At 40.6% G+C, this 124,098-nt stretch overlaps 4 protein-coding genes across 12 annotated transcripts; 1 reads left to right on the forward strand and 3 right to left on the reverse strand.

The window, feature by feature from the left end:
- Positions 1-12,087: 12,087 nt before the first annotated feature.
- On the reverse strand, positions 12,088-35,564 carry LOC123764788 (histone-lysine N-methyltransferase SMYD3). 5 transcript variants are annotated; one of them, XM_069302624.1, is made up of 11 exons: positions 35,374-35,564; positions 29,277-29,389; positions 25,815-25,992; positions 23,789-23,858; positions 23,231-23,358; positions 22,609-22,785; positions 21,823-21,961; positions 20,573-20,746; positions 17,393-17,555; positions 16,248-16,491; positions 12,088-13,553 (listed from the first exon to the last, which is right to left on the reverse strand). In XM_069302624.1, exons 2-11 carry the CDS (start codon positions 29,384-29,386, stop codon positions 13,530-13,532), a joined length of 1,407 nt encoding a protein of 468 aa, XP_069158725.1. In that variant the 5' UTR covers positions 29,387-29,389; positions 35,374-35,564; the 3' UTR covers positions 12,088-13,529. The 5 variants fall into 5 exon arrangements, with proteins under 5 accessions (XP_069158725.1, XP_045608882.1, XP_045608880.1 ...); XM_045752926.2 differs by lacking the exon at positions 35,374-35,564 and adding an exon at positions 32,307-32,607; XM_045752924.2 differs by lacking the exon at positions 35,374-35,564 and adding an exon at positions 32,246-32,385.
- A 133-nt stretch (positions 35,565-35,697) lies between these two features.
- On the reverse strand, positions 35,698-41,595 carry LOC123764789 (protein NipSnap homolog 3A). 2 transcript variants are annotated; one of them, XM_045752928.2, is made up of 6 exons: positions 41,080-41,595; positions 39,604-39,693; positions 39,288-39,411; positions 39,037-39,195; positions 38,507-38,731; positions 35,698-36,037 (listed from the first exon to the last, which is right to left on the reverse strand). In XM_045752928.2, the coding sequence occupies exons 1-6, from the start codon at positions 41,155-41,157 to the stop codon at positions 35,958-35,960; spliced, it is 756 nt and encodes a 251-aa protein (XP_045608884.1). In that variant the 5' UTR covers positions 41,158-41,595; the 3' UTR covers positions 35,698-35,957. The 2 variants fall into 2 exon arrangements, with proteins under 2 accessions (XP_045608884.1, XP_045608885.1); XM_045752929.2 differs by having other exon boundaries at positions 35,698-36,034; positions 41,080-41,594.
- A 4,060-nt stretch (positions 41,596-45,655) lies between these two features.
- LOC123764790 (uncharacterized) lies at positions 45,656-81,832 on the forward strand. Its single transcript, XM_045752930.2, has 6 exons — positions 45,656-45,869; positions 48,275-48,356; positions 53,974-54,174; positions 66,458-67,972; positions 79,886-80,136; positions 81,173-81,832. Exons 2-6 carry the CDS (start codon positions 48,275-48,277, stop codon positions 81,743-81,745), a joined length of 2,622 nt encoding a protein of 873 aa, XP_045608886.2. The 5' UTR covers positions 45,656-45,869; the 3' UTR covers positions 81,746-81,832.
- Positions 81,833-88,043: 6,211 nt separating this feature from the next.
- Positions 88,044-121,552, reverse strand: Dpp10 (Dipeptidyl peptidase 10; the record flags this gene model as incomplete). 4 transcript variants are annotated; one of them, XM_069302626.1, is given in 12 exon segments in its annotated part: positions 88,044-98,608; positions 98,768-98,985; positions 100,323-100,536; positions 101,034-101,175; positions 102,502-102,686; positions 106,263-106,325; positions 109,241-109,478; positions 110,935-111,164; positions 113,293-113,416; positions 118,068-118,162; positions 119,396-119,553; positions 121,338-121,552. In XM_069302626.1, coding segments are annotated over 12 exon segments (2,041 nt in total), but the record flags the coding sequence as incomplete, so codon positions are not given.
- Between the last annotated feature and the right edge of the window lie 2,546 nt (positions 121,553-124,098).

Raw genomic sequence — 124,098 nt, forward strand, 5'->3', positions numbered from 1 at the left:
GCCTATCGAATCAGTACTACCTACAAGGGGTGAAGACTAGGCTTTGTTTATACTCGCCTCATTGAAGAATCAATAACAAATTGCATCACACGGAAGTTTTAACTTATTCTATAGCAATATTACAAACGAAAGTGAATGGTGTTTGGTTTTCTCTTAGTTCTCCGATGTCTAGTGTTTTGTATCATGTATTATAACACACTTAAATAATAATACAGGTATTTATTACGATTGTAGAAATAATCATTGCTAACTTTTCTAATTAGCGAACAAAGATGTTAAATCTGAAGCTTACAGGTAACAAGGGTTCGCTTCAGTGTGGTCTTTCTGGAAATATTTTGTCAAGTTATGCAATAGTTTGTCCTGGTTAGTTTAGGTTACGTTCGGCTAAATTAAATTGTTACATTAGGTTGTATTACTTTAGGCTGGGATAGATTATGTTAGGTTATTCTTGCTGCTACGGTCCATCCAGCTCTAGATGACCAGGTATGGGGGATCTTTTAATCTTTTAACCATGTCGTAGCTCAGTCGATTAAGGCAGCGTCTGGGATTCTCTCGGACGTAGGTTCGAACCCTCGTCACGGCCCTTGTGGATTTTGTTCAGGTATGGGGAATTTGCTACACCGATTGATTGATGAAGATTAAGCCACTCAAAAAGCAGCATGGGCATGGATTCTGATGCAGGATCAGGCAAGTGGTATATTTTTAGGAATGAATGTGATCTTTGGTCGTTGCTACACCATGTTGTTGTTGTGTTAGATTCAACTACTCGGAACAAAAAAGTTCCAAGTAGCACGGTCTATTGTGAGCCCGTAGTGGACTTTCATGGCACAGGAGCGAGGCTGTAACGGTTGCTACACCAGCACGCTAGCCATTATATACTGGGTGCTCTTGAGTGACATACAGTTTCTTTCCCTCTTCCATACTTGTGAAAATTAGGGAGAATATGCAGTAAATATTAGGCGCAAGAGCGTGCCGGCATTCCAGGTAGATTAACCAACAATTTATGGTAATGAAACAACGCTAAACCTGTCCTTGCGACAAATACAATAACATGGAAGTTATACATACATCCTGAATTAAGCATCAACACCGTTACACTAGGCAGAGTGAAGCCTCCAACAATGTTCACACCTAACCAGGGTGAGGTCTGATTACTTTGATATATAGAGCGCGCCAGTATTACTGTTGCCTTACGGGTTATTCATGCCCGTGCTACCTCTTGGGTGGCTTAATCTTCAGTCAATCTACTGTTGCCTATCCCACTTACTTATATACAACAGTATCGCTTAAATGTATTCTTTCAGTCTGTCTAAAACACACACTTCGAGGGAGAGGTACCCAGCGTTGCCCAAGTCTGTCTCCCAACTATCCATTCATCTATCCATCCATCCATCCATCCATCTATCCATCCATCTATCTATCCATCCACCTATATACAGTACAAGCTCGATTCAACAAACTCTATGCGACTAACCCCAATTCGTTGGAGCGAAGGATTCGTTCCAACCGGAGATGCTTCCAGGATACATTTCCAATACCCTATGGGCTAATTTCACATTGCAAACTTTTCCGTCCAACCTGCAATATAATAGAAAACTACCAAATGAAAATGTCTGCAAAAAAAAATGTAACCACATCTTGCTTATTTCTCACGTTCCCAGCCTCAAAACTCATTTTCAAAAGGTAGCAGGGCAATTACCCGAGTGAACGAAAACTTACCCAACTCAAAATGAAAACAAATCAAAGAATTTGGTTTCAAATATCCTCAATAGCTTCCCCAAAGCTCCAATTATTTCTTGTAATGTTAATCCTATTACAAAAATCATTAAAAACGTGACCAGCCATATTAAGAGATCAGTTACCATTCATATCCTAATAATTCCCACGCTCTATGGGCTGATTTCACTGAGCGAAATTTTAATTACAACTTATCATTCACCAAGGGAACCTCTCTCTAAAGAGATTTAACTACATCTAGCATATTTCCCACTCACTAAACTTGAAATCTCTTATTTTTTTTCAAAAGAAAAAGGATCCATATTAGTGAACGAAAACAGGAATTTCTAAATTAAAAGAACCGTAGTGTAGAGAGCGCTGAGCCAGTATGCCTATACAGAATACTGGCTGTATGGCATATATATCGTAGCATTAGCTACGAACCCAAGAATACAAGTCTGTTAGAAGTAACTCTTGGTGTCTGAAGTCTTGACAGGGTTGATCTACGATAGTTAACTTTGACGTGACCGGTCTCGATATATATAGTGGATTGAAAGTGTATGAACTGCAATTATTTGTTTAATAATTTATGAACATTTAGGCAACACTCAAAGTTAATTTGAATATATTTATTCCATCCCGTTTATTCATCACCTTAATTGGATCTGTTATCGATCTCGACCAGACAATAGCCTAAGAAGTCTACTGAAATAGTTACTAAATGCAATCGACCAATATTTACCATAGAAACACTAACAATAATTTCACATTAGTGGCTATTTTATTTGATATCAGGGAAAGAGGGTGGGTTGATGTTCTCGGCTGTGACCGAATCTCTCTCTCTCTCCCCTTCCTCTCCCCCTCTCATCTATTTTCCCCTAACCCTCCTCTCCTCTCCATCCACTCTCCCAATCTCCACCCTTTCCCACTTTCTTTCCCGAGTCTCCTCCATCCCTTATCTCCCCCACCCACACCTCCACCTGCGGGTGTTGTCTCTAGGCCGTAGCCCCGTCGCGGGTCTCTTGGTCACTAGGACCGGAGGGTGTTGTCTCTAGGTCCTTAACCGCGAGGAAGGGGAAGGGGGTTACACAGTCGAACCAGCCCCCAGCCTCCCCACCAGCGTGTAGCCCCCGCTCTCGTTTGTGGCATCGGTATTCCCAGGCCCCACGGGTACAGGGGCGCAGAGAGTGATGGAGTTATTGGACAAAACCCTTCTCTATAGGGGCCTTCTTCCGCAGCCCGTGGGGGTGTCGGCTGAGCTCAGAGACGAGATCAAAGAAGTGCCTTGGCTCCCGGAGGAGTCGGCGCCCTTGGCTGCCTCTTAGGCAAATGAGGGCATGTCTTTGAGGGCGTCCTCTTACGGCTGGCGAGGTGGGTAGTTCCGGCGGTGAACACCAACCTCGTTGGCTTTCACCTCGCCGCTGCCTTTGGCGCAGAGTCGCATTAGGTCCTTTGTCACCGACGAGCTTTGCGGCACCCGGAAATTTTTCGTTGCCTTTGTCATTCATGAACGGCTAATATTGCGTTCACTTGGGAGGGACTTGCCTGTAGCCGTGGATATTAGTTGCTTCTCCTTCGGATACCGCCAGCTGCTTATAACTATTTACTTTTCGTTATTAAAGAATTAAGGACAAATTTATGAATATTATAGACAAACATTTCTTTCTTTGTTTTTGCTCGTTCAAATCCATGGATGCAGTTCACGCATTATATTATTGCCTATTGCCTCCGTTGTTTCAATGTTTCCATCCAAACCAACCACATCCACCCCAATCAATCCCAGACGCACCCGAGCCAATCCCCCGCCCACTCAAACGAATCCTACTAACCCACTACTGCACCTCAGCCATCCAATACAACCCCTCCTCCACCTACCCAAACCACCCTGTTCTACCCAGGCGTATTATTTCCTACGACATTCTCCCCACAAAAAAAAATCATTACATTCTCCTCATCACATTATACTTCCCCCCTTTCCTCGTGCTAATTTGTTGCTTGTTGTTGTTTTAGATTTAGCTGCTCAGAACGAAATGTCAATGCAGCACGGGCTATGGTGAGCCCGTGCTGTAACCCTCGGCCTCTAATACACATCTGTAATGTATCCCTCATCCCTGTATATACACACCACACCACTTATGTCGCTCTCGAGGTTCTCACATGTACTCCGCTCAACCTCTTATATAACTTTCCGTTCCTTTTGTCTCGTCTCTCTTATCCGAGGTATCCCTAACTACACGTCTCTCATCCATATCTCACACTCATAACTCATTTCCTCACTCATCATTCCTTCCCTTCCCACTTCTTCACACGCTCACACTCGCTCCTCTCACATTTCCTCACACCCACTACAGTAACTCTAACCCTCCAGGAACTACTTATTCACATGCACAACGACATTTCGGTCCGTCCTGGACCATTCTCAAGTCAACTGCCTTCCTTTTCTGGTCAAAGGATAGGAGACAGACTAAGAGTGTTTCATCTAGATCTAAGCCCTGTGGTCCTATTGGGCCCCCAGAGTCTTTTGAATCCGCTTTGGTACTTCCTATAGCAGAGTCATATCCTGTTTGCATACTTAACCCAAAGGTTAGGTAAGAGTTTCAACATTTATACGGGAGGAATTCATTAAGCTGGACAGGATGAATTTGTTAAGCTGGATAGGAGGAATTTATTAAGCTGGCCGGGATGAATTAAGTTGACCGGGATGAATTAATTAGGCTGTCGCGAATGAATTCATTTGGCTGGCCGGGATGAATTCATTTGGCAACCGGGATGAATTCATTTGATTGGCCGGGATGAATTCATTAGGCTGTTATAACTGAACACCTATACAGTATATATTTTCATGCTAGTGTCTGAAAGTCGGGTTGTATGCTGTGACTTGTGTTTGTCAGAAAGGGAAACGGCAATTTGAGATGCTAATATATTCAAATCAATGTTAATTCATGACTAAATCGGGTTATTCGTTTGGCATTAACATTCCGCTATTCTATTACTGCGCAATTATATTTAAATGGATCGCGATTAGATCGCAATTATCATTTGACCATGCGTAACTGAGATGCGCAATCAATATTTCGAAACAAAATCCGTATTTTTTTTTTTATTAACACATTTAGGTACACTTGCCTTTGTGCAGCTACCCCAGTCTATATGAAGGGAAGTACCGCTTCCCTTCCAAGTTTCAAAAAACTAGCTATGTGGTGCTAAAAATCCCCATCACACAGGATGGTTAGCCATACAAAGGCATGTGATAAGTAGTCTGCACTGGCAAACTCTGGGTGCATTATGAGGATGTCATGAACACAAGAGAGAATAAGGTAACAGTGAAACTGAAAGTGAAACTGAACAGTGAAACAAGTCCCCATCTCGCAGGATGGTTACTCATACAGGGTCATACGTTTAGTAGCCTGCACTAGCAAATTTTTGGTGCACTATGAGGATAGCCTCAAAAATACGAGAGTGAATAAAGTAATTGCAAACATCCAGGTACCTCATGCCAATGGGTCTGAATGGTCTGATAACTGAGAATTCGGTGATGTAGTGTGGGAGATCATGCCCCAGTTCCTGCTCACAGAGTTTGTACTTGGAGTGCTCAGGATTGGGAGATCCATCACCTGTAGCCACCTGCCACAGGTAACGGTAACCCAACCTCATCTTGACAACAACTGTGTCGCACAGTCTGGTGGACGTTTTGTGCTGCCTATAAACATAGGTTTCAGATCTAAATAAATCATATATTTTTTTATACTGGCGCTTTCAGGTCGTTGGGAGTCTGTAATTTATTTCCTATCAGACCCGAGTCATTGGTACAATATAGTTTTGACAGCAGAGATGGGGATGCCTAGGTCTAATTCAACTTCATCTTTGGTACACGCTAATTTGGCTGCGATGTCTGTGCCATTATTATTGGTTATATTTAATGTGATGGTATCCATACAAAGGAGATTCGAAATCCTTTACTCTGTGCAGCGATTAGGTCATTTATAATTGCTAGTATGAGGTTCTTGCTGTCGATCTTCCAGGAGAAGTTTTCAATTACTTGAAGAGCAGACTTTGAATCACAAAATATTTTTCCTCCTCCTATGTTTTTTAATGTTCTCGTAGCTAGTTGTAGTGTTGCTAGTTCTGCTTGTGTGGAGGTCAGCCCGTTGTTTAACCTGACACTGACAGTCTGTGTGCAAATATTATTTCTATAAAACCTACATGCAGCTGCAGTTCGTCCAGTAGAAGATTGGGCTGAGCCGTCGGTGTAGACAGTGCTCGTGAGATCTTAAATTTTAGATGGAGGAGGCAATTGTTTCAAGTATGAAAGCTTTGAGAAGAGCAAGATTCTCATTACCTTTCTTGGTGACGGGTGTGTATGATACTTGAATGGTGGGGTACAAATGAAGGGGAATATGAGAGACAGGTAGATTGAATTTAAAAGGAATGTTGAGTTTGATGAGATTGTAGGCATTTTTATTCAGTCATTTACCATAAAAGGAGTGAGTTGGTATGTTGGCACCAGTCAATAAGGGTGTTAACAGCACTGAATAATTTGTCTCTGAGCAATGCAGGAAATGTAGGGTTTCTCATGACTTTAAGGCAAAAGGAAGTGATCTAAAAAACATCATATAGAATAATCTAGCATATTTAATATTGAAACCAATATTCTTGTCAATAAGTGTTTCAGTGGTTTAAGTCTTTCTTTTAACCTACGATGTAGATCGTTTACCCAACTCCAAGGTATTTGTGCTCCCTATACGTTTCAATGTTCTGGTTGTTGACCTTGAAAGTTAAAGGGACATGAGTTTTCTCTTGGGGATGGAGAGCTCTGGATTTAGTTATATATTGATAACAATACCACATTCAATGCTTTTGGCAGCGAGTTAATCAAGTAGAGCTTGCAGTCTAGTTTGGGTATTTGCAACTATACATATGTCATCGGCATAACAGATGAAGCCCACTAGCTTCGACAGCTAGTGGGGGAATATCAATTGTTAATTTGTGCATCAGAACAGTGAACAGTGTTGGGCACTTCACCCTGGGGTGTACCCAACTCAAAGAGTGCACAATGTTAACTTTTGACCCCCCCCCCCTTTTGAAAAGGACTGAGGCTGTTCTGTTACTCAGATACCCCTTGAGCCAAGTCAACAATCTTCCCTTAGCTCCAAAATAGGCTAGTTGTTCTAAGATTATTTCTCTGCTGTATCAAAAGTAGTTTGGAGGTAAATAAATGCCACCAAAGAGCTTGGTCCCTCTCTAATAAAATATTCAGCAAAGTGGGCTTCTTCCAGGAAGGAAAACATACAGGTTAGGAGCCAGGTGGGGCCTAATTTCAAACATTAGTCTGATTTCTCACGTAAAAAAAAAAAAAAAAAAAAAAAAAGTTACATTTACGTAAAAAATCCATAACGTGGGTGACGGGGACGCTGAAAGAGATGCAATCTCTTTCTTCCTCTACCTATAGACTTCAAACAAAACAAAAATATTTCTTACAAAAGTTATACTAGGAATAATACTAGGAATACGGGGAAATAAACAAACATTTCTAGTTACCAAATTTTGGGCACATGTGCCGTGTCATATGAAATTTACAAATTAGCGCCCAAAACGGATAGAAAACTAATTATAATCTAAATTTGTTTTCGCCAAATGAGTTATATACGAAGATTACACCAAAAATACATCATAATCTATTTGCAGTATTTAGGAAGTATAAAAATGATAACTCGGTGCAAATTCTTCAAACAAGTTTTAGAGTGGTGTTGACCACAACAGCTGTCTTTCTATATCTTAATAGTGCGTTTGATGGTGATAATTATGCAATACTATTACTACCAATAAGAATTTTCCATAAGAATGTGTGGAAAATCCAAGATACGTCTATGTGCATACAGTATTAAGAGCCTCATCTTATCATTATTAACCTCATACAATTATAACATGACCTTAACGCGCCCCCTTCCTCACTGCGTCATTAAAAACGTGTTCAATCTATATTGTGTTAGGCTAGATATTACTCATTAAATTGTTGAACATTGTAAAATTATAATAATATTGTAACGAATGAGATACAATGACCATTTTATATATCGTTATATCAAAAACTATATGATATAGCAAAAGATATGAAGATATTCATCATTATAAATTGATAAACTAATATTATTATTATTATATTTATATTATTATTTATCTTAGATACTGCTTAGCATTCATATGAAACTGGCATACTATTTGTACGAACGATATGTTACCACCTATTGTTTTCTACCAGTCCATCCTCCTGTTTAGGTAACAATGAGAACCATTGTACATATATATATATTTACGTAAAAGACAATTAGAAAGTAGACGCCGGTACTATTGAATTTGGACTGACCGGAAAAGTTTTGTACAGATGTTGCCTAAAACTTACCCTAACCTAACCTTTCTAGGCCTTATATAATGCGTATATGTGCTTCACTAGGTCTATGAATTTTTAAGTTTGTTTTTTAGCTTTATTTTTCAGTACTATAAATTATAAAGAGAATCCAGTAGTACCAAATTTTACAGTCTGAAAGCAAAGAGCTAAAAACACAAACTTAAACAATCCTATTTCCAGTATAATACATACTGGTACTATTTTAGTCTCAGATAGCGTGTATTAGGCCTAGGAAGGTTAGGTTAGGGTAGGTTTTCTTAGCAACATCATTAATAAAAAAATACAATTTGTCCAAATTCAACAGTACCAGTTTCTGCTTTCTAATTGCCTTTTACGTCAATATATGTACGGTGGTCCCCCATCATTAGTATAATTACTACATAAACAGGAGGATGGGCTGTTTCCTAATTACAGTAACTCCTTATCCAGATATCTGCTGGAAAAAAAGATACTTATTACACACGGCTGTCATTAGGCTCCGTCCAAAAAATACTATTACATAATCCAGATTAAATTTATGCACGCGTACGGAGAAAAATTAAACACGAAAATTATAAATTCTTAGTACCTACCAGAGCTGATGTCAGGACGGAGTGAAGTCTTGCTCGCCGTGGGTGTTCTGTGCGGCAGGTTCCCACCTACATCAAGTGGCCCGCCATGATGTACACAACACTTTTAAATTAACACACGGTAACACGCCGCACTTAAGTGAATTAGGATACTTGTTCACTTTTTTCCTTGTTCACTTATTTTACGTATATGCAATATGCAACTAATCTTTTTGGCTACGTTCTTAAACATAGTATATACAATTTAAGACGGTATACACTTTTGTAAATAATGCATAGTTATAATGTTTGTTTTTTAAACAATAAACAAATTAACGACACTACACTTTGTTTATAGTACGACCATTAAAGGTTAATCAAGGAAACAGCAGAGATTATGGTGCTTTTTTGTGACATTAATATTCATATGCACATAGCCTCAAGAATGTCTTCCAAGTGGCACTCAAGCGTTCCTGATATGAGAGTCGACTTAGTTCTAGAATGATGATTGTCACGTGTTGAATTTTCAAATTAGATATGTCATAAGATAAGGTCCCCGTGCTAGGATACAGTAGTCGTGATAGGAGCGCACCAATTAAAAATAAAACTTTTCCTTGAAGTAAAAGGTTCGTTTCACTATTCCTTGAGTTTGGTTGGAATGTTTTACTGCATCTTCCACTTGTGCAACTTCTTTCAATGACTGTTGGATTCTGACTCCAAGATCCATTTCTTCATCAATCTGCTGCAGTATTATTGATTTAGTAGTTGTGGTTGTATATGGGGCATAATAATACATAGTTCTTGCACTTTTTCAATAATACAAATAATTTGCCAGTCTTTCAACCATTTGTGAAGTTCATGCAGGTCCCTTTGAAAGGCCTCGGTACAATTTTCACTTTCTACTTTATCACTAATCGTAAATCTCATGCACAAATTTGATGACGTAGTTTGCAATATTCTCATCTATGTCATCAATTATATATGATAAATAGAGCTGGTCCCAAGATGGAGCCTTGCGGTACTCAACTCACTACATCACTCGGATTCATTTCCATTTAAAACGACCCTTTGCAGGTGGAAACAGAAGAGTGGATTGAGGTTCACGAGGGCCGCTCGTGTTGCCGCGCACATCCTTAATATTGCTTCAAAGTTAAAGCCTCGCATGACGTGGTAGCCCACAAAAACCATCTGCTGGTCGTGATCTATTATAAAAAGTTGTCGGGGAATCCCGAAAAAATTAACAAAGCAGACTTGGAAGTTGGGTATATGGTCGTCTGCACCCACAGATGTCATCTGCTCCCTTTACACCCTCACTTCATCTGTTGTTGCTAGGTATTTCCACACCCTCAGACATTGAAGTTAATTCGTCACCACTATTGGTTGAGTAGTCACTCGAGTAGTATAATAATCCAGTAATATCATCGTCACCAACACGGCATGGGCAACTGTCCAAGTTCACTTGATGAAAAAGTCGACTGACGTGCACCCTCCATGACAGCTGGGAGGGCACTGAGGCGCTTCTTCATGACCGCTGAAGTGCCCTCTTAAGTATACAGCCAGAGACCTCTGGCGGTGACAACCATAAACCATACATCTGATGAATTGTGTTCCAGTTTCCCAGACGTCTAGTGCTCACAACCTCGGTCAGCCACACCTTACACTTGTCGTCTTCATACTTTCTCAACCACACCTTATAAGTGCCCGGTTTCCTAAAACGAGCCTATATTGAAACCACATCTTATACTTGACCTACGCTTGTATCCCCCATTCACATCTTATACTTGCTCTAGTGCTTCCTTCTCTACCCACACTTTATACTCTTCGTATTTCTTTCCCACTCACACCTTAATACTTGCTGAAAGAAGCGTTTAGATAATGTTTTCCTTCACTTGATGCTTCTTTTCATCTATTTTTTGTTTATTTATACACAAAAAGATACATAGTTGTTTGAGTACATAACATCGGTGTTAGAGCGTTACATTCTTACAAAGCCACTAACAAGCATATAGCGTTTCGGGCACGTCCTTAATCTTACTGATAAAAATAAAAGTATTAATAGGTACATTGTCGCAGAATTTGAGTTCAACATATTAACTACCTACCTACCTTGTGGAGGTTCTGGGGATCAAAGGACTCGAGGCCCGGTCTCCGATCAGGCCTCCCATTTGGTGGTCAACCAGGCTGTCGGACACAGCTGCTCGCAGCCTGACGTATGAATTGTATTCTTTGGGGGTGTTTGTAGAGTTCTCTCTTGAACACTGCGAGAGGCCGGCCAGTTATTCTCTGTATGTGTAGCAGGAGAGTGTTGAAAAGTCTTGAGCCCTTTATGTTGATGGAGTTCTCCCACAACGTACCTATTGCACCTCTGCTTTTCAATGGGACTACTTTGCACATCCTGCAATGTCTACTAATTTCATGTGATGTAATCTCCGTGTTCACATTTGGAACCAGTCCCTCTAGCATTTTCCACAACTACAGTATAAATTTATAGCATTGACCATACTGCTTTAGTTGCATGTCCAAAGTACTGTACTAAAATTGGGTAGCGCAAGATACAGTGTAAGTTTGGAGAACAAGGTAGGAAACTATAAGGATGAAATTATAAATTTTGTGGTTTTACTTTTAAATAAGGCATAGGTTGGACAAATGTGTAATTCATTAGGGAGTGAGTTCCATAGGATGGGTTCTTTTATTTGCATGGAGTGTTTGCACAGATTTATTCTGACTATAGGAATATCAGATATTTATTTCTGGTGAGGTACTCATGTGTTCTATTACATCTATCAAGGAAGAGTTTCAGATTAGAAATAGCATTTAGAAATAAGGTTTGTACATGTAAATAGTTATAAATAATTTTGTACATGTACATTTTACAGTTTTGATAACAGATTTTTGCTGGGTGATGATGGGTTTGAGGTAATTTGCAGTGAATGAGCCCTATGCACAGATATAAGCCTAGGGTTTACCAAATTTACCAGAGGGGGGCGGGGTGATCTCGACGACGACAGGAAGCCGGCAGCTTGTCACCGTTTGCCTTGATGATCTATTCCAGGTATATTTTAAAACAGTTTTGGTATTTACGACTTCGGCGGGTAGGCAGTTCCATGGGTGGGTGAAAAAGAATCTCCTGTTTTCGGTCCTACATTGTGGCTTGTTGAGTTTGAAACAAGCATATTGAGGCCCTACAGAAAGATCTACATCAACTCTACAATTGGTCAGATGACTGGCAAATTTACCTACCTGAAGGCTACCATCTGTCTAGTGGCCTGAACAGGGACTTGCCCTGAACTTCTTGATTACACAAGACCTCATTAAGTGAGTAAATAAATTTAAAATGTCCACTCAGCACTCTTGGTGCTGGCCTGTAATAAGTAAAGCAATGCAAAACATTAATTTAAGGACAAAACAAACCAATCATTTAATTTATTAAGATTCTATTTCTGACAAATCTAATAAATAACAGTATTGAAACAGTTTGCATATAACAATGTATTTTATAATACTGCTCAATGCCTAATATTTTTACAATGCAAATTGTTTAAAATGCAATAATCATGGCACAGTATATAAATTAATGTATTTCTGAAAGAAAAATTAAACATTGAATGTAATGAACAACCTTTTGGTGGGCTCCCAGTAGGTCCCTGTAGCTAAGTGCTGGACCAACAAAGCTTTAGAGAGACACACTAGGCCTTTGAAACTCACCCTTGCCTACCAGGAGCCAGCACCAGAATGTGACACTCTACAAGGCAATGGAAGTTTGGGGATAAGATATCACCACAAAATGGAGAATAAACCTATCAGAAAGCATAAGCAGAACAAAAAAAAGCACCTGCTTGAATAAAATTAAGTACCAGCTGCATTAATAAGAAAGCAAGCTATCACTGCCACTAGGTTAACACCCTAATTGGGATGTGCCAGGTCACCTGAGGGTCCAGCCAGCCTGTCCCCTCACTAGCAGACTGTCCACACAAAGAAGGAAATACTGACTACAATAGGATGCTACTTAGGGCCCTCAAGAAAAGTGAATTTCATAATATACAATGCATGATTTCTTGGCAAGCCCCCTCAGTGACTTCCTGTAACCAATCTCACAATGGTTACAGAAGAGGCCAGCAATTCTGAAAGAGAAGAAGGGAGAAGGCAGAAGGTGAAGGCCCAGAGTAGAGGAACACCACCACCATGCCAAAAGACAATATGCAACAAGCATGATGAGTCTGAGGGGACCCCTTATTCAGAACCCAAGACCAATTTCCAGGTGGACTACCGAAAATAAAGCCTCAAGCCCAAGCATCAGCCTAGCACAAAAAAAGGACACTCAGAGCAACGAGATGAAGATAACCCACTGGACAGAAGAAATAAAAACAAAAATTCCCAGAGGGATGCCAATAAACCAACAGGGAGAAGATAAAGAAAAGGACCCAAAACCCAGAGCCCCAGTAATCGGCCTCCAGATTCAAGGGCCAGAAATCCCCAGCAGGACAATCACAGATAATGGGCCAAGGCCTAGAAGCAGATGCCCAAGGCCCTAGCCAGAAAAAAACAACAAACACCTCAGAAGACCAAGAAGGAACTCTCAGTTTCGGGTTGATCTCTTATCCCTAAGCTCCCATTGGCTGGAGCCAGATTTTGATCCTGTCTCCTAGTAGGTAAGGAAGTGTTTCAGAGGCCTGATGCATCGACCTAAAGCTCGACTAGATCAGCACTTAAGTTACAGGAAGCTACTGAGAGGGGCCCTCCCAGAAAAAGACTTTAAACAATATAGAAGCTGAAAGAAACACTCCAGGAGGACCAAGCAACTACTGACAAGAGACACTCCATCAGGCAGGCAGTTCCAGCATAGCTTCTGATGACATCCTTTAGCCACAAGTGGTTCTGCAAATCTAAGACACAAATTCTGGTGAAGTACTTTGTTTTTTAGAGAAATTCGTCAGTATGTAATAAGAGCTTGTAACAGTTCATTGATATAAATATGTAAACTTCTGAATATGTGAAGTTAATGATATGTGGTCTGGTAGTTGCAAACTATTTTATTTACTATTTAAATTATTTACCAATACATTCTCATTATAGATCTCTACCATTTAAACCTCTCATAACTCGTAAAAATCCAGATACAATGTAATAGCTTTTTTTATCTTTCCATAAATTCTCTTATCTTGTAGCTTTATGTAAATAAACCTTTATTAGCTACATCTTTTACTCTCCCAGCCCATTTCTTAGATCCATGTTACTTGAAACACAAATGTTGATGCAACTCACCTGGGCTGGACGGCAGAGCGACGGTCTCGCTTCATGCAGGTCGGCGTTCAATTCCCGACCGTCCAAGTGGTTGGGCACCATTCCTTTCCCCGTCTCATCCCAAATCCTTATCCTGACCCCTAATTCCCAGTGCTATATAGTCATAATGGCTTAGCACTTTCCCCTGATAGTTCCCTTCCTCTTCATGTCTGAATACAAATGATTATGAAATTTAGGCACAAGTACCTGTCTGAATATTTCTTTCTGGATGTTTGCACTTTAGACCTATATTTAGTAATCTTTATTTCTTTATAAGGATATCTAGACAAGGATTATGAACACAGTTTTAACAATAACAGTGGGTTTCTTGTTGATGGTACAAGATAGGGAGGATATTGGCATCAATATCTGTGGCCAGTAAGGTCGAAACTGTAAGCTGATGTCGTCAGTAAATGATCAAGTTGACAATTATCCCATAAAAGGACAAAGAGTTAAGAGCAGTATTGACAGAATTGGAACCGGAGAGTGAATAATGCAACCCAGTGCAGACTCTACTTATTATCGTCTCGGGTTGGCATAGTGCAGAAGAGAGACGCCTGGTTAGAGGCCTGATAATGAGTAGCATGGTTAGAGGCCTGATAATGAGTGGCATGATTAGTGGCCTGAGAATGAGTGGCATGGTTAGAGGCATGAGAATCAGTGGTATGGTTAGATGCCTGCGCATGAGAATGAGTGGCATGGTAATCATAGAGTCCATCAAAACTTAAGTCACTGGTCGGTTTCCGAAGCATGTACATAAATATAATACAGTAGATGGTAAAAGGTCTAGATGCTTAAGTTTTTCTTTAGAGCCTTGAAAATAAATACTTTATGTCTTAAAACAAGAATTGATTATTCTAATTTATAATTGCTACAAGATTTTAAACAAGTCAACTAATTATTTCCAGTTTATATAACAATTTATATTGTCCCTCTTACAGTCGTGCATATCCTTGTTAAATGTCCTGACTTCCAGGACGAGCATGTGTCTTGCTCTCCGACCGTCCCTCGCGGTCACTTGTCCCTCGATAAAATTCTTGGTGAATCAGATACCTTTGATGTCGTTCGCCTTATGCGTTTCTGTTCTCGTATTGGCATCCTTGGTGATATTTAGCGCCCTCTGATTATTCTGCACATTTGATGGTGCTACATAGCCTTTCCGGTTTGGTGCCTTCTTTTGATAATTACTTATTCATTGTAAATGCGATATGACCCCTGAGTACAATTTCGAAATAACTGTTATTTCTATGAAACTATGTTATTTCTTATCTATACCGTTACTTCAAAGAAGATTACAAATAATAACAGTGCCTTGTGAGGAATTAGCTATGCACCTTACTCAATCTGAATTTTATTTTATTTACTGTCACACTGTAATCAGTTTGCTAGTTTATTGTAAATCCAACTCCCTACTTTACCTGTTATTCCCTTATCCTTCATTTTATGAGCTATCACTTCTGGACCTTTATTAAATGATTTTGCAAAATCTGTAATTATAACATCTACATTTTGGTTTACTTTTAATGCTTCTTATGATTTTCATCACGATGAATTATTAATAAAAGAAAATATCTTGTTCTAAAGACATATTGATCTGAATTATATTTCATTCTTTTCCATAAAAGTTTTAATTTGGCTTCATGGCAATCTCTAAACATTTTTAATGACATGTGATGTCAGTTCAACTAGTTAAAATTTTCCCAGCTCCTTTCTTTATGAAGTGGAGATATCAACTGAGTATCACCTGTAGTACTGTGGCAGTCCTGCTGAGTTGAGGTTCTGAAGTCTCTCTACAAAGTAAACTATTGTCACCCATTCCATATTCCAGGTGAGGAGAGGAAGGGGTGGGATATACATCATCTGGCTCCTACCTGAAGGCCAAAATAGAGACCCTAAATTACACTTGACTGCCTGTTAGCCTTCGACTTGAAGGGGGATTCATAAGCCACACATAACTGCCCTCTGGATTATCAGCTTGCACAAGCCTCAAGCCCTGTAACGACTAGATAGTATTCATGGGAGGTGGGGTTGGTAAGGGGACATTGTCAAGATAGATAATTAATAATTATCTATCATTATTATTATTATTATTAGAGTATGTACTATTAATAGATTGGCGCAGATTAAACGCTTGCATGCAGTTGTAAATATAAAAGCTTATTACAGTAACTTTGCATTAACCACAACAAAAAAATAATATTCCAATGTACTTAATAAAAGAAGGTTAACTGCAACTATTTATTAAGTTCTTGTTAGGATGGAGTTAACATACAATAAAGAACACACACTCAGCTCACCACAGAAATGTTATTTATACGCTTCTTCTTCCGTGAAAGAAACTCTCGCTCCTCGTGTGCCTGTTGTGTCAGACACATTAATTCTTTGTACGTTGGATGTGCTGTTCCATGGCTTATTCGAATTATGGGCTCTGCTTCTCTGAAGTAGCGTATTGCATCCTCTAATTTTTGCTCGTGGTTACAAATCTTGCCCAATTTCAGAAGGATAAGACCAATGTTTGGATGATTTTCTCCATAATAAAATCTGGAATTTATGTCAAATGTTAATTACTATATTTTCACGAGTTCCAAGCAGAGTTAGACTTTTAAATGTTAGCAGAACTAGCTAAATGGTTAAGAAAGTAATGTATAATATAAACATCTACTCAGTCTCACACTTAGTATAATAATGTTTTAGATATATGGAATTTGTAAAAGAAGAAAAGCCTAAACATACATCAAATTACCATGCTCACAATAAATTCCAACATTTAAATATAATACTATTATACTATAATTGGGAAAGAGGATTATATGTAAATATACAGTTGAAAATGCTGTATTGAAATGCTTCTTTCCGAGTTAACTGTTGGGTGCTCCTCAAACCATGTATAGTAACCGTATGGTCTACCCAGACCACAAAACACACTAGGTTCTGTCCCTCACTGTGATTGAGACTTTTGGTAATGGCCCTGCTACATAAATTGAGGAAGGGACACTTGAGAATTCTTTATCCACCACCAAACAAACACTAATCATGTTTGCCCTAGCCTGTAAGGTTACTCTGAGTTGTTCACAATATGAGCCTATTTTTCTGTTAATTGCATCAAATTCACCCCTCTTCACTCTCAAAATCACTTTTTCTTCCCCTAGTTCCTTGATTTGTGCCTCCTGTCTCATTACCCTGTCAAGCTGGTAATTTCCTTACCTTTCTGGAAAATACTTACGTTTAAATTACAAAACTCATCCTTGAGACCTTCGAGTGAAGGAGGGAGCTTGAGAGTGTGTGCATGCATCAATGTATGCATGTGTGGATGCATTAATGTATGCATGCATCAATGCGTGCATGCATGCAATGCAACAAGACGAGACAGATGAATTTAATTGAATTGAATAAATGAATGGAATGAATGAATGTATTTAGTTTAATGCTTGCAACAACTTACTTCACACCCTCAATATTTTTAATGCCATACTCCAGTGCAGAACTCCAATTTTCAACACCAATTGCAGCTTCAAAAGCAGCATCCTGTAGCTTAACACATAGTAAATTCAGCTTGTAAAATAGATTTCCTTGCATCTCTAATGCTCTTCTACATACATCAAGATCTATTTTATGGTTAAGGTACAATTCTACATTTACTAATATATAAAATAATTACATATTGATAAAATTAATTCACATACAGTATCTCTGATCAAAGAGAAGTATATAACTTGACAATTTGGGTTATGAATGCCGCCACCATTCCATTTCCTACCTTGATGGAGGTTATGGAACATGTGATACACATTGAGAAGATAGAAAAATGGATTTTCTGCAACCTAATATACACATTAGGTTGCGGGTGTGCTAATTGGTGCTTGCTCACGGGTAACGTTTGGTCGACTTAAGGCATTTGGACCTTATATGCATACATCTCTAGGGAATTCTATTGCGAACACATTGATACCAAGAGGAACGACATAGCACGAGAATTAAGGTGAGAAAACTGAAATGAGTATACACATTTTACTGCTTTTGCACGCTCACGGGTAACGGCCGGTCGGCCGAGCGGACAGCACACTGGACTTGTGATCCTGTGGTCCTGGGTTCGATCCCAGGCGCCGGCGAGAAGCAATGGGCAAATTTTCTTTCACCCTATGCCCCTGTTACCTAGCAGTAAAATAGGAACCTGGGTGTTAGTCAGCTGTCACGGGCTGCTTCCTGGGGGTGGAGGCCTGGTCGAGGACCGGGCCGCGGGGACACTAAAAGCCCCGAAATCATCTCAAGATAACGTTCGGCCGACTTTCGGCTTTGCTGTGGAGGGTCATGCCAGGCTTTTGGACCTTATATGCATATACCCCCATAGGGAATTCTATTGTGAACACAATGATACCAAAAGGAATGACATAGCATGAGAATTAAGGTGAAAAAACTGAAATAAGTATACACATTTCAGTGTTGCTGCACGCTCGCCCTAAATGTCGGTAGCATTTTGGGAAGGCTGCGGCGCTCATGCGCTGTGTGCGAAAGTGTTAAAGCCAATATCTTGAAGGAAGCTGCATCGAACACCTTTGAAAAATCCATGTACAGCACAAGAGAAAGTATTTGAAATTAATATTGGAACAAATTAAATTCTATGGTAATGAGGAAAGAAAGGAAGACTAGATTACACACACTTATGAGGCAATGATAAATGAAAACATATTTTTGTATCAGTACTGTTAGGAATACAGTATATTAATGCTTGATGGGGGTTCTGGGAGTTGTTCTTCTCCCCAAGCCCGGCCTAAGGCCAGGCTTGACTTGAGAGAGCTTGGTCCACCAGGCTGTTGCTTGGAGTGGCCTGCAGGCCCACATATCCACACCACACTGCTGTGTAATAACACTACAGTAGCTTTATGTAGTGCTTGTAAGTATACAGGATTCCATATTATTCTATATATAACCCTATTTTTCTATAGTACTTTTATGCTTATTCTTAGCATATAGGGAATACAGGGTATTAGTTGTCATTATGATGGAAATAACCACCTATAAAGAAATAATACATTATCATCATAATCATCACTACTACCCTATTTTCCCTATATGCCAGGAATAACCACAAAACGAAGACACAGGGACTAAAGAAATGTTCTCATTAATAAATAATAATTTGATGAATTTATTGGATATTAGAATAATGTGTGCATCCCACAAAGTGAGTTTCTTTTTAAGTTTAACTAGGGTGAGGCTAATATATTATTTCTGGAGGAGCTTTTTGATGGCTTCCTGAAGCTATTCCACTGAGATTGCTCCTATCTAGTAGGTCACATCAGCTGCAGAAGTTTGGCCTACAGGAGACCAGAGCCCTAGTAGTCTAGAACTTCAAACCTTAGTAGTTTCCCAGCAGGCTATGCCATGGCTCATTTTTATCTCTACCTAAAATCCACATTCGCCACGTATGAGTTTGTAGGGTGCTCGTCAGTCCTGCTACAGGCCAACAGTCATTCTCTGCCTCTGCCTAGCTGCCTGTAGGGTCTATGCCACCTTCAGCCTGGATTCCTGCCCTTTGTACACGTTCAGTTTCCATTCTTTTTCAGCTGCTCTCTTTTTGAGGCTTACGAGGCAGCTGCCACTTTATGGGTCTAGCATACCTGGAGAGGATTTGGGAGTTCTTCTACTCTCCGGGCTCGGCCTGGGGCCAAGGCTCGATGAGGGTAAGGGTCTGGCTTTCCCATTTTCGGGTCATCAGCGTGGTGATCATTTGGATGCCCCAGAGAAGACCCCATTGTGTGGGAGTGGTTCACTTTGTATTTGGTCTGACCCTATCTCTAGTGTATCTGCAGGTTTTGAAGTCCGGGTGGGTATTTTCTCACTGAGAGTGTAGCTTTGTCAGCTCCAGGGGGAAGGGGGGTCACGGGGAGGTGGGAGGTGTTGGCCCCATGGATTTGACAACGGAGGCAGTTGAGCCGCCTTTTCCCACCGGAGGTGTGGGTGCTTCCCAAGTGCTTATTTCCTCCTTTCCCTCTCCATAGGATGTCACCTTCTATCCTTAGCATTAAGCATGGTAAAATGGCTCTGCCCCTGGGTTGTCATGGCTGGCTTCTGGAATTGAGATGAGCCCATGGGTGCTTTGTGCTCTTTTCCAAGCTGTTCTTCTTGAAGTTTTTTTTATCTTCTGGGACCTGCTTTTTCTTATTCACCGTTGTGTTGTGCATTTCTTTACTCAGTAGCCCTCCTCCATTGATTGGTTCTGTGTACCATTCGACATTTCAACCTTGCTTATGGGGTTGCCCCAACCTCTTGCCCCACAGCACTACATCAGTGCCCTTTCTGGCCTGTTTCAGTACCTCACATGAGATTTGAACCTCTTTTTCTGTGTTGACTGCATCATGTGGTCCCTGCTTTGTCCTGGCTGGCTGACATGCCCTTTTTTCTTGATGGTTTGACTTTGGTTGTGGTTTACATAGAGGGTTACTTTCATCACCATTGTTAAACTTATATTGCTGGTCACTTTGTGAGACACATTCTCATATCCAATAAAAGTATAAAATAATTACTTATTATTGATAATGTTTCTTTAAGCCTTGTAACTATTTTGTAACTTTTGCATTTCTACATACACTTTACTAAAAAGCATATTTTACGAAAAGGATACAATATTTATCTTTCATTGTTTCCAATTGCTCTCGACAATGATTGGCAATGCTGCAATACTTCCTTCTTGTTTCAGTGCTCAAGTTGTTATAGCCACACTCGGTGCATGCACCAATTGGTGCATCAATATCATCATCCTCATCAATGAGTACAGGGGCTGTGCAAGAAGCATTTCCTGAAAAAGACAAAGAAAAAGGGTAAATACTGTAATTACTAGTATATCAATACATGCACCAACCTGCTTCTACTTAGATCAACATTGAGAGGACTCAAGAAACAGGTTATGGTTTTGAAGAGGTAAAAGCCCACAGCCCTCCCAAAATATCTGAATGAAGAATGAAAACACAGCATCAAAAATACAAATAAAATTAAAACACTCAAAAATTATTTAATGCACTGTTACACATATATATGATCTTGAAGTGATATCAAGGTCTTATTGCTTGGGTTACTTTGGTGGATCATGGTGAATTTGTGGTTTCTAATGAGGTGTTTCATATGCTAAAGTTCCATCAGTTGACTCCCTCTTCCCACATACTTAAATTTTAATACCCTATAATTTTGTCATGTTCTAAAGGCATGTGGACCCATGTTGCATAGTTCATTCTTTTTCATAGAATTGGTAAGCTGTCTTCTATGCAACCTTTCCAAAACCTTGATGATGTGGAATGTTAGGGTAACTGTTTTGTAATTTTTTGCTAATGTTTTACAACCTTCCTTGTGTAGTGGGGGCCTTTTCTATAGTTCCAGAGTTTTTCTCTATATTATACTGAGTGCCCATCACGGTCATATTTTGCACTTCCATCTGAGCCGTGAGCTGAGTGCATATTGTGTATTCCCGTTTCAAAGTTTGCGGAGTTTGTTGTATTAACAATATCAGATACAGTATATGCATTTGGACGTTTGCCAAGGTCATGAAAAAGTAATCAGTATCTTCTACTTTCATTGTGCCGATTATACTGCTAAATATGAATTTCAATTGTGTTTTTATTACTTTGCTTATACAACTGCATCTTAAATTTCATTGGTGTACATACAGTTCAACCTTTTTTAAATAAGAAGACAGCCAGGTTCTGATCATTATTCCAAGAAGGTCATCATGCATCTCAGAAACTTGGTACAATTTCTAAGGCTTGGCTATGGAGTACCAACATGTAAGCTCCAAGGAGCTACTAAAAGGGCCTTCCCAGAAAAGACTTAAAATTCAAACAAAAATGAACTATAGCAAAGGAAATAAATCTTGGCACTAACCACAATTGATAGATGACATCAGTCTGTCTCGCTCAGGATCATGACAAAATTTACAGTCACACCAGAAATAGTATCGTCTGTGCAATTCATTCTTGCGGTCCATAGTAGAATTCATGACATCAATATAACTTATTCTAATCTGAAAAAGAAAAGACAAGCGTTAATTGTGTACACACACATTATGTGTATGTGGATACATACCAGACTGGCTAAACCAAACTACCCAATGAATAACATGAGAGAGCCTGGCCTTGGTACAGGGCACCAAGGAAACAGGAGTGACAAAGAGAGAGCTACAACTCAGGAAGCATAAGTAGCACACAAATAATATTGCACAGTAGTAACAGGACAGAAGGCATGTTGCATCCCGAGCTAGTCAAATGAAGTATCCATCACCAAAGGACTCCAACAAAAAGCAGAGAACGCGTTTCTTTTCAAAAAACACAAAGAAAAAACATGAAATAAAGTAAATAAATGAGTTTTGCTTAAAACTCATAACAAAAGATGGCTTATGATGGATTAACATTTACCTAAATGTGCTTCTTGGTTACAGTATTATAAAGATATTTCACTACACTCCTGGCAAGGTAAACCACAAACCTATATAAACATAACAGATATAAGCAAATTGACTTTTTTTCAGGGAGGGGAGTGGGGGGTTGCCAAGGGTATGAAGGGTTGAACGAAATCCCTTGTCAATGAATCAGCCTCGCCTCCATATAGTTCGTTCAAGTGAGAACACATTGTATAAAGATGGACAGAGAAGTTCTATTACTTCCAACTAACCTTAGCAAAATCAAGACATGGCATGTCAACCAATGAGCGGCATGTAAGGCGCGTGCCCTCAAAAGTAACATAGGCATTTGGTTGACAGGAATGATCAAATACCGAAGCTGCCAGGTACACACCAGTCCCAACTGTGTTCAAGTCGGGGTCAGTAATACTGAAACTATTAACACAGATCTGAAATACATAATTTTATTATTTATCAGTCAATAAAAAAAGATATATGATTATAAAATAAAGTTAATAAAGATAATTAGCAGCATGGTAGTACTGTACATTCAAAACATTTAAACAAAAATTGATCTTTAAATAATGAAAACACGATGAAATACAGTACAGTACAGTATTTTGATTTTGAATATATTCTGACAAACTCAAGTTGTATAGATTTTACAGTAGGTCCATGAATTACAGTCAACCAGCCTATAAGTCAGAAGTTGGCTCCAAAATTTAAGCTCAGAGTGACTAGACTTATAACAGACCCTCTTATAAGTCAAGAGAATATTATAAATAGGTAAAAATCTTGCATGCATTAGAGCAATAGTTTAAATTGTCAAATATACTTGATTAACAAATGTCAAATAGAGACCATGTGAAGGTGTGGAAGGACACTGTAGCCTACCCTGCCATAGATGCCCTGAAGATCAACTTCATTGGGAAGATTTTCTGCTCCAATATACTTGCCCAGGACGACCACAAGAGAAGTCAGGTGCTCTTGACGCTTTTTATCAGTCTTTAAATCGGTGTAATCTGAACAAAAATTGAGAAGGCCAAAATAAAATATTACAAGAAATACTGGTCAAATGTCCCAATTACATATAAATTCTAATTTTCACATGATCTGCACCAAAGATTTGTACAGTACTGTATAGGAATATGAACTTTTATGAATAAAAGCAAGAGCTCTTACAATTCTTTTGTCCTTCTGTAACTGGCTCAGTATGCAAGTAAATAAAACTTACAACAGTGTACTCTCTCTTCACTAGTTCAATTAGAATTTTAAACCTAATGTAGGATAGAAATGCATGGCATAGAGAGACTTTTTATTTTGTTATATATATGTGTACAATACTGTACTATTCTCCTTTGAGAATGCTACAAGATATATATTCATAATACAGTAGAACCAGTGGTCATTACCAAACTAATCATTAACTAAAATGCAAAGTATAGTTCTTACGGTTCATTAGATCCTTAAATTTTCTTCTCGTCCTTTCCGTAACTTTCTCTTCTACCCTGTCACCCCCAGTCTGCATTAAAATAAAAAATTATCTGTATTTATCACCTATATTGTTGACTGTCTTTACTTTTCATTAAAATCAAGATACAGGAGGGAGAAAAACAAGAAAATTAAGGAACTGCAAATTTAATTATCCCAAAGAAAGAGAGAAAACAAAATAATATATATACAGTACTGCAATACTAATTGCACAACAAATGGGCAGTGCAATACAAGGGGAACACAACACAACCTTGATGGACCCACTGATAGATTTAATTCATCAGCAAGTAAGTTATTTAAGGGCAATCCTGAATAGTCATAATTGTATAACTGTATGGTTACCTGCAGAAACATTCATTGTCAAGGCAGCCATAAGAGATGGAATTGCATGACATACCCTGTATCATTAAAGTTTGTTTTAGGTATAATAAGAAGTTAAAATTTTACAGTGAACATATTGTTATTATTTGCTTAGGTAATATTAAAACTTAATTGAATTTATTAATGCTGGTAAAATAACAATTGAGTAATTACAAATGAACCTCCTAAAGATCAATCTGGCCTGGAATCAGAATGTTTCCACAACCTCCCTAGCAACAGTATGATCCAACAGGGACCCATGAAAAATCCCTATTGCATTGGCGCAGAATATTGGCCCTGCTCTTTCTTCCTTCTTTTTCTTCTTCTTTGCGATATATGCAGTTTGCATGAAGGATTTTTCCTCTTGATGACTGCATGAGTCCTTTCCAAATGGACTAAAAGGGGCTTTGCCTTAGGGAGCAGTCAAGTGTGTAACTTGAAAATGGCAAGTCTTGATATAATCTTAAGTACTGTAATAAGCAGTACACAATACACTAGATTCTGGGAAGATACATATGGATATAAAGGCAGCCCTCATTTTGTGTGGTAATTGCACTGAAAGAAATCTGTGTACAGCTCAACCCATACAAATCAAAATTCTGATTACAAATCAGTTTGTAACTGAGAATAGTACAATGAGCATAGTTATTGAGGACTTAAAGGCTGGCTCAGGGTGACTGCAGAAATTTAATAGTTTGCATGTCATAATGCTGTAAATGCATTTTTCTGCCTCTTATGTTATGAAGACCAGCCTGTGCTACAAAACTGTAATAGAGCAAATAGTTTATCATACATAATTATTTTTATACAGTAGTGAGAAAAACCGTAGGAGCTGTGATGAGGATTCGAACCAATGCGGAGGGTGTTCCCGCACACACACCCTAGTCAACTAGGCTGCGACATGGTCGTGGCCATAACGTGGCCTAGTTGACTAGGGCATGTGCATGGGAACACCCACCGCATAAGTTCAAATCCTCATCATGGTTCCTATGGAATTTCTCATTGATACATCAAGTTAGTGTGATTACTCTCTGTGTGCTGATTATTTATAGTTATGTAAAATCATTATTTATATATTATTTGTGCATGAAAATATGCATTAACATTTATAGCATCACTTCCTTCAAGAAAAATTCAGAAAATTTGTGGAATAATAGCCCAAAAAAGGTCAAATCTCTGGAAACCCAGATTTCATGGAAATCTAAGTCGGGTCCAGAACAACATAATCTGGATTATGCAGATGTGCCTGCAATCCAAACAGCTCATAAAACACAGAAAGTGCAGTGAGCTTATGAACCTGACAACCAATGATGAGGCTCATCCAATAATCTGCACCCAATCCAATGTAAATAAAAATAATCAACTATTTTCTAAACTTTGTATAAAATTAAATCACAATGTGCAGTTTCCAAATCCCATTGCACACAAAATACAGGCTGCCTATAATGGAATATTAATTACAAATTAGATAATCTTTGAGTTAAACCTTTGTTAAATTAAACATCAACAAAAGTTTAAGAGGAAATCTCTAAATATTTACGTGCAAGTGCTCTTCATAGGCCTGTCAATATTATTGTTATTATTATTTTGCAAAATACTGTAATGGTTCTACTTTTATAGTTACCTTAAGTCTAAATATAACCTTAGCAATAAGCTTTGCAGTATCCGGAGGAATAAGGGGATATATACGCTGAAGATTTTTACACTCAAATCGATGAATATCCCAGGAGCCCCTCTGACAGTCTTTGTTGCAATAACATTCTGCCTTACACCCAGAGCAGCGCTGTAGATTTTCCTGTTTCCTGAAGCAGATAACATAGCATTACGAAAATGTACAGAAGTACTGTAATAACATTGATAGAGAACAGTAGAGTATTTATGAGGAAATGTTTAGTATAAAGAAAAATAACAGTAGACTGCAGATGTCCTACTGGACTACGCGAGAAAGCTACTATCTGAACTCTATCAGGTTTTCCACCTACACTTAAAACCCACTGCCAAACTCTCATCTATTATGTCATACAACAACCTAGCCATAAACCAACAACTTTATTTCTATGCTGGAACCACATTTACCCAATTCTCTTTTTAATTTACACTTATTAAGTTTATGTACACAATACGTGTTTTATTGTATTATTATTTTTTAGCACACTATAAAGAGCCCAGTTCCTATAGTCTTTCACAATGTACAATGATGCTGTGAAACTACACGAGCCAACATTAAATTATAAGCCCAAGAGCACCATGTTGCATTACACAAGTTAACATTTAATAGTACAACATACAAAAGGATATGATAAATTTGAATTAAAACAATGATATAATTTGTTTTATATAAGCTAGGAAACACCTCACAAAGCATGAAGAGATTAGTGAATTAAGTTAAACTTCAAAGCAATATTGTACTTCAAAGGTCAAGTAATTATGAGGAGAAAGTGCTAAGCCAGAATGAATATTTAGAGAGCAATCATTTCATAAAAACTAGATAAAAAATGAACTTACAACCAAGGGACGTGGCACATGCATAGTATTTAGTCACCTTACATATTGAATGTCCCCCTAAAAATCAGTGTTGAATATAATGAAACGCCAATTTCTGGGTGTGCCGAAGTGGCTCCTTGAAGATATATACTGAGATAGTTCCCACCATCAGGATCACATAAACTGTTCAGTTCTACTGGAAACCAGAGCCAAAACCCTGGCCCCCTTTACAGATGTGCAGGGATCCGTGACATTTATTTTCACCACCTCACCGGGGAAGACAACCAGAAAGCCAGTGAGGCAAAACAAACTATTGCTGGATTCATGAGAGACCTGGTTACCTGGTTGATATTTGGTTGATGGGGATCTGGGAGTAGTTCTACTCCCCAAGCCCGGCCCGAGGCTAGGCTTAACTTGTGAGAGTTTGGTCCACCAGGCTGTTGCTTGCAGTGGCCGCAGGCCCACATATCCACCACAGCCTGGTTGGTCCGGCACTCCTTGGAGAAAATTACCTAGTTTTCTCTTGAAGATGTCAACGGTTGTTCCGGCAATATTTCTTATGCTCGCTGGGAGGATGTTGAACAACCGCGGACCTCTGATGTTTATACAGTGTTCTCTGATTGTGCCTATGGCACCCCTGCTCTTCACTAGTTCTATTCTGCATTTTCTTCCATATCGTTCCACTCCAGTATGCCTCAAGAGCCTTGAGCCTCAAGCCTCAAAATTGGCTGAAATTTCTCCTGCTATATAAACAAAATATTGAATTCTCTCAGAACTAGTGCGAGGTTGTTCACCTCACCTCCTTGACTTATTTGGGGTGAGGTGGGTAGCAGTTTATTGCCTGCTGGAATCTGAGCTCTCAGTTCTAGGGTAGATGTAGTTCTACCCAACATCCCAGAAGGGAGGGAGGGGATCAGGGAGCCACTGGGGCACACCCAGAAACTGGTGTTTCATTACATTTCATGCCAGTTTTCTGGGTAAGCCCCATGTGGCATCTTGACGCTAAATACGTCTGGAGAAGGAAAACACATGGAAACTCAAAAGGCAGCAACACAGGACTCAGGACAAAGACAAGACTCCCAGCCTAGAGAGCTGGAAAGCTCACAAGAACCACACAAGAGCACCAAGTCCCAGGAACATTCTCCAAATACTGGCATCTGGTGTTTGGTGAATGTTCCTGGGGCCTGGGTTAGGAAACCAAGCAAGCAGCACCTGAAACCAAGGCCGAGCTGGCCACCAAGAAAGATCACTCACCCCTGATAGGATGCCACTTAAAATAGGATGAATCTTAAAAAGTACATGCACGCTCCCTGTGCAACCCTCAAGGAAGAATATCCCAACTGCCACAAGCTTTAAAACCTCACAGAGGAGGCAAAGACCCATGCATTATTTGGGTGAGGCTCCTTCCTCAGGACTATGGCCTTTTAGGGACATCCACCTGAATTCATCAGGAAAGACAACCCTGGCTGGGCAGAGGAAACACCAGCAGACATCTAGGATTCATCACTTTAGGCACAAGCAGTTGGAGGTGAACAGTTAATCATAATCATACACTTCTTTTATAGAAAGTTAGTCAATACAAGAAGGGAGGAATAAATATACATACACATGAAGCAAAAGTACAGAATGAGTACACAAACAAATGACATGCACTGGACCCAGTCCAAAATGTCCAAAATGGCTAACAGTTATCTGAAAAACTGGGACTCGAAGAGTGCTGTACCTTGAATGAGGAGCATAACCACAATATATAACTACATCACACCAGGCAAAATGACCAAGGCTGTTTAACTGGGGATCGACACACACTAGACACATGGCCACCTGAGAGTACGCAGGTGTAATTAATAAGTGAACTGCTTCAGAAACAGGTGGTTCACTCTGTTTCCAGTCTCCTTTTCTATGCTTGTTTGCCTTGCTGAGTATCTGTTTTGACTTGCCTACCTTTCTGTGGCCTGTTCTTAATTAGGGTGATCTAGTGTCTCTTGCTCTTTGCAGGAGATGCTATATACAATCCCTTTGGTAAGCTTACAATGACTCGCAAGGACCTGGTGTGGATTAAATTGCGTGGAGCTATCCAGGTAGCTAGTAACAAGGAGCTGCCAAGGAGCCCTCTCAGTAATTCCTGTTACATGTGTCATAAATAAGTTGAAAAGAATACTTCCCCAGTGTTCCCAAGGTAAAATCACTGAACTCCCCAAATACCCACCAACATGTTATTTCCTTTCACAATCTTGCAATAACAAAATGAAGAAACATATAGCAAACAATTAACAGGACATTTCTAATCCAGAATTAGTTGTATAAAAAATAAGGGAACTCAAACTAAGTCATCTACTAGGGGCTAAAAACATCAACATATAAAAAAAAGAAATGACAGTATGCAGAATAAAGTAGCATAAGAAACACATTCGATTAGAAAGTACAGGTGATTAGAGAATTGTTAGACCTAATTAAACTCAAGCATTCCACCTTTCTACAAGTCATATTTAAGACCAAAACCATCAGTAGATCTATACACTGCCATTTATACCCCTATTAGCTATTCTCTTTGAGCACCATTCACACCCCTAATTATCATGAAACATTTCCTCGAACATACTTTTTTAAGCAGTAATCACAATAGAGCCCTTTGAGAGATCCACTCAAAACATGCACAAAAGGTGTTGCAGTAAGAAGAATATTTCCTTTGGCCACCTTCTGCTGATCCATTACCTGCAAAATTAAATAAATTCTGTACATACAAATTAAGTGCAACAAGAAACAAGGAATACATAACTGAAGCTATCACTCCAAGAAGGATTAGCATAGCTATATTAATTTTAATCATAATCACAAGTATAAACTGGCCTTTCTATTACTTGACTCTTCTAGCATGAACTGCATACCAGTTGAAAGGGAATAAAAAGCAACTTCCATAAAAGATTTTGAATATTTCCAGGAAAACTTATGCTGAATTCAGCTGTATTAATTATACAATTACTAGAAAAATCAAGCACTGAATTAATTGTAGTAAAATTACTATTTTAATGGACCCCAGATAGCTCTACAACATTAGCTTTGCTTTTCTCTAATACCATAAAGTCTTAGCAAAATACACCGAACCTTCAATACCCATCACTTATCGGGAGCTAGGACCAGAATCTGCCTCACTGTACGAGACAAGAGGAACTTAGGGATCAGAAATTGACTAACTATTTGACTGCATAGGTGGTTGCAGAGTGAGGAAATAGACTGGCTGGCTGAGGACCCAGGTGACCTGGACTGCCATCTGGTGGAGGTGGTCAGGCTCCTCACAGTTAGGGAATCAACTCCACAGCAATGATCATTTGCCTTATTTTTCAAGGGTGTCTAATTTTTTCCCCAGCAGTCACTTGTTTTGGTACACCAAAACATCTAGTGAGTTTTTCCGAGTTTTGGGTAGATTTTTTATCCCTAATCTCCCCATGTATCAGAATCAGCCAGACTGATCTTGGCTTCTGATAGGCAATGGATGGATTTCCCAGGCCTGGTGTGTTTAGCTAAGGCTTGGAGGTACCAGAGCTAAGCCAAGCTCTGGGATTTACGAAGGGGTCCTCCACAGAAACAATAATACAGTAAAGCTATTTTCAGATAACAAAATGTTACACAAAAGTATTACATGGTATTTAATCACAGTACAGAATAAGATGGTTATACAGGAACAATATTATACAGAAAAAAAACATTGTTATGAATCCCATACAAAACAACATGCATTTAAGACATACCACTCGTTACACTGAAATGTGCTGAATGCAGGAGTAGTAAGATCTATTTTCTTGAGCCTAATTTATATGAAGCCTACAAAAAAATAAATTAGCTTACCTTATGTAAAAATAAAAAAATATATATCTACAAAATGTATACTGGAAGTGAGCCTCTACACATTTGTCAGGAATTAAGGTAAGGTCAGGCTAAATATATAGGGTAAAGATACCTGGTGTCATCCACTTGTGAAAAAACCTCCTACAAAGTAGTTAAGGCAACAGCTAACAACCCATTGGTTCTAGTATTGATTCCTGGGATAGGACAAGAATTGTATATATTTTGTATTACTGTATTAATGACAGTAAACATTAATTTATTGTACTCCAGTGTTCATCCTGCAAGTGGTAATGCAAAAGGATTATATACACAGGGCACAAAAGGTGCCAGCCCGAAACACTGTGCGTACTAGTGGCTTTACAAGAATGTAATTACTATGCTATGTATCCTCACAATCCCAATGTACCTTCTTGTATATAAATAAATAAATAAATAAATAAATAAATAAATAAATAAATAAATAAATAAACAAAGGTGCAAACAAGATTGCAGTGGGTGTTTAATATTAATTGTTAAAATTTCAATATACATATTATATTTCATCATAATGACCATGCTGGTAACAGAACCATTGTCTTCACAACAATTTTACTTCATAAAATTGTATTATTACACACTGGATATAAGGTAATACAATTACTGTATTGCAATTTACATGTGGCGTAACAATTGGCTTTGAGTTTTGACAAGGGGTAGAAATAGCCTAAGCTACTCTATTCCTTTGAGATGTATTTCTTTTTTATCTCAATAAACATACTTGAACTTGAACTTCAACAACTTATAGTTTTCTTTCAAAAGCTACATATAATTTATTTTGTGGAAGCAAATTGTAGATATAATACAACCATTTAAAGTATATGGGGGAGCCGGTCGGCCGAGCAGACAGCACACTGGACTTGTGGTCCTGGGTTCGATCCCAGGTGCCGGCGAGAAACAATGGGCAGAGTTTCTTTCACCCTATGCCCCTGTTACCTAGCAGTAAAATAGGTACCTGAGTGTTAGTCAGCTGTCATGGGCTGCTTCCTGGGGGTGGAGGCCTGGTCGAGGACCGGGCCGGGGGACACTAAAACCCCGAAATCATCTCAAGATAACCTCAAGATAAGATATAATCATTAACAAAGTGATTGACTTTACTAAGTGTTCAGAGACCAGCAACTTTACCCTATCTTTGATTTTCATGAATGCGACAAAAACACAACACAGTTTACACGTGTCAAATCCTAACAGAATTTTGTTAGGAATTACTTATGCTATTTATTCTACTGGCTAGGCTAAAAATACAGCAAACCTGGGCCCATATGTTATATTTTATCTAGAAGGGAATGAAGGTAACATTTTATTTATATAAAAAAATTAACTTTGATTAGATGCAAGGCATAAGATGAGAACCCTGATATTTTAAAGTTTTGTGTAAAAATAATATTTATTATCTTTTTCGTCTAAAATAAAAAATATTCAAAGTGGTAGATTACCCAAAATAACTATAATGAGAGAATATGAGCCACTCACTCTAAATATTTCCTCTGGATATGTTGCCAAAATTTGAAATACTGTTTGGAGTCACTACACTAAATTTAACTCATCTGAATACTCTGTACTTGCCAACACTTACTAACTCCATAAAACATTACATTTAACTCTTAACAAAATTGCAAATTCCACTTATTGAATTTATTATCACTTAAACTGACGAAATGTGTGTATGTGTGAAGTCCCTAAACAGACCTTCCTGGCCGGGTATGTGGCGAGCTGCCTCATCTTGTGTCCCTCACAGTGCCTCACTCACCACTGATGCCATGCCACGAGCCACACGCCCAGCCCAGTGCCACAGACAATGCCAGACACAGTGCCAGAACCTCTCCCACCGCCTCGCAGCATCAGGTGGTCCAGATCACAGCTGAGGATAAACTCAATCACATTCACGACACATTGGCGGGTTGATGTCGCTTTTTTTTTGGTAGTTATAGTAACAAAAACGCTTATTATTATTATTATTATTGATGTTAGGTGCCGTTTGCATGAAGGGTTTATTCTCCCAATGATTGCTGATCCTCTGCTTGGCACAATGTTGTTGGCACAACGTGGCTAATATATTTACTCTCCTCCCCTCCCCCTCCTCTTCCCATCTATAAATAAATAAATAAATGTTTATTTAGGTAAGGTACATACATACAAGAATTTTTTACAAAGATTGGTTGACTTATAGGTAGAGCTAGTACATACAATGCCTAAAGCCACTATTACGCAAAGCGTTTCGGGCATTAAGAGATCTCTCTCTTTACTTCTTTAAATTTGTAATCAGACATCGCTACGTAATTTAACGTGAAAATATCCATTAATTTAGACAACTATCTGTTATATTCAAGAAATTTACAAATTTGAAAATTTGTGAAATTTGAAATTTATAAATCTCCCTGCAATACCTTCAGTCTTACCTTACTGACAGCCTATTTCATTTCTCCTACCCTACCCATAAACATTCGTGTTCCACAGGGCAGCATACTTGGACCTCTCTTTTTTTTCATCAACATTAATGACCTTCCAAATGCCTCTCAACACCTCAAACCAATCTTATTTGCTGATGACACAACCTTCATTTTCTCCAGTCCTGAGACTCCTGACCCTCTTGCTCTAAATGTCATAGTGAATAATGAACTAAATAAAGTCCATCTTTGGCTAACTGCTAAAAAACTCACCCTTAACATTGACAAAACTTTCTATATTTTGTTTGATAATAAATCCGCAACTTAAATTAATCTAAGAATTAACAATATCCAAATTAGTAACAAAGTTGATGGTAAATTCCTTGGTGTCCTCATCGATAACAAGCTGAATTTCCAGGGACACATTCTAAATACTGTATAGCAAATACTGTATTTTTCCTCCACTGGAACAATCTGGGTACAGCATAAGAATATATTCCAATATTCCTGAGTGTATGACGTAATTACAGACCTCAAAGTACCTCATACCATTTGGTCTGAAGTCACTTATAACGAAAGGAAGGGAACTATCAGGAGAAAGTGCCAAGCCATTACGACTATTACTGAGCCACTTGGAAAGGGTCAGGATACGGATTTGGGATGGGACGGAGGAAAGGAATGGTACCCAACCACTTGGATGGTCGGGGATTGAACGCAGACTTGCATGAAGTAAGACCGTCGCTCTACCGTCCAGCCCGTGGTTGGCTCACCAATTCAATTTGTATTCAATTCAATTCAATGACGAGCCCCATTGCATGCCAAGATCATTTCTTGAAGAATGCTTTGTTGACTACCTCTGTTCTAACCCCAACGCAATAAATACTTCACCCACGTAGTTAAACTGTAAATAATCGCCAACAGAGCCTAAACACCTAACTATACATAAAAATTATATAATACCCAGTACTATTAACCTATATATGAATTTTTGCTACTGCACAGTATGTTAAAACTGATGAATGAGTTTGGGGACGGGTTGTGTATTTGCAACCCGTCCCCATCAATTGCCCTTGGCCTTGCCAGCACTGCCTATATAATAGGTGTCCGTGTGCCATTCGACCTGGAACACCTGCTAAATGATGACCAATATATAGTCGACGCCCTGATGAACTTCCTCACTGAGATCCATCCTAATTCTCGGTGATATGATTTAGGCAGGTCGTACCTGTACATATTAGTATGAATAGAGAATACCCTTTTTTCGCAAAAAGGGGATAAGTTGGGATAATAAAGCTCTACATTTGCTTATACACTTTCAACATAACTCATGTAGTATATCTTGCTTTGATGATTCCCACTTCCTCTGACGATCGCCTTGTGTATGTTAGTTACCTACAGTGACTTTTTTTTCTGCTCTTACATTTCGGTAAACACAAGCTTACTCTTCCTTAACTTTTAGATTCATTATTTAAAATATCATTATGTCGAAATCCAGAAGGGCGCCTTGCCCTTCGACCTCCCATATGTTGCTGCCAGTAAAGCCCAACAATTAAGGCAGGCAGCTGCAGGCTCCAGAAATGTGGTTTTAAACGTGTAAGCTACACGTTTATACTTGAATCAGTAAGGATTCATATACCTTTTATTTATAAATTATCCTCTAAAATTAAATGTAAGTGTAACCAGAAATATCCTGGTTGATATACCAATACTCCACGTCAAATTTATTTACATCCATCCCAGCTTGTTAGCATGATAATATTTAATGTTCACTTGCACACAAGCACACATAACTCATCTGTTTAGGTTTTAATGTTCCTATTTTTGTAGTGCACATTAAGAGAGTCGTTACTTTGATGCCTGTGGGTTATTTTCAGCCACAGCTCTTTCATTAATTCTACTGAGGAAGGTCAGTTTTAATCAATGTAAACCTCTCCAACCACAGATTCTAACGAGTTGACAAAAGCAACAGTTACTCCCAGCACTAGTTAAGTCAACCCTATCTTGTACATACATTCTTTCTATAGAAGTGTTCCCAGTTATCAATTTACTCGATTTGTCTAGTCGGCATTTTTTCACAAATGTGAAAAATTCCCAGAAACATATAACATGCTCAGAAATGTATAAACATGTTGATACGACGAGCAGGCTTTACTATATTCAGCTCACCTCCCTCACTCCGTTTGTCATAGACGGCCGTGGGTTTCCAACTTTCGTTCTTAAAAGAATACCACATACGATAGGGATCCTTTCCCTTCTGGCTAATTCAGTGGTTGTATTAAGCTTGTGTATTAGTACGTCGTTCCTAACTCTTCCTATATCATTTCCTCCAGCGCTAATACAAATAACGGGTTTATTAACAAAAAACTTAAATCCAATTTATAATAATATACTGTAAATTCATAAATGCTGCAGTGCAAAAATGTTCCTTACTTGCCGTCATTATAATTATAATTGTGTGTGTAGATTAGGTGAAATTGTAAATCTGCATCTAAGGTGGTCCACAATGCAGCTCTAGATGTCCGATTTTTTTTATTTTGCCCGAAACGCTTTGGCTTTATAGATCGTGTAACTGCTCTTCTTGCAATTTGTACACACATTCTGTTGAATAAACATTGTCATTGTTGTTGTCATGTCCTGCAGCAAAGATTTTCGCGTATAGCAAGAGGCTGTATGACACGACGCATGGATGACATTTAACAGGGGAATTAGTTCAGTAGCAATTGCAGGTTCTTGAATTTGTTAAGATATCTCCAATACAGTATATAGCTTTATTTATACAGAATAAACTGTTTAAATATAAAAAAAATTGGGAAATGGTTCACGCATCATATCTGAAGAATAAGCTTGGTAGCTGGTGCTGCCTCGCAGTGTTAGACAAGTATTGGGGGTTTAACAGCATAATGACACAAGTTATTGGAGATGCTGCTTTAAGTCAAACAAGTCGTTTGAGCTGGCTTGTTTGTGTAGGGTTGAGAGACTGTGGTCAGATATACACGGAGATGAGAAGCTCTTGGTCACTGGAGGCTGGAGACAGCATGGGGAAGTAGCAGCTTGCTGTGACCACTATGTACGTGAGAAGACAATGTCATGTCTACTGGAAAAAAATACAAATTAAATAATCACTTATTTTATCATGACTGATCGTGTTTGCTTATACAGGTGAACCAAATCAACAATACATGTAATTTGTGATTGGACACACGAATAAAATAAATGAAAAAGTGTAACATTTTATATAAATCACAAGATTTTCGTTAGTTTCTAATGTGCGATTTGTAGCTGAGAGCCAAATTAATAAAAGTACCATGTCTAAGTTTAACGTTCCAGTTTTGACAGTGCCATGAATTTGCAGATATCACAAAAGTCACTTAAAGCGGGTAAGATCGATTTACATATTTATATATTTGGTTTAGTGTTGGCCTTAAGGCTTATGAATATCTGCATGGAGTATTATTAAAGCCCCTTACAAGAGCTTCCTTATCAATCAACAAGTGTATTTTAGTCTTTTCATGACTTAAGTAAACTCCAAAAACATTGAGAAGTGCGGTTCAAGTTCAAGTTCAAGTATGTTTATTGAGACAAGAAAATTACATCTCAAAGGGATTGAGTAGGTTAGGCTATTTCTATAGGCTATTTCTACTTCTATTTCTCTACTTCAAGTGCGGGTTACACACCTCTTGTTGCGTGTGTATCCCTTCCTTCTCTCGATTAGTCAGTAAAAAAAATTTATTGTTGTACCTACCGAGGCTGATGCATAGACAACGTCAATAATACAGTGCTTAAATTGTTGCTAATACGTGACAATATTAACAGGTTGATCAAGTCCATACCAAAATGCGACACCTTAGGTGAAATAACGGGCCTATAACCCTCCTTGCTTTCCTACTGCTATTTAGTCATGTGTGTCTCTCGGTCAATCGGGGGAAATCGATTCCTTTGACATCACTCATATGTTTATCTGCTCTCTTGCTGGCCTGGTGGTGGGCTGTCAACCTCTGGAGAGTTATTAAGGCCACCACACGTACTTACTGACCTACTGTTACCAACCATCCGTTGGTCCTGAACACTGTCCAGGACTAAAGTAAGTAGTAGTAGTAGGCAAAGTAAACTCTTTGTATATTCACCGAGAGGATATGTACACCTCTCGGTGTACATATCCTTGTGCATCCTAAACGCACAAATCAATTCGATATATATATATATATATATATATATATATATATATATATATATATATATATATATATATATATATATATATATATATATATATATATATATATATATATATAATTAATTAATTTTAACGTAATACTATAGAAGATATGGAATGTTATAATTAATATTAAATAATTTCAGAACGAAGTTCTGTACCGAACATAAGTTCAAGATTTTACATTTGGTGGTAAACAGTGATTTAATAAATGCTAATTATCACATATTATATTAAAGACTATTTAGGAAAAATAGAAAGAAACGGCGACATGATTTAGCTATTTAAGATAGGCTATGAAAGTTGAAGACTTTACATCACTCAGATTGAACACGAAATTAACTTCAAAATACCAGTCAGGTATTGTTTCGCTTTTTAACTCGTTGACCTTAGAATAACATTTCATTACATTTAGGTGTTTTACAATTTGGGGCTCTGTTTTTATAGCGTCTCTACTCGGGTTGCGCCAGGCTGAAGCAACACTAAAGAAGGCTTCGCACATTCTTCTGATATTCATCTTATACCTTTGTGGAAGCTGGTAGCGATTAGTATCTATGAAACAATTTAGAATAACGAATTCATTATTGAAGGCCCACTGGACAGCTACCTCACCAGACGAACGTCTTGGCAAGGGCCCGGGACTGAGATATAATTAGGTGCTCACGTATATATTTACATCGTATTTATGACTACAGGTGTCCAAGTGAAGGCCCAGAATACTTAGCTATGTTTAGCACTCGATTCTTAATTTTATTAGGACTGTAGATTTGTTTATAAATAGTATATATATATGCCAATATTTTATGAGCGAGTTTGTTTATTTGTTTACCGTAAATGTGAACATTACAAAGTTCAGTATTTATATTGTGGTTTTAATATATTTGTATCTTTACTTGATACAGTGAATGTTGTGACATCGCAAAACAGTATTGGCTTGAGGTATTTTGTATCATTTAGATGATCATCTTTGAAGATGAGCATGAGTAAAGGCAAATACACTGCCCTTGGGAACGCCATTGCTAGTTAATGTGTACGGCAACATGATGACGTCACAAAGTAACACTCATGACTCCTCAGCAATGCAGGTTAATTCCCTTGTGTTAGTTAGCAGTTATTGTAGGTGGAGTAGTATATTACCACAGTCTATATCCTTCAACACAGCCTCAAACAATGAACATGATTAAGAATGTATTATATTCAACAATGGCTTGTGACAAAGGTCACTAAATAGTCCTGTTGGGTAATTATTGGGCACTCAAAGAAGGGTTAGTCAACAAGCTGATTTAATGGTAATCTGAAATAGCACTTGAGGCGGGTAGGAGTAGTAGAGCAGCTCCGTAAGACACTCACCAAGGGAGTCGGCAGCGGCCTTGAGCGCTAGACAGCAGTCCGGGGTGTTGTGTTGCCACAAGACAGCTGCCATGTGTGTGGGGCCCAGTAAGGAGCTCCATACACCCACTGCTCGCGACCTGCCCTCCCTCGCTGCCTCCTCACACACCCTCACATGCTTCACCAGAGCCTCACACCACGCACTGCGAGGGCCCTTCATGTGTAGTGTCTGCAGTTCGTACACACCTGCCACAAAAGTACCATGATGCCTCTTACCCAAATATCAACTGTCAGTAAAATTATTCGCACACCCAGCGGCGCTATGTGATGAGGTGCGAAAAGATACATGAATTTAGATATACTTTTATAACGTGTGTTAAAGAAATGTGTACATATTTAATTAACAATTATCTACCACAAGAAATTTTAGCCAAATTTTCCCAGTTTGTTAATTGTAGGTAGTAAATGAGGGTGATTGTAACCTTTCCATTTTCGCTCACTGGATGGGGCGGCGTGGAAAGCAAACACACACACACACACACACTACTAACCTTTGCCAGACGGGTGCTTGATGGCGGTGCCCGGCAGGAGGGCGAGGAGCACGTTGTCTTGCTGCTGCCACATCCCTATGACACAACTGACGTAGCGACCAAGCCACTCCGGGTCACCGGCCAGCCTGGCTCTCACCTCAGCTCGGTGGGTCAAACTCTCTATGGAGGCAACGCAAATCATGGGCGTTAGTTAACCATTAGGCGTCTACTGTGACCCCACGCATGGATGACAACATATATGTGCGACTTACCGTATTCCCAGATGTGGACAACTTGGTTGAGCCCTCCGATCTCTGACGTCCAGTAGCCTAGGAGCTTGGAGTGAGCTGTACGCAGGTGGAGGTGTTCTTCCGTCAGGGTGAGGAACTCCCGCATCTGTAGTGTCCAGACTGTTAACTCCTGTTCTCATAACCAAGTAGTTTGCATCTGCATGTTTTCATCTGAACATTATGGCTGATGATAATGTGTGTTTTCATATCAAATTCATTAAGTTTGCTATTATATGTTTATTATATATGGTTGAAACAGGTCAGTGATCTAGGTCGCTGGAGCATCTGTTTAACTCACCTTCTCCGGATACAAAGTATATGTGCGCAATTCATAGAGTGTGTTTTGTGTTGCCTTCACACGGTTGTCCAGCTGATGACAGCAACTGGTCTGGAAAAGATGAAGAGAGAGACTTTATGTGGAAATTTTCTTATGGATTTTGTTACCATTGAGCAGTTATCGTATATATTATATTATATGAGTACACTCCGGACTGTGGCTTTGTGTCAGGGGACCTGTAATAGTTGAATTGTCAAAACTGTACCCAATTTCTTTTCTGAAGGTTTGTTTAGTCGTGTTCTCACCTAGGTGTGTTTGCAGAGATTGACCCCCCTCCCTTATCCCCGGAACCCACCTTTTAACAATTGGTAGTCTGAGACGTGAAGTTCTAAGCATCTTCTAATGATAAAATGTCGGAGACCTCCGTTACCAATACACGAGTGTATGCGGGTTATATATAAAAACTTGGACAAACACCAGCTCCGTGCCTCCAGATTCCTAGTGTAATTTATAGCATATCGTGGTCCTTGAGTTAAATTGTGCGTCTGGGGTGAACCAAAACGCAGGTTCGATCCCACCTTCCTGCTCCAAAGATTTTCTCATTGTTATATCACATCGTGATTTCATTATATATATATATGTAAGTGGGTAATTATAGGTAATTAGTAATGCTAATTATTTAGGATTAATTGTGCATAGGCAATATGCATCCTTCGCTATTAAGTGCGCCAATTATAATTTTGGGATGAATTTTCTAAACTTGTAGACTTTATTTACGTACTCTATGGTCGGGTACATGTGCCCCCTACTTATGTTGAATAGGTAAACAAGTCACTTAAGTATTAAGGTCACTTAACAAGTATCCCTGCACATACACACTTTAGCCTGCAACTAGCAGTTGGAAATTACTAGAAACTGCAGTCGCAAATAATTTATTAAATGAATAAAATTTATATAGCCTATGTTGTTCAGCCTTATGCACAAACACACTGGTCAAATACAGATGCTGTACTTAAGACATTCTCCTGCTATGCACCCATAAGATGACACAAGTCCATGGTTGTAAGATGTCAATTTTTTATTTATTTATTTATATATATACAAGAAGTTATATTGGGTTTATGAGAGTACATAGTATGATGTGTTTACATTAATCCCCTTGTTTGATAGTCTCTCTACTTGAGACAGTTAATCATATATAAGCAGACGATGAGTCACAATAACGTGGCTGAAGTATGTTGACCAGACCACACACTACAGACTTGAGAATGGTCCAGGATGGACCGAAACGTCGTCGTCCCTTCACCTTCTAGTGTGTGGTCTGGTCAACAATCATATATAAATGACAGGATGAACAGATCAGCGGTTTCACTTTCTTTTGTCAGTGTTATGGTGGTATGTCCACTCACGCTGTCCATGCATAAACTCGCCTTTCAGGTCAAAACAAAAAACTACGTATAATGTTGCTATAACAACAAAGAAAGCTGTCAAACTCACCGTCAAATTCCGTGAAGCAAGCAGAGAGGTCCGTAGCCTCAGATGAACCCGAGAAAGCTGAGAGAGGAGAGGCCACATGACTTAACAGGGACTTCTTAACAACAAACACTAAACTGTGTTGGAGATGGAGGATGATGGAAGGATGGTGGAAGTTGATATATATATAATTTAGCGTAAGAATCACGTCACAATGACTATAGGGGCTGACGGAGCGCGGAGCAGGACGATAAAGATGACAGTTGCTGTGACGGTGAAGGCGGACGGGTTTAAAGTGAGACAGATAGTGGTGGTACTCTAGCCAGTGTTGCTCATTTAGGGTCCACTAATTATCCCTAGAGCGGCACAAGTGAGCCCAAGCGTCTCCGTGTAGGGTACAGCACAATGCCTTGCGGGTGTATTCACGTCGCCTGTTGCAGGGGAAACTATATGTGCCTTGCGGCAAATGAACACACTTTATGGGGGGATGTTTGGTGACCCCTTGGCGTCCCTGGGGATGGCGAGTAGTGTGTTGTTATACTGAGTCAGGGCTCAAAAAGAGGCGTTAAAACATGCTGGTACTACGTCATCGTTGTCATGACGTCACACAAGTAGCAAAACATGGAAATAAAAATAAATTTTAGCTGTTATTTTCCCGATATTGTCGATATGTATTATAGCATCTGAAAGGGCACAAATTAATCTGCATTTTAAATCTATCAGAATGCGAATACGTGTAGATTAAACAAAGATACTTTTTGTTATTAACGGAGAAAGATTAATTATGTTTCCACAGTGAAGAAATTCCAGTCACATCCTCACACACAATTACCTAACACGATGATACTTACAAAGTAAGTAAAGCTCCATGGGACAAACAAGAAATTAAACTAGACCTAGGTATACTAATCTCTGTTTTCAAAAAAAAAAAAAAAACACACACAACCTAAAGAAATTAGGGCTAACAAGAGTATAATTTCAGACATATTTTTTTAAACATGTCAGAGATTTTAACATGTATGAAATGTTTTTCATACATTTTAAATGTATGTTTAGTAATTTTAAAAGTAATCTGTCATTGATATCCCTCTTTATCTGCACTTTACCATTCAAGTATCATGCCCATCTCTAAGAAAGGTATTGAGACTCTTGCTCTTCAAAATGCTGTCACACACAAAATAATTGCCTCCTCCGTCAAGCAGCTGTGTTCTCACGAGCACCGTGTCTACACCGGTGGCCAAGTCCAGCCAACACAACGCACTGCATCAGGCAATAAGTTGTATAGTAATAATATTTGTAAACAGACTATAAGTGTCTGACTAAACAACTGGCTAAACTCTCCACTAACTGAGCTTTACAAGTAGCTAGCAGTAAAGGTTCATCCTAGAGATCCATAGGACCAGTGTTCAATCCCCGGCTGGGACAGCAACGGTTGGGAACGTTGGTTTTTATACCTGATGTATCTATTTACCCAGCACTAAAAATGGTACCCGTAAATTAGGTAACTGCTGTGGTTGCATCGTGCCGTAGGTCAATAGTTAGCCTTCGTCTAGGAGTACCTCGATAACCCTAAGTACAAGCTTTTCTTCTCCAGTAATTGAAATTGTTTATTTTGCATATTGTATATTTAGTCGAGTTTGGGACCGCGGATGTCAGAGTCCTTCATTTTGATGTGATGTTCATGGTATTTATTAAATCCATCTACGAGGAATTTCAAGTATCTGCTCCCTTTCGATCGATATAATATACATTAATAGGTCACGAAAACAATGGTGGTATATGTACAGTATATAAGCAGAGCTAGCAGTGTGACGTCACTAAACGTGACGCAATACCCTTGACGTTGAATGCTTGTCTCTCAGGGATCGTTTTGAACCCGAGTAGAAATGTGCCAACTTCCAAATACATCGTCATTCATTCGGATAATAATCAGCGGGAAGTTTGTATGTGATTAAATGTGCATTTATATTAGATTTGAAATTACAATCTCGAGAAGCTATTAAATACACATACAGTTTCCAACTATCGGAATGTTTTAAATATTTGTAAATATACTAACCCAGGTCATGTTGGCAACACCTACACATGCCGGCAGCGGCTCATTGGACGCTTATCACAACTGCATTTTATATAAAATTTATATAATAAATAAACACACTATACGTTCTCACCTAGTTGTATTTGCGGGGGATAAGCTACGACTCTTGGGTCCCGCCGCTTAACTCTTAACTGACTACAGGCTCCACAGCCTACTGAGCTCGGTCATATCTATATTTAAAGCTGTGTATGGGCTCAACACTTCACTTATTACCACATTCCATTTTCTCATATTTTGACAATGAACAAATATTTATAATGTCTCTGTGGATCATTTGGGTATTTAGTTGAGATCTATGTTCACTTATTTATGTGCTACCCATGCTAAATAGTTTTTCTGTTTGCCCTGTATATTATCCTGAGTATTTTATGTGGTAATCATTTTCCCTATTCCTTATTTACCTGAATTTACCTAAGGGTCACTCTCTCTAGTGGCCTTGACGAAGACAGGAAGCCGGCGGCTTGTGAAAGGTCCCCCTGATCTCTGAGGATAAACCTCTTCAGTATTTTTTTTTTTTTTTTGTAACTTATGCCTCAGTTCTGGGACGAGTCCGATGGCATACCTCTGAACATTCACCATCTATAACGAGATAAGGACTCCGCGTTGATGCCTCATATTCCAGAATTGGTCTGACATAAATGGTATACAATATCCTAAACGCTTTTGTTCAGATTCTGGGTTTTTATATTAGCCAAACTTCCGGGTGCTGCTGATGATTCTAACTAGAATCTTCTCTATAGAGATGAGAATCTAACTATAATCTTGTCTATAGAGAAGAACCCTGCCCTGGATGCCCTGCATCCAGGGCAGGGTTCAGTTCGACTTCATTTGGGAAGTTTAAGAATTAACTCTCCAAGGTACATTTTACAGTTTTATATGACCTGACGCTGAGATGTTTCGCTGAGCCTGCCAACATTTTCAAAGGCAAACAAGTGTGTACAAGATAGTTCGAGTACCCGTATAACAGAGATGAATGAGGTTAACGTATTACATGTGTTAAATGACTTGCTACAGTTTCCTTAACTCTCAGGTGGCTGGTGGTAAACTTCGAAGATTTTGTATATGTTTGGGATGGTATATGAACATGCAGGCCGCTCCAAGCAACAGCCTGTTGGACCAAGTTATCACAAGTCGAGGCCAGGCTCGACTTGTGAGTCTCGTCCTCACCACACACTCAGACTTTGGCAAAACACTCAAGAGAGTGCGAAAGACTTTGTGTAAATTCTTTACATAAATTCCATAAATACACAAGTGTGGGTTTTTATCATTATGATTGTTAGAAATCTTATATTTAAGTAAATTGGTGATACGTTATGGTGATTTGCTATTACATGGTTGGCGAGGTTTGCTGTATAATACAGCAAATAATACAGCAGTTACGGTCATTAAAGCGACGACTGTCATAAATACTTCATAAGAGTTTTATTTCAGGGTTTACACATTCAAGACGCTGACTGGAGTGACATATATTATTTACTAATAAAATATACCTTTCATGTACCTATTAATATATATAAATTATAATGAAGTTAATAATAATAATAGCTAAAAATAATTGGCAATATAAAGTAATAATACTTTATAATATACTTTATATACAAAAAATTATATAAAGTATAAAAAATATACTTTATAAACATGTAAAAATTGTCTAAAAAATGATTTTAAATAAAAAACGAAAAATTAAGCCAGTTGCAGAAACTTGCAACTAGGTAATTAAATTAATAGAATGCAATAGCTGCAATATACTATTAAGGTGATACACAGAATTATGTGTGGGAGCAAAATCGACATGATAATTGAGGACACTGTTGTCTCGGTTGTACACCTGGGTTCATTCCCGACTCACAATCGGGAATTCCGGGTTCGAATCCCGGACGAGGCACAAAAGTCTGGGACATGTTTCCCCTCACCTAATGCCACTGTTCACCTAGCAGTAAATAGGTACCCGGGGGTGCATCCAGGGCAGGGTTCAGTTGTTCGACCTTGACGCGTTCTCGTACAAGCCTAAAACATATATATATATATATATATATATATATATATATATATATATATATATATATATACATATATATATATATATATATATATATATATATATATATATATATATATATATATATATATATATATATATATATATATATATATATGTACAGGCTTCCTGTTCGAGACAAAAAATATTGTTGTAAGACAGCTTAGAATGAAAAGCAAGACTGACACATGTCAGAAAACAGTGTGAAGTGGAGATGGTAACTCAATAAATGAAGATGTGTTTAAGCTAATAAAATCAAAGAGACGGTGCTGGAGATACAGAGGCGGTGCTGCTGGAGATAAAGAGGCGGTGCTGGAGATAAAGAGACGGTGCTGGAGATAAAGAGGCGGTGCTGCTGGAGATAAAGAGGCGGTACTGGAGATAAAGAGGCGGAGAAAGAGAGTAAGCTCCTCCCCCCTCGCACGGTGCGCTAAGCTCTGCACTCCTCCCGGCCAGTAGTCGCCCCCAAACACACTATGCCTGCGTGCACTCTGCACACCACTCCGACACACGCTAACTTTAGCCGACCGCGCACGCTGACGCTCCAAGTCCAGCAGCATACAGCAGCCCCTAATTGTTTGCTCCAAACAGGCTTCGTGGCGGCAAACTTTCTCCTCTTGTTAATACAGCAAAGATTCATTTTATTGGGGAATTTCTTAGCGGCTGGATCCACGAAAGGTTGGTTTAGTTAAGATTATTTCATTTGTTTTGCAGTCTTGCTCACTCAATTGGGTATTATGTCTCTGTTTATGTCTGTGTTACTGTTTGTGTATGTCTTAATGCCTGAATCTGTGCCTCTATGTTTTTTGAGTGCCAGAATTCTAGTTTATAATGCACCCCCATACTCATCCTGTGAGTGGTAGTTTATTGTGCACCCATTACTCATGCTGAGTGGTAGTTTATTGTGCACCCCATACTCATCCTGTGAGTGGTAGTTTATTGTGCACCCCATACTCATCATGTGAGCGGTAGTTTATTGTGCTCATGCTTCAGTGATGCGTAGGCCAACATGTTGAATGTTTCATCTTAGTCTAGAAAATGGCAGTGTTAAAGCTGGTGTTAGCAGCCTGTTGATAGTTGCATGGTGTTTCTTGTGTGATGAATCCTCATAATGCATCCAGAGTCTGCCAGTGTAGACTACTTATCACGTGCCTCTGTATGACTAACCATCCTGTGTGATGGGGATTTCAGCACCACGTAGCTACCTTTTTGACACACACTGTACTTCCCTTCATATAGCCTAGGCTAGCTGCACAAATGCAAATGTACAATTTTCTATTGTCGCTGTATATGTCGATACTATCGTGACACACAACACTAAAATAAAGTTGACAAGGTCAACGATACGCTTCTCTTAACGTGAGGCCACGTAATAAAACTCTAAACTGAAAATCCTACATAATACAACAGAGAAGAAATTTCCACGAATCAATAAATGAATTTTGTATACCACAGTGTTTGATAGGGGTAATGAACATTAATAATTAATGTAGATTTTAGGAAGTGTGTCGACGCGTGAGGGCGTCTCTCTAACACTACACTCATTATTATTATTATTATTAACATCTTTATTGACAAAATTAATTACAATTTTGCCTAATCTGAGGATTTTGATAGTCTTATTAAATTGAGGATAATGCTAGTATTCACTGTCACGGGGGACGTTCCTGCCTTGATGAGTCCTAGATGGTAGCGACGTTGGAGAGTCTTTTAGAGAGTGTTTAACGTACAGTCCTACACCTCGCGTGGTGGATCCAAACAAAGCAAAGTTAAAATGAGAGTCTTACAAGAGCGCTTGTGAAACTGGAAGGTAATTACACACATCATGGAGTAGTTAAATTCACATAGGGAATTGCTGTTAATAACGTCTTCAAGTCAGTGGGATCCAAGACATGTGGGGACATTTAGGACGTCTTAGTGACGTCACGTAAGATGTGTGATGTTTTATTGATGCTAGTTGAGGTGAGGGAAGGTCAGGTTGGTTAGATCAGGATAAGTTAAGTCAGGTCTGGATATATAGGAATAAGTTGGGATACGTTAGGTTAAGTCAGGTCAATATAGCCTGGTCAGGCTAAGTTTGGCCAGGTTAGGTCAGGTTTGGTTAGGTCAGGATAGGTTAGGTAAGGTCAGGATAGGTTAGGATGGATTGAAAGAGTATCAACGACGTTGGCAAACGAAACGTTTTCAGGTGTTAGACCCTACTCCTGATCGCCTATACCAGGAGTCAACCCCCCTACTGACGACCCCGGAGACGTCTTCCCTGGAGAGCAGCGTCTGACTGCTTCTTTGACCGGTCTGAATTTAAGTATTCTTCTGAACCAAGATAGTTACGTCGTTTGATAATTAACATTACGTGTATGACGTCAAAGGCAAAATGTAAGAGTTTAAATACATTCAACTCCTCTAAATGGAATGCATATACGTCTTAGTTTGGCCGTTCGTCGCTCAAAACTGTTCAATGTACACTGAAATTTCAACGCAGTCGTCACAACGTCAATATTCCGATGCTTGAGGGAAATCTATTAATGCATCCAAATCGTGTTGTTTAATGTTGTATTTTGTGGTGATGTATTTGACACAATGTTGTAGGCATCCTGTTATGTGTTCACTTTATAACATGTCTCTGTGTAAGCTTCCTCCCACTCTTTGTACACCCCCCTGGCCTGGTTGGTAGAAGCCTCGCTTCTTACAGGGTTGACGTTCGATCCTCAGTGGTCTAATGTGGTTTTGTACCGTTCCATTATTCATTGCTTTAATCCCAGCTCTCAGCCTGTCTTGTTATCCCAGCTGCTTATCATATCCTCGTATCTTAGCTAGTATTGTTCTAATATTCTACCTCATATCCCAGCTCTTGTCCTGTGCTTTGTAGCCCTTACAGGTGCTATGCAGTCATTGTGGCCTAGCATTCTCTACTCACAATTACCCAACCCATTCTCCACAAATAATAGTACCTATAGCTACTATGGACGAAATGTACACACTGTGGACGAGGTTTACATATAAAAAAAGTACACACTGTGGACGGGGTACAAATTCATAACGGTTACAATTATGATCTTGTAATGAGTGTTGTCTCGCTACAGATGATTAAGAAACACGCGACATCATCCCTAACTTGCTACACCTTCGCCGTGATGCTCCTGCTGCTCTGCCACACCCCAGCAGGTGAGTGTATGTCCTAAGGTTTCATTAATTTACAGTGTCCTCTCCTAACCTAATAGACTAAACCAGAGGACCCAAAAAACAGAAAACGGAACAGTACGTCATTTTTCGCGAGCCGCTTCCATTTTCTAGTACGACTAATTTTTGGTCTCATGTAACCCATACGAGCGAAAAAGCGACGTTCTTTGCAAGAGGAGAAGGTTGGTGTGTAAGTGAGCGAAGGGTCCGATTATGTAGACATGGCCAGTGTGGGGGATTTTGTCTTGCGGCACTGTTTGCCAGGAGTGTCTGCAGCCTTGTTTATGAACAGTGTCTCTGGAGATACCATCGACATGCTGGTGAGGGTCACAGTAGGGACAATACTTTATTGCCTTCGATTCTTCCCCTCAGCCGACCCAGCCATCCCGTAATTGTCTGTGTTCTGTCTTCATGTTTATGTCTCTGTCTGTCTCTGTCTTCCTGTGTCTCTATGTATGAATGACTTATCACTCTGTCTGTCTCTCTCTTATAATTAGCAGAAAGTCTTGAGGATAAGAAAAAACATAACATCAAGTGCACCGTGAGGGATTCGAATCCCCCTCAAGGCTCCTATGGATTTCCGCACAATAACATCTATTATATATATATATATATATATATATATATATATATATATATATATATATATATATATATATATATATATATATATATATAATAGATGTTATTGTATATATATATATATATATATATATATATATATATATATATATATATATATATATATATATATATATATATATATATATATATATACAATGTTCGTCTGTTAGGGGTTGGAGGCCAGACTCACACAACTTCTCATGGTGACTGGTAACTGTAGGGGGAATGTCATAGGGAGGGTTGGGGTCGACCCCCATGCCCCTCCTAGAGTAGGATTGGCTCCTAATGACTCCCATGAAGTCTAAAATAGGGGCTTTATTTTGTACTGCAGCAAGTAACAATAGTAAAAATAACGTTGTGGAAACGTTATATTTGCTGGGGTTGTATACAGGGTGTTGTGTGAGAGAGAGAGAGAGAGAGAGAGAGAGAGAGAGAGAGAGAGAGAGAGAGGGAGAGAGAGAGAGAGAGAGAGAGAGAGAGAGAGAGAGAGAGAGAGAGAGAGAGAGAGAGAGAGAGAGAGAGAGAGAGAGAGAGAGAGGGAGGGAGAGAGAGAGAGAGAGAGAGAGAGAGAGAGAGAGAGAGAGAGAGAGAGAGAGAGAGAGAGAGAGAGAGAGAGAGAGGGAGAGAGAGAGAGAGAGAGAGAGAGAGAGGGAGAGAGAGAGAGAGAGAGAGAGAGAGAGAGAGAGAGAGAGAGAGAGGGAGAGAGAGAGAGAGAGAGAGAGAGAGAGAGAGAGAGAGAGAGAGAGAGAGAGAGAGAGAGAGAGAGAGAGAGAGAGAGAGAGAGAGAGAGAGGGAGAGAGAGAGGGAGAGAGAGAGAGAGAGAGAGAGAGAGAGAGAGAGAGAGAGAGAGAGAGAGAGAGAGAGAGAGAGAGAGAGAGAGAGAGAGAGAGAGAAAAAAAAATCAAGTACTTCCATAGTGCACCCAATTTACATAAATGTTCCTGAGAACCACTAACACTAGTGGCCTCGACGAGGACAGGAAGCCGGCGGGTTGTCCCCTTCCCCATCTGCCTTTAATCTTTTCCAGTTACACTTTAAAAGTTAACTGGGTGTTGGCCTTTACTGCTTGGGCGTGAAGGCGGTGACGATACACCCATAGCGTACACGGTACGTCAGCAGTATACACGATACAGCTGTAGTGTAAACTATACAGCTGTAGTGTACATACATCCATGATAAGGTGCGTGTTCCTCTTTAGCACGATACCCTGACTATTGCAGGTATACTGCATCTACCCCCCACGACACACCTTACCCCGCCTCCCCCTTCTTCCTCTATCCTTTCAACAGCTATTCTCCCTCTTCCCCCCTCTATCCCGGAGTCCTAGAACCCCTACCAATCCCCTTCTTCCCCCCCCACACACACACCCCGCAGCTCCTCGCACCCCCACAACCACCCACGACTTTTATTTACTCCTGAACCGAGTCGGCATCTGACCGGTACCCACGAACGGTATGGATCGACGTCTCACCTTTGACCTGCTATCATGTATTGAATAACGATATCAGCCCACACTACGCTACCGGAAGTACTCCCTCACCCGCGGCAGGTCATAAATAAGTGATCCGTAACGTTCCTGGCCAGCAGGTCCTGGGCCAGCAGGGTCCTGGGCCAGCAGGTCCTGGGCCAGCAGGTCCTGGGCCAGCAGGGTCCTGGGCCAGCAGGGTCCTGGGCCAGCAGGTCCTGGGCCAGCAGGGTCCTGGGCCAGCAGGGTCCTGGACCAGCAGGGTCCTGGACCAGCAGGGTCCTGGACCAGCAGGGTCCTGGGCCAGCAGGGTCCGAAGATAATTATCAGGAGAAAGCACTAAGCCAGTACAATTATATGACACTTGGAAGGGATAAGAGGATAAGGATTTGAGATAGGCCAAAGTGAGGGAAATGTCCAACCACTTGGACGGTCGGGGATTGAACTCCGACCTGAAAGAAGCGAGAGCATCGCTCTACCGTCCAGCCCAAGTGGCTGGACAACGGGGAAGTAGAGCAGTATTTTGTTAGTATAATTTCTACCATATACGTGGCCATTCATGTATACACGCAGGGTAAGCTTGTCTCCTTACCTTGAGATGGTTTCGGGGCTTAGCGTCCCCGCGGCCCGGTCTTCGACCAGGCCTCGAGCTCATCTCCAGCATGACAGTCATGTCATCAATGTCAGCAACCAGTCTATTGTTGCCTCATCAACAACCTTGTTAATCATTTAAACTTTGGTGTAGAGGTTTATCAACCTGAGGACAGTCACCAAGGCCACTACAAGTACTCATTGGCCAATCAGCATGTATACCTTGCTTCTACACATTGTCCAGAGCTGAAGTAAACTTTCAGTGGGTGTAAACCTCTCAGAAGTGAGGGTACACCTCTCAGAAGTGAGGGTACACCTCTCAGAAGTGAGGGTACACCTCTCAGGGTATATCCTACACGAAGGTAAGTACAAGCAGACGAGTGCATGGAGTACAAGGAGATGAATGAACACATAAATATGTTGATTTGAGGTTCAGGCAAATTCCAGAGAGGGAAGAGAAGGGAATTATCAGGGAAAACACCAAGCCATTACGACTATATAGGATTTGGAATGGGTGAGGGGAAAAGAATGGTGACCAACCACTTGGACGGTCGGGGATTGAACGCCGACCTGCATGAAGCAAGACCGTTCTCACCCTTCCCACCACGCCTCATCTCTCCTCCCCCCCCCCCTCACGCCTCAACGCAAACTCAGCGAAAATCCACACACAACCAAACAAATAAACAGTGTCCGGGATTTCGTGACTGATCACTGATAAAACAACGTTAAACGGAAACTCACTTGTTTACAACTCACAACTCACTTGTTTACAACGACCTATGAAACACGGATTATTATCATTCCTAAGATAATTCATTCTATCGAAAAATTGGATACAGAAATCCAGGGAAAAATCGGTTAATATGAAGAAACTAAACAAATGGCACCACATCCTTTCTCCAATGTTTACCACCGTGTAAATTATTGGGCAGGTTCTGTCATGCCTGCCACGTGTATTGACGAGGTGAAGGGCACTCCTTGTGCCTTACATTCTCCCGCCTTCCCTGCTCTCTCTCTCTCTCTCTCTCTCTCTCTCTCTCTCTCTCTCTCTCTCTCTCTCTCTCTCTCTCTCTCTCTCTCTCTCTCTCTCTCTCTCTCTCTCACACACACACACAAGTTCAAGCAAGGAGAGCAGACTGTTGTAACTTGGAGAGCACTAAAGTGGGTCAGAGAATGTTTAACGATGACGAGACAAGAGAAATCACACTATCGTCATATATCAATGAGAAAATCCACAGGAGCCGTGATGAGGACTCGAAGCTAAGCGCTGGATATTCCCAGATGCACGCTGTAGACAACTACGCCACGACATGGTCAAAAGAATTGCAACCTGGGGGTACTACTGCACCAGACTAGGCTTCCCGAGGATCCCTCTAGGATTCGAATCCTCATCACGGCTCCTGTGGATTTTCTCATGACAAAACAAAGTAATTATACAAATAATGCACCAAAAACTGTGCATTATCATGTACAACTTTAAGTGTCTGTGTGGCGGGATATTCCAGAAGGTCCCGCATATCTCCCATAAGCCCAATAAAGAGTAAATAAAGATAGGACGAGAGAGGTATCGTATTCACCAAGGATTCTATCGAGGGGCCACGTACCTCGGGCGGGAATTCGGGAAAACAAGCCTAATCACCAATACTTTCTTTGTCTGAGTAATCAAATGAAAAAAGATGGAAACATTTGAAACAAGTCAACACTGTACATTCCAAGCTTCACGCAGGACGCAGTATATCATGAACTTGAGGGATACTTTCTGACATAGACCTCTGTGACAAGCTTCTTAACAGATAATATAAGTTAATACTTAAGGTATAAACGTGTGCCACAGCAGTTCTGTGCAGCACACAGTTCTATAATATGCCACTGAAGTTATAAATGTATCAAGGGGTATCTTGCAGTTCTCACCCTCCAGTTGTTGCCATATTTCCATAACCGACAATTTCAAATAAGTTTACAATTTAACAAAATGTTTTAAATTTCCACTAACTTGAAATTGAAATAAGTTTATTAAGATATAAATACCCACAAATGGAGAGGTAGCTCAAACTATTCTCACCCCGTTCAGTACAATGTGTTTATTTATAATAAATATATATATATATATTATATATATATTTATGTATTATATATATAATGCGGCAGAGGCAGCAATGCTGACCTCTTCCTCTGGGAAAATGGCCGGTTTCTGTGCGAGGCTTGCCAGCAGCCAGAGACCATTAGCTTATGTGTCTACATAGCCATATCTCACACATTATTCAGAATTTACTCTTCTTAAATTGCCTAGTTGACATATATATCTTAATATTTCTCAGAACTCCTTAAAACCCTTGATTGTGCCAACGATTGTTTGATTGAAACCCTACCAAACCATTGATTGTGCCAACGGTCCCGAACTGTGGTATGAGTGGGTAGAAATCCGGATAAGGAATCATTTTATCGGAAATATGAGATAGGCACGAATGACCTCCTTAGCAGCTGGCTTAGAGCATACAAAATCACATAAAGTTCTGTTGTAAAATCCTAGTCTCCAGGGGGTTAAGAACAAACCATATATACGTTATTACATACGCATTATTATGTCATTAATTAATCAAATTCAAATGTTCTATTTATGTATGTTCTATTATATTTATGTTCTATCTATGTCTGTACATTTGTCATAATAGCATAACATAACATCTTTAATTAAAACACAAATTCAGCTACCCTACCCTAACCTGGCAAAAGCCAATCTAACCTAATCTAACAATGCATACAGTTTAACAGTAAGAAAATCCCATTCGTGGTATCGTAATCTTGCGGTTACCTTGCGTTGATTTCGGGAATTAACGTCCCCGCGGCCCGGTCTCTGACCAGACCCCCTTGGTCTACCACGACGGTGATTCACACTAAGCTGGTGCTTCGGATCCATCACAGGTGGGGACGAGATGGAGACTGTCTACCGGCTGCGACCAGAGGTGATGGCCAAGAACAGCAGCTTCCTGCGCGGGGAGGGCCTGGTGCTGGCCAAGCAGCGGGTGACTGCTTGTGTGTGGGTCAGCATCACCTACTTCAGGAGACCCTCTGTTGCCCTCAGCATAGGCAGTAAAGACGTCAGCGCCGCCGATATCAGCGTTGGTAAGACCACAACAAATTTGTTTCACCTTTTGCATAGCGAAAATCAGAGTAACGTGTTGTATCTATCAAGGATTAGTTTGGCAATAGGTGTGGGATATGTTGCATATGTGTACCAACAGAGGTATGTTGTATATACGGTATGCGTACCGCTAGGGATCCGTTTCATACCAGGAATGAAACGTAGTTCTAAAAATATAGCTCCTTTTATAACAACCAGCTCTCAAGATTTGACAACCGTAAAATTTGAAATGGTTTTACGCAAGAGGAAGCGTCAGAAACTAGTCAAACCATCTAACCTATCAAGGTCAATGCTCACTACTTCCAGGAATCGTCAATATTGCAGCGCTTCTCATTTCCTCAAAGCACAGTAATTCTTACGTTGTGTATTAACTGAGAGGACATTGCTCTCAATGCAAACATTGCTCTCAATGCAAACATTGCTCTCTTGTTTACATTGCTCTCAATGTAAACATAAATTTAGGTACTGCCTTGAGATAGACATATTGAGAGATATTGTTAACGTAGCTAGTGTTCGGGGCTAGGCTAGTGATCAGGAAACTCTCTCTAATAAAACCCCTCTGGTTGAGGGAACCGTTCTGGGATGTTTACGTCTCTCAATGTTGTCACTGGCGCTCTTGAGTTGGATATTACCTGGCCAATGGTGAAAGACCTTAAGGGTTACAGAAAAACAAAATAGAGCCGAACTTTAGGGCCGCAGAGCTCGTCCATGTAGAGTCTTGGAAACAAGAATGTGGATTTGCGTAACAATTGCCGGGTAATATAATAGATGAGGGATTATTTGAATGTTTTAAAGAGTAGATTAGATTTAAAGAGCAGATTAGACGTATGTATGAACGAGTCTGGGTGGGTATAGAGGGTCTATCTCGTATGGGTCAATTAGGCTTTCTGCAGTTTCCTTAATATTGGAAAATTGGAATATTGTGGATGGATGCCACAATTCCAAAATAATTCTCCAGCTGTAAACAGCGAAGGGACGCGCTTAGCACCGATGAGGATGGGTTAGGATAGGTGGGGGAGTGAATTAGTAATACGAGTGGTTGATAAGTACGTGTTAACATGGACTGGGATAGGTATGGCTCGATGGGAGAAAGTGGTTATAGCGGTTAGACGCTTCTAGAGATATCCAAGGTCGCATAGGAGACCGGGGATAGGTAGTAGCATGTGAAGGGATAAGCGTTAACGTAATGATCATTTAGACTATTTTGACAGCTTTTCTATCGCATCCTGCACTAGACCCAACCTTCCTTGGTGAGTACCTGGCCTGGTAAAGACGTTTCGGTCCGTCCTGGACCGTCATGGTTCAAGACGGACCGAAACGTCCGTCTTTTAATGTTCACACGTGTGGCCTGGCTGTCTTAATTTCACCAAAGTTATTGTGTCTCGATACAAATTAGTAGTTTGTATGAGACACAGAATCGTACTGGTGAAGGAATGTGAGAGTGCTGCGATAGCGGCAGTAATGAAAGACCAACAAAAGGGTGAGCTTAATATTTCACAAGTGCTGGTTTCACCTTCTTGGAAGGGGAGGGGGAATGGGGAGGGGGAGGAGGCCTTTATTAATACTTAATGGGGCGAAGGGGGGGGGGGAGGTTGGGGGGGGGGGGTTGTAAAGAGCGCGTCTGGTGGTTACACAAGTGTAGGTTCATATACAACTCTTCCTTGTAGAGTCAAGGCTTACGTAAAGTATATGCAGATACACGCCACGTCGTAAAGTATCTGCAGATACATGACACGTAAGGTATCTACAGATACACGCAATGTAAAGTATCTACAGATACACCCCATAAAAGTATCTGCAGATACACCCCATTAAAATATCTACAGATACATGCCACGTAAAGTATCTGCAGATACACCCCATAAAAGTATCTACAGATACTCGTCACATAAAGTATCGGCAGATACACCCCATAAACGGATCTACAGATGCACCCCATAAAAGTATCTGCAGATACACCCCATAAACGGATCTACAGATACACTCCATAAAAATATCTACAGATACACACCACATAAATTATCTGGAGATATCGTTCTCTCGATTAGCCGCCCAGTAAAAACAAAAAACAAAACCCTTAGGCCTAACCTAAAACGTACAGACCCCAAGCAACCCGCCTAACCTGACGAGGCCGATGCATAGAAAACGTCGATATTACGGCGTTGTTGTTTTTAATACGTCGCAATTTTAAGCGGCTTGGTCGATTCCGTTAATAATGCGACGTGTTGGGTGAGAACGGGGGGTAAACGACCGTCTAGTTAAATAAATACAATTAAATATAATTATATATAATTAGGACAATTATTTTGAGGGCAATGGAGTGAAATTGCCCTCAAAAATTATTATTAATTTTTATCAATAAAACTCAATTGCCTCAAAATGATTATCATTGATATATCACGCTATTGTGATTCCATTGCGATATATAATTATATACATGTAGTAGTAGTAGTAGGCATCCATCAGTCTCAGGAGACTATGGAGTTGCGCTCTGATGTCGGCCTGGTCTGGAGTGGCCTCACCAGGGCACAAAGCCAAGGGTAGGTTGATATGGAGGAGAAGCTGTTACCCATGCAGCAGGTCATAGACATATACATATATACAGTAGGAGTTTTAGTTAGCGTGAGAAAAATGAAAGGGGAAAAAAAGACAAGAGAAGAAAAGGAATCTGAGAGATCCATACAGTTGTTTCAATACCTCTTGAGAGGAGATGGGGAAGAACAAAAAAGGGGGGGAGGGGTTACCAAGGGGATGAGAATGAGGGGATCAAAGGGGAGAGATAGGGGGAAAGAGGGGGGAAGAGACCCAGGTGCAGCCGGGTACCGCTTCTATTTATATACATGTAAATATTGTGTGAGGTTGGATGGGGGTGGGGAGAAAGGGGAAAATGGGAGAGATGGGGGGAGGGAAAAGAGAATGGATTGGAGGGGGAGAACAGAGTATCCCGGGCACTGCCGGGTTTCCCTCCTAGTGTGTGTGTGTGTGTGTGTGTGTGTGTGTGTGTGTGTGTGTGTGTGTGTGTGTGTGTGTGTGTGTGTGTGTGTGTGTGTGTGTGTGTGTGTGTGGTTTATAAATCCTATTTTGTATAAACTCCATGGTGGAGTTTATACACTAGCATAGAGGAGTTTACGAACAGTGAGGCGTTTACGAACACGGTCGTGCAGTGTAAACAAACATTTCTGGTGAAGAGTGCCGCCGTCACTGGTTCTTGGTGGTAATCTGGATTGATCGGATTCATGTTACTCGAAAGCCTGACGTCATCGGTACATTCTGCGAATTTCACCACTATTCTCTAAATAAACATCAGCAACAGTCTGTAGCTATAGTGGGGCCACAGGTGGTAACTGCTGCACGGGTTATTACATTTGTTGTCTTCACAAGATGTTTCCTCGAAGTCCAAAGAAGATTGGCTTGGGGGATGCGACTCTGGTACGGTGAGATGGCGGCCATCTTGGCGGCCATCTTGGAAACAAAGATGGCCGCCATGCCCAATTCGAATAGTACCGGGAAATGGGCTATAACTCGGGAACGGCTGCGTCTAGCTGCAAATTCCAGAGAACCTAAATTTTCTCCAAACACTTCTTTACACTATAATAACACATTTCACTGAAGGGTTCGCCTTTTATCATTTGTTTTATTGAAAATAGATTGTCATAAATATCTTTTTGTTACAAATTGTGTGATTTTTAAGGAGATATTGAATTTGAAATCATCAACAAGGAAGTACAACTTACACCAGCCACAAAGAAAAGAAGAATGCACATAAAAACTGTGCATTATATGTGCAGAAGACAATAGTGGGAAGAACAGATAATAGCAGAAAAAAAGTTATTTGAAGCCTTGAATACTTATGATGATACCGATCGACACGAAACATTTGAAAAATAATTATTCATCTGGCCTGCTATAAAAAAAACTTTAAAAGCACAAAGGACGAAGAAAATAGAAAACACTTTTGAGCACTTATGAAAGTAGTGATGTTGGACAGTTGGAAAGAGGCACTCCACTAGGCACCGAGGTGAATAGTGACCATCGCTCTACCGTCCAGTCCAAGTGGTTGGGCAGCATTTTGGAGAGGATATATAACATATACATATAAAAAAAAATGCTCAAAATCCCAGTTCGTATTTTCTAGAAATATGAGTGTAACACAAGCTCTTATGACCTGGGCATCAAACAGCTTCAGAAACAAAAAGACAGAATTGGAAAATTAGTTTAAAAACTATAATTTCCTGCACAGTATTTGGGTTCCTGCGCCACGCCCGTCCTACTGCTGCTGTCAGTTCCCTGAAAACCGTCAGAGTTCACTGAAATGATTTACGTCAGAAGGGAATACCTTCAGGTCAACGGTCGGAGCAGTCTATTGCACGACAACGGATGGTTTCCTGATCACAGCCATCATGGATGTGAAGGACATGAGACAGGAGACACTCCTCAAATTGTCACAGCAACTACCTGATGATTTTCCCTCTTCCGTGTACCTCAAAGATGTGTTCAAGACTAAATACATGCAAAAACAAAATGAATTCAATACCGTACTCAAGATTTTCTGATTGTGAAAATGGAAAAAAGTGCCCAAACGACACTAAGCTATGACACTCACATACCCTTTATGCATCATCCTGGAAAGTTGGCAAGGCTAGAGCCCCAAGCGTCTCGCCCTCTTTGAATAGACTCACGTTATATGTTGACCAGACCACACACTATAATGTGAAGGGACGACGACGTTTCGGTCCGTCCTGGACCATTCTCACAATCGACTTGACAATGGTCCAGGACGGACCGAAACGTCGTCGTCCCTTCACATTCTAGTGTGTGGTCTGGTCATCATACTTTAGCCACGTTATTGTGACTCATCGCCTCACGTTATATATGAGAAAATAACACATGTTTTTTCGCCAAACAATGACTTTGATACCAACGCCGTTTTTTTTTTTATTTTAAACACAAAATACACATGTAAGGGTGGTGTCAATGCGTGTAAAATCGAGAGTTGAGACTAATTGTGGTCCTCAAATTGTTTAACGAGATACAGACCATTTCCCGAAACTAGAGTAATTGGGCCTGCCTATCATATTGGTGGCCTTCTTGCAGAGTATACTGGAAAAATACCTCCGTATACCATACCCTATACGTACCAAGACGCTAGAAATCATCTCAGATACCAAGGAAGTATTTTGTAAAGAGAAGAGTTGTATACACTTCCAAGTGCAATGATTCCTTCCCCTCTGGTCACTAGACTGCCAGTCTAGTGGCCAGATTGAAGTAGAATTGATAAGCTACACAATATTTAATTCTCGTTAATGAAGATACAGTTCATCAATGACAAAAACAAAAGACATACAAGGTAGGGACACACACACAGCTCAGTTTTATTTGTTGAACGATTCGTCGATTGTGTAATGGTTGGTCAATGTGGGTTAGTGGTGACGGTGGTGGCGTGAGGCCCTGCTATGTCGCGCTAACACCTGTCTAACACCTGTCTAACACCTGTATCGACTCCCGTCTCGTCGATAAGCCTTCGATAACAGATACAACGACCGGGATTAGAGGAAGGTTATAACTACAGGGCGAACGACAACACATTTGCCTTCGAGTTGTTGATAATGTTGATGACGCAGCCTTTTATTGTGCTATAATTTATGAGTCAAAATTATATGATCGCGATATTCTCTTTTTTTTTGGCTTTTAAAGTTCAGCTTTTATAACCAGTGTGTGTGTGTGGCATGAAGTTCAGAGACTAGCGACTATTTTCATGAAGAATGATATGGAAACGGACTGAACAAATTGGGTATGTGTTGGGTAACAAGGTAACCTAAATTGGGTAACTTCAACACTCAACGGAGTGTTGAATGTAAAAATACACATGTAAATACATCTTAATAACACCAAATTACCTGAACATTTTTAATTTACTTTATATATAAAGTGGAAACTTTCCTACAATGAAAGAACTCTACTACGACTCTCACCCCCAACGTCTCGCCCCAGTAGTAGTAGTAGTAGCAGTAGCAGTAGCAGTAGCAGCAGCAGCAGCAGCAGCAGCAGCAGCAGTAGCAGTAGCAGTAGTAGTAGTAGCAGTAGTAGTAGTAGTAGGCATCGTCCAGTCTCGGGAGTATACTGAGTAGTACACATGGGTCCCTGATGTGTACCACCAGACACTTACATCATACTTGCCACACACACTCTAGGTGAGTACACACATACACACGCGCACACTTTTGCTTTTATTTCGATTTTATTTTTTATATAAGGTATAATAAAAACATGGAATTAAAACCAGGTAATTATTGTGTGACCTCAGCGCCGGAGGACTGAGCGAGATGGACGAGTTGGTTTGGTTTGATGTCCATAGGGAATGGAAAGGATGGGGGAGGTAGAGGGATGGGGAGATGAAATTCAGGAAGAGGATGCGGGTGTAGAGAGAGAGGAGGTTTGAAAGTTCGGTGGCCTGTCCACCATGGGTTGACATTTTTGTATGTGTTGTTTGTTTGCGTATGTGTTATGTTGGGTTGTCAGTACATTGGCTGGGGGGGCTAGTGTTTGTGACCTTGTTGGTGTCCTAAAGCACTAGAGCCGATGGAGTTGGCTGAAGGAGGCTAATCTTAGAAACATCAGGGTAGTTACACTTCTGCCGCCACGACAAATGGTTTTTTGGTTTTATATTTTTTTGTAGGTGTTTTATTTATTTATATATATTTTTTTTTTTTTTTTTTTTTTTTTTTTTTTTTTTTTTTTTTATTATTATTTTTTTTTTTTTTTTATTTATTTATTTATTTTTTTTTTTTTTTTTTTTTTTTATTTTTATTTTTTTTTTTTATTATTTTTTTTTTTTCTTTCTTTCTTTATTCTTCATTTGGTGTAGATTGGTTCCGGGATGGGCCACTCATCTGGATCGTCTGGCAGACCGCTTAGTATCTGAGGGCTTGGGAAGGCCTCATCATGGATATGTCTGATCACTTTTTGTTGGAGAGTGATTCTTCTGGTTCTGTGTGGTGGTTCGTGGATCTCGTAGTCGCTGGTGGTGTTTTCTGCTACGAAGGGATCTTCTGGGTCTGGGACATACATGTTCTTCATACGGTACAGCTGTCTTCTGGCCAGGTAGCTGAGCCTAATGTTCATTGGCTTCATGTTGAGCGTCTCATGGATCAGGTCAGTTCTTACCCTGTCCCTCAGAGTCAGGCCCTCAGCAAAGCGAAGTGCTTTGTTTTGTACTCGTTGAATCTTCAACATGTTGGATTTGTTGGTGAGGTTCAGGGGAACGTAGGGGTATTCCAAGCTAGGCCTTATGATCATTCTGTACAGGTGGAGCTTGATGTGGGATGGGGCTTGGTTGAAACGGAAGAGCCTCTCCAGTGAGCCCCGGGCCATCGCTGTCTTCTGGGATACGTACTGGGAGGAGTTGAGTAGCCTGTTGAAGTTGTAACCGAGCACTGTGTTGGAGTTTGAGATGGCTATGGGATCACCCCTGATTCTTATTCCCCCCTCATTTTCAATAGAGAAGGCCATACAGCCGACAGTGCTTAATTGGATCTTTTCTGGGTTAGTGGTGATCCTCCATTTCCTTTCCCAGTTAGCAGTCCTTGCTAGTTCTACGTTTGCCTTACGGGTTACAGTTGCATGCTTGGCCGCTTGGATGCTAGGGTTAGATGTTATTACGTGTGTTACGTCGTCCGCAAATTGTACGATAATGGTGTCCCTATACTCTGGTTGGGGTAGGTCATTTACAAAGATGTTGAAGAGAACCGGGCTCAAGCATGATCCTTGGGGGACTCCAGCTGTTGGGGTGAAGGCTGCGGCCTCTTTTGCCTTGAAGCTGGGGGTAACTTGCCTATTCTTAAGGAAATTTCTGATCAGCCTGAGGAGGGTCCAGTTTTGCGCTGGTAAGTCTGCTAATTTGTACACAAGACCATCGTGCCACAGGCTGTCGAAGGCCTTGTGTACGTCCCTCGTTGCAATCAAAGCTACCTGTTTTTGCTTTCGAATTGAGCTTACGGCGTCGTAGATGATGTTAATTGCGTGCTGGGTTGATCTATGTGCTCGAAAGCCAAACTGCTTTTCTGTGAAGAGGTTGTTGTACTCCATGTAGTAGTTAAGACGGTTTGACATGATTTTTTCAAAGCACTTGCCTATCGTGTCTAAGAGGGAGATTGGTCGGTAGTTGCCAGGTTGGTGGGGGTCTTTCTTGGGTTTGGGAATGAATATCATCTTGGCTGACTTGAATGCTACAGGAATGTGACCCGATGCCAGCATAGCGTTGAATAGGTTGAGTATGGATTGCATAAGATTGCCTGGTAGAAGTTTGATCTGCAGCGCTTTGATCCCTGATGGTCCAGGGGCCTTATCTCTGGTGCTTTTGATGACTCCTCTCATCTCTAGCATAGTTATGGGTCTTGTTAGAGGGTGGTCGTCTTCTAGGGTTGTCAGGTCAATCAGAGGGGTGCTGTTAAGGGAGGCGGCATTTTCTGTTGTCCATTGGTTGACACGTTCAAAGTGAGTGTTGTTGAAGGCTCTGCTGTTTGAAGCTGTGAGTGTCTTTTTCCAGACTGCGCCCATGAGGTCAGCCTGATCCTGTGGGTCTTCTATTTTTTCTTGCTGCTCCTCTTCATCTTCGTCAAGGAATGTGTGTACAAGGTGGGTGAGGCTGGGGTTAACTGATCCCAGGAGCTGTCTGATCTTGCGCCAGAAAGTAGCCGGCTCCCTTTTATACTGGTTGGCCTGTCTCACCAGGACGAGTGAAGACCGGGTTTGCTTTCCGTGAATCCTTCACAGAAAGATTAATTTCATTTGGAAACTCTGAGAGGACTTCCTTTACCAACTGGACAGCGACGAAATCCGTTTCTTCCCCCATACTGTCCCTGTAGCTCTGGACGAGGAGATCTGAGTCCTCGAGAGAGGAACTGCTTACGAAATTGAGGAAAGTTATGGCGTGGTAGGCACAGGTACTGTAACCAGGGCGCTGGAAATCGGTCCTGACTCTGGTGACGTGTCTGTGTGCAATCTTGTGCTTCTTCATATAGTTACCAAAGGACTAATGCACAGGGAAGGGGGTTGGGTCATAGTAGAGGTACTGGCCGTCCTTACATCGGTAGATTGAGACACTGTGGTAACAAGTTTTACTGTGTTTTATGGTATATAAGAAACCTTTGCCTCTATGTAGTTTGGGCCGGGACAGTAAGCCTTGGTCTCCAATTACAATACGACACGCCTTAGCAAAGTCCCGAGGGCTTTTATCAAATATGCAGTACACATCATTGGCCCTCAAACATCTGATATGGGTAAGATCAGGGTGGCACCATTCCATCCTAAAGGGATCCATTCTGCTAACTCCTTGGAACTTCTTAAGTAAGTCCTTCAAGACGGCGCCGCAACACCATTTACACACCACTCTCTAACATGTTCTTTATATCACACATACATAAAATTTAGTCATGATGTAAGAAAATAATCAAGTTGATTTTCTGTCCAACAAATATTATAGATTTTGTTAGTGAGTAAGACTGGACAATCCGAATGTATTGTTTTGTAGGCTGTGTTGTGGTGATTGTATTGTAGGCTGTGTTGTGGTGATTGTTTTGTATGCTGTGTTGTGGTGATTGTTTTGTAGGCTGTGTTGTGGTGATTGTTTTGTAGGCTGTGTTGTGGTGATTGTTTTGTAGACTGTGTTGTGGTGATTGTTTTGTAGACTGTTGTGGTGATTGTTTTGTAGACTGTGTTGTGGTGATTGTTTTGTAGGCTGTTGTGGTGATTGTTTTGTAGACTGTGTTGTGGTGATTGTTTTGTAGACTGTGTTGTGGTGATTGTTTTGTAGACTGTGTTGTGGTGATTGTTTTGTAGACTGTTGTGGTGATTGTTTTGTAGACTGTGTTGTGGTGATTGTTTTGTAGACTGTGTTGTGGTGATTGTTTTGTAGACTGTTGTGGTGATTGTTTTGTAGACTGTTGTGGTGATTGTTTTGTAGACTGTGTTGTGGTGATTGTTTTGTAGGCTGCGTTGTGGTGATAGATTTCTATTTACTATTATTTTTACAGAATCGAGCTCTTAGCTCCCGGACCTCGCCTTTCTAGCCGTCGGTTACCGACTCCCGTAATTATTTCTCTATTATATCTACTATACCAGCCCATCCTCCTGTTTTGGTAGTACTTAGAGTAACGATGAGGACCACAGTATATATACCGACGGACAACAAAAGTAGGAATCTGAACTATTGAGTTGGACAAACCGGAAAACAATTTTTTACTTGTGTTGCTTTGACAAACTAAACTAACCTAACATCCCTAGGCCTAATACACGATATCTGAGGCCTAATATAGTACACATGTGTGCTATTTTAGGCCTAGGAATATTTAAGTTTGTGTTTTAGCCTCATCTATTTTAAAAGAATTCCTTATAAGTCAGTATACTACTATCTAAAAGCTAAGAACGTATCAATTCTGACGATTGATGATCATTACAATAAGTACTATCTAAACAGGAGGATGGGTTGACTAATATATAAACACTCACATTCCCAGAAGGCAGTCGCAACAGCTGAATGGTAGGTGAACAGAGGCATCAGGTGAAAGAATGTCAGTGATAATAGTTTTGTACACTGAGTTGTGATGAGAGAGAGAGAGAGAGAGAGAGAGAGAGAGAGAGAGAGAGAGAGAGAGAGAGAGAGAGAGAGAGAGAGAGAGAGAGAGAGAGAGAGAGAGAGAGAGAGAGAGAGAGAGAGAGGGAGGGAAGTCTTCAATATAGAGGCTGGAGGGGGGCTTCAGTATGATGTTATAGAGGCTTGAGAGGTTTTCAATATTATTTAAATCGAGAACATGATCAGTATACAAGGTATTGAATCACGAAACATTTTCACCTTTACATCCCTTATATATATTAAGAAAAGCAAAATGACCAGGCCAGTTCACCAATGATTTCCTACGTCTGCCATAATATTTCGAAACTCAATCTTATGAGCATAATAGTACTAGACTGCGCCGGAACTATCTGGTAACACGCTCTACGGCGCGAGTCATTGATCTCGGTGATTCAATACAAGTTTATGCTCACCAAGAAGGAATTTTTACCTCGGGAAACGTGTGAAAACACGAGCTGTTTTTTTTCTGTTTCTCGGAGCTAACCCAACGCCCTCCTCGCTGATATCAAACAACAGTGTTGTGTTATTGACTGAAGGTGTGCTGAACGATATTGTTCTGTTTGTGGAGGTGCGCTGAACGATGTTGTCCCGTTGGTGGAGGCAAAACGGTAATCGTAAGTTACGGCATGCAGCATCGAGCTCTCTACCGCCACGTTGTCAAACAAGGAACATAAAAGACGTGAACAATCACAGTGAAACCATTTACAATTTTAGGGCGTCTATCCATATATTGACAGGTTCTACAAGTTAATGGGGTTGTTTTGACGAAAGAGGCAATGTATCACCACTCAAGTGTCGAGGAGAGGTGCAAAATACTTTTTTGTGCCATCTTGTAAATAAGTGTTCCAAACACTGCGTTACAAAGTGTGTGGCGCGAAGTGAACACGCTCTGCCTTATTTGCTGAACGTGAACAGGTTGTATTATCCGTCAGGGTGGTAGGAAGTGCCGCACTTTTCCACCTTCACCCATCACGTGCAGCACAAACATTTTAATATAAGTGGCTGTTATTTGACTCCATCCTAAATCAATAGTTCCACTGCGTTTGTATTCAAAATAATTCAAATGATGTCTCATTTTAGGATGAAAGGTGGTGAGTGAGGTCCCCTTCGGTCCTTAACCGAGGACCAAGGACCTCAACCGAGGGGACTGTGTTATCTTTTGCTCTTGGGTCTCATGGATTGGTGGGGTGTAAATAATAGTTATGTCTTGGTGTAGTAGATGCTAGGGCGTACCTACGTGGCTGTTGATTGTTGGACGAGTGTGTTTGATATGCAGTACTTTGGTTATGTTTAATCTATTGTTGTATTTGTCGATTATTTCGGTGTAGTTAGTTAGGTGATGTTGTGCTTAGAAATCTGATCTTTGAGCCACATTGTTTGTGTACTGTCAAGCGCCTTGAAAAACACATTGTCGTTTTGCCTACATATTGAGTTCCTTTCATTTGTTACTGTAACATATGGATACAAATTGGATAAGAGTAAATTCAGGAAAGCCCTGGATAAATATTGGACTGGATATAGTGTTCTTGATTGTTAGAACAGTTTACCGGGTAACTTAATAGATATTGGACTGCAGGATTGTTTATCTTACCCCATGTTAGGAAGTATATGTTAATGCTGAGATTCTTGTGCAGGTGTGGTGCCCCAAGGAGTTTTGCTGCGGCAGGGGCGGCAGGTGTGGGCTGCGGAGGCTCCTGTGGTGCCACTGTCTTGGTACCACTTTTGTCTTTCCATCACACCCACCTCCGTCTCGCTCTTCATCGACTCAAAACACCTTTTACACGTCAGTCCCGTCATAGATTTCTTCAAGGGACAGCTGCAGATCCTTCTTGGCGGGAGTATCACTTGGCCTGATGTTCCTCCCTCCACTTTGAGTTTCACTGCGCCGTCCGACGCCCAGTGGGAGACCCTACGTGCCACCGAGTCTATCACCTCCGTCACTGGTTCGTTTGCAGGAGACTTATTGGGTCCCAAAGTTTGGAACGAGGAGCTAGTGGAGGCGAATGTGAAGAAGTTGGGTGCGTGCGGCATCCTCCCTGATATTCCACCGCCTCAATCTCTAAAGTGGAATGCTCACGGAGAGATTACTGAAGTTTCTATGAACGCGACCGAGCCATGCAGTCGAAGATATTTTGATTATCTGTTGTTCCCTGAGCCCATGTACTATCAAGAGAATTTTGAGCTGTGTGTTAAACTGGATATGGAAATGATACGACCTCGTACACTTGAGCAATACAGTCGTGTGTACGAAGAGAGTGCGGCAAACACAGTGTGCGGAACGGGCCGGGTTCTATGGTTAGGTAGCGACAGCAAAAACTGTCAAGCTCTCACGGCCTCTGGAAAGGAATCCGCTCCTTGTCTCTCCAAGATCTGCGGGGGATGCCAAATTACCCCACGGCGGCGTCGCCTCTTTATTCTGCGAGGCTTATGTTCTCATCCTGACGTAGATTTGGCCTTTGTGGCATTGTCCAAAATGACTGCTCGACCTTACTTTCAGGGCGTGGAACGTTACGACATCGCGTCAGTTCAGGATATGTGGGAACTTCGTGATGCCGCCACTGGTGAAATACTGGCCACCACAAACGATACCTTTCCTCTTGGCATTCACGGTTGGAAAGTGACCTCTAAGGCGTGCGATGCCAATACCGAGGACGTAGCAAGAGCGTCACTGAGTGCGTGTGGGGAATATCAAACGCTGTGTCGGAACGGTGCTTGTATAAACCTCAATTTGCGCTGCGATGGTTACCCAGACTGTCCAGATGGCTATGACGAAGAAGATTGCCAGCCAGTCAGAAGGCCGCCAGGTTATCTAACAAACTCTCCGCCACCTAAGCCCCCGGCCGCTATTAACCTCAACATAGACATCACGCGTGTAATGTCTACCGACCCGCTCACACTGCTCCTCTTCACCCAGCTCTCCTGGAAAGATCCTCGCCTCATTTTCGCCAACTTGCGGCAAGACGTTGACACACCTCTGCCTCTCAACTCGCTTATGTGGCGCCCTCGTCTTCTGGTGCTCGACCCCGGAACCGAAGCACCCGAAGACCTCCTGGAGAAGTCTCAAGCTACAACCTACGGAAGCGGGGCATCTCTCACCGCTAGGACCTCTGCCGAACCCATCCCAGACACCAGAGACACGCCAGCAATCGGTAAGCTTATGTTCAGTATTTATATATTTCATTTCAGCCATACACTAATCAGAAATTAAGACCGTAGTGTAGGGAGGGTCGTGCGTAGTGTGGTGAAGGTCGTGCGTAGTGTAGTGAAGGTCGTGCGTAGTGTAGTGAAGGTCGTGCGTAGTGTAGTGAAGGTCGTGCGTAGTGTAGTGAAGGTCGTGCGTAGTGTAGTGAAGGTCGTGTGTAGTGTAGTGAAGGTCGTGCGTAGTGTAGTGAAGGTCGTGCGTAGTGTAGTGAAGGTCGTGCGTAGTGTAGTGAAGGTCGTGCGTAGTGTAGTGAAGGTCGTGCGTAGTGTAGTGAAGGTCGTGCGTAGTGTAGTGAAAGTCGTGCGTAGTGTAGTGAAGGTCGTGCGTAGTGAACATCGTGCGGAAGATCATGCGTAATGTAGTGAAGATCATGCGTAGTGAAGATCGTGCGTAGTGTAAGTGAAATTAACCTAAAATAATAAATGGCCCAGTAAATAATAATAATTTTGCCCAGTTTAAAGAGATCTGAAGTTCTGCCACAAGAGCTTATGTCCTGGGGCCAGATGCAAGAAGCAGTTACGCAAGTATTTACAAACGTGTACATCTTTCATCAACCTTTGACGGCTTTGGTTACATTTATTAAACAGTTTACAAGCATGAAAACTTCCCAATCAACTGTTGCTATTGTTATAAACAGCTTCCTGGTGCTTCGGAGCTCATTAACTGTTTAATAATTTATAAAACAAAGCCGCCAAAGATTGAGAAAAGATGTACAGGTTCGTAAGTATTTGCATAACTGCTTCGTGAATCTGGCCAAAGGTGAGTAAATCAACATGGTCCTTATTAGGAAAAATAATTGCTTTCTGAGCTGAAATCCACAAAAGTATAAGAAAAAAAAGCAGACATGTGGGAGATTCCAAATGACACTGCGCAGAAATTTAAATGGCAACTTGAAATGTTTGATGAGAAGCGCAGCATCCAAGAGACCCCCTTCCGCCCCCAACGAGAACCCTCCAACCCCCCCTCCCCAAACCCTTGGATCTCTCTCTACACCCCCCCCCCCCACCTTTCATCTCCCTCAGAACCCCGTGGATCTCTCTCTCTCTCTCTCTCTCTCTCTCTCTTGAGCCCCTCCAAACCCACTTTCCCTCTGAAGCCCCCTGGAACTCTGTCGACCCCTCCATTTCCCTCCAACCCCCCCCCCCCTCGCTAACTCCAGGATACCTCTAGACACCCCCCCCCCCCTTCATCTTCATCTCATCTCTACCTCTCCTTTCAGCATTTCAGCATTCCACCTGCTTATCACTGGATCCATGTCTTCATCCCTCCCTTCCATTTAGTGACATTTACCGCGGTCGCGGAGCCCCCGGTAACCAAGAGCAACGAGAGGACACCGTTCATGCAGCGGACATCCGGATCTCACCAGATCCGGATCTCATCACGTGCTGGATCTTACTAGTGCCAGTGTCATATACTGGATCTTACAGGTCTAGGATCCAGCAGGACCTGACTGGCGACATCCAATAACTTTTTTGTGCTGGCACCAATAAGATCCGACGCGTGTTGGTGGCGTCAGTCTAGGAGTCATTAATGAGTAGAATGGACTAGATGAAGAATCTATTGAAGTCAAATTGATTCACAGTTTTAGAAATAAATAAAAGAAAACCCCCCATTGAAAAAGTGTGACAGCCTTAAACTACTGATGGTCGAAAGACGGGGCAAATGCTCGACCCTGCAAACACAACTAGGTGAGTACACAAACACACATATGTATATACATAACACACACACAGAATGTGTATGTTTCCTATGAATTCCCCCCTGACATGCCACTGACAATATTCATTATTAACCTGCTAGTAACTTTGTAATAATATTCTCCATTAATTACAAACTTGTTCTTTACCAAGGTTTCAGTTGGTAACAGGAAGGGAGCCAGTAGGACCGACCCCGACCCGCCTATGACAGTCTCCTCATACCCATGTATCACCCTGCAAAGTTGGGTAGGGCTAGACCCCCAAGTGTCTGGCCTCCAGACGTTCAGTTTTATAGATATATATTATCCTCATTATTACTCGTCACGCAAACTGCGACATTCATCATTCGCAGATTTGATCAAAATCGATCCCCAGATGTAAAGATTATGACGAAGACATTAAGCTACTGAGTATCATAAAAGTGAGTTGGTTCTAATGTGTGCGAATAAAGGCCCAGGAATAAACGCTCGCAGTACGGGTGTGGGGGGGTTGGGATGCCTCGTCCGGGACATTACCCATTTTGTGCATTTACACACGTTGGCAAGACCCAGTAATTGGTGACCCGGCCATTGTCGGTCCGACCGTTTGAGGGATGGGCATGGAGGAAACGGGGATGGTGGGAAAGGGGATGGAAGAAAGGGGGATGGTAGGGACGGGGGATGGAGGGGAGAGGTTGAGGTGGGAGACTCAACAGTCACATCCCTAAAGGTATTTACTACTCCGTAAAAAATGTAGTGGAAAATGCGTCAAATCCTGTTACTCGCTTAAACTACCGCAGCCGGTGCTCATTAGTTCTTACAGCGTCAACATTGCGGTGCTTTTAATTGTCCTAAACCACTGCAATTTTGACGCTGGGGTCGACTGGATAAAATATGTTGCTTGTTCAGTAAGAGTACGGGTTGCTCTCTCTCTCCGTCAATCATTAAGTCACACACACAGCCGCGCACGCACACACGCACGCCCGCACATGCACGCACACAGGTACACCGGCCCGCACGCGCACACTTTACCGGGGGGGGGGGGGAACCTCCAGTTGCCAGTCGGAAGGTCACAAGGCACCCCACAAGACCTCGCCAGCGTTCCCAACGTCAAGAAACTGTCGTACTAAGGTGCCCTAACCACTGCGTGGTGACCTACCACGACCGCTGTGTGGGTCAAGCTCTTCTCGTTATAGAACGTCGCATTTTGACATATACTCTCCCCTAAGGCCAAAAATTATCGTACTAGAAAATGGCAGCGGCTCTCGAAATTGACATACTGTCCCGTTTTCTGTTGGTGGGTCGGATGGTTAAAGAACACTAACCAGACTGTCATAACTGCCGTCCTTATAAATGTTGCATGAAACATTGCACAATAAACGTCCCGATAGAAGCAATGGCAATCCATATTTCCTGTTAGTGCAGGTTTGTATAATTAATTCACATGCATTATGTACAAGGTGGAGGAGGAGGAGGAGGGCAAATATCGACCCGTCGCAGCTTGATGGCAGACTTCAACCGGCGCGCCATGATTTCCCGCTACCCCGGTGGTGGAGGTTTATGTCAGTTACCCCCTCGTCTTGCAGGATGGCGGGAAATATCTTGGGGGGGAAAGCGCCAAACCATTACGACTATATAGAACTGGGAATTAGGGGTCAGGAAAGGATTTGGGATGGGACGCGGGGTGGGTGGGAAGAGGAATGGTGCCCAATCACTTTGACGGTCGGGGATTGAAGGCCCACCTATATGAAGTGAGACCGGCGCTCTATCGTCCACGGGAGACATCTCCCGTCACGCAGGGTGCAGTCGCACCTTCACAGATCTCAAGTATCATCTATTGATACTGGTAATGGCTCAAAAGGGCCACCACTTACGGGCTATTCGTGCCCGTGCCACCTTTTGGGTGGCTTAATCTTCATCAATCTCAATCGTCCAGCCCAAGTGGTTGGAGGACAGGAGGAGGCTACAGTGTCTTCTTCCAGGAGCAACGTAATTGTGCTGAACAACGGGTTCTCTCTCCTTCCTAGAGTTCTCCATGGAGTTCGTTAATCAACGGTAGTTCTTCATAATCCTGCAACTAACTCCTTAATAAACGGAGGATCTTCCTAATAATTGCAGTAGCTCGTTAATCAGCGGTTGCTCATAGTCCTCCAAGTAACTCGTTAATCAATGGTTGTTCGTAATCTTTCAAAAAGCTCGTTAATGAACGAGTTGAAACCCTGAAGCCTCAACGACTCTAGATGCTCTAAAGACAACAAGTTCTGTATCACGGGAAGGTTAACGACGCGTTGGTGAGTATACTGCTTCAACAACGACATATTACAAAAACAACATTTACGATAATGTGTGATATATGTACAGCGGCATGAGACCAGTATACCAGCATGAGACCAGTATACCAGCATGAGACCAGTATACCAGCATGAGACCATGGTTGTGCGATAATGAATAACTTGAATTATTCACATCGTGAATATATTTCACGGAGCTGTCACGAACTTGTACCCTAAACCAGCTTTTGCTACACTAACTAATTTGTTATGGTAGTTTGATGAAGTGGTAATTGTCGGAGCCACTGAACTGATTCACACGGTCTTAACTACCATCTTTAACACTATGAACCGGAAACTGCTTGAGGCACCAAATGATAGGTTTTATTGTGACCTGTCGTGGAGTGAGCCCCTGTAGGGTGACCTGTCGTGTTGTGAGCCCCTGTAGGGTGACCTGTCGTGTTGTGAGCCCTTGTAGGGTGACCTGTCGTGGTGTGAGCCCCTGTAGGGTGAACTCTCGTGGTGTGAGCCCCTATAGAGTGAACTCTCGTGGTGTGAGCCCCTGTAGAGTGAACTCTCGTGGTGTGAGCCCCTGTAGAGTGAACTCTCGTGGTGTGAGCCCCTGTAGAGTGAACTGTCATAGTGTGAGCCCCTGTAGGGTGAAGCCTTGTTGGGGAACTCCTTGCAATGTGAACAATTGTTGTGTGAACTCTCGCAATGTAACAACTTTAAAACAAATGTTGAATAAATGTTCATAGTCATTCATAATGACTCGTCGCATATAATCTTAAGTCACTAGTTTGTCCTATTATAAGGCAGATGGGAGGGGGGGGGGGAGGGTTCACCAGCGGTGCCCGGGTCGACCCTGGGTCCAGGCCTCTTCCCAACACACATTCTCTCGATTTTTTCTAACATGCACACTCACAGACATTCCTAATTCCCCCTCACACACCTTCCCCGTTTCGCCTCATCACTCTCACCATTTTTACAACGCACTGTTTTCAACACCTAAGGATCTTCACAGCATACCCATCACCACAGCATACCCATCACCACAGCATACCCATCACCACAGCATACCCATCACCACAGCATACCCATCACCACAGCATACCCATCACCACACCATACCCATCACCACAGCATACCCATCACCACAGCAATCCCATCACCACAGCATACCCATCACCACAGCATACCCATCACCACAGCATACCCATCACCACACCATACCCATCACCACATACCCACACCGCCCCTCTACCCCCCACACACATACCCTCCCCACATTCCCTTACCACTGTAACCATTTTCACTACAGCTATCTACATCACAGTAATCAAAGCACTGTGCCCAGAATGCAAATTTCTGATATGAATAATAGTTCTACAAGTCAATATATATATATATATTATATATATATATATATATATATATATATATATATATATATGTCGTACCTAGTAGCCAGAACGCACTTCTCAGCCTACCATGCAAGGCCCGATTTGCCTAATAAGCCAAGTTTTCATGAATTAATTGTTTTTCGACTACCTAACCTACCTAACCTAACCTAACTTTTTCGGCTACCTAACCTAACCTAACCTATAAAGATAGGTTAGGTTAGGTTAGGTAGGGTTGGTTAGGTTCGGTCATATATCTACGTTAATTTTAACTCCAATAAAAAAAATTGACCTCATACATAATTAAATGGGCAGCTTTATCATTTCATAAGAAACAAATTTGAGAAAATATAATAATTCAGGAAAACTTGGCTTATTTGGCAAATCGGGCCTTGCATAGTAGGCCAAAAAGTGCGTTCTGGCTACTAGGTACGACATATATATATATATATATATATATATATATATATATATATATATATATGTCGTACCTAGTAGCCAGAACGCACTTCTCAGCTTACTATTCAAGGCCAAATTTGCCTAATAAGCCAAGTTTTCATGAATTAATATATTTTCTCTAATTTTTTTCTTATGAAATGATAAAGCTACCCATTTCATTATGTATGAGGTCAATTTTTTTTTATTGGAGTTAAAATTAACGTAGATATATGACCGAACCTAACCAACCCTACCTAACCTAACCTAACCTATCTTTATAGGTTAGGTTAGGTTAGGTAGCCGAAAAAGTTAGGTTAGGTTAGGTTAGGTAGGTTAGGTAGTCGAAAAACAATTAATTCATGAAAACTTGGCTTATTAGGCAAATTTGGCCTTGCATAGTAGGCTGAGAAGTGCGTTCTGGCTACTAGGTACGACATATATATATATATATATATATATATATATATATATATATATATATATATATATATATATAAATTCTGAACACCGCGCGGCACCGTCTTACGAAATCGAACACTACGACACTGTCTTACGAAATCGAACACTACGACACTGTCTTACGAAATCGAACACTACGACACCGTCTTACGAAATCGAACACTACGACACCGTCTTACGAAATCGAACACCATGGCACCGTCTTACGAAATCGAACACTACGACACCGTCTTACGAAATCGAACACCGCGACGAGCATTGAGACGCCGTCCACCTCAGCCCCCCCCCATCATAAAATATTCCATTCAACACAATGTAACATGCGCCAAAGATTTAAACAAAATATAAAATATTAACATTTCTTTACTCTAATAATAAGGAATGTGTTTGGAAGTCAAGAGTGTTTACACCTCGGGTGACTGTCACCTTATTTATGTTCCTCAGCGGCCGGATGACAGGCCAATGTGTAACCGGATCAATGACAAATTCCAAAGGTGAATGGTAAGAAAGGTGCACCGCCAGTTTCAAGGTGGTTCGGTTTATGTGCCGATCGGTTTATAGGAAGGATCGGTTTATAGGGAGGATCGGTTTATAGGGAGGATCGGTTTATAGGGAGGATCAGTTTATATCAGAGTTCTTACTACCACTATTCATGTGTGTTTTACACCCTATACGTTTCGGACTGTTGATACCTTTTAAACATCAGTTGTAGACCCTGTACTTACCTATCAGTATTTACCTATCAGTAACTACGGGGAAGCGAGGTCTAGCTTTTCATACCCCGCCTACTACCCTTGTTGTCTCCATTGAGTTAAAGCTTCACTATTCTTACGTCCAAAGTCCTTATTGAACCTGGCCTTAAAGTTGTGGATGGAGGTTGTGGTAGGAATTTTCTACCTCTGACGCTCTAAGAGGAGCGTCAGAGGTTCAACATTCCTAGATGACAGAGCCAGAGTGTATGGAGGGGGGGGGGATTGTGTGAAAGGCTGGTTCGGCTTTAGTGGAAGCCTCAGAAATCCTACAGGGTGCAATTCTTTTGACCATGTAGTGGCCCTGGTTGTCTAGAGCGGGTGTCTGGGACCATCCGAGCCATAGGTTTGAACCTTTCATCACGGCTCTTACGGATTTTATCGTTGATGCATCATGATGGTTGATGTATACTCTTTGTGCTGTGAACCCCTAGACCCTTGTGTGTGTGTGTGTGTGTGTGTGTGTGTGTGTGTGTGTGTGTGTGTGTGTGTGTGTGTGTGTGTGTGTGTGTGTGTGTGTGTGTGTGTGTGTGTGCCATGAACTCGTAAGTGTTGACTCAGCTGGTCATTAGCAGAGGTGTTTGTCAACACTAAGGGAAAGGTGTATTGTAAACGGAGAGAGGTGATAGAGAAGATGACAATGAAAGCAAGAGGAAAAGAAATGATGGTAAGGTAATTATCAGCAGAAAGCACCAAGCCATTACCACTATACACAAAAATAGTTTTTGATCTATTATGAGAATATAATGTAAAGAATCTTACCAATAACAGATCTATTCCACACACATGATGAGAGTATGATGATCTCATGTTTAAAGACAGTATTCTCTTCAACAGTACACACAACAACATTTTTATGAATAAAGATGATCGAGGCAGAATCGAACAATATAAATTTATCATTTTTAAAGGTAGACTAGATTATATATCTTAACTTTTAACGTAAAAGTAATGATCAAAATAAGGCACTAAGCTTAGAACGCTTTAGCATCGTCCGTCACAGGACATTAACAAGTTCCTAGATACTATTCAGAATGCCACAAAGAAAAACAAAAGGCAGGCGACATTAAAGGTATCAGATTCCCAGTGTTTCTTCGAGTCATAACTCAATGAAACACTGGGAAACAAAGATTTCCGATCATCCTCAAACTTAATTAAAGCAGATGAGTTCTCTTAGATGGAATCCTGATATTCCTGTTTGACGTAAACACGGTGTTTGGGTCTAGTTAGGCTGCGCGATGTGGCGGCACACACGAGGCTTCTGACTAAGCACCGCAAATAATACAAATATTTGTTCAAAGTTAGCTTATCTCCATACGTGGTTGGGCGTTTAGAATATGAACACAGCCAGATTTTATGAAGACACCAGCATCTCCTATACTTTGCAAAGACACACAACAATAGTATGGAGGGTCACGCTATACATAATTATAATTATGTATGGAGGGTCACGCTATACATAATTATAATTATGTATGGAGGGTCACGCTATGCATAATTATACTTATGGTTAACAGCAATCGCTGATCCAGAAACAAAGCTTATCTTAATGGTTTCTAGTACAGTGTACACACAACGTATCAATTTGTGGCAGTTTTCTAACCGTGTTCAGAAAAGCACTATCAACCCCTGTGTCCTTTGTTCCGATGTTTCAGCAACTTCTCTTTAGCAAACCACTTTATCTCGCATAATTCTTCGAATGTATGATAATTATATTTAATCCCTTGTGAGCGGCCGTCTGGATTACTGCATCCAAGTATAGAGACCTCACACAAAAACAGTAATCGATAGTTAGTGATGGAACACGGGAGCATGTCTCTAAGGGTAGAAGCATGCCTCTGAGCATGGGAGCATGTCTCTAAGGGCGGAAGTATGCTTCTGAGCACGGGAGCATGTCTTTAAGGGCGGGAGCATGCCTCTGAGCATGGGAGCATGTCCCTAAGGACAGAAGCATGCCTCTGAGCATGAGAGCATGTCTCTAAGGGCGGGAGCATGCCTCTGAGTATGGGAGCATGCCTGGGAGCATGCTTCTCGGTATAATTTATTTTTCTTAACAGTAATTGTTTGTACATCATTAGCGCTGAATTGTTCATAGAGACGCAATTTACATGTAAACATACAAAACCTTCAGTTTCTCATTTTTCTATAACATCTTGAAAACATGACACTATCGTCTTTAGATCTGAAGTGAGTCTCCCGCTCTCGTTTTGACATTGGGTTTAAGGCGCCTGACAGCTGAGTGGACAGCGCTTCAGATTCGTAGTCCTGAGGTTCTGGGTTCGATCCCCGGTGAAGGCGGAGACAAATAGGCAACAATGTTTCTTTTACCCTGATGCCCCTGTTAGCTAGCAGTAAATAGGTACCCGGGAGTTAGACAGCTGCTACGGGTTGCTTCCTGGGGGTTGTGTAACAAAAAAGGAGGCCTGGTTGAGGACCGGGCCGCGGGGACGTTAAGCCCCGAAATCATCTCATGATTTCAAGAGAGAAGGCATAAAAATATGAAACTCTTGAGGAAACACTTCAGACTTAGTCAAGACACTGAAATTATTGACATTTCATATGTTGTTGTTGTTAAAGATTAAGCTACTCAGGACGAAGTGTCCATGTAGCACGGGCTATGGTGAGCCCGTAAGACATTTCATAATGGATAGATTATTATAACTGTCCAGGACGAGAGGTGAACTGGAGCAAGCACAATAGACGAGCCCACCATCAATAAATAACTGCCTCTAGTGATCTATATTCACTTTGTCGAATGATCAATTTCTCAACAATGGGTTTGGCAACCTGACAGATTCTTATACATATATAACCACGCCTTCCAGACATAAAGGTAATTGAAGGACGAAAAATCCGGACACATTCGGTTATAATACGTACGATAATCTTAATAAAAAGATTGCCAATTTGAGTAAAGAAGTTAAAGCCGAAGTTTAATCTTAATTGTCCACTTAGTTTATTCACAGTGAAAATAATTATAAATGTAAAGACTTTTACATTTATTAATAATAGAGATTTGTATCTAATAACTAAGTACGGAAAAGATCTGCGGTAATATAACTGAAAAGAGCAGTGTCCATCCATTTGGACCATCGGGGATCGAACGCCGAGGCTGCAAGAAGCTAGGGTTTTTACCAGTCAGTTCAAGGGGATGTATATAGAAAATTGGTTGGTAGAGCGATAGCTTCGCTTCTTTCAGCGTCAGCGTTCGATCCCCATGATCTAACCAGTTGAGCCACATTCCTTCACTCCGTCATCATATCCCAGTTACTTGTCATCATATCCCTTCATACTAAGCTAGTATGTTAGTCATACTAGCTTAGCCTGTCTCCCGACAATTACCATACCTCCCTTACACCAACCACAGCGCGACGGCTACACTATCATTAGCGTTTTATGCTATCATCAGCGCATTTATGACAACGACTCTGGTACTTGACCACTTGGGCTGGACGGTAGAGCGACGGTCTCCCTTCATGCAGGTCCGCGTTCAATCCCCTGCTGTTCAAGTAGTTGGGCACCATTCTTTTCCCCCGTTCCATCCCAAATCCTGACCCCTTCCAAGTACTATATAGTCTTAAGAGCTTGACACTTTCCCCTGACACTTCCCTCCCTCTGGTACTTGAACGAATAAAAAGATTAACAAAGGATAAAACGGGATACTTAAAAATATATATAAAATCAGACCATAACAATGGATTCAGAGTAAGTGCATAAGATTCTGGAATTCTTAACTATAAATTCACATTAACATATTTAGAATCGGGACTGACCTGAGCAGACGTGTCGACCCATGTTATGTTGTTGTTGTTGTTTTAGATTTAGCTACTCAGAACGAAATGTCCATGTAGCACGGGCTATGGTGAGCCCGTAAGACCCATGCTATGGACGCATCCACTCTTATTCGTCTAGGAACCTGTTCACCTGACATAATCATACTAGCTGACTGTGCACAACGATATCACATTAACGTAATGTGTCATTGAAGAAACAATGATACATTGTTTTCATGATGTTTCAATTTTAATGAAAATCAGCCGTGAGGAGGATTCGAACCCATGCTCTAGGTACTCACACAGTACTCAGGGTATTGCTCACTACCTGGCAGGTCACTGCACTCATCCTACAACCCTTCCCTCTATCCCTCCTAAAGCTAAACCTGGCAACAGACTTGAGGTTGGGTCGCCTATGCCTAAAAATGACCCAAAAGTGTTGGCAGAAATGAACTGCTTGAGCGTTATCAAGATTAAGGTTGAACTAAGGCTTCGAGCATCGCGAGGTTGCTGACAGCTACACGCGGGAATATCAAGTAAATTGTCTTGGTAATTGCGGTCATGAAATGCTACAGATCAATTCTTAGTTGAGAGGTTTACGTGTTTTATTCATTTAATTTCGAGTGAATTATATTAGGAATAAAATAGTGAATGATTGAAACAAAGGTTGGAATTGTTCGAGTGAATTATTTAAACCATTATTACTCTCTGTTCTAAAAGTCAATTAATTTTAAATTGCAAAGTGCAAACTGTTTATTTATGTTTCTTTGTATTCCATAATAATCTCACATTTCATATCTTTATTGCTTTCTAATTTTAGATTTCTTAATTGTCTATACCTGATCTTATTTTTGCTCCCCTGATCTTATTTTGTCTTCTCATGTCTCTATTCTCACTCGTGTATATTGATAATCGACTTAAGAATGGTCTAGGACGGACTGAAACGTCGTCGTCCCTTCACTTTCTAGTGTGTGGTCTGGTCAATATATTTCAGCCACGTTACTGTGACTCCTCGTCTGTTCACTCGTGTATAATTTATATTTGTATTTCTGTTTCCCGCCAAAACAGAATCTAACAGTTGTCTTGATGCTTGCAGACATGCTCTACCCCGGCACCAACACCACCATCACACTCACCCACTACCTCCAGCAGCCTATCGACTGCTACTTCGACCTCAGCTTCTACCCGTTTGACATGCACGTGTGTGAGCTGCCGTTTGTGCTGCTGCCCCACGCCAAGAACCACGCCCGTCTCCACATTGGTCAGAACAACGTCAGGTACACGGGCTTCTCAAGACTCACGTATTTCGAGCTGGTCGAGGCCTCGCTGAAATACCAAAATGTCGAGGTTAGTATTACTGATAGTTATGGGGGGTGTTCTAACTACTGAACAAGTGCTCGAACTGCAACCCGTCCTCATAAACACAGGTCACATGTTCGTTAATACATCTGCCAAAATCCCCTGTTCATGAATGTAAAACACTTTTGAGGCAACCCGACCTCAGGCCAGGCACTACCTACACCACTTCAGAACTACCTTCACCAATTACGCAACATAAAAAAAAAAAAGTTACCCTCACTGCACAAACATTATCAGAGAGCAAACATTTGTTTTTAATATGGGCCCCCCTTTCTCCTCCCCAATACAAGCGGTTATTTTCTTGATTGTCATTAATGCAATCCGTTTCTCAACTGTTGTAGCACCACCATTAACAGTCATTATAAAATGTTTACATTCAATATTTGTTTACAAGCAGTTTAATTGCCACTAACTGTATTCCAAGCACACGGCTCCAGAGCTTCACTCCCAGAGTATAATCATGGATTCTGTAGCACAGAAGTCTTCGTCATCGACTCATAGTCGAGGGACCTGGGTTCAATCACTGTGCAAGAGAAACTGATGGGCACGTTTCCTTTCACTTTATGCATCTGTTGACCTAGCAGTAAAATAGTTACCCGAGAGTTAGGCAACTGTTGAAAGTTTGCTTGTATTCTGAAGGTCAGTTAGGTTTAGCGAGGTAACCCTAGGCTACGTACCTAGTCTTAGTGCTAGGCTAAGTGCTCGAGTCCTAGCTTGGGAGGAATGCCTGAGCACCAGTCTTAAACTGTTCACCGCTGTTCACCCAGCAGTAATTGGGTACTTATTGGCCGATTGACTGATCATGTTCCAGGAAAAACTAGCAGGGTAAGGCTTACCATGAGTTATGGAAAGGAAAAGCCTACTAACAGGAATCAGAAATGTTTCTGTATCCATCTGTTTGTAACAAAAAAAAATCCAGCAGAGATATCATACACACTTAAACCATCGGGGATCTTAAATAAGATGCCTATTTTAATTAATGATATTAATACACTTGTTATTTTTTACTCCTGGGTGTGTGCAGCTGGGAGGCCGCGTTCACAGTGGCGTGGTGCTGCAGGTGCAGCTGGCGCGGTACTCCTCCTATGTGGTCTTGGCCATCTTCCTGCCGTCCTTTCTTCTACTGATGGTCAGCACTGGCTCCCTCTGGATGCCGCACAAGACGTCCTCTCGCCTCGTCATCAGTTGCTTCGTTGTGGCCGCATTCCTCATGATGTGGCTCATTGCGGCCTTCACTTGCCCTGGCTCCGGCAAGGCGAAGGCTGTGGATGCGTGGCTGTGTTTCTGCACCATACACGCCCTCCTGCATGCCTCGCTGCATGTCCTTCAGGAGGTCTTCAGCGGCGGAGGGGGCGTCAACCAGATGTTCCAAAGGGGAACATCGCGACACTCCTCTAGGATATGTGAAGTGAAGCCCATCGACTCTGCCAGCCTCTACGACAGCCTGATGTTGCGGATCCCTGAGAACGAGCACACATGGACGGCAGGCTACTGGATCACTTTAATCGGTCGGGTTGTTTCTCCAGTCCTCGTCATAGTTTTCAACCTAATCTACTGGCCCTTTGTATTCTATTTCAACGTTAATTCTGTACCGTAGCCAGTCTCGTGTATCTTCATATTATATTTCGAAACCACTTCTCCTTTATCATACACATATACGTAACATTAAATAAGGCTGCTCATACTCATTTACTTATTACAAGTCATGTAACCTAATTATGAATGCAAGATTATGATTCTTTTATATATATCTCGTCAGTGCTATGTAACCATCATGGCTTAGCACCTTATTTTGACAATTACTTCAGTTTTCTCATACTGCGTAGATAATGTATCGGATGCTCGTGTGAATTGCTGGTTTAAGAGAACAAGAACGCACTATTCAATCCCTCTGCGTTCCTGTATTCATAATCAATTATCTCACCGTTTGTAATACTATTTAAACTCTCCTGCAGCCTATAGGAAGTCTGAGACGTTTACAAATAAAGACAAACGCTATTTGCATGATCTATTATACATATCACGTTATTAAAATAACAGTTTATTTTTAAGTGCTTGGGATATTTCTTTTGTTGGGTGTTTTAATTTTTGTTAGGGAATTTACCCAAAGTTACCTGAAGATGAAAGATTTTACAATAAAACACTAATTACACTGCCTTAAGCAGCAAACTGTATAGGGTTAACGCCATTAATTATACCGCGTACCACAGTATATTTCTGTAGGGATTAACACCATCAGTTATACTGCGTACCGTAGATAGCAAGATAGCAACACCTCTCTCTTTGTTTGTTGTTGTTTTAAGATTCAGCTACTGGGAACAAAAAGTTCCAAGTAGCACGGGCTATGGTGAGCCCGTAGTGGACTTACCTGGCACAGGAGCGGGGCTGTAACTGAACACCTCTCTCTTTATCATATTTCAGCCTCGGACAGATCACCTCTACTGCGCCCGTCTATACTACTAGAGTTACCCCTCCCACCAGGGATCAACCTGTCCTCTTAAAAATTACGTCAATTTTAGCCGTTTGCCCGTATGGCCGAATTTGGACGTAATTTGAAAATGAAAAAAAAATGAAAATAAATTTGGGATTTTTTGTTCAACAACAGTAAGTTAAGGGTCCTCTGATAGATTAGGTGGGCAGGAAATTCTCATAAAGTTTCAAAACGTTATGAAAAACGTGAATTGAAAGTCATGTATTCTAACCTTAGAGTCGGCCGAGTCGTACAATAAATAGTACATTGATGTGTTAAATATATAAACGCAAAACAGAACAACATTAACGTGTTAAATATATAAACACACAACAGAACACGAAACAATGAATAAAAATTGGTATTATCAACAACAACAACAACGGTCTTTCCAAACCAGTATCTGTCCAGGTCTTTCCTAAATCTAAACTTCTTCCAATTTGTATCGAGTTTCGCGTTCTGTTTTATGTTGAGTATATTCATCAAGTTTAGATTTAGGAAAGTCATAGGGAAATACCGATTTGGAAACAGGACTTGATTTGAGAAACAAATAATAATTCGTTTTGTCGGGGGCCAGGCTTCCTTTCCCCGCAAGGCTTGCGACCCCATAACAAATGCCAAACTCCTTGGTACCTCTTTACTGCCAGGTGAATATTGGCAAAAAGTGTAACGAAACGTGCCTAACCACTTCTGTCGTGCCCGGGAATCAAACCCGGGATCCCTGATTATGAATTGAGAACGAAGCCAACTGTGGTATCACTTGGTTGTTTCACGCGTAGGTTAGACATATATATATGATCGAGTTAGAGTGGATATAAATAACAGCTGCCCCGTATGGGCCATATTAATAACATTATTATTATTACGAATCTGATATTTGTTTTATTTAAAATACGTGAATTTATTTTTATAAATTCATAACTTGGTTACACCTTTAAAAAGCCCTGCTCTTAGTCATTTGTATAAGTTTGTTTAATTGTTAGTACTTCCTCCCCCCCCCAAGTCTCCTTCTAATTCCTGCTGGCAACCCTGCTGACCTACACCAAAGATTATTACCAATTATTAGCCTCTACTAATTTCATATTAGTAGAGGCTACTTAAATAGGCACCTGGCCGTCGTGAACATTGCTCTAACACCGTATCAATCTTTAACTGCATTAGTTTGTTAAACTAATACAATTTCAAAACAGTAAATACTCGGCTCATTCCCGTCTCGGGTCACCTAACATATATTGAAACTTTTTTTTATACTGACCAAGACGCTATTCCGTCTAAATCAGCGCCATCCAAGATGGCTGCCTCTCCAGGCGACACCGCCCTTAAGACATCCTGCTATAACTACAAAACTACACAGTGACAGACGGATTTTAATACTCACAGAGGTTTACTGACCCTTCCTGGCTTCATGGCCCATTACTCGGGCCAGATGCATCACGGTAGCCTCTCCTAGCAGGAAAATAAAAATCGTCTCCGACCGCCCTGGTCTTCGTTCCCGCCCTTCCTCCGACGCCACCGTGACTGACACCTGATTGGCTCAGACGGTAATGAGGTCACGCGCTACCACGCTCGTGATTGGTCGGCTGGTACGGCCTCAAGTCCTGTCAACTGCATGAGGGTTATTAAAGCTTATTGACTGCAAGTACACTTTTTACGGGCTATTCATGCCCGTGCCACCTCTTGGGTGGCTTAATCTTTATCAATCAAGTACACTTTAAGCTACAAACACAGTTCAGGATTAAATTATCCTGTCATTATATATACACCGAGAAATGCTGGACGCCTCTCTGAGTATATCACTGTAAATGTTCGCGATTGGCTTTGGTGTTGGGCTTAAGGCCTATCAACCGCAGGGAGGTTCATTAAGGCCATCAAATTGCTTACTGACTAACCAGCAAGTTTCTTTTATGCCTGAACATAGTCCAAGACTAAAGTAAATTCTCAAGTGTCCATACACCGAGAAGCGGAGTGCGCTTCACGGTGTATATATGTCCCCCTTGCCCGCGATTGATGGAAATAATGTATTATTCCTTTTTATGTGTTGACGTCATCACTTGTGGCGGGAAAATACAGTGAGATCTTTCCTCTCATTCTTAAACATATTCCTCATTCATTCAATGTATTCGCTCCTCCTTCACACACTGGAAATTACGGCATCTATGTTACACATGCTGGAATTCTAATTTTTCTTAATTTTGTTATTCCTTCCTGTTACAAAATAATCCATATATATATATATGCGAACAAGCCTGAATGGTCCCCAGGACTATATGCGAATGAAAACTCACACCCCAGAAGTGACTCGAACCCATACTCCCAGAAGCAACGCAACTGGTAACTACAGGGCGCCTTAATCCGCTTGACCATCACGGCCGTCAAAAGGAAGTGATAGCCGAGGCTATTTGAGCCACTTCCCCGACGGCAACTCGGATGGTAATCTTGGGCATAGCATTTCACCAAATCACCTCATTCTTTGGGGCACACGTGAGGACGAAAATGCTTGTTCGCATTTGTGTTCCTCACGTGTGCCCCAAAGAATGAGGTGATTTGGTGAAATGCTATGCCCAAGATTACCATCCGAGTTGCCGTCGGGGAAGTGGCTCAAATAGCCTCGGCTATCACTTCCTTTTGACGGCCGTGATGGTCAAGCGGATTAAGGCGCCCTGTAGTTACCAGTTGCGTTGCTTCTGGGAGTATGGGTTCGAGTCACTTCTGGGGTGTGAGTTTTCATTCATATATATATATATATATATATATATATATATATATATATATATATATATATATATATATTGGTGTATACTGGCAGCAGGTTTTCTTTCAAACATGTTTCATTGAATATGACCGCATATTCTGTATTTATTATTTTCTGGTTTAGGGCTTCTATCCCTCTAACTATTTTCTTAGCATCAGGGCTTAATTGGAATAGGAGTTCTCCAAAACTCATTTTCGTACTTTTAAGGTGAAGAAAAGAAGTGATTTACTATAGAGTGTATTACACTTGTATAATTTGCACGACGTTTCGAACCTCCATGGTTCATTCTCAAGTGAACAATCTTACAATACTAGTTGATTTTATACCCGCATTAGGTCAGGTGATAATACAATGAAGGTGAAAAACATGGGGGGATACATAAGGGATAAACATAGGGGCTGCAGAAGGCTTATTGGCCCATACGAGGCATCTCCTATCTAAACACAAAGATTAATCCAGTGTAATTGGCCTAAGGTAATAGGCCAATTACACTGGATTAATCTTTGTGTTTAGATAGGAGATGCCTCGTATGGGCCAATAAGCCTTCTGCAGCCCCTATGTTTATCCCTTATGTATCCCCCCATGTTTTTCACCTTCATTGTATTATCACCTGACCTAATGCGGGTATAAAATCAACTAGTATTGTAAGATTGTTCACTTGAGAATGAACCATGGAGGTTCGAAACGTCGTGCAAATTATACAAATTATACAAGTGTAATACACTCTATAGTAAATCACTTCTTTTCTTCACCTTAAAAGTACGGAAATGAGTTTTGGAGAACTCCTATTCCAATTAAGCCCTGATGCTAAGAAAATAGTTAGAGGGATAGAAGCCCTAAACCAGAAAATAATAAATACAGAATATGCGGTCATATTCAATGAAATATATATATATATATATATATATATATATATATATATATATATATATATATATATATATATATATATATATATATATATATATATAATACGGCAACTATGTGACGTCTATAGACGTGCCTAGCTAGACTAGCCAATAGCCAAGGGCAACACTTAGCGTTCCGAGCATAATTGTGTAATGGTTATCACCATCAATTATACTGCGTCCCATAGTATAATTGTGTAGAGGTTCACAAGCTTATACTTCAGCTAAACCTGTAAGTAAGCTTTTAAAAATAGATATGCTTACTGATAATGTACAAATTTGTTCATTAATTTTTATTGTATATATTCTGTATTTTTATAATTGTTATTTTTACTAGGGGGAAAAGCTACTACATTCACCTTCATTAAATATTTACCCGTATGTGCTTTAAGAATGTAGAATTGTATTTTGTAAATTCAAATATTTGTGTTCTTTTATTTTTAAATGCAATTGAGGGAAGGAATTTCATTTATAATTTTTAATCTCTAAAATAATTGTATATATGTGGGTATGTGTGTGTGTGTGTACATGTGTATCTCCTGTTTATATGGTCGCAAGTGGGCTGGATGAGGCTGGTCCTCCTCGCCCACTCCTGGAGGAGCCACTTATCACTTATAACAACACTTGAATGTTAGATTTAATGTTGTTAACCTGTTTATTAAATCCAAACCGAATTAATTTGTGTTTGAGTAACCAGCCGAAAGGTATGCTATGGCAGCTTTTGACGGTCTACGACCTTCCATTGTTTAATTACTAGAGTTAGATTCACCTGTATACAGCCTTTTACCTCCCTCAACCCGTTACTAGTGTTCCCGGGGACGAAACATAGCTCATAATACTCTAGGCGGCAGTAGCAGACTTATTGCCAACAAGGCAACTTCTATTTACCTCTCCACAAATTCATTAATATATATATGTCTAACCTGCGCTTGAAACACTCTAGTTATGCCACGTCTGTTATATTACTCGGTAATTTATTCTATAAATCAACAACGGTCTTTTCAAACCAGTATTTGCCCAGGTCTTTCCTAAATCTAAACTTCTTGCAATTTGTATAGTTTTATGTTGAGATATTTTAATCAAATTTTTATATTAATTGTTATACCCTTTCATCCATTTATATACTTCAGTCGAGTCATCCCTTAATGATGGGGGTCGAGATCCTGGTTCCCCATTGTCGGGTCAGGAAGCCTATTAAATTTATCGAGATTGCATCTATTCCAATTACTGACCTTACCCAGTGTGAAACAACCCACAACAGTTGCCTAACTCCCTGGTATCTATTTATTGTCTGGTGAACAGAAGCAATAAATGAAAGTAAACTTGCCCATCCGTCAATCCCACCTGGGGATCAAACCCCAAGATCCTCTGTTGTGAGGCGAATACACCTCACATACGTCTTAAGCACGTTGACGATCTCATGGTCGCCTAATGGGTGATATAGCCATTGTTTTCTGTCCTACATTGTGGCTTGTTGAGCTTGAAGATGTTGCCCCCTTGCTTGTGTTACATTTTATCTTAACAAAAAACAAAGCACTCTGGATTAATATGTTCTAATTTGTTCAGTATTGTAAAGGTCTTGATAAGATCACCCTTCTTATGTTTGGTCTGTGGTATTAGTCCTTTGGGCCTCAACGGTTGCTGGTATGAAAGTTGGCGCAGTTCTGGGATTAAATATTCTCTCGACGTAATGACTGAAAAGTAACATCTCATTAGTCATAGTGTAACATTTCATTCAAAACAAACAGGACAAAACACAAGCAAGCACCTTTGAAATTTATTAAAAAGATTACAGTCGTGAGTAATAGTATATACAAAATATTTACAAAGATTTCAAGCCCAGGGAAGTAACAAGAATGAAACTGGGCGGTAAAGACCAATATGGCCAAGAGAACAACAAGTGGCTCCATGGAACAAGGGAAATAAGAACAGGAGGATAAACTATGAGTAAACAAAAGGAACATTGGCGTGACATTTTGAGCATTAAGTGATTAAGTTAAGGGAAGAGTTATTGGTGTGAGGTTTCTTAATTGTAATTATCAGACGTTCGCTGAAGGATGGATCCAAGCCTCAGACCAACACAAATTTCACAGTTGTAAAAACTACTACGCTCCATTTACAATTTGGTAATCTAACATTATCCTCATTTCATGTATGGTCTTATAGAAGAGTAACAATGCTAAACACTACTCAATATATTACAGACAAAAATCAGAGAGAAAACAATAATGGATGGAAACAGAAAAAAGACAAATTTTCTTTCAATTTGGCATCAATAAGTAACTTATAATTTTAAGAGCCACCAATTGGCATCACTAACGAGTGTAAAAGAAAAATTATGAAATGTCAAACCAAATCATTACAATAAATATAGTTTTGAACAACTGTACTGAGATTCCCAAATACTTTTGACATGTGAAACAAATTATAATCAACAGACCAGCATAAACGTCCAATAATACAGGAATATACTCAAAGATGCATCGCTCTCTTTTCAGTGTATAAACACTAAGAGTTTAATTTAGTACTGGACTCTGTTTAGGAATAAAGTATACTTGCTGGTTGGTCAGTAAGGTATTATGGTGACCTTAATAATCCTCCAGAGGCCCAATACCTTATGCCCAATACCAAACCAAAATCCAGTAACAGAGAAATATGATTTTCGGGTAATGATCCATTTACCTCTCACTCACTCACTCACCGTTTTAAGATATAGAGGACATAGAAGACACTGTCCACTTCCAAGTGTTAACTGATATGAGTAATAACAAAGAGGTAGTAATCATTATTGTTACCGAGGCTTCAATACAGTTAAGACAATTGCTTTCTTAGGGAGAGATCTTGGTAGGTCTACCTCTCCAGGTAGGTGAATTAAGATTGTTATATCCATGGGGGACCTCAGCCTAGTATATATAGCACTCAGCAGACATAGTGTGTTAGTTTCTCTGTACTTTAGTGAATGTTGTTGGCTTTCCCGGCATCTGAGTTTAGTTATCTCTTGGGTGTGTGGACATGTGTTCATCCCCAGCATGAGTGGTCATGTGGCCATCCCCAACATGAGTGGTCATGTGGCCATCCCCAACATGAGTGGCTATGTGGTCATCCTCAGCATGAGCAGTCATGAGACGGACTGCAAGCTAAATTATTTACACCACATCAACACCCGAAACATTTTACAAAATGGTAAGAAACATATCCAAGAAAATCTTAATAATATTGTCAGGTGTGAATGAATTATTATTAAATATATAATTTAGTCTATAATTCTCTTTGACCCCACAGACATTTAAACTCTTAGAATGTAACACAATGCCAAAGAGAACCGATAAAATAGACCAATTCTTGAGACGATGAATGACTTACTATCTATGTTCAATTTAGTTATATAATAGAAAACAGGACTGGCAACCTGTTTACGTATTGTCTTATTTATATATATATATATATATATATATATATATATATATATATATATATATATATATATATATAAAAGTGTCTCTTTAAGTTGTTACTTTGAATAAATGGTGAACTGGATCACAGGAGATTAACATAACTGGACGGGGCTCAACAACTGCCCAACCTTAAATGATGATGACTGTTAAATATGACCAAAAATACATCGCCAACGACAAAATTCAACTGCTGTATATAAGTAATATTCAACAAGATCAACAATACATTCAACGAGTTTCAAATAATACAAGGTATGTATAATTCAGTGTTGATAATCTGTACCATGTCCGTACGTCTTTCAGGAACCTGGTATGAGCCTACATATATGTGCATTCAAGAACACGATAAGAACAGGTCAATGTTACAAAACTGAAAATCTGAATTATAATGAAAATTACATCACGGGTAATATGAAATAAAGGCCATTAAATTCAACAATATGCTTTCAATTGTTAATTTCTATACGATCAATTGGATTAAACTTTTAGGCCTTTATTTTGTCCATAAATTCACCATCTGGATGTATTTACAAAGTTTCCAAACCCCTGCACTGTCACAAGACCACGGGGGTTCCTTTGGCGAAAACGTATATTTTGAAAAAGCGCTACAACCTAGTATAATTATAAAGCACAATCTTGGTACAGAGCACTGATGAGACCCAAGAGTTCCTTCACGACGACAGTGCGAGAGGGGCAGGCGATCAGTCACAATAACGTGGCTGAAGTATGTTGACCAATCCACACACTAGAAAATGAAGGGACGACCACGTTTCTGTCTGTCCTGGACCATTCTCAAGTCGTACGAGAAGGAGATAGGATATATGCTGACCGATATCCAAGTCGTCAAAAATACTTCAACAACACCTCATTGGGTGTTAAAGCATTACTGACTAATGTTTGAAGCATTGACTAATCAAAACATGATAAGTTAATTATGTCTTGAACATGTAGCTTCATATATCGTAGCAAAACGAGTTGAACTACAAGACGTCATGATGGTCAGTAGCTACATTTCTTCTACTGCTCGAAGTGATGGCTCCAAAAATCTAATCAAATCTAATAATTTGATATGATGATACGAACACACACACAGTGTTATGCATTTCAACCAAGAATTATCATTATATAGAACGAAAGCATGACAAATGGTTCCAGAATCCCTTTAGTTTACAGTCAAGAGTATTCGAATGTATAGCAGATGGGCGAGAAGTATTTTACATTTATACTTAACACTGATTAGGACAACTACTGAAATTTGTGAAGTAATTTTCAAAATGATTGCCACATATGGAACACAATAAACTTATATTAAATAAAAGTTATTTTTATACATTTACGAAAAAAGGAATATGTTAAGTAAGCGCACCTATTAATATTTTTACAAAAATTATAACTATTAAACAGCATACAAATATTCTCACAAATACAATCACGCTACTAATAATTAGCAATTATACAGAATACAATATAGCTAATCACAATGCCAATTTTTGGTGCATAAAAATACTGAATTACATATGCATAAATATTGAAACTTTTTAACATTAAACTCTTCTTGAATTCTTAGCTAAACATTTAAATATTAAAAAATTCATGTCTGTAGTCGTCACACCCAAAGTAGACTGTTACTAGGTCACAACCTCAGCCAAAGTATGCTGTAACTAGGTCACAACCTCACCCAAAGTAGGCTGTAACTAGGTCACAACCTCACCCAAAGTAGACTGTAACTAGGTCACAACCTCACCCAAAGTAGGCTGTAACTAGGTCACAACCTCACCCAAAGTAGGCTGTAACTAGGTCACAACCTCACCCAAAGTAGGCTGTAACTAGGTCACAACCTCACCTGGATAAGCTTTGAGAATGACTGGTATACCAGCAGCATATACGTTGCTAAGGTAGGCATTTACCTGAAGCTTGCTCTCTGAGAAATTAAATATATGGTACTTTTTGATCACATTAAAATAAGTATTTGACATTTGATATTCCAAGGAATAGGATGAAGACATGAACACAGATTAAAAATGTAACTTAAATCAGTTCCACAAATCTTGAAGGTTGGTCATTGTGGATTCATTTTGAAGACAAAGGTGAGCACAGAAGACATATATGTATATAAAAAATCTGAACAAACATAACATAAACTTTAACATTAAATAATATAAAAATGAGCAAAAACTGGTGAATAGGATAAAAAGTGATAACACTTCCCAGTATAGGACAATATCCAGACTGAAAACCTAGCAAACTAAACCCACGAGAAACGCGATCAAAAATGTATTAAAAAACTGCACATGTGTTTATTTGATTCCTAATATCTGAGTAACATAGTTCACAGTTTTGAATATATGCAAAAATAATATCCTGAAATCCCTTAATAATTTTTGTACTAAGCATGTCGTGACAGCGTGAACATCTTTGAACAGGGGCACGAGGAACTTTTCTCACACTGCTCAAATTCCTGTCAAACAGGAGAGTCAATGGTTAGTACAGGGGGACCCTTGATGTAGTAACCAGGGGGGACCCTTAGTGTAATAACCAAGGGACCCTTCCATCCTAACATTTAATCTGCTAGATGAATCTTAATGATGGATTTTTTTTTGTGTGAGACTGGAAATAAGGTGTAACCTGCCATTAGCAAAGGGGGACTTGAGGCTCCGCCCGACCACCCTATGTTTGGCTGTATGGTCAAAATTGTGACCATCTACTCTACACACGACCATCCGCATGATTGTAACCACCTTCACTACCCCCCCCCCCTGTATTATCACTCTGACTATCTTCACATCCTGTGCAGTGCAGGGTAACCCCACCCCCCTCTACAACCATCATTATTACTACATTCCTCCATCTCTCTCTTCAACATCTTTCTTCCCAACCACTGGGACTGGACGGTCTCACTTCATGCAGGTCGGTGTTCAATCCCCGACCGTCCAAGTGGTTGGGTATCATTCTTCCCCCCCCCCCATCCCATCCCAATTCCTTAGCCTGATCCCTTCCAAGTGCTATATAGTCGTAATGGCATGGCGCTTTTCCCCTTACCCTTCACCACCTTCCCTTCCATTCAGTACCTTACCTTCCATTTACCTCCTTCCTTTTCCTTCACCACCTTCCCTACCCTTCACTGCTGTCTCTATTCTTCACCATATTCCCTTCATCACTATAACCATCTTCACTACACTCATTATTAATAATTAAACTACGTAACATAAATCAACATTTAATCTTAATCATTACAGAAAGAACAATATGTTTGATTATTTAATCTGAGCATGCAGTCAAGTATTTAGCGAGTTTAGAAATTAGTATAAATTACTATTTCATACAATAGTCCACTACGGGCTCACCATAGCCCGTGCTACTTGGAACTTTTTGTTCCAAGTAGCGAATCGTAAACAACAACAACAATTCATACAAGTGGGTCGACCCCCGACCCGGCCATGACCATCCCCAAACAACAACCCATCACCCTGCAAAGTTTAACGAGGCTAGCTCCAAGCATCTGGTCCTCGAATCTCGAACAGACATTCTCTGTTATAAAGACACAATACATATAAATATATTGTATACATAATATACATTATATATACTGTATATAGGCCCAAGCTCTACCAACCATACTATGAGGCAACCTTAAATAGCAAAGTTTTAAGGCTGGAATCTTTCCTATTTAAACCTGTCCCGTAATGTGTTTGATTGAGCCTTGGCCTCACGCTCGTGGGGACGGGGTCGGCGGTTCTAGTCTCCTAGTGCCCAGGTGAAGGTAATGTAATAGTGGGCTCCGATCTCCGCCAGGTAATCTTCTAGTTAAATACGAAGTCTCGGTCCTATATTCAGAAATTATGTATATCTTTGCCTTATGCATTTTTACAATAGTTTATACACCACTATTGGTGTATAATTAGGTGTATAATTCACATTATTTTAGACACCATAGAGCAAGCGGTTGTTTCTAATTATTAAATTACGTTTTAATGAATTTTTATGTAATTGTCATTTGGTTTTCTCTTTCTGTTTTGGTCCTGGTGAATATATGGTTGTTTCTGGCATGGCCTCTAGGAGGCGAAGAATATATATATATATATATATATATATATATATATATATATATATATATATATATATATATATATATATATATATATATATATATATATATATATATATATATATATATATATATATATATATATATAATCATTAATTCAGCGTTTTATATATACCGAGTAATGTGTACTTCCGATAATCCTATAATGTTACAGCTGTCATACTAATGATATGATTGTCGAAGAAATTTTAAATGATAAATATTTTACAAATAAATTAGAGTCAGAGGGTGCAGTCCTCGGGAGAAGAAAAACGCAGAAAAGGAAGATAAGTAAGAAAATGAAGAAGTGGAAGTAGAAGAAGAGAAAGAGGAGGAAGAGGCGGAAAAAAAGAGAAAGAGGTGAAAGAAGAAGCAGAAGAGGTTGAAGATGAAGAGGAGAAAGAAGGGGAAGAAGAAGAAGAAGAAGAAGAAGAAGAAGAAGAAGAAGAAGAAGAAGAAGAAGAGGAAGAAGAAGAAGAAGAAGAAGAAGAAGAAGAAGAAGAAGAAGAAGAAGAAGAAGAAGAAAGGGCTATATATATACACATGTTCATGCACTGATATGTAGACTTGTTCACGTGAATGTATTGATCATAGTTGGTCCTTTACTCATAAAGTGATGATGATGATGGTGATAAATGATGATGTTGTTGTTGTTGCATGATCATCACTGGGCTCACCATGCAGCCACCCAGGTCACATGATCTATTACGAGCAGCTCTTAAGAGCCCTCTTATGAGAAATCTGTGAGCTGGGTGGCCCAGTCATGCACTTCCTCAATGAACAACCTGAACAATTATAAGGAACAAGACGTGCCTACTCCACAGTTGGCACTTCTTAATCACTACTTAAGGCATGCATACAAATTTTTAGCTCTTAAAAAAATGATGCAATTGTTTAATCAAGGACATTTTTACATAGTTAAAAAAAATAATTCATACGAAAAAACAGAAAATCAAATCAATAGTACATCTGACACTGAGGAATGTATATTATATTTCAAATTTAACACCACTAAACCAAAAAATATATCATATACTTCACACACATTATATATGTATAAATATGCTTGTTTCTGGCAAGGCCTCTAGGAGGCGAAGGTATATATATATATATATATATATATATATATATATATATATATATGTAATTATATCTAATAGTTTTGTTATCTATTATCTTTTTAATAAGGTTTAACAGTTAACATGTGTTGTGGTCATATAACTCGACACGATAACAAAATACACAATATTATCAGAATAAAAGGTTTGATATCATCTTGCTAGGTAAGTCTCAAGGAGGCTCCGAGGAATCTCCCTCAGACCGATACACCAACTCTAACTTTGTATGAGATACAAGGATAACATAAGAGGCCTTGAGGTGCATGTGGATGACATCCACAGCCATGGCACATTGCATAGTGAAGAGTGGGCATGGGGGGGTATGTGGGCATGGGTGGGGGTATGTGGGCATAGGGGGGTATGTGGGCATGGGGGGAAAATTGTGGGCATGGGGAAGGATATGTGGGCATGGGGGGGGTGAGGTATGTGGGCATGGTGGGGGGGGAGGTATGTGGGCATGGGGGGGAGGTATGTGGGCATGGGGGGAGAGGTATGTGGGCATAGGGGGGGAGGTATGTGGGCATGGGTGGGGAGGTATGTGGGCATGGGTGGGGAGGTATATGGGCATGGGTGAGGTGGTATAAGGACATGGGGGAGGTGGTATGAGGGCATGGGGAAGGTGGGATGTGGGCATGGGGGGAGGAGGTATGTGGGCATGGGGGAGGAGGTATGTGGGCATGGGGGGGAGGTATGAGGGCATGGGGGGGGGTGGGAGGTATGTGGGCATGGGGAAAGTAAGGAGGATGGCAGGTAAACATGGGTTAGATATCCTGGCTTAAAGGTTTTTTCAGACCATGCAGTCAAGGTCTAAATGATATGTACCCACTGTACCTAGTTCAAACTCCTTCCTGAAATCCTAGTGATTATATAAAAAAACTGTAATCTATATAATGATCACAGGTGAAACTGTCTAATATTTAATTTAATGACTGAATTGACTGGAAACAATAAAACTAAGTTATGATAGTAGTATTATACAACATACTTATGATGGGGGATTAAGTAACCGGCCTTAAATCCCACTTAATGATCTATCTATTTTGCATGGAGATTACTTACGAGTTTGAATTGATATAGCACAATGTATATGATCTCTTTGTCATATGAATGATAAATGCTGTGCAGTTTCTTTCTCAGTTATGACAATTAGTTACCTAAGCTCTAATAAACACATATTGCAAGTATTCGATAAACAATACTAACAGAAATGTGTTTAAGAGTATATGTAAATTTAACTGTGCCGGACCTGACAGTATACAGAACCAATCAGTATAGAGAAGGGAATTATCAGGAGGTATCATCATCAGGAGGTATTATCAGGAATAGCCATGTTATTACGACTATGTAGCACTTGGAAGGGGTCGGGATAAGAATTTGGGATGGGATGGGAGGAAAGGTGTGAGTGCTCAACCACTTGGACGATTCGAGATTGAACGTCGACCTGCACGAAGCGAGACCGTCGCTCTACGTCCAGCCTAGGTGGTTGGATCTGCATATGGAACCAGTCAGCAAACAGAACCAGTCGGCATACAGAACCAGTCAGCATACAGAACCATTCAGCCTACAGAACCGATCTGCATATAGAACCAGTCAGCATACAATCCTTCATATACAAACAGCTCAAATTACTGAAAGCCTATCAAATGAACTGATAACTATTCTAGAGTGATTTGCAGTACACACAAAAAATTAATTTCCCTGAAGGCAAACATAATGCGTATTTAAATGAACATATACAACTCTTTTTAAGTTCTCACCGAAAGTCATGTGACAACTTTTACCCTTCCTGAGGCAGAGTGCGTTCGACCACACCTTCTAAACATATTTGTATCAACACTGTGGATTTAAGAAGTGTTAATGAGTGCAATGTTATATTAGAGTAAAACCACATCACTTGAGGAAATGCCATACATGAAATTATATATTTAACAAACATTTGAAGATCCTGTTAAGGAAAAGTATTTTTGTTATATAATTTCCTACTTTAGGCAGTGAAATCCAAAGTTTTTACATGAAGGTAATTTAAGTGAAGCTTCCCCCCAAAAGAAAATGCACTCTGTATATACTTTTAATGTATTTTGAATTTGCAGTTAAGTTTTTTTAAGAACTACATTTTTGTCAATCTAGGACAGAAAACTGATGCAGCCTACCTATAACAAATGGAATAAATCCTAAAAAATACAAAAGTTTTATTAATAAAAGTGGTTTTGCGTGAGCCATGGAAGTGGCCAACTATTTTATTTTGTCTGGTGAATGGGTTTCTATGGAAGGGTGATAATGGACCCATTTTGTGCTCATAAGTGAAACCACACATCTCCCCACGGGCAAACCTAGATAAAGGATGTTGATTTAAATGTTGACCCAACACATTATAAAAGTTTATTCAACATTGATTCAACGTTGATCAAACATTAACCGTTGATCCAAAGTTGATTAACGATTCATCGAATATTGATCCGAAATTGATCTTACGGGGTTTTAAAAGTTTGATTAGCCTTCACTCGATCATGTTTTGCCTGCCGGGGTTATATATCTATCAGAAAATTATTTATATTAGAAGGTAAAGACTGAAACCGAAATGTTATTGAAAACTCTTAAGTAACTCTTAAGTAGACGTCACCATCTTTGTGGTGTTTCTTACATGAATGAAATATTACCTAACTAATATATGATTTAATGTCTACTGCTGGACCATGAGAAAATAATTACTTACGCCTATTAGTAATTTTAAAAAGGGAATTATTGACGTTTCAACAATATCAGTAAAATTTATACATATAAATATATACAGTATATTTATGTACAAAATTAAACATTAAAATAGTTTTAGATTATAATTATTACCGGCTAGTCCTCAGTATTATCACTCGTTAATGAAAGCCTAATTACTAGTCAAATATTATCATCTGCAACCAGTGCAGTGTTCTGAAGAGTTCAGCATTATAGTAGAGGCGTTCTCTCTCATCAATTGTACTTCAATTCCAGGATAACCTATCTCAAATAATCAACCAACAAAGAACTGAGGTTATTTGAACTGAAAATCCCATTTTCCACATATTTAAAATAAATTTTGAGGTTTCCAACTTTTAAATATTAAAAGTTGGCTATCATCTATCTCTACGTGTTATCATATCAACCAATGCTGTCCTCATGTATCTGACGAGGACACTGTAGTGAGAGATCTCAACACACACACACACACACCGCAGAAGACACTCTGGCATGGCATGTCGTTCACCTGGCATAAACTTAAGAACCTAAGAACCTCTATTGAGGACCTAAGAACCTCTATTGAGGACCTAAGAACCTCTATTGAGGACCTAAGAACCTCTATTGAGGACCTAAGAACCTCTATTGAGGACCTAAGAACCTCTATTAAGGACTTAAGAACCTCTATTGAGGACCTAAGAACCTCTATTAAGGACCTAAGAACCTCTATTGAGGACCTAAGAACCTCTATTAAGGACTTAAGGACCTAATAAACTTCTATTACCCCCCTCTGACGCCACCGTATTTAAAGGTAACCAATCTCTTCAATTTCCGTTTTCTTTTTTTTGATGAGGAAATAGAGCTCCTTGATGGAAGGACGATAGCAGTCTGAGAGGAACTTGTTCATAGTGCGGTAGAGGTGCGCCTTCACACCGGTGAGACCATGGTTCTCGTCGGCGTACGTCTGTGCGGTAAAGGATGGTGGTGATGGTGACCGGAGACTTAAGTTAAATCATGAATGCAACTCAATAAAAAATACACAGCTTGTTATGTCAGATAAAAATATTGTTAATTTATTGAAATATATATATATAATTGAGAATTCTGGAGGTTAGTAGCCTACCATCTGCTGGAAAAGGACTCCCTCGTCCACAAGAGCCTTGGCCAACATCATGGAGTGTTGGTAATGAACGTTGTCATCTGCCGTGCCGTGGATAAGCAGGAACATCTTCTCCTTGAGGTTGCCAGCCACCTTGGTGGCATCGGCAGCCTCGTAGCCCTTGTAGTTGCTGCCAGGGTACACGTGAGGGGAGCCCATGTACCTCTCTGTGTACACAGAATCTGAGGAATATACACACAGTACAGTGTTGACGTTACACGAACACTTATGAGTGGTACATCTTCGGTTCCAGTCATTTTTTAGGGTGAAATAATATACACTACATTATGAAGACTGGATCATGAATTAAATATTATTTGAATACTTTAATAATTTAGAGAGGGAAGGGAATTATCAGGGGGAAAGCGCCACGCCATTACGACTATATAGCACTGGGAAGGGGTCAGGATAAGAATTTGGAATGGGAATAATTTAGAGAGATTATGTGTGTGTGTACGGATTGAAAACCCCCTATTTGTAGATGTTTTTTTTGTGAATGTTAGGTAATGTTTAAATATGGAAAAAAAACAATCTTGAGAACTAGACGTTATCTTTCAATAAAGTGTACAAGGCAGTCCAGAAGTTCATATATTCTTGGGATACAAATGTTACAAGGGAAGACGTTACTTTTGAGAGTGTACAGTTGTAACGACCTGTAACCTCAGGCCAGCGACTCTGCCAGCGGTCTGTGATTGAGGAATGAATGACAAGGGCTCAATAAGGAATGCCTATGTTGGATATAGGACAAGAGTGGGCAGCCGCCGCCTTAGCATCGAAAACGTGAATATTTGTGAGCCGCTACTTCTCATAGTACTTTGTAATTTGTACGTTGATGACCATAACGTACAAAATAAGATGTATTAGTTGAGATGTCGGGTAGTTAAAGAGACGCCAGGTTCACTTATCACCCATCCCAACACTATACGAGTAATATTTCACGATAAGTCTGTACATAACTACTGTAAATTGTTTAAAATTATCATTATAATTATTGAGAAAATCCGTAGGAGCCGCGATGAGGGTTCGAACCTACGCAGAGGGCTTAAGGATGTTCCCTGACACACCCACATTGGGTGTTCCCAATGATTTTCTCATTGACACATCACGTTAGTGTCATTACTCTCTGTGTATTATAATTATTATTATTATTATTATTATTATTATTATACTCTGAAGTGTGCTGGATAAAACATTTATGTGTAACCAAAATTGGTCTTAAAAGCCATATCTCTAGTAAAGTTAGCAAAGTGTTGGGATCAATTTCCTTTCATTATCTAGAGCATATTGCGTATCTAGGAGGATCCTTAATGTTTAGTGAGGTTCAGTTTCTCAAAGTTATTAAGTGAAAGAATATTGACACTTGAAATGATGTTCAGAACATGAGTGTTAAAAATGACAATGAATTATCTGTAACTATTCAGCATCTGGGTAACTGTTCAGACCCTAAGATAGTGTTCAGCGTTGGTGAACAATGGACCACATTAGCGCCTCAACGTTTTAAGAAAGACATGCTGCTTACCATAGTGTTCCCAGCGAGCAACTGGAGCAACTGCGATGCCACAGCTGAAGACCTGGTCAGCATCGCGAGCCAGGGCCATGGTGGTGACATAGCCGCCGTAGCTCCAGCCCCAGATGGCAATCCTGCGTTCATCCACGAAGTGTAGATTGTCCCGTAGGTACCTGGCCACCGCCACCTGGTCGTCCACCTCCTTCCCCCCGAGGGCTCGGTATACCTTCCCACACACAGGCAGGGGGGAGGGAGGGAATACACAAAACACATTGTGATTTACAAAGGATTACACGCATATGCGATTGGTATTTATATTATAAAGCAAAAGTTACGAAAACAATAGATATTTAATCGAACTTTAGCTCATTTTCACAAAACAGAAAACACACGAATTTACACATTTATGCCATGTGAATAAATGGACCTCAAATATGTAACTCCCTAACAGCGTCAAGATTTCCCCCGACACAACGAATTATGTTTCACTACCCATGACCACTCTGACCATAACAGTTACCTAATCGAGTACGTATAAACTCAAGCAACCCATCTCACCTAAGGAGGCCAATGAATAAATAAAAGTTAATATTACAGTGCTTTAAATTTTGACTAATACGCCGAATATTTAGAGGATATGTAGACTAATCCATTAAAATGTAATAGGTAAGAGGACCTGGTCGGGCATGAAGGCACTCTACCCAGGGAAAAAAAGAGCCTCACCTCATGTTTGATCTTGTCTCCTTGGAAACCCGACCCACGGCCATCAATCATGGCATATATGATGTCTTTCTTGGAGGCCAGGTAGGTGCCCCAGGAGATCCTCATCTTCGATGTCACTGCCTGGGCTCCCGGCGCAGCGTACCTGATGAATTGTTGACATGTGAGTGACGAGGCTTCTTCAGGAGGAGAAACCTATTTTCGGTATTTTATGTGTTATCCTGAACGCTAGATAAAACCCTTTGTTAGATCTTAGGAGATCGGGGGCTGGAGGGCAATGGGAGTCTGGATGTGTCCTAATAGTTCAAAGAACACGTATTACGTTATGCAAGATTCCCAGGACTGCAGTATTCCATCTGTGCCCTATACAGAATACGATCTGTACCCTATACAGAATACAATCTATGCCCTATACAGTATACAATCTGTGACCTATAAAGTATACCATCTATGCCCTATACAGTATACAATCTGTGCCCTATAAAGTATACCATCTGTGCCCTATACAGTATACCATCTGTGCCCTATAGAGCCCTATACAGTATACCATCTGTGAGGATGGATTATCCCTACAATCATCATATATTTAAAGCTCAAATGGGATTTCCAATAGAAAGGTGTATATATATATATATATATATATATATATATATATATATATATATATATATATGTCGTACCTAGTAGCCAGAACGCACTTCTCAGCCTATTATGCAAGGCCCGATTTGCCTAATAAGCCAAGTTTTCATGAATTAATTGTTTTTCGACTACCTAACCTACCTAACCTAACCTAACCTAACTTTTTAAGCTACCTAACCTAACCTAACCTATAAAGATAGGTTAGGTTAGGTTAGGTAGGGTTGGTTAGGTTCGGTCATATATCTAAGTTAATTTTACCTCCAATAAAAAAAAATTGACCTCACACATAATGAAATGGGTAGCTTTATCATTTCATAAGAAAAAAATTTGAGAAAATATATTAATTCATGAAAACTTGGCTTATTAGGCAAATTGGGCCATGCATAGTAGGCTGAGAAGTGCGTTCTGGCTACTAGGTACGACATATATATATATATATATATATATATATATATATATATATATATATATATATATATATATATATATATATATATATATATATATATATAATCTTCGGTAAAGCTGTTTTTCTGGTGGTTCCACTGCTGTTCCCTGACTCCGAGAGATCTTCGGTCACTAAGGACCAAATCACCCACTTAAATCTGGACATAAACTGTCACGCTGTGTCCAGACCACGAGAGATGGTCCGGAAGATGGTCTGGAGATCATCTAAGATGGTATAATCGACATTAAAAACACAGAGGAAGGTCACCACTATGAATAATTTACAAGCAGAGAGTCTGGACAACCACAGGGTGAACAGTTATCACCTGTTTACTTCAGTTTGTACAACCATGAGGTGAAGAATGATCACCTGATCAGTACTTACGTTTGAACAACCATGGGATAGGTTGTGATTTCGTCCTCCCTTAGCCCAGGGGGAAGGAAGAGCTGGACGTGGTAGGTGTAAGGGACCTCCTCCTCCAGCTCCACACGGAAGGTCTGCACCTGAGGCATGGCCATCTCCTCCACTCTCTCTCGCAGCTCACTATAGTCATCCAAGACGTAGATCATCTGTGGGGCACCCGACCCAATCACCAGCTGTGGCTTGCCAACGTATAATAAACATTTTGGAAGGTAGAGGGTACGCGGAGGGTATTAACTGAAAATGGGTGATATTCAACTTTTTCAGTGAGATGTTCCATCTCTTACTGCGAATTAATGTTCCTAATGACTGTGCTTTATATGTAAAAATATATATTTTTCAATGTAACCCATAAAGAAATATTGAAAAAACCTGGATGAACAATTTCATGAAGAACTGACTAGGCGAGTGAAGACGAAATTTAAAGCTTCAGAAAGGCGTAAAATGCACATAAATAATTATTAAATGTTAATCAGAAATAAGGGCATCAATCATTCATACTTGAAATATATTATACGGTAATATAACTTGCCAAGGCAGCTGATGTAGTCCAAACATCATCAGTGCAATTTTTATTTATTTATTCAAACTTTTGCTTAGTGGCTATAGATGAAAGACGTACTGTGATCTAAGTGCGAGTGCCAAATGGCACATGTGATAATACACGCAAGTCTTTGAAAACTAAGAAAATAGAGCGTTCAGCGGAATGAAACTGGCCACTTTGAGTGGCACCTGAGTGGTCCCCCTCTAAGGCTTGGCACTTAACCCTCCAAAGTCACTGCCAGAGTGCCAGGATCTCAGCAACTTCGGGAACAAGCAACCTTATATTTTATCAGGGTATAAGGAATAAACCGAAATCCTTTGCAAATAGATTAACAAAAACATAGGATCCTTTGTCAGACAGTTCAGAGTTAGCAAACATTGGTCACAAGAGGTGTTGAGCCATGTGCAATGTCTCTCCTGGTGGAGGATTGAAACTGACTCTACAGTTAACTTCCCACGTCTCTTATTCAAGGATTCCTACCACAACTTTAAGGCAAGATTCGATAAAGAAGTCGCTGGTGGCCCAGCGCCTCGAGAGCAATATGAGTCTGGGTTCGAGTTGGCCAGGGAGGATTGTCTGAACTCTAATCTGTAACTGTTCGCCTCTGTTCAGTCAGCAGTAATTGGGTACCTGGTTGTTAACTGATTGGTGGGTCGTGTTCCAGGAAAAACTAATAAGATTTACCATGAGCTATGGGAAGGGGAAGCTCTCAGCCTGGTTACAGGAGTCAAAAATCATCTGGTCATGTACCCACTTATAACAAAAATCAAATGCCAGAATAGTCGCTGAGTCTGGCATTCTGGCAGTGACCATGGAGGGTTCAGTGCCAAGCTACACAAGTGCCACTCACAAACACCAGTGGCTCTCTTGCGTCTGTCATATAAAAGAATGTGCAACATACCTTTACAAGATTTCTTATATACAGTATATATATATATATATATATATATATATATATATATATATATATATATATATATATATATATATATATATATATATATATATATATATGTGTGTGTGTGTGTGTGTGCATAGTAAAAATTTCATTGCAGATTTATTTTGATTTTTTTTACAATACATGCAATATTGAATTGCTAAATATAGATGCTGTAATTATCATTTTTTCCCCGTTTTCAGTGTATATGTTCTTACCTTAATTGCATACATAGATGTGTTTACGTGTTTGTGTGTGTGTGTGTGTGTGTGTGTGTGTGTGTGTGTGTGTGTGTGTGTGTGTGTGTGTGTGTGTGTGTGTGTGTGTGTGTGTGTGTGTGTGTGTGTACGCGCCTGTGTTAAGTGTAGTCCACGCGAGATACAACACATTTTCATTTATTATTTGTGTAGAATTTGTATTGGTTATTTGAACTCTTTGATTTTACACTTTTGAAAGGTGTATCGGAAAACCAGTAATAGAAACGCCATGAGTAGAGCCTAGTAAGAGAACAGAGGGAATGAGCCAAGGACTTTGAGCTGACAACAAAGAAGGTGAGCTGAGGACGAAGAGGGTCCACGATCCAGTAATCGTTATCAGAACGATAAATTGAATTCCTCTCATTGAGAATTACGGCTTGCAAGGTGTGGAGGGCATTGCCTTCTATTATGTATCCCCGGAAGCTGGTCCCCTCGCTTGTGACCTGTGACACATTCTCGTCTCTCTTCCTTGAGTATGTGCCAAGACTACTTGAGAAGTTCCTTCCCAACAAACATACAAAGTAGCGACAACCTTATATATTTTTGTGCGTTATTAACGTATATATGTAATTTCAAAACGCAGTAGTTACGGTGTGTGCGCGAGCCGTCGGGTTGCCACGACGGGGATCGAACAAGGGCAACCAGAGTCTATGTAGTTAAGATCCAAGTCTATGTAGTTAAGATCCAGGCCTATGTAGTTAAGATCCAGGCCTATGTAGTTAAGATCCAGGCCTATGTAGTTAAGATCCAGGCCTATGTAGTTAAGATCCAAGATCCAGACCTAAGATCCAGTTAAGATCCAGGGCTATTAATGATAAGATCCAGGCGTATTCTTGGCTTGCTATGAAAAATGTCGAACGAATGAGAAAGATGAGACTGAGCGAGGAATTTGGGGATTGGTCGAGGATGTCTCAGAAACTTGGGAAAGGTCGAGGATGCCTCAGGAACTTGGAGAAGGTGGCTGTCTAAGCAACTGGTCAAATGACTGGTCATCTCAGCAACTTAGGTAATCAGAAGGCAGACCATAGCGAATAAAGACCATAACTGGGGAGTTTACAATGTGTGTGTGTGTGTGTGTTAAGGTACTACAAAATAATTATCATATTTATACAAGTAAATCCACGGAAGGCGCATCTCCTTTATTTCTCACACCACAACACAAATTTGAAGGCCTATTCTGTAAACTTCTTTACTGTGTATACAGTCTGTAAGTCGAATAATACTTTAACCTCTTGGATTAAAGAATAGATGCACAAATTGTTCTATTATCTCTGGAATCCTATTTCGTGTGCTGTGACTGCAGAAGAAAAAATGTAAAATTAAATTATTTAATAAATCTGCTTTAGTAAAGTGAGGTACAAAGCAGTACCATGCTGTTCCTGCAGTCAAACCTCAATGCCTTCAACTACTTAAACCACAATACACAATCTTACAAAAAAAACAGCGATCTACTTGACGATATTAAAGCCCCATATCGAGCCTCTTTTAAAATCCATATTAAAGTTAACAAATGTTGGCTCGTAATCTTATATATAATTTAGTAATGTAAGGAACACCTGTAAGCAAGAGTCATGCAGCTGAAGTTTGACTGTAAGGTTTACAAAGTGATATTAGTCATGCAAGACGCTGTATCCGTCTCAGTCCGCTATAAGATAAGTATAAGGAGCCAGGCACAGCCACCAGTAATAATTAGTAAGTACAGGCGATGAGTCACAATAACGTGGCTGAAGTATGTTGACCAGACCACACACTAGAAAGTCAAGGGACCACGACGTTTCGGTCCGTCCTGGACCTTGAGAATGGTCCAGGACGGACCGAAACGTCGTCGTCCCTTCAATTTCTAGTGTGTGGACTTGAGAATGGTCCAGGACGGACCGGAACGTCATCGTCCCTTCACTTTCTAGTGAGTGGTCTGGTCAACAAATTAGTAAGTAGACTGGGAAGACCCAGGAGGAGGAGGAGGTCAGGCGGGCTGGTCTTCTCTTACCCGCGGGCCCACGTTCACAGCTGCTGATCGCCGGCTTCTATTTGTCCCAGGTTTGTGACCAGCCTGTAACCGTAACACAGTACTGACCACACTGTAATCTTAACACAGTACTGACCACACTGTAATCTTAACACAGTACTGACCACACTGTAACCGTAACACAGTACTGACCACACTGTAATCTTAACACAGTACTGACCACACTGTAATCTTAACACAGTACTGACCACACTGTAATATTAACACAGTACTGACCACACTGTAATCTTAACACAGTACTGACCACACTGTAACCGTAACACAGCACTGTCCACACTGTAGTCTTAACACAGTACTGACCAAACTGTAATCTTAACACAGTACTGACCACACTGTAATATTAACACAGTACTGACCACACTGTAATCTTAACACAGTACTGACCACACTGTAATCTTAACACAGTACTGACCACACTGTAATCTTAACACAGTACTGACCACACTGTAATCTTAACACAGTACTGACCAGCTGGTGATCGCTACACACACCACTGCCCAGTCTGTTCTTCAGATTGAGAGGGTGAACTGAACGAGTGACTTTTCCTATTAGAATGACAAACTTGATCATTTCATTAATAAATATATTGCATTGGTAAGAGGCTACCTAAATCTGTTATATTATTTGAGTTGACCTGAGTTCTCTAATGAACATTAAGTACGGTACTTGCCAAGTACGGTACTTTGGAGCTATATTTTAATGTACTCGTGATTTTTAAGTTGGTTAGCGTTAAACGATATCTGAGCCTCAGTTAGCGTGCTTTGTCGATTACGTAATGAATTGAGATATTTCAAAGTTAATATTATTTACGCGATGTTCAATATTTTGTTAATATGATCCGCTGCATTGTGTGTTAAGGTGTTTTCAAAACTGGATTTGAATGTGTTTAGTGAATTAGTTTTTAGTTCAACTAAGCTTCCATACACACATAAATCACAATAGCGTAATGCATCAAATGAACAAAGCCACAAGGCTTGGATCCGCGAGGCTGTGGGGATCCGTGTGAGGGCAGTAGCACTCCCGGTTGCAATTCATTTGACCATGTCATGGCGCAGTCGACTAAGGCGCGTCTGGGTTCGTAGGTTCGAACCCTCATCACGGCCCTTGTGAACCTGTTCATAAGCTTCCTTATTAACTGACTGCGTGATTCATTCGTGGAATGACTCACTTACTTTACACATACACAATTTAGAAATAAAATGGCTTTAATTGTATATATTACTGATGCACTACATATTATACAGGAACTAACCTGGACCAAACTTAGAACACAGACAGGAAACATATTGATTAGCTGATTAACGAATTTTTATCAATCTATGTATTTAGAAATGACTCGTTTCAAAACAAGCCATCTCTCAGTACATAACATTACCAGGATCAAACCATCACTCAATACAGCGATGAGAAGCCATCACTCAATTCCCTAACACCGCATCATCAAACATCCAGACAGACTGATCACTGTGGACTGATCCTTGGTCCTCCTGTGAAGGCTTCCCCCCTCCACACACACACACAGTACTAAACACAGGTGACTATGAACAAATCCACAAGGGCCGTGACGAGGATTCGAACCTGCGTCCAGGAGCCTCTGCCTCGCGACCCTCAACATCAATCATCCATCTGTCACCCATGTCAGCGATATAGGGGGACCCTCTATGTCACCTTTTCCATTACTACGGGCCGCTCCCAGCGAGGACACAGCGGCCTGGGTTTCTCGGATGACTAAAACAAAATACTGTTGATAGGGGGGGGGGGGTAAATATTTCCCACATACGGAAAATGACATATTTCGACAGTTAGGAGTTGCTTTAAGGGAGGAGTGTCACTATGAAACCAGAAATATGTCATGATGAGTATGAGGAGGCAAGCAACTTGTTCTCTCGGTTTTTCACTCCGTTCAAAATTGCAACTGTTTTGTCTAATCTAAAACGTTAAAAAACAATTGTTACGTCTAACCAGATGTGTGCCAACCCAACTGATATATTGAGAATGATGGAAAGAAAGCGTCAATATTATGGTGATTATATATGTACTAATATGTCGCATTTTGGGGAGGGAGTTTGCGTGGCGTTGTTTGCGAGTTTGCCTTTATGGTTGCGACCTTGCGATGATTTCGGGGTGATTTCAAAGTCTCCACGGCCCGGTCCCCGACCGTCGCTTCCCGACCATACTGGGACTAAAATATTTGCTGCGGGTCATACAGCTTTCAGTGCCCAGACAATACGCCGTTTATTTCTGATACAAACATTATACAATCATTAGAGAATGACATTCCTGCAAGTGATATTGTTAAAGAGATTATTGACGCAACCGCGACTTCCTTTACTTACCGAAGTAATGAAAGTTGAAGTAATGCGAAGTATTTCTAAGAATGCAGAAAGAATATTTGAACTATTCTTATGAATGCCGCCTGGAAACGTAACTTGTCAACAGCAAATGGAAACTACCTACAGTGACACAATGACAAGTAACTCTCAACTGCGGGCTTCACTATACTATACACAGACTGTTATACCCTGCTATACACTAGCATGACATATGCTACTACGTATGCTATACACTATCCCATATAGGCTTTATTACGATAATGTAGTTAACTATTGTCAAACATAAACAGTGTTTCATGAAATATAATCAATCATTCTGAAGCTCTTCGCATCTTGAAATGAGTTTCAGCCCTTAAACACCCCGGCACACAGACCTCTTAAATGCGTAAGAAAGCTTGAGATACCTGACTGTTCCAATGCGCAAGAAACCTTGAAAAACCTGACTTCCAATGCGCAAGAATGCTTCAAATACCTGACTGTCCCAACGCGTAAGAAACCTTGAGATACCTGACTTCCAATGCTCAAGAAAGCTTGAGATACCTGACTTCCAATACGCAAGAATGCTTCAAATACCTGACTCCCAATGCGCAAGAAAGCTTCAAATACCTGACTGTTCCATGTGGAGAAGAGGTAGGTTCTGGGCACCTCTGGGCCAAGGCACTCGAGGACAAAGAAGGCGTAGTCCGGGGAGAGGTGGGCCTTGTTGTAGAGGCAGGCGTCCGTCGTGTTGTCCGCCTCCAGACATGACAAGCACTCGGGGATTCGAAGCATTGGCGACGAGACGTCAGCGACACGGAACAGATGGCGCTCTCCTGGCTTGTCTTCCATGGTTGCCATGTAGTAACTGGGGAGGCAGAGAGAGAGAGAGAGAGAGAGAGAGAGAGAGAGAGAGAGAGAGAGAGAGAGAGAGAGAGAGAGAGAGAGAGAGAGAGAGAGAGAGAGAGAGAGAGAGAGAGCGAGAGCGAGAGAGCGAGAGAGAGAGAGAGAGAGAGAGAGAGAGAGAGAGAGAGAGAGAGAGAGAGAGAGAGAGAGAGAGAGAGAGAGAGAGAGAGAGAGCGAGAGCGAGAGAGCGAGAGAGAGAGAGAGAGAGAGAGAGAGAGAGAGAGAGAGAGAGAGAGAGAGAGAGAGAGAGCGAGAGCGAGAGAGCGAGAGAGAGAGAGAGAGAGAGAGAGAGAGAGAGAGAGAGAGAGAGAGAGAGAGAGAGAGAGAGAGAGAGAGAGAGAGAGAGAGAGAGAGAGAGAGAGAGAGAGAGAGAGAGAGAGAGAGAGAGAGAGAGAGAGAGAGAGAGAGAGAGAGAGAGAGAGAGAGAAAGAGAGAGAGAAAGAGAGAGAGAAAGAGAGAGAGAAAGAGAGAGAGAAAGAGAGAGAGAGAAAGAGAGAGAGAAAGAGAGAGAGAGAAAGAGAGAGAGAGAGAGAGAGAGAGAGAGAGAGAGAGAGAGAGAGAGAGAGAGAGAGAGAGAGAGAGAGAGAGAGAGAGAGAGAGAGAGAGAGAGAGTGAATCAGCCTAGGATAATTTTTTTCGTCAAAGATACTTGTAAAGTATCTCAACACCATACTTGTAAAACTTTAGATTTTCGACATACAAGAACTACCCACATACCGCAACATGACTTACCCACATACCTCAACATGACTTACCCACATACCTCAACATAACACACGCACACACACCAACATAACACAACATTGAGGAGACAATGAACAGGTGATGTCCGACAAAGAAAACGGTGTAGCGAAGGAGGCTTAACTCCGAGAAAAAAAAGATTGGCTAATTGAAATTAATTGACCTTGATGTGACCGCTTATTAAAAGTCACCTGCTGGGGGGAAATGGGGTAATTGTGAATTAGAAAAAAGAAGATAAAACGTTATTCCTATGATCAACAAGACTATTATTAATGCCGTTGTCTCACCAAGAGAGACTATTAATCTTTCTCAATTTACACTAAACAAAAAATCATGAACAGGCTTCCAAATTTGCATGCATATGAAACGTAATATTCTGACATGACGATGATTAACGAGAGGCAAAATAATGATCACAAATAATAAGTAAAGTACACGTGAAAACATCACATATACTTTACTCATCACATAGTGTTTACTCGTTACAAAAGCATCACATATATACCTTACTCATCACCCGCCCCAACACCCATCATATACTAATATTACGGACACCTCGATAACCTCGATAACCTCGTAATAACGATAACCAAAACTCGAAAACGTTCACTCCCCCCTCCCTGTCCCAATGCGATAACTAACAATCACCCACTCCGAACACACCATTAACCACTTACATGTAATTGTTGTTCTGGTCCCAGCCAAGGATCTCGGTGACCTCAAAGGCCCCGTGGGTGATGGGTATGACCCGACGCATGCGCAGACTGTACAGGTTGACGTGCTTAAACTCGCCTTCTTCGCCGTCACGCACGGGAAGACGCAGTAGGTAGTTCTGTCCGTCTTCGGAGAAGATGGGCGCCTCGTAGAGCTCCACCCAGCCGTGGTCACCAGACTGTTCCGTGTGTGTCTGTGGCAGAGATGACATTCAGTCAAGGGAAAAAACCCCCATTATTAACCCCCATTTTTTAAGAAATGCTGTGTAACATTAAAGGGATTTTTCTGTTTTTTTTTCGAGCAACGTGTGGTTGGTTAGTAATGGTTGGTGTTATGAATCTAACTATGGGATAGTTATCAACATGAAGTGTAAACACCAACGAAGAGGAAATGGACCATTTGTGCAAGAATTACTGCCAAGTTTTGAATTAAACACTTTTAAGAGCCTAGTCAGAAATTATTATCATATAATTGAAAACAATTTAGATATATAAAAACAATATTGAATTCAGGCCATTTGATATATGAAGAGCAGTGGAGGCGATGAGTCACAATGACGTGGCTAAAGTATGTTGACCAGACCACACACTAGAAGGTGAAGGGACGACGACGTTTCGGTCCATCCTGGACCATTCTCAAGTCGATTGAAGTCGATTGACAATCGACTTGAGAATGATCCAGAACGGACCGAAACGTCGTCGTCCCTTCACCTTCTAGTGTGTGGTCTGGTCAAGAGCAGTGGAGTTTCCAACACAGGGATATAACGAACAAAACCCACTTCTAAAATAAAAAAAAAAACTGTTAAATCTTCAACCTCTAGATTGTTTCATTATGTATTATGATGATGTCATAACCCGCCATTTATTTTCACCTAGGCTCCCTTCATAATGTTCCAGTCACGATTTGTTTGTGTTCTGTTCGCCCTAACAAATTTTCTGTAACATGATACATAATAGTACATAATAATACATAATGATACATAAAAGTAATTACTGCAAGACGCCCAAAACAAAAAACTACTACCATCGTATTGTTCAAAGTATTTGATTAAAATAGTTTTAATAGATTAAAATACTAATTAAATCAAATTAATCATTTTAAATTAATAAATTGAGTTTGATTAAAATAGTTTTGGTAGTTTTCCCATATATATATATATATATATATATATATATATATATATATATATATATATATATATATATATATATATATATATATATATATATATATATATATATATATGTCGTACCTAGTAGCCAGAACGCACTTCTCAGCCTAATATGCAAGGCCCGATTTGCCTAATAAGCCAAGTTTTCATGAATTAATATATTTTCTCTAATTTTTTTCTTATGAAATGATAAAGCTACCCATTTCATTATGTATGAGGTCAATTTTTGTTTATTGGAGTTAAAATTAACGTAGATATATGACCGAACCTAACCAACCCTACCTAACCTAACCTAACCTATCTTTATAGGTTAGGTTAGGTTAGGTATCCGAAAAAAGTTAGGTTAGGTTAGGTTAGGTAGGTTAGGTAGTCGAAAAACAATTAGTTCATGAAAACTTGGCTTATTAGGCAAATCGGGCCTTGCATAGTAGGCTGAGAAGTGCGTTCTGGCTACTAGGTACGACATATATATATATATATATATATATATATATATATATATATATATATATATATATATATATATATATATATATATATATATATATATATATATTCATGAAAGATGTCAGGAAAGGATCTGATTCCTCTGATGGGGAAATAATTCCTCAGAATAGTTCTCCTTTTATAGTATACTATGAACTAGCTCTGCCGGGGTCTATCTCCCATTTCTCAATCTATCTGACAATCCATCTATTAATACATCTATCTATCCATCTATCTTTCCATGCCTCTATCCAGGCTTATCAAGGTGCTCCGAGACTAACTGACATTCTCAAGGATGCAATTCGTAACAGTTGTGTGTATATCTCCCTCTGACCGGTGAGAGGAAATGTGCCCAACCGCTTCTGTCCTGCCCAGTTTTCATAAATCGAATGAAATTAGGAATGAAGAACAAACTGAATGCAGAGGACCAAAAAATGGAAAGGATCTACAGCATATCATAACTACGACAGTAGTCATGGTAGTCAGTAGTCATGGTAGACAGTAGTCAGACTACGAAAGTAAACAATGGTAGATATTTACACTCAAAAAAATGCATTCCAAGGAAAGTGAGGACAAGTTCTAAAGAGCCCGTTTTCTGTTTGGTAGATGAGGCTTTTCTGGCGGGAAAAATAACAGGGGAAACGGCATTAAAAATGGTACTGACCGCCTCGCAGAAGTACATGGGGTGGGCGCAGAGGGTGACGACGGAGGTGTTCTGGGCGCGGTTCATCCACACCACGCTGACGGTGGTAGCGTCCACCCACGTCACAGCAGTGAAGTAGTGATCCCTGTGGAGCCGTCAACACTCTTTTATTATCTCAGCTACCTTGTCTTGATGGGGGCCTTGTCTTCATGCACCAGCTCTCTCTCTCTCTCTCTCTCTCTCTCTCTCTCTCTCTCTCTCTCTCTCTCTCTCTCTCTCTCTCTCTCTCTCTCTCTCTCTCTCTCTCTCTCTCTCTCTCTCTCTCTTGATCCATGATGTTCCAGGTGCTCTTGCTCCTTCACTCAGTCCACATAGCCCAGATCCTTGTCCTCATATCCCAGCTCCCTGTCCTCATGTCCCAGCTCCTTGTCCTCATAGCCTAGATCCTTGTCCTCATAGCCTAGATCCTTGTCCCCATATCCCAGCTCCCTGTCCTCATATCTCAGCTCCGTCCTCATAGCCCAGATCCCTGTCCTCATATCCCAGCTCCCTGTCCTCATATCCCAGCTCCCTGTCCTCATATCCCAGCTCCTTGTCCTCATATCTCAGCTCCCTGTCCTCATATCCCAGGTCCCTGTCCTCATACCCCTTCCAAATGCTATATAATCATACTGACTTAGTGTTTTCTCATGATAACTAGTCTCTCTCTCAACAGACATACATAACTGGAATAGCTGTATTCTCATGAACGTAATGCAAGCCCGTGCATATACACACAAATATACAGGAAACCCACAGCCTGCATGGCTACACATCAATCACAGCCTGCATGGCTACACATCAATCACAGCCTGCATGGCTACACATCAATCAAGTATTATAAAGTTACAAAGGGGCATAATATCTCTTGTCATATCAAGAATACCAGAAAGAACAACTAAATATTTAATAGCAGGGGAAAAAAACAGACAAGGCATTTAACGAAGCACTTTAGATACAAGCATTTAAAAATCACACACACACCAAAAAAAATCACAAATCGTGAAAGATATAAATGAAAGAAATCAAACAAACTGCCGGAGGTGTTTGGCGTTCAAGAAAACGGAAGCGTTCAGGCAATTTGTCAAGTGGCTTCGTGTGTCTACGTTTGGAGCTGAACAAAACACTGCTTCAGGTAATTTTCTTTCCACAGGCCCTAAGCCTCTGGCTGGCCCACTTAAGTGTCATACTCGTTTCTGGCTGTGTATGAGTATTTATGACTCGTATGTTCGCTTCAGTAAGATTATGGCCAATGAGTTTAAGCACGTCTTCATCTCTGTTAAATCTCAGATGAAATCTTCTTTGGTGATATTAACTCACAAGCTTCCCCCTCAGCTTGTCACACTTGTCATGTTGTTATGTGGTGTTATGTGTTATAGGTGTTATTCTCTTGTAGACAGCTGTGACAGGTGTTATGCTCTTGTAGTCAGCTGTGACAGGTGTTATTCTCTTGTAGTCAGCTGTGACAGGTGATATGTTCTTGTAGTCAGCTGTGACAGGTGATATGTTCTTGTAGTCAGCTGTGACAGGTGTTATGTTCTTGTAGTCAGCTGTGACAGGTGATATGTTCTTGTAGTCAGCTGTGACAGGTGATATGTTCTTGTAGTCAGCTGTGACAGGTGTTATGCTCTTGTAGTCAGCTGTGACAGGTGATATGTTCTTGTAGTCAGCTGTGACAGGTGATATGTTCTTGTAGTCAGCTGTGACAGGTGTTATGTTCTTGTAGTCAGCTGTGACAGGTGTTATGCTCTTGTAGTCAGCTGTGACAGGTGTTATGTTCTTGTAGTCAGCTGTGACAGGTGTTATGCTCTTGTAGTCAGCTGTGACAGGTGTTATGTTCACGTAGTCAGTTGTGACAGGTGTTATGTTCTCGTATTCAGCTGTGACAGGTGTCAAACACCCACCCAAAGCAGATGTGGATAAATAAGCTGATAAACAAGAGAGTGGAACAATCATCTGACAACTGCGTTAAGCAGACAGAAATATTCTCAAAGACAAACATCCCAGAGAAAAGTTTCCTCTCAAGACTCTTAAATGCTTGAGAACGTATCCAAGATGCTTGTCTTCACTACGGCAGTCTCGTGAAAGACTTTAAAAGCTCATACAAGAAGTTAATAATCAGGCGAGAACGCTAAACCAGTTGCCTCTACACTTGTATAATAGACAAAACCCAAGTTGCCTCTACACTTGTATAATAGACAAAACCCAAGTTGCCTCTACACTTGTATAATAGACAAAACCCAAGTTGCCTCTACACTTGTATAATAGACAAAACCCAAGTTGCCTCTACACTTGTATAATAGACAAAACCCCAGTTGCCTCTACACTTGTATAATAGACAAAACCCAAGATGTAAGAAGAATACAGATTCTTGAAGCAATCCACATAAAAGTAAAACAACCTATCATAAATACTCATATTACGCAACTATTCACTCTACCCACCATGAGAGTAAGAACAAGACCAGGGGCCAGATTCACGAAAGCACTTACGCAAACACTTACGAACGTGTACATCTTTCCTCAATTTTTGACGGCTTTAGTTACATTTATTAAACAGTTTACAAGCATGAAAACTTCCCATTCAACTGTTGTTATTGTTATAAACAGCCTCCTGTGGCTTCGGCGCTCATTAACAGTTTAATAATTGGAAACAAAGTCGCCAAAGATTGAGAAAAGATGTACAGGTTCGTAAGTACTTGCGTAAGTGCTTTCGTGAATCTGGCCCCAGAACGTCAAGATGCCAACACAGAAGACACTGCCCGACAAGCAGCGCCCACTACGCTTGATTAATCTCTGTATGTACCCTATTTAACCTTCTGATCATTAGCTTCTTTTCTCCTTCATGTCTTCCCAATGTATACCCTTTGTTTACACCTGACCCCATTGTTCGAGCCATTTGTATTAACCTGACCCGCTATTAGTATAAAATATAACGTTCTGTACTGTAACATCACTTGAGAATGAACCATGTAGGTTCGAAACGTCGTGCGATTTTATAATGAGTGTAATCCATTTTTCAGTTATTCAATTCTTTTTCTTCACCCTGAAAACGAACATGACTTTTGGTGAACTCTTCTTCCAGCTGAACCCTGATGCAAGAGCACTAGTAAGAGGGATAGAAGCCCTAAACCAGAAAATAGTAAATATGAAATATGCTGTCATATTCAATGAGACATGAAGCAATCCATATATATATATATATACATGAAGAAAAAGATATGAAAATGGGGAAATAAGATTGGAGGGAATGAGATAAAGCAGACACGGCATCTTAGACGGGATGGGCATTACACAACAATATCACTAGCACAAACGTAAGCAATACATGAAAAATGTTTTAAAGTTAAGATGGGTTTCCAAGGACATTTATTATACAAGATCTTATACAAGTGGGGTCGCTGTAGGGCGAGGAGGGGGGAGGGTTGGGGGGGGGGTTGAACTATTAAAAAACAAAATATGCAACTATTATAAAGTCATCATATGCATCTAGAATCATATTAAGCTAAAGGAACGTATCAAATCATATGTACAGCTTACTTTACAATGGATCTCAATGATAAATAGCAAACTAAAATAAAGGAAAAGTATAGTTGTCAATACTCCTGAGTGTCACCAACTGGACATAGGGAAGGAGGAGGAACCACCCGACCATGTAATGGATGATGCCACCGCTCCTGCTCGTAACTATTATTATATGGGCCTACTTAACCCTTAGGGGTATCTATAGAAAGAAGGCGTTACTACGCTTCAGTCTAAAGAAAAATATAATTATATATATATGTATCTCGCGCATCTACAACCAAGCTTTGTGATGTTACTAACTTATGCGGGCAAAATGGATGGCAATGATTGATTGTCAGCTGGAAGGAACCGTCGACATCCAATATGGCGTCCGTTCCGTCCTCCGCCGAGGACACCTTGAGCGGCTCTGGCACGCGACTAATATGGTTTCTAGTGCCATGAAAACCATGCATGGTATGATCAAAACACAGGGGGGGGGGGGAAGATAGATCTATAACACCGCTCGCTGCAAATATCTTAAAATATCAACTATTTGCAGTGCTGAAACAGTGAAAAATCAAAGAAGTCATCTCTAAGACACGTGACAGAAAACGGATATATTTTGAAATAATGGGAGACTATGTTACAGGGGGGTAACGTCACACCAAAAGCTGCAGAGAAGAATTATGTCTACTAGTGAGGCTCATCACTAGCCTACTGTGAACATATAACTACCGGAACTAGTGAGGGTGAAGCCACTTACAAGAGGAGTAAGTAGTTTAGATGTTAAGGTGAAGAATACTGTAGTAAAGGAGCAACAACGTCCTCATCAATGTTTGTTTTACTCTAATATCATTTTACATTACCTCATTTACAATGCTGCGGTATGTGGACATTAACGCGGCTCTAAAATATAAAAGAAAAAGCTCTAATTAGCTTATAAAGCATTAATTCACACCAGATAATTGCCGCAAAGTCTAGTTTACAAGAGTGACCGGTCGACTAGATCAGAACTGGCGGTGAAAGGGGAGGGGGGTTACTGAAGTAACAATTTTGAGGGCGGTCCACTGGTCAAGAATTCAAAAGTACTTTTGGCTGTGTGGCCGTGGACTGAGGGTCCCCGCGGGCGGCCTGGTGGGTGCGGGGTGGTGGTGTTGGTGCCACCAAGGCCAAAAAAACTACACTTAAGTGAGACAACAAACGATAAGAACGTCGTTATCCTCCCACACAAACCACACTGCGGAGTGCACTAACTGGTCTTTGACCAAGTTCGGGGGCTTGAGGTCGCGTAGCTTGATCGCCCTCAGGTCAACTACCCACAGGGTGACCTTCGGGTTCTCTTGGCCAGGCTGCAATTCCAAAAACAAGCAAAAATTAGATATACAATCATATTCTTCAGATCTTCATCCACTATTTTTAGAATGCAATAAAGTGTTCTGAAAAAAATTAATTTTTAAATTAATGTTCACTGGCACCAAATAGCGTAGCGCAGTCGATAGGGGTATATACAGAGATATATATATATATATATATATACACCCCCGCCTTTCAGTATATATATACAGAGTTTACATTAGTCCTGAACAATGTTCTGTGGTAAAGAATACTTCCTGGCTGGTCAATCACCTATCATGCTGGCCTTAATAACCCTCTAGAGGTTGATAGAACTTAAACCCAGCACTAACACTAAATATATATTTACGAACATAAATAAAATTATACAAATAATAATTGGCAAATTTTCAGAGTATCCCCCAAAAATTTAAATAAATTTGTATTTAAATTTTGAGAGCCTTGAGCTCAAATACTGGCGTCTGAATATTGTGACGAACGACTTAAGGAGTCTGAGAGGAGGGATGCTCTTGGTATATTGGCAACACTTGTGCAATGGTGTTTGGGTATGTACACTTACCATGAGTCTCTCTCTCTCTCTCTCTCTCTCTCTCTCTCTCTCTCTCTCTCTCTCTCTCTCTCTCTCTCTCTCTCTCTCTCTCTCTCTCTCTCTCTCTCTCCCTCTCTCTCTCTCTCTCTCTCTCTCCCTCTCTCTCTCTCTCTCCCTCTTTCTCTCTCTCTCCCTCTCTCTCTCTCTCTCCCTCTCTCTCTCTCTCTCTCCCTCTCTCTCTCTCTCTCCCTCTCTCTCTCTCTCTCTCTCCCTCTCTCTCTCTCTCTCCCTCTCTCTCCTCTCTCCCTCTCTCCTCTCTCCTCTCTCCCTCTCTCCTCTCTCCTCTCTCCCTCTCTCCTCTCTCCCTCTCTCCTCTCTCCCTCTCTCTCTCCCTCTCTCTTTCTCTCTCTCTTTCTCTCTCTCAACTAATGTTGTTGTTTATGCCCCATACTGAGGCTACTATTAGTGTTATGATGTAATAGTTTACCAAATAAATTATCGATGACAAAGGTAACAAGATTACTATATATTCATATTTCAAACTCATAATTATTGTCACCAATATTGCTCTCACATACTCATTATTCATTTATTTACTGTGAACTTGCGACCTTGTCAGCAGGTGCTTGTGACCCCGGACCTTGAAGAACAGTCAATTCTGACCGCTACACACGTGGGTGTATATATATAGCGAGCTTACCTTGGGGTATCTTAGCGAGTGTATGAGCGAGTACTGCTGGTAGGAGCCGTACTGAGGGATGGGCACGGTGTCAACCAGGGTGTCGTTGATGGAGGCGTAGGCCAGCATGTTGCCGTCTTGGGAGAACCACACGGCGCTGTTGCTCCCAAGGATCTCCTCTGGAAAACATCGATTTATTTTAATTTGACGTTCGCCAGAAGACTCTACCCGTGTGGGAGGAATAGAAATATCCTAAGCTACTCTATCCCTTTGAGATGTATTTCTTTCTTATCTCAATAAACGAACTTGAACTTGATCTACTTGTGTGACGTGAGACACAACACGAAACAAATGGAATTTATACAAATTGGTTAAAGTTTACTGTTAGAGAGGACCTGAGTAGATACTGGTTTAAAAATTGGGTAGATTTATGAAATAAATTACCGGGGTAACGTAATAAGACTTGGAAGCACTGGATTGTTTCAAGGTGAAGTCATACCTGGTCTATGGAACTGGACTGTCTTGTTCTGCATTCTCATTGGCCTGTTTGGCCAGCAAATGTGGTGTGATTTGGTAGTTGTGACTAACGACAAGGAAATACTCGAGAGACACACAGCAACGAGAGACTATACATAGCCAAAGCACTACATATGAAGCACACTCCTCCCTCAACAACCAGCTGACAGCCCTGGCAACACTCAACCAGTCCAGGACACAACTGACAGTTCCATTCTGTCTAACAGTCGCGTCGATATTCCAGTATCTTATTAAAATATTTCTCAAAATTAGTTGACCACCTAAAATATTAATATATTGATAACATTCAGTTGTAATTTAGTTAGGACTAAGCATGATTGTTTTGTCATAGGATAGTAAGGATGAATTCCTTGAAGAGGAAGAGGTGCAGTTGACAGGACGGTCAAAGCCCCCCCCCCCCTTCCCCCGCCCCGCTCACTGATCGACCACTCTTCAGCTGCGGTATAAAATGTTCATAAAATTGCGTTCAGCCATATCGGGCATGTCCAGCCAAGCGCCTGACGTCAGCACCCAACTGTCAGCATCTGTCAGCATCAGCACAACGCTGCCTGTGTCAGCTCCACCCACTGATGCTGTTCAAGTAGAGAGGGAGTGTTTACAGCCAGTCATGTGGGTAATGACGTTATGGGGCATCAGAGGTAGTGGAGCAGGAGCAGCGTGTTGGGCGTGAAGAATAAATAATACAGTAAAACAAAGAGGCAGAAGTCACCAGATCAGCCGACACCGTGAAGACAGAGCCCAGGAGCTGAAGCTCAACACCGCAGACGCAGCCAGACCTTCGTGTTTACATATCGTAATCAGGGGAAAACACCAGAGCCAGAGTAAACATACTTAAAAGTTATATAATACTCTTCACAGTTTCGAAGAACTCATATTATCAGCTGGATAAAAATATGTAATATATATAAAAACAGTAAATTCGTTATAGGATTATTAATTATTTAAAATATTACCAGGATAATTGAATGGTGGAAAGCGCATCAAAACACAGGATTTTCAATAATCAATTCGAATTTACATTTAACACTTTTAATCGAATTACCTTCAACGACTTCTAACGTTTAATCTATTCCATTACTGAGAGCTCTATCACTGAACAAGTTCTTCCTGACATCCCTGTGACCCAACTTGGGTCTTGAGTGTTCATCTATAACCCCTCGTTCTGCTCTTCCGAGCTTTGAACAACGCTGTCTTTCCTTGGGAATATGCCTTTGAATCTTATAAGATTCTATATAAGATACTGTATATGGATTCTATATAAGATACTGTATATGTTGTTTTCAGCCTACCCGCAAAGCCCGGGTAGGCTGATACGCAGGAGAAGCTGTTACCCATGCAGCAGGTCCCCCCCCCTCCGTACTCACTAAAATGACGAATATAATAAACATAGAATCCACTTTAGAGAAACATTCCAAAGTGTTGGTACCTTCATAGACCCAGTCCGGGACGCCGTTGTAGAGGAGGCCGGGGCGACCGGTGTCGGTGATCCGGTGGACCTCGGGGGTGTTGGCCGCGCGCTTGTACACGATGTTGTACTGGTCGTCGACCATCACCAGCCCCGACCCCACCGGCGCCCACCTGGCCAGCACCAGCGACGGGTGGCCCCGGTCATCTGGCGTGGGCGTCAGAGGGAAGTGGTGCCTGCAGGAGAGACGCAGACACCCGTCAGCATCATGAGGCAAGCTGTAGGTGTAGATACGTGAGAGTAAAGGGCACTGGGTAAGGTGTATTGGCATTGCGTAAGGTGTATTGGCACTGTGTAAGGTGTATTGGCACTGCGTAAGGTGTATTGGCACTGAGTAAGGTGTATTGGCACTGTGTAAGGTGTATTGGCACTGCGTAAGGTGTATTGGCACTGAGTAAGGTGTATTGGCACTGTGTAAGGTGTATTGGCACTGCGTAAGGTGTATTGGCACTGAGTAAGGTGTATTGGCACTGTGTAAGGTGTATTGGCACTGTGTAAGGTGTAATGGCACTGAGTAAGGTGTATTGGCACTGAGTAAGGTGTATTGGCACTGCGGAAGGTGTATTGGCACAGCAGAAGGTGTATTCGCACTGTGTAAGGTGTATTGGCACTGTGTAAGGTGTATTTACAAATACGGAGACAGCTGCTACACTGACCCATATGAGGCAGCTTCTATTGACCCATATGAAGCAGTTTCTATTGACCCATACAAGACAGCTTCTATTGACCCATACAAGACAGCTTCTATTGACCCATACGAGGAAGCTTCTATTGACCCATACGAGGAAGCTTCTATTGACCCATACGAGGCAGCTTCTATTGACCCATACGAGGCAGCTTCTATTGACCCATACGAGGCAGCTTCTATTGACCCATACGAGGCAGCTTCTATTGACCCATATGAGGCAGCTTCTATTGACCCATATGAAGCAGTTTCTATTGACCCATACAAGACAGCTTCTATTGACCCATACGAGGAAGCTTCTATTGACCCATAAGAGGCAGCTTCTATTGACCCATACGAGGCAGCTTCTATTGACCCATACGAGGCAGCTTCTATTGACCCATACGAGGCAGCTTCTATTGACCCATACGAGGCAGCTTCTATTGACCCATACGAGGCAGCTTCTATTGACCCATACGAGGCAGCTTCTATTTATATCCACGGAAACTCATTCATATGTTTAACCTACGCTTGAAACAATCAAGCGATCCTACCTCTATTATGTTGGACAGTAATTTGTTCCATAGATCAACCATTCTATTTCCAAAACAGTATTTACCCAGGGCCTTTCCTGGGTAAACAACTTCGCTAATTGATATTCACTGTTTCAGACAGGAAGTCTGTTAGGCTTATCGAAGTTCCTATATTCAAGCTGCTGAACTTTCCTCCCAAGGATTCAACTCATAAGGAACCTAACTCCCGGGAACCCGTTCATTGCTAGATGAACAGAGGTATCAGATGGTAGGAAACGCTGCCCAAACGCTTCTGTCCTGTTGCCATTCAATATGCATGATTTGAAAACATTTGTCTATGTATTGAATTCTTGGCTGCAGGTCCCCTGTTAAACATGATAACATGATCTTTTCAGGATTCAGATTTGGCAGTTTTAAACACTATTCAGCTGATATCTGGTAACTATTATGACCATACACAACAAATACATGCAAACAAGTACACGCTCACATAAAAACACACACACACACACGTCATCACCTGTTGATTGACGGTTGAGAGGTGGGACTAAAGAGCCAGAGCTCAACCCCCGCAAGCACAATTAGGTGAGTACACACACACACTAAAGACCCAAGCATAACCAACACAAATGGAAGCTTTGTACGGGATAAGAGGCACACATATGCATGTAGCATAATATCACCACGGCCTAACCAAACAAAGCTGGCCTAATCAACCACTATACAAACCCCCAATTTGCATTTAACGTAGCCTGAGTCACAACATATATACGGACTCAAATATTTTCGTTGTGTTGGGAAAACTTTCTCACATTTTCACGTAAGTTTCACGTAAATTAACAAAAAAAAAGTAAGTCTCCCTATCGGCCATGGACAAAAAAAAAAAGATATTCTGCCAAATTTCATCTTAACTACTATGATAATAAGTTTTCTGATAATTAGAAAGTTGAATTTGGCACAACTGAATTTGGACAAACCGGAAGATTTTTTGTATTTATGTAGCTAATAAAACCTAACTTAACCTAATACACGACGAGGCAAAACATAGTACATATATGCGAACACACACACACACACCCGCACACACACACACACACACACACACACACACACACACACACACACACACACACACACACACACACACACACACACACACACACACACACACACACTGAGAGCCTCGCCGGAAGACACAACAAGCACAGCAAGCGACGACCAAGCGAATATCAGACATTCCCAAGAAATGAAAATTCCTTGACGCTAAACCCAGGTTGCCCCCACACTCCCAGTCTCCTTATCTTAAGACACCAGGCAGCTGCTGCTGCTGCTGCTGCTGCTGCTGCTGCTGCTGCTGCCGCCCTGCCCAACCTCCCACCCATCCACAATCACCTAATCTCAAATACTCTGAATTAACAAACAATTTCAATTCTCATTAAAACAAATTACTATGAAAATTAAAATTGCTGAACGGCAGGTTCTGCCGTTTATTCTATCTAGAACGAACGAATAATAATTATTGTAT

Source organism: Procambarus clarkii, chromosome 48 (assembly GCF_040958095.1).
Source record: "Procambarus clarkii isolate CNS0578487 chromosome 48, FALCON_Pclarkii_2.0, whole genome shotgun sequence".
Classification (NCBI taxonomy): Eukaryota; Metazoa; Arthropoda; class Malacostraca; order Decapoda; family Cambaridae; genus Procambarus; species Procambarus clarkii.

What these genes read in the sequence shown, in the direction of transcription:
- LOC123764788 (XM_045752924.2), bottom strand. Translation starts at nt 32,278, where the DNA reads ATGAGGCAGCTCGCCACATACCCGGCCAGGAAG. An exon ending in AGGTTATATTTAGACTTAAG is followed by an intron (nt 23,859 to 25,814) that starts GTAACTATAAAA and finishes ATTTTAATGCAG; the next exon opens with ACTGGGGGTGACAGGGTAGA. An exon ending in GTATAAATAACATTTCTGTG is followed by an intron (nt 13,554 to 16,247) that starts GTGAGCTGAGTG and finishes TTTGTGTCTTAG; the next exon opens with ATTTGCAGAACCACTTGTGG.
- LOC123764789 (XM_045752928.2), bottom strand. Translation starts at nt 41,157, where the DNA reads ATGTGGCCTCTCCTCTCTCAGCTTTCTCGGGTTCATCTGAGGCTACGG. An exon ending in TGTCCACATCTGGGAATACG is followed by an intron (nt 39,196 to 39,287) that starts GTAAGTCGCACA and finishes TTGCCTCCATAG; the next exon opens with AGAGTTTGACCCACCGAGCT. An exon ending in CAAGCACCCGTCTGGCAAAG is followed by an intron (nt 38,732 to 39,036) that starts GTTAGTAGTGTG and finishes CTTTTGTGGCAG; the next exon opens with GTGTGTACGAACTGCAGACA.
- LOC123764790 (XM_045752930.2), top strand. Translation starts at nt 48,275, where the DNA reads ATGATTAAGAAACACGCGACATCATCCCTAACTTGCTACACCTTCGCC. An exon ending in GCTCTGCCACACCCCAGCAG is followed by an intron (nt 48,357 to 53,973) that starts GTGAGTGTATGT and finishes GATCCATCACAG; the next exon opens with GTGGGGACGAGATGGAGACT. An exon ending in CGCCGCCGATATCAGCGTTG is followed by an intron (nt 54,175 to 66,457) that starts GTAAGACCACAA and finishes ATTCTTGTGCAG; the next exon opens with GTGTGGTGCCCCAAGGAGTT.